Source organism: Bufo bufo, chromosome 4 (assembly GCF_905171765.1).
Source record: "Bufo bufo chromosome 4, aBufBuf1.1, whole genome shotgun sequence".
Lineage (NCBI taxonomy): Eukaryota > Metazoa > Chordata > Amphibia > Anura > Bufonidae > Bufo > Bufo bufo.
Genome location: NC_053392.1, coordinates 498,371,186 through 498,515,364, shown reverse-complemented (window position 1 = coordinate 498,515,364; position 144,179 = coordinate 498,371,186). Strand labels below are relative to the sequence as shown.

At 43.9% G+C, this 144,179-nt stretch overlaps 1 protein-coding gene across 1 annotated transcript; it reads right to left on the bottom strand.

Annotated features, from left to right (window-relative positions):
- Positions 1 to 37,396: 37,396 nt before the first annotated feature.
- NLRC4 (NLR family CARD domain containing 4) lies at positions 37,397 to 135,711 on the bottom strand. The gene is made up of 9 exons (XM_040429609.1): positions 135,679 to 135,711; positions 118,854 to 119,114; positions 115,894 to 115,956; positions 105,134 to 107,044; positions 104,134 to 104,226; positions 57,062 to 57,229; positions 43,179 to 43,271; positions 42,941 to 43,108; positions 37,397 to 38,367 (listed from the first exon to the last, which is right to left on the bottom strand). Coding segments are annotated over exons 1-9 (3,090 nt in total). The 5' UTR covers positions 135,680 to 135,711; the 3' UTR covers positions 37,397 to 38,035.
- Between the last annotated feature and the right edge of the window lie 8,468 nt (positions 135,712 to 144,179).

The following is a 144,179-nucleotide window of genomic DNA, read 5'->3' as shown; positions in this document are numbered from 1 at the left end:
GGTTCTGTTCCTGCAATTCTACTGAAGGCAAAGCTTTACTGTGAAGTGATAGCTAAATTTAGCTGCTTCACAGCCCTTTTTGCTCTGAGAGAGATCAGTAAGAACCAATTAGAAGATCGTTACAGCTGTCAATCAATGCAGTTCAATGCAGAAAGCAATTCACAGAGAAGCTCCATCTCGGCACCTGCAGGAGTAGAATCTGGCAGAATAAAAATTCATGTTCTTACTACTCCTGGTGATACAAACTCCACAAAATGTTTGTTTATACTATTCCCCCAGCCCCTACCTAGTGCTGTCAGCAGTTTTATGCTACATACACAAATCTGGCAGAATGTTCCTGCTGACAAATTCAAGTTAGTCCAGAAAATGAAATCTGGACCTGCTATGAGCAGGCATAGACATGCATAATTTTTTTACACTATTCTCTGACTTAAAATGCAATACATTTGTTGGAAACTTGTTGGCTTCACCAACTCCTGCTGTGTCCCACACACATTTATTGCCAGCTTCAAAAATTAACAATGGGTCAAAAAAGTCTCAAATTATTGCTCGAATATGATGTGCACCTTAATTGTTGACATTTTCTGCCACACATGTAGTGCAAATAACTTGATAAGTTCATCCCCAGATATTATGTGAATGAAACTGAAGCTACACCACAACAGAAAACTTGAACAAAAAAATAAATATTGCAATTTTCACACTGGCCGAGGAGAAGCCAATTGTTGGGAATGAAGCCTTCCCTACTGACAGTCGGCTGATCGTTCAGTGGAGGAGGCCGCTGCATTTACATGCAGAGATCACCTCCACAGCGTGAGGACAAGTGGTCGCTACTGCAATTGCTCATCCTCATACATCTGTTTTGTTTCTAGGCAGCAGATCGCTGTTTAGACAGCACGATCTGCTGCCCAGTAACGATAATTTAGGTGCCTGTATGAATGACATGATCACCCAATGAATGAGTGTTTCGTTTGTTCATCAGGTGATCTGCTGCACTTTCAGATGGGCAGATTGTCGGAACGAGAGTTCACAGGAACGTTCTTTCTCAATAATCTGGCTGTGTAAATTCACCTTAAGAATAATAATAGGCAATATTTCTTGGTCTGTACATATAACGTTACTGCAGTTACCTGCTTATCTATACACAGAGGTGATATTATTATAGCCAGGATTAGAATGACAGATAAGACAGTATACACCATTCACAATAGGTGATTGACAGAGCTTATCTATTCTTTCCTTGCATAATGACCTCTGCACAGGTCACATAGCACGCTTACATAACTCTCCTCCTGACCATTGTGTCCATGGACATAGGGCTGCCGTAAAGCAGATTTCTTAATGCTTTCTAAATGCTGTTAAGAATAGTTCAGACAAGATGTCCGCCCTGATAATCATGTTCAGGGAATAAAATAAACAATCTGCAATCAGAAAATAAAAAAGAGATTAGAAAAAGGATACGTCTTACTATCTGGTTTTAACTGGCAGACAAAATGCAACTGTGTACTTAATTTGGCAATTGACAAATTAACTAATGTTGCCTCTGTACATTCTCTCTATTTGAATATACAGCTTGTCATATGAACAAAAGTGGTACTTTCAGTGATATTTCACAAGTTGCATCTGATTTATTGCGTGAGAACTCTGGGCTCTGCAATGGAAGAATAGGGGCAAATGGATTTGTTCCAAGGATTTACTTTTGAGAATGAGAATGCTCTTTGTTTCAGATTAATTTCTTACTTTCTTGTAAGCCTTCTTTCCATTCTCAAAATGGTCAAACTATAACTCCTCTAAGTTGATTTTCATCATATTAGCTAGTTGTTCAGTTGTTTCCTGAATTATCCTACTTCCCCATGCCTGATAATGTACCTTGGTATGCTCTTTGCAAGTTGCCTGTCCACTGTATAATATATAATAAATTCCTTTAATAGGGTAATAAAATATCTGTATTCATAATAATGGAGTGCCCTAGGGAGTGTTTAAACACCATTGTATTCGTTTTTTGTTATAGGAAATTTTAAAGGGACTTTTTCTGGACAGGGAATAAAGACACAAAGTACACAGAGGTATGTTTGGAATACATTTGCAATCTTCTGTGAGGCAATGCTCTCAGTTATATTGGTGAAATGATAAACTCCCTTTAACACAAAAAGTGCAATGTGCTGAAAATAAATGGTGCCTAAAACTTGTGTTTGCCGACATAAAACGTACACTGGAAAAAAGTGTTTCACCAATCATAAAATTATCAAAAATTACAATTTTGTGGGGATGTGCAACAATATATTAGTATATTTGTTATATTGGGGGTCATTTATCAAGCTGAAATAAATTAGGCGTATTTCAGGTGCAGATTGCGGTGCAATCTGCGACTTTTCTTCACTCACGCCAGGTCTAAATAAGTCAGCATGGCATGGGTGGAGAAGGGGATGGGACGGTCGGCCTGTCTCATTTACGATTTTTTATGCCTGTTTCAGGAGTAGAAAAAGGTCTAAATGTAAGACCGCTTGGAAGCTGTCTTAGATTTAGAAGTGGTGGAGAATCTGCTGAAGTTGTGAAGAGGACGGCGCCTCTTCATAACTTTGGCGATTCACCACCAGGTATAGAGCTTTATTAAGACCGGCGTCTAAAAACCATAGTTTTTTCGGCACCATGCACTTTCAGCACATTGCACTTTTTCACCTTCATCATGTTGTATCACATATACTGTATGATTGGCTCATTACATAATAATGATTGGTATATGTATGTACATATGAAATGTAAATGCTTACCATGTATTTATCCATACATTGTAACTCTTTGGTTACACCACAAGATGGCACCCACAACCTCCACCCACAAGATAGTATTCTCTTTGACAATCTGACACATAATTTATTTATGTAATGTTTATCTTTGCACTAGATGGCACCAACACTCTCCTGAGCAGTGCACAAGCTCAATGAGACTCCCACTCTGACTTCCATCCCTGCAACTTCTAGTCTGCGCCTCCCGGTCATGTTATTTTATGATTTTATCACATGACCGCCTTCATCTAGACAGCATGATGCTGTGGCCAGAAGGTATGCCGAAATACGTGTCGGGGCTGGCATCATCCTGGCAATGCACATTTTTGGGTTAGAGTTACTGTATATCTATTTTGGCTGATTCTACAAACTATTTTTTTCTGTTTTTTTTTATGCCCTATGACTAGGGATGAGCGAATCGACTTCGGATGAAACATCCGAAGTCGATTTGCATAAAACTTTGTTTCAATACTGTAGGGAGCGAGCGCTCCATGCAGTATTAGAATGTATTGGCTCCGATGAGCCCAAGTTATTACCCAGTGAAGTCTCGTGAGACTTTGTATAATAAGTTCAGAAATTGATTTCTACTGTTAAAAACCATTTCCCAAACTCGGGTTCGGTTCCAAGGTACCAATTGGAACCGAACCCGAGTTAGGGAAATGTTTTTTTACAGTATAAATCTATTTCTGAAGTTATTATGCAAAGTCTATGCAAAGTAATAATTTTGGCTCATCGGAACCAATACATTCTAATACTGTATGGAGTGCTCGCTCTGTACAGTATTGAAACAAAGTTTTATGCAAATCGACTTCGGATGTTTCATCCGAAGTCGATTCGCTCAGCCCAACCTATGACTATTGTTGCAACTTTTGATATTGCTGTACTTGGTTATCCTTTTATACTGTATGCTGCCATGTGAACACTACTGTGATTAACACTGTTACTATATTTTACATCTTTGGCTCCATACCTCTGTAGTATAGTATCTCCTATGTTGACATGTTCTCTAGTTAGCTGTAGAAACTTTACTGCGCTTATATCATACTCAGTCTCCCACTGTTTGTTGCCTTTGGTATACTCTACTTGCCATTATCATTACCTCTCTCCATGGCATGTGTCTTCCAGTGATGATGCCCTATTCTGCCTATCATCTTTATTTTATGTATTGTGATATTTAATTCTTACATTCTTCTGATAAAGATTTTGATATATTCTTAATTATAGTGGTATGTTGGGTAAGTCACTAACAACACAATACTGAGGTGATATCAGAAATCAGGTCAGAGTTAGTCCAAACAAGGGGGAGGAGGGTATATTCTGTCCCTAATGAAACCATCACTACCCCTGAATACAGGGAAACACCCTACCTACTATAATCCAGGGAACCTACCCCTGTTATCTCCCTAGTACATCCTGTCGGGTTCATCAGGGGACAAAAAAATGCAAGATAGTGTACAATGTACTAAATATCAAATCATGTGAAAGATAGAACCAACAAAGGATCTGATTTGATAAGTCCAGTGCGAGTTAGAAAATGCACCAGACCAACATATAGATTCTGTCAAACCACAAGCTCAGTATGATATAATTTATAATGCTCATGAGCTGGTGGGAACCACCCTACTAGAAAAATAAAGTAAGCCAGATAGAAGAAAACAGGTCCAGACTAGGACCACTCATGCTTCTGGGCGGTAGAGGGGCACAGCAGACAGAGATGGTTCCTGGCCACAGCAGCAATATGGCTGTAATCCAGTTGTCCTCTATGCTTCATAGTGGTATGTTGGCTTAAATCTCTGTAGGTTCTTTATGATAATTCCTGAGTCACATCAGATTTTACATTTGGCATAATAGGTACTCCCTTACTATCCTAAAAACACCAAAGAGGATCATCTCCATGGCAACCACTCTGCTTTGATGACATCACATGGTGACAGCTTTAAAATATAAGATTTGATTGATAACCCTTACCTTTTAATAAAGTACATTGTATCTGAGCTAGTATTGACCTTGATCTGCCTTCATCTTGCTCCCTCAGATTTATTGCCTGGTAATTTTAGTTAAATTTCCTGGTTTTGACACCAGTCCTGTTTTTTCATTGCGTTGTTGTATTATGCTTTAACTTGTTGCTTCCTGACTGTATGCTGGTGATGAAGCCTGGCCTTGTTTTGACAGCCAGCATCACTCCAGGCATTCCTACATGAATTGGTGAGTACTGGTAAGGAAAACCTCCTAGGAATCCTACCATGGATGTCCATACATCCTTGCAGGGTTTTTTCTAGAGGTGAAGAACATTGAGATTCATCAGACTGTGCATCTTAGTTTAACCAGGGTCAAATCAGCATTTGTCAAGGATCCACTTCTCCAGTGAGCACTCTCACACATACTTTTAATATTTAAGCCTTTTGACCTTTCCTTAGTCAACGAGTGGTCCACAAGTGGTAACTAGAGTTGAGCGGACACCTGGATGTTCAGGTTCGACGGTTTCGGCCGAACTTCGCAAAAAAGATTGAGTTCGGGACCCGAACTTGACCCTGAACCTGAATCCCATTGAAGTCAATGGGGACCCGAACTTTGGAGCACTAAAATGCCTCTAAAAAAGTCATGGAAAGCTCTAGAGGGCTGCAAAAGGCAGCAAAATGTGGTTAAGAGCATGGCAAGTGCTCTGCAAAAAAATGTGGATAGGGAAATGACTTAAAATAACATAAAATATGTAAAAAAAATAATAATAATCTTGATATAGGAGGAGGAGGTCCATATGGAGTAGGAGGTTGAAGAGGCGGTGGATGTGGCAGTATAGGTGGAAGCGGCAGTGGAGGAGAATGAGATAGCTAACCCTGTTTTTTTTTTGTTCAAATTAGGGTAGACCCCAAAACATTGGGAAATATAAAGAATAAAACAAAGAGAAAGTGCGCTGGAGTACAACAATTGCTGGGCGAGGCCGGTATACATGACTATTCTGCACAAGGTACGGACAAGTCTTGTGGGATCCCTGCCTAGTTCATTTTAATGAATGTGAGCTTGTCTACATTGGCTGTGGACAGGCGGCTGCGCTTCTCTTTGATGACACAGAAGTTGAAGGGGGCAGACCCATCAGTCAGTACATGTAGGCGTGTGCACACATACTGCTCAACCATGTCGCACGTCCCCGTGACGGCCTTAATCCAATTGGATATCTTCCCTATCAACTTTCGATGTTCTTTTAATGCGCCTACCATGGTGATCACGGGTAATGGGGAATCAGGGTTCCATGCCGGAGAGGGAGCCTGAGAAAGGGATACCACATCCAAGGGAGGTCAATGGATGAAATGAAATGTGATCGAGCGGAAATGTGGGACAAATTATTGAAGCAGAAGCATCCAAGTAAAAGAGGGGGCCCGCAGCAATTACCCACTCCCAACTCGGGGAGGTAGTGACAATAAATAACAATACAGGACTCTTAAAATGCCCTGTTATTGTAATGATTAATGAAAAATTACAGGGAATGTCACTGGGGTATTTTGGATTCGGAAACGTTAGACAGGAGAGGCCCTGCTACCGCTTTGGTGACTCTAGATAACTTCTGCCTGATCGCATGTCCCCGTGAAAATTTGATATTTTCTCTATCGACTTTCGATGTTCTTTTATGCGCCTACCATGGTGATCACGGGTATCGGGAAATCAGGGTTCCAAGCCTGAGAGGGAGCCTGAGAAAGGGATACCACATCCAAGGGAGGTCAATGGCTGAAATGTGATTGAGCTGAGATGTGGGACAAGTTGTTAAAGCGAAAGGATCGAATAAAAGGAGGGGGCATCAATTAAAGACAAAATTTAGAAATTTAAGTCCCTGTCACCTATGCAGAGCAGGGGTTTTTCATTGGCAAAAATGGGTTAATGTCAACCACAAATGGAACAGACGATTTTTAAAAATTTCTGTCCCTGTCAACTATACAGAGCAGGGGTTTATTCACGGCAAAACTGTGTTCATGTCACCGACCAATTGAACAGATGATTTAACAAATATTAGTTCCCAGTTACCTATGCAGAGCAGGGGTTTATATATGGCAAAAATGGTAAAATGTCACCTGAGAATGTAACAGACGTCATCATCAGAGATGTGCTGCGGTGGTCTTCTTATGTCCTCATCCTGAAACATAAGTGGTTGGGCATCAATTTCTGGGGAGGGCTATGTGGATGGCCCTGGGAAACCCTGCTAGCAGAGTCATCAAAAAGCAGAAGAGACTGCTGCATGACTTGGGGCTCAGACTGCTTGGCTGATTTGCAAGGGGGTGAGGTGAAAGACTGATGGTCATGGGATACTCTAGAGAGAGTTCAGAGAAGAGCTACTAAACTAGTACATGGATTGCAGGATAAAACTTACCAGGAAAGGTTAAAGGACCTTAATATGTATAGCTTGGAAGAAAGAAGAGACAGAGGGGATATGATAGAAACTTTTAAATACATAAAGGGAATCAACTCGGTAAAGGAAGAGAGCATATTTAAAAGAAGAAAAACTACCACAAGAGGACACAGTTTTAAATTAGAGGGGCAAAGGTTTAAAAGTAATATAAGGAAGTATTACTTTACTGAGAGAGTAGTGGATGCATGGAATAGCCTTCCTGCAGAAGTGGTAGCTGCAAATACAGTGAAGGGGTTTAAGCATGCATGGGATAGGCATAAGGCCATCCTTCATATAAGATAGGGCCGGGGGCTATCCATAGTATTCAGTATATTGGGCAGACTAGATGGGCCAAATGGTTCTTATCTGCCGACACATTCTATGTTTCTATGTTTCTATGTTTCTATGGGATGCAGGTGCCAACTCTCATCTTTTAGCAAGGGACTGGGTGGGAGACAATGTGAAGGAACTGGAGGCACTGTCAGCCACCCAATCTACTATCACCTGTACTTGTTCTGGTCTCACCATTCGTAGAGCTGCATTCGACCCTACCAAATAACGCTGAAGGTTCTGTCGCCTACACGCACCTGAGGAAGGTGTTTCATTTGTGCGACTAGCTGGCACAGATCGACCACGTCCTCACCCTACAACAGGAGCTCCACCAACACCAGCAGCACCATGACCCTTATTTGATGCTCTCCTCATTCTTTGCGTTCACCCACCAAACTAACAGATGGTTTATGTCAGGCGACAATGTAATCGCCAATAGTCAACAATTAAGTTCTCTGACAGTAAGGCAGTACCGGTTTCATAAAGAGGAAAAATTTCTTGAGGTCACACAACAGTGTGACAGGCGAATTTTATACAATTGATTCACGGTCACAAAAAATTTTAATTTGTCAACCAACAATGTAACAGCAGTATTAACTGGTTCTATTGGACTGTCACAAATGCAGCAAAGGCCCCAAAAGTAGTTTCTTGCACAAAATGGATGTTTTTTAAAAACCAGAATATAAAAGCAGTATTTAACGCTTGTATTAGACTAGCACAAATGCAGCAAAGGCCCCAAATGTAGTGTCTTGCACAAAATGGCAGTTTTTTTTTAAACCAGAATATAACAGCGATATTTAACGCTTGTATTGGACTGTCACAAATGCAGCAAAGGCCCCAAATGTAGTGTCTTGCATAAAATGGGTGTTTTTTTTAAAACCAGAATATAACAGAAGTATTTAACGCTTGTATTGGACTAGTACAAATGCAGCAAAGGCCCCAAATGTAGTGTTTTGCACAAAATGGGTGTTTTTTTTAAAAAACCAGAATATAACAGAAGTATTTAAATCTTGTATTGGACTAGTACAAATGCAGCAAAGGCCGCAAATATAGTATCTAGGACAAAATGGATGTTTTTTTAAAAAACAGAATATAACAGCGGTATTTAATTCTTGTATTGGACTAGCACAAATGCAGCATATGCCCCAAATGTAGTGTCTTGCACAAAATGGGTGTTTTTTTTTAAAACCAGCATATAATAGCGGTATTTAACGCTTGTATTGGATTAATACAAATGCAGAAAAAAGGCCCCAAATGTAGTGTCTTGCACAAAATAGGTGTTTTAAAAAAAACTGAATATAACAGCAGTATTTTATGCTTGTATTGGACTAGTACAAATGCAGCAAAGGCCCCAAATTTAGTGTCTTGCATAAAATGGGTGTCTTTTTAAAACCAGAATATAACAGAAGTATTTAATGCTTGTATTGGACTAGTGCAAATGCAGCAAATGCCCCAAATGTAGTGTCTTGCACAAAATGGGTGTTTTTTAAAACCAAAATAACAGAGGTATTTAACGCTTGTATTGGATTAGTACAAATGCAGAAAAAATGCCCCAAATGTAGTGTCTTGCACAAAATGGGTGTTTTTAAAAAAACAGAATATAACAGCAGTATTTAACGCTTGTATTGGACTGTCACAAATGCAATCGCTCATGTGTGCCAGGCTGCCCGGATGGTGAGGACAAGCTGTCCTCTGTGGGAGGCGTATCGTCTGCGTCCTGCGTATCCCCCCAGCCCCGCACCAGTGATGGGCCCGAGCTGCGTTGGATTCCACCCCGCTGTGAACATGCTTCATCCCCATCCTCCTCCTCCTCATCCTCCTCGTCCTCCAGTAGTGGGCCCTGGCTGGCCAAATTTGTACCTGGCCTCTGCTGTTGCAAAAATCCTCTTTCTGAGCCACTTCTAAAAGACTGGCCTGAAAGTGTTAGAGATGACCCCTCTTCCTTCTCCTCGTCCTGGGCCACATCTTCTTCCATCATCGCCCTAAGTATTTTCTCAAGGAGACATAGAAGTGGTATTGTAACGCTGATAACTGTGTCATCGCCACTGGCCATGTTGGTGGAGTACTCGAAACAGCGCAACAGGGCACACAGGTCTCGCATGGAGGCCCAGTCATTGGTGGTGAAGTGGTGCTGTTACGCAGTGCGACTAACCCGTGCGTGCTGCAGCTGAAACTCCACTATGGCCTGCTGCTGCTCAGACAGTCTCTCCAGCATGTGCAAGGTGGAGTTCCACCTGGTGGGCACGTCGCATATGAGGCGGTGAGTGGGAAGGCCGAAGTTATGCTGTAGAGCAGACAGCCGAGCGGAGGCAGGATGAGAACGCCGGAAGCGCGCACAGACAGCCCGCACTTTATGCAGTAGCTCTGAGATGACGGGGTAGTTGTGAATGAATTTCTGCACCACCAAATTCAGCACATGCGCCAGGCAAGGGATTTGCCTCAAACCTGCTAGTCCCAGAGCTGCAACAAAATTTCGCCCATTATTGCACACCACCAGGCCGGGCTTGAGGCTCACTGGCAGCAACCACTCGTCGGTCTGTTGTTCTATACTCTGCCACAACTCCTGCGCGGTGTGGGGCCTGTCCCCCAAACACATCAGTTTCAGAACGGCCTGATGACGTTTACTCCTGGCTGTGCTGAAGTTGGTGGTGAAGGTCTGTCGCTGATCTGATGAGGAGGTGGTAGAAGAGGAGGAGTTAGCCGAGTAGGAAGAGGAGGGAACAGGAGACAAAGAATGAAGCTCTGCGATCCTTGGTGGCGGAAGGACGTGCGCCAAACAGCCCTCCACCTGGGGCCCAGCCGCCACTACATTCACCCAGTGTGCAGTTAGGGAGATATAGTGTCCCTGGCAGTGCTTACTGGTCCAGTATCTGTGGTTAGGTGGACCTTTCCACAGATGGCGTTGCGCAGTGCACACTTGATTTATCTGATACTTGGTTGTGCAGGGAGGGCACGGCTCTCCTGGAGAAGTAGTGGCGGCTGGGAACGACGTACTGTGGGACAGCAAGCAACATGAGCTGTTTGAAGCTGTCCGTCTCCACCAGCCTGAATGACAGCATTTCAAAGGCCAGTAGTTTAGAAATGCTGGCATTCAGGGCCAGGGATCGAGGGTGGCTAGGTGGGAATTTACGCTTTCCATGAAAAGGTTTGTGAGATGGAGAGCTGAACACTTCCATGTGACATGGTGGAGATGCTTGATGACGGAGGTGAAGTTGTTGGTGGCACATCCTCTGTTTGCTGGGCGGCAGGTGCCAACGTTCCTCCAGAGGCAGAGGAAGAGGCCGAGGCAGCAGCAGAAGAGGGAGCAGCCTGAGCCCTTTCTTGGTTTTGAAGGTGCTTACTCCACTGCAGCCCATGTCTCGCATGTAGATGCCTGGTCATGCAGGTTGTGCTAAGGTTCAGAACGTTAATGTCTCGCTTCAGGCTCTGATGGCACAGTGTGCAAACCACTCGGGTCTTGTCGTCAGCACATTGTGTGAAGAAGTGCCATGCCAGGGAACTCCTTGAAGCTGCCTTTGGTGTGCTCGGTCCCTATTGACGGTGGCCAGTAGCAGGCGAACTGTTTTGGCGATGGCTGCTCTGCTTTTGCACCCTGCTCCCGCTTTTGCTACGCTCTTGGCTCGGTCTCACCACTGCCTCTTCCTCCGACCTCTGAAAGTCAGTGGCACGACCTTCATTCCATGTGGGGTCTAGGAATTCATCGTCCCCTGCATCATCTTCCACCCAGTCTTCCTCCCTGACCTCCTTTTCAGTCTGCACACTGCAGAAAGACGCAGCAGTTGGCACCTGTGTTTCGTCATCATCAGAGACGTGCTGAGGTGGTATTCCCATGTCCTCATCAGGAAACACCTGCACCAGAGGCTCCGCAAACACCACCACCACGACCATGTTAGATGTTTGCCTCATAGTTAGCATTCACAAAGCAAAGTAAAAAGTGGTTAAGTCTGTTAAAAATAATTAACCGCCAATAAAAACCCTGATGTAGGGTATTGCACAAATGTTTATTTTTTTTAAACTCTATATGACAGCGGTATTTGTGGCCTAAATTTCACAGTAACTTATGCACGTCTAATCCCAGATGTGCACTATATCAGAGGGTTTTTATAACCCCAGTAAGCAAAAAGCCGTATTTCTGGCCTAATTGTGACACTCACTTATGCTCGTCTAATCCCAGATGTGCAGTATATTAGAGGGTTTTTTCACCCCAGTAAGCACAAAGCCGTATTTCTGGCCTAAATGTGACAGTCACTTATGCACGTCTAATCCCAGATGTGCAGTATATCAGAGGGTTTTTTCACCCCAGTAAGCACAAAGCCGTATTTCTGGCCTAAATGTGACAGTCACTTATGCACGTCTAATCCCAGATGTGCAGTATATCAGAGGGTTTTATCACCCCAGTAAGCAAAAAGCCGTATTTCCGGCCTAAATGTGACACTCACTTATGCACGTCTAATCCTAGATGTGCACTATATGAAACAGATGTTTTTTTTTCACCCCAGTAAGCAAAAAGCTGTATTTCTGGCCTAAATGTGACACTCACGTATGGACGTCTAATCCTAGATGTGCACTATATGAAACAGATGTTTTTTTTTCACCCCAGTATGCCCCAGTATGAGAAAGCCATATTTGTGGCCTAAATGTGACACTCACTTATGCACGTCTAATCCTAGATGTGCAGTATATCAGAGGGTTTTTTCACCCCAGTAAGCAAAATGCTGTATTTCTGGCCTAAATGTGACACTCACTTATGCATGTCTAATCCCAGATGTGCACTATATGAAACAGATGGTTTTTTTTTCACCCCAGTAAGCAAAAAGCTGTATTTCTGGCTGGCATAAATGTGACACTCACTTATGCATGTCTAATCCTAGATGTTCACTATATGAAAAAAAGTTTTTCTTTAACCCAAGCAAGCAAAAAGCTTTATTTCTGGACTTGCAGACATGCAGATATCCTGTGCTGGTGCACTATCGTTGCATAAAATGGCTGTCGATTATGTATTGATATTGACAAACTGAAGTGAAAGTTCATTTTCAGCAATAGTTGGCTCAGGGCAGGCTTAAAAAAATTGTGCACTGCACCCACAAAACACATTTGCTGTAGATCGCTGAGTAAAAAAGCAGTTCTTCATAAGATTTCTCCCTGATCTCTCCCTCACAGCAGCTGCAGCCTCTCCCTACACTAATTCGAGCAGAGTGACGGGCGGCGCTACGTGACTCCAGCTTAAATAGAGGCTGGGTCACATGCTGCAGTTGGCCAATCACAGCCATGCCAATAGTAGGCATGGCTGTGATGGCCTTTTGGGGCAAGTAGTATGAGGCTTGTTGATTGGCTGCTGTGCAGCCTTTCAAAAAGCGCCAAGAAAGCGCCGAACACCGAACCCGAACTTTTATGTAAATGTTCGGGTTCGGGTCTGGGTGCCGAAAAACCTAAAGTTCGGTACGAACCCGAACTTTACAGTTCGGGTTCGCTCAACTCTAATTATTAAATATGTCAAGCACATGCACCCATCTTAAAACTGAGATTCTGAGATACTTATCTGATATAAGAGGACAATTACTATCCCAGATATTACTATCTAAAAAATGCAGAACGCAGTTTGGAGGCAATTCTGTATTTTTATGTGGAATCTTTGTGAACATGCAATGGATTATCAGCAAAATAGGCTCTGACCTTACTGTTATAGACAGGGGTTCCAATGGGGACAAGAAAAAGCAAAGAAGCTTCAGGAAAGTTTAGGATCAGAAGGCCCAAAACCTCTGTGACCTATAACATTTGGCAAGTATGCAGGAGAACCATTTATAAAGGGGTCACTTTCTTGAAAGTATTTCAAAGGTTTTTATTAGTTAACATTGGATCATTTTTCCAGGTAAAATGACATCCCATAGTTCTAAATCTACAAAACATGAAGTTCATTTCAAGTACCAAATGCTTTATATGTACAATGATCCCCTTTGAGCAATTCATCTAAATAAAGTTTGATACTTCAGTCTTGCCACCATGTTTGCATGCAAACAGCAGAGCACAAATAACATAATGAGCTCTTTGCGTGCTAGTATGGTTTTAGCAAGTAGAACTGAACGGAGAATACTTGTCACATGTCCAACAAAATATGATTTAAGAGAACTGTCACCTCCTGTTAGGCAGGTTGGTCTAAAATGGAGCCAAGTTCCCGTTTTAAGAATTTTAATTAGCAATAAGTAGAACAAAAACTATAAGCTTCTCAAAGTTTACATGTGCTACTGTTTGGGATTTATTCTTTAGCCCAGTTAGTTCAGGCTCCCCTCCAAAGCAAGGATTAGCCGTCCAATGCAATGTTATCTACAAACCTTGCAGTCATACCCATAATCCTATCAACAAACTCCTTGGGAATATTAAGAACACATTTATACTGCATATGGGAAAGGCTCCAAATTATACTCAACTATTGCAAAATCTAACTGTGTATCTATTTACTATCTATCTACAGGGCCGTCTTTAACGTGGGGCAAAAGGGGCAATTGCTCCTGGGGGGCGAAAGGAAGCTGCCTCTTGAGCCCCGCTGGCCACTGCATGACCGGCGGGGGGGCCCACAGCCCCTCAAGTGCTTTTTTTTAAGTGCGGCGGCGGGCCCTCCCTATACGTTAAGTGCGGCTGCGCTACGCTCAATGTCAGCAAACCTACTTAACTACCTCTAACTACTTCTTACGCTCAGTACTTGCGGGCTGCCCAGGCGTGAGTTTGTTGCGCAATCTCGCGATACCTGTGAACTCCAGCGTTGGGAGCACACGCCGACGGGATTGCGCAAGGAACTCACGTCTGGGCAGCCCGCAAGTACGTAGCGGAAGAAATAGTTAGCTGTAGTAAAGTATTTTTTTTTTTGTCAATGTATGCACACACCGTCTTCACCTCGAGGGGGAATCACCTCGAGGGGGGAATTCAGAAAGAAAGAATGGATAATGCACACACTGGCTTCATACCTGGGGAGGAGAGGGGGTTGGGGGGTGACGTTGGATGATCTGTGGTGCGGCCGGAACTAATGTCTGAATTAAGAAAGTCACATTTTCTAAAGAGCACAAAAGGGTGGCACTGCCCAAAACTTTCTCACAAAACACAAAAAACGTCAGTTGCCGGGTTTTCTTTACAGATGGTGCTCTGTCTCCAAATCACAACAACTTATGTCACGAAAGAGAAAACAAATGTGGATGGCACTCGTGAAAAATGTAGCTTCTTTATTCAGACATCATTATTGCAGACATCAAACATTATTGTTGCAGACATGGAGCGGACTTGGCATAGCGCAGGCAACAAGGATCGTGGCGACGGCCTTTTCACACCTCAGCGCAATGCATGCTACGGTGTCGGAAGGAGGGATCCAGGGGGCCCAAGTAAATTCTTGCCCACGGTCCAATCCAATCAATACTAAAGATGGCCCTGGCTCTGATGCCACACTACTGGCCGGGCAGGACAGCTTTTCCAGGGCAAATTTGGCCAGTTGCGGCCACAAATCCAGTTTGGCTGCCCAGTAGTCCAGCGGATATTCTATAACGGCTGGCAAGGTGCTGTCAAAGTATGCCACCACATGCTGGTTCACTATGCCGGTGAAGAAAGCTGCTCATAAGCGACTCTAGACCCAGGCGGCTGGTGATGCTGTCACTTGCGACGAAGTCGAAGATCCAGTCAACCAATCAAGAACCACTGGGTTGCTGGTCAAGACACGACCACTAGCTGACATGTGGACCTGAGGCCTCGGGAAGAAACCCCTACTGCCACGCCCCCTTACTCTGCTGCGACCTGTGCCTGCGCCAGAATCATTTACGCCTCTGACACTTTGCAGGGCCTGGCACTTCTCTGTCTGACATACTTTTATTCTGCATAAATTTCCAAAAATTATGCCTTAACAGAAGCATAATACTGGCCCATATTTATACACACACAAGTGTTAATTGGCAGAGAATGCAGTAGCATGTTCTGGAGTCGAATAAGCCTGGAAAATTCGCCCTTATGTTTGGTAATAGTAAAAGTACAGTGTGGATGTTGAAAGGGTAAAGTGTGTAAGGGTAGTAATGCCAGCAATAGCAGTGCCAGCAGTAGAAGCACAGCATTTAATAAACATGTTAGCAAGTAGATGTGTGTGCGGCTGTGTTGGGGTAATAGTAATACTTATGATGGCTTTGCTGCAGTAATGATAGTAGCAGTAGGGGGAATAGCAGCAGGCAGTAGCAGCTGAGGTGGTGGTAGCAGCAGCCATACGGTACGGAACAGAATGGCATGATGGCGGCAGCTGCAGCATGATGATAGGCAGGTGGACAGCGGCAGTGGCATGATGGGACACCTTTAGCAAAGGCAGATCTATTCATGAGCTTCAGCCAAAGATGTGTGAAAATCTGCATTGATCAATGTCTCATTAATTTTGACAAAAGTGATGTTTTGTACACCAGCATCTCTCTGAGGTTGTACTAGAGTATTGACAAAATAGTATAGAGACAGCAAAGTGAGCCAGCTCAGGCCACTCTTCTAATCTGTCTGTCCAAAAGTCCATCGGGTCATTGAACACTGTATGCGTCAGAGAAAGGCCAGAGTCCAGGTAGGTCTGAACCTAGGTGTATAAGTGGTAGGTCAGTGATGGCCAACTTGCGGATCTCCAGCTGATGCAAAATTACAACTCACAGCATGCCTAGACTGCCTACAGCTATCAGCCTACAGCAGGGCATGGTGGGAACTTCAGCTTTACAACAGCCGGAGAGCCACAGGTTGGCCATCCCTGCGGTAGGTCTTTGCTTGCTAATTTGCCTTAGCCTGGTGCGGCACATGGAAAATGTTCCTGCTGCGGCTTCTGCTTCTTGTGGTAGTGGAGACGGCAGTAGGTGGATGACTAAGTGTTGGGGCGGGGCGGGGCATCCTGGTAAGACACACAGGTGGCAGGCGTCTGCTTGCCGAAAGCTGCGGCCAGATGCGTACATAGTATCTCCTGGTAATAAGGCAATATAGCAACAGAAAAACATTTTGCTTTCATAGAGAGGGTCTATACGAATGGCTATCCAGTATTCAGATTGCTTCATGTGAATGATACATCTGTCAGTATGTACGCAAGCAAACATACAGCTTGCCATTCTTGCTAGCTTGCCCAAGGACCCAGTTCTTTCCAGCTCCCCTCCACACTGAGATGACTGGTGATTATGGCCAGTGTCATCGTCATCATCATCAGCCTCGTTCTCCTGCACAAGTAACTCCTACTCTTCCTGCTCGTCTTCTAGTGGCAGATCCTCATCTAGTGGCCAACAAGATGTGGAAGCTGTTCTTCTTCTGCAGTCTTTTGTTGCATCAGCATGAGCATCGGCTCAAAGATAAATATTCCGGCTATGACATTGTTGATGCAGCAGTTGTCCCTACTGACAAATCTGTTGGCCTCTTCAAATTGCCTGAGTATGTGACATGCGCTTCTGATGAGCTGCCACTGCCTGACCTCAAAACAACAGATCTTTGCTGAGGTGGTCTGGTGCATTACAAAATCATGTTTGCTGCTTGATGCACTTTAGCAACTAATTGGCTTTGTGGCTACTCTCGCCCAAGCTGATTACTTCTAACATGGCATGGCATTACTTTAATGATATGATAGAAGGGAGGGGGAGTGGGAAATACATTTTGCCCTTATTCTGATGGGGACATGAGGATGTCCATGGAAGAAGTGGAGGAGGTGGATAAGCACCTCTTGTGGGAAAGAGATCAATAAGAAATGTGGAGGTGACAACAGGACCTGGACTGGCCTTGCTGGTGCTTTGTTGCCTTGCCACTGCTGCAAACAACATTGACCCAGTGGGCTGTGAAAGATACATACTATCCCTTCCCATAAGACCTGCTCCAGGTGTCCACTGTGGGTGCACCTTACCACGCAATGAGAATTGCAAGGAACGGTCTACATTCTCTGCCACGTGAGAGTACAAGGCAGCAATGTTTTTTTTTGAGAAATAATACCAACTAGGTATTTTCCAACAGGGCTGAGTGCATGCCTTTAGTTTCCTAAAGGCAACAGAATGCCCCAAGTGGTACAGCAGCGACTATACCAGCAGCAACTTCTCGTGGCTACACATTCCATTATAGATGTCTTATAATGGAGCAGAGGGCAATAAGGAGGAGGAGTCTAAGCAGGAGAAAAAGTGCAGTATGTCAGACCGACAGGGGAATTATACGTGAGCATTAGGTGCGCCGAGGTAAATACAGTTCTGGTTACTCACGGTTATGTCGTCCCTGGGCAGGTCTGCACAAAACGGCACAGGAATTCTCTGGGGCACACTCTGGTGTAAGGGACACAGGCCAGATGGTGGTTCGAGGTGCCCTTGATGGAATGTATTAATCGCAAGGTCCCTTGTAGTCGTGACGCTAGTACTTTTTGGACAGCATCCATTTTAGATTCATTCGGAAGCTGCATTCTTAGTGAGAGGAGGGTCAGTGCTGCTGCTGCTGATTTAATAGGGAAAGCGTTAGCTAGGGCAGTGTTCTGTCTCCACAGACTCATCTGCTGTAAGGACAGCGTCCTGACAGCACCCCAAAAAGCCCTTTTTAGGGCCGGTACATCAGTCTGTTTTTTTATATATATATATATATATATATATATATATATTGCTGTTGCCTGCCCGTGTGTGAGAGGCTGCAGGCTCACAGACAGTACTGTGTGCACACCTTTCATACAGGGTGTCACAGACAGTACCTTGCAGATAAAAAAAAGTCAATTTATATATTTTTTTTATATAATCGCAGTTGCCAGACAGTGAGAGGCTGCAGGCTCACAGACTGTACTGTGTGCACACCATTCATACAGGGTGTCACAGACCGTACCTTGCAAATAAAAAAAAGTACATTTATTATTTCTCTGTGATATAATCGCAGTTGCAAGCCAGTAAGTGTCTGGCCCACAGACTGTACTGTGGCCACTGGCTAGGCCACCACTCATACCGTTACAGGGTGTCACTCACAAAACCTTGCAGATAAAAAAAAAGTCCATTTATTATTTCTCTGTGATATAATCGCAATTGCAAGCCAGTGAGTGTCTGGCCCACAGACTGTACTGTGGCCACTGGCTAGACCACCACTCATACCGTTACAGGGTGTCACTTACAATACCTTGCACATAAAAAAAAAGTCCATTTATTATTTCTCTGTGATATAATCGCAGTTGCAAGCCAGTCAGTGTCTGGCCCACAGACTGTACTGTGGCCATTGGCTAGGCCACCACTCATACCGTTACAGGGTGTCACTCACAATACCTTGCAGATAAAAAAAAGTCCATTTATTATTTCTCTGTGATATAATCGCAGTTGCAAGCCAGTGAGAGGCTGCAGGCTCACAGACAGTACTGTGTGCACACCATTCATACAGGGTGTCACAATACCTTGCAGATAAAAAAAAGTCCATTTATTATTTCTCTGTGATATAATCGCAGTTGCAAGCCAGTGTGTGTCAGGCCCACACAGACTGTACTGTGCCCACTGCCCACCACTAATATAGGGTGGTACAGTACCTTGCACGCATAGTACCACTTATCTAAAAAAAATGAAAGGCAGAGGCAGGCCACCCCGCAGGGGCCGTCGTGGTGCTGTGATTTCCACTGGCCCTGGAATAATGCCCAGTGTTCAGAGGCCACATACCCTGAACCTGAAAAATTCGGAGAAAATAGTTGACTGGCTTACACAGGACACCCAATCTTCAACAGCTTCCGCTAAGAACCTTGACGCACCATCCTCCTCCAGCTCAGCTTTGGTCACCTGCTCTCAAGTTACCACTCTCCCGCCCGCCGCCACCACCACCACTACCACCACAGCCACCACAGCCGCTTCACTTGATCCGTCAGAGGAGTTATTTACACATCAGTTGGATGAAATTAGTGATGCGCAACCATTATTGCCAGAGGATGTAGATAACAGGAATATGTCTCAGTCAGGCAGCATTACACACATGGACGTACAGTGTGAGGATGATGATGATGTTGTACCCGCTGCTGCTTCCTTTGCTGAGGTGTCAGATACAAGTGAAGTGGTTGATGATGACGATGTGTCCGTGGATGCCACGTGGGTGCCTGCTCGAAGAGAAGAAGAAGAGGGGGAAAGTTCAGAAGGGGAGACAGAGAGAAGGAGGAGACGAGTTGGAAGCAGGGGGAAGTCATCGCAAGGAGCTAGTGGCACAGTCAGACAGCATGTATCGGCACCCGGGGTCAGGCAGACAGCATGCCAATCAACGCATGCTGTTGCCACCATCAGAATGCCATCATTGCAGAGCTCAGCAGTGTGGCATTTTTTTTGTGCGTCTGCCTCTGACAACAGCGATGCCATTTGCAACCTGTGCCAAAAGAAACTGAGTCGTGGGAAGTCCAAAACCCACCTAGGTACAACTGCTTTGCGAAGGCACATGATTGCACATCACAAATACCTATGGGATCAACACATGAGCACAAGCAGCACACAAACTCAAAGCCACCATCCTCCTCCTGGTCCAGCATCTTCAGCCACGTCAACCACTGCTGTCCTCCTTGCACCCTCTCAACCATCCGCCACTCCGCCTCTCGCCTTCAGCAGTTCCTGCTCATCTGCCCACAGTCAGGTGTCTGTCAAGGACATGTTTGAGCGTAAGAAGCCAATGTCACAAAGTCACCCCCTTGCCCGGCGTCTGACAGCTGGCTTGACGGAACTCTTAGCCCGCCAGCTTTTACCATATCAGCTGGTGGAGTCTGAGGCCTTCAAAAAATTTGTCGCTATTGGGACACCACAGTGGAAGGTACACGGCGAAATTTTTTTTTTCAAAAAAGGCAATCCCACACCTCTACTCAGTTATTGAAAAGGAAGTCATGGCATCTCTGGCATACAGTGTTGGGGCAAGGGTCCATCTGACCACTGATACCTGGTCTGCAAAGCACGGTCAAGGCAGGTATATCACCTACACTGCGCATTGGGTCAACCTGCTGATGGCTGGAATGCGTGGCTCTGCAGCGGAGTTGGTGACACCGCCACGACTTGCAGGCAGGCCTACTGCCACCTCCTCTACTCCTCCTACTCCATCCTCTTCGATAACCTCCTCGGCTGAGTCCTCTTCTGCTGCGGCGTCTGGCTGCACATCAACTGAATCCCCCCAGCTCCCCAGGGGCTATTCCACATCCCGGATATGACAGTGTCACGCTGTCTTGGGGTTGACTTGCCTTAAAGCAGAGAGCCACACCGGACCAGCACTCCTGTCCACCCTGAACGCACAGGTGGATCAGTGGCTGACCCCGCACCAACTGGAGATCGGCAAAGTGGTGTGTGACAATGGAAGCAATTTGTTGGCGGCATTGAATTTGGGCAAGTTGTCACATGTGCCGTGCATGGCACATGTGTTGAATCTCATCGTACAACGCTTTGTGTCTAAGTACCCAGGCTTACAGGACGTCCTCAAGCAGGCCAGGAAGGTGTGTGGCCATTTCAGGCGTTCCTACACGGCCATGGCGCACTTTTCAGATATCCAGCGGCGAAACAACATGCCAGTAAAGCGCTTGATTTGCGACAGCCCGAAACGTGGGAATTCAACACTCCTAATGTTTGACCGCCTGCTCCAACAAGAAAAAACCGTCAACGAGTATTTGTATGACTGGGGTGCTAGGACAGCCTCTGCGGAGCTGTGAATTTTTTTGCCACGTTACTGGACGCTCATGCGCAATGCCTGTAGGCTCATGCGTCCGTTTGAGGAGGTGACAAACCTGGTCAGTCGCATCGAATGCACCATTAGCGACCTCATCCCATTTGTTTTCTTCCTGGAGCGTGCCCTGCGAAGAGTGCTGGATCAGGCTGTAGATGAGCGTGAAGAGGAAGAGGAAGAGTTGTGGTCACCATCGCCATCAGAAACAGCCTTGTCATCATCGCTTGCCGGACCTGCGGCAACGCTGGAAGAGGAGTATGAGGAAGAGGAGTCAGAGGAGGAATGTGGCTTTGAGGAGGAGGAAGACCAACCACAGCAGGCATCCTAGGGTGCTCGTTGTTGTCACCTATCTGGGACCCGTGGTGTTGTACGTGGCTGGGGGGAAGAACAGACCGTCAATGACATCAGTGAGGACGAGGAACGGGAAATGAGTAGCTCGGCATCCAACCTTGTGCAAATGGGGTCTTTCATGCTATCATGTCTGTTGAGGGACCCTTGTATAAAAAGGATGAAGGAGAACGAACTGTACTGGGTGGCCACGCTACTAGACCCCCGGTATAAGCAGAAAGTGGCGGAAATGTTACCAAATTACCGAAAGTCGGAAAGGATGCAGCAGTTCAAAACCAAACTAAAAAATATGCTTTACACAGCTTATAAGGGGGATGTCACAGCACAACGGGAATCTAACTGGGGAAGAGGTGAAAGTAATCCTCCTCCTCCTCCCACGACCACGCCGGCAAGGACAGGACGCTTTACAGACGTGTTGTTGATGGAGGACATGCAGAGCTTTTTCAGTCCTACACATCGCCACAGCCCTTTGGGATCCAGCCTTAGAGAACGACTCGACCGACAGGTAGCAGACTACCTCGCCTTAACTGCAGATATCGACACTCTGAGGAGCGATGAACCCCTTGACTACTGGGTGTGCAGGCTTGACCTGTGGCCTGAGCTATCCCAGTTTGCGATAGAACTTCTGGCCTGCCCCGCTTCAAGTGTCCTGTCAGAAAGGACCTTCAGTGCAGCAGGAGGCATTGTCACTGACAAGAGAAGTCGCCTAGGTCAAAAAAGTGTTGATTACCTCACCTTCATTACGATGAATGAGGCATGGATCCCGAAGGGACTGACAGTGGGGGATACGTTTGACTAACAAAAGGCCTGATGACATGCCTTGGCCTCAAAATGGTCCCCACGCTGCTGTATTTAATGTCTGCATACCGGATGACTTTCGTGAATTCTCCGCCACCAACTAGGGTTCAAGCCGCAATGTTTTAGTCACCTTTCTGCCTGGAAAACATAAATTTTTCCGGCCGCTGCTACAACAGCGGCTGCAACAATACCATTATTTTTCAGGCATGTGTACATGCCTAATTTTTCTTGTCTCTGGTGCTGCACTGTGGCTGCAAAAACAAAACAAAAAAAAAGGCACATATATGTGTCAATTCCCCTTCCTGATCGTCACCTTGTCGTGGTGAAGGGGCTTGCGTATCACAATGAAGCGATCATCACCTCTATGAGTGTGTTGGCAATGTTGCCACACCCCAGATAATAAGGCCGTTGCTTCATTATGATCAGACCAAAAGCGACCGGCTGGATAATTTTTCATAGAAAAACATTAATTTTCATTTTTATTTTTTATTTTTTTAAAGTTGTATGTAGAGTTGAGCGAACACCTGGATGTTCGGGTTCGAGAAGTTCGGCCGAACTTCCCGGAAATGTTCGGGTTCGGGATCCGAACCCGAACCGAACTTCGTCCCGAACCCGAACCCCATTGAAGTCAATGGGGAACCGAACTTTTGGGCACTAAAAAGGCTGTAAAACAGCCCAGGAAAGAGCTAGAGGGCTGTACAACATGTAGGTAGATCCCCTGCAAACAAATGTGGATAGGAAAATGAATTAAAATAAAAATAAAAAAAATAAAAATGACCCAATATCAATTGGACAGAGGTCCCATAGCAGAGAATCTGCCTTCACGTCAGCAGAGAATCAGTCTCTTCATGCCAAAGCAAAGAATCTGGCTTCATGTCAGCACAGAATCAGTCTCTTCATGCCATAGCAGAGAATCTGGCTTCATGTCAGCACAGAATCTGTCTTCATGTCATAGCAGAGAATCAGGCTTCACGTCACCCACCACTGGAACAGGCCACTGTCACACATTTAGGCCCCGGCACCCAGACAGAGGAGAGCGGTCCCGTAACAAAGAATCTGGCCTTATGTCAGCGCAGAATCTGTCTTAATGTCATAGCAGAGAATCAAGCTTCACGTCACCCACCACTGGAACAGGCCACTGTCACACATTTAGGCCCAGGCACCCAGGCAGAGGAGAGAGGTCCCGTAACAGAAAATCTGGCATTATGTCAGCGCAGAATCAGTCTTCATGTCATAGCAGAGAATCAGGCTTCACGTCACCCACCACTTGAACAGGCCACTGTCACATATTTAGGCCCAGGCACCCAGGCAGAGGAGAGAGGTCGCGTAACAGAGAATCTTGCCTTATGTCAGCGCAGAATCAGTCTTCATGTCATAGCAGAGAATCAGGCTTCACGTCACCCACCACTGGAACAGGCCACTGTCACACATTTAGGTCCCGGCACCCAGAGAGAGGAGAGCGGTCCCGTAACAGAGAATCTGGCCTTATGTCAGCGCAGAATCTGTCTTCATGTCATAGCAGAGAATCAGGCTTCACGTCACCCACCACTGGAACAGGCCACTGTCACACATTTAGGCTCCACACCCAGACAGAGGAGAGCGGTCCCGTAACAGAGAATCTGGCCTTATGTCAGCGCAGAATCTGTCTTCATGTCATAGCAGAGAATCAGGCTTCACGTCACCCACCACTGGAACAGGCCACTGTCACACATTTAGGCCCAGGCACCCAGGCAGAGGAGAGAGGTCCCGTAACAGAGAATCTGGCCTTATGTCAGCGCAGAATCAGTCTTCATGTCATAGCAGAGAATCAGGCTTCACGTCACCCACCACTTGAACAGGCCACTGTCACATATTTAGGCCCAGGCACCCAGGCAGAGGAGAGAGGTCGCGTAACAGAGAATCTTGCCTTATGTCAGCACAGAATCTGTCTTCATGTCATAGCAGAGAATCAGGCTTCACGTCACCCACCACTGGAACAGGCCACTGTCACACATTTAGGCCCAGGCACCCAGGCAGAGGAGAGAGGTCGCGTAACAGAGAATCTGGCCTTATGTCAGCACAGAATCTGTCTTCATGTCATAGCAGAGAATCCGGCTTCACGTCACCCACCACTGGAACAGGCCACTGTCACACATTTAGACCCAGGCACCCAGACAGAGGAGAGCGGTCCCGTAACAGAGAATCTGGCCTTATGTCAGCGCAGAATCAGTCCTCATGTCATAGCAGAGAATCAGGCTTCACGTCACCCACCACTGGAACAGGCCACTGTCACACATTTAGGCCCAGGCACCCACACAGAGGAGAGAGGTCGCTTAACAGAGAATCTTGCCTTATGTCAGCACAGAATCTGTCTTCATGTCATAGCAGAGAATCAGGCTTCACGTCACCCACCACTGGAACAGGCCACTGTCACACATTTAGGCCCAGGCACCCAGGCAGAGGAGAGCGGTCCCGTAACAGAGAATCTGGCCTTATGTCAGCGCAGAATCAGTCTTCATGTCATAGCAGAGAATCAGGCTTCACGTCACCCACCACTGGAACAGGCCACTGTCACACATTTAGGGCCAGGCACCCAGGCAGAGGAGAGAGGTCCCGTAACAGAGAATCTGGCCTGATGTCAGCACAGAATCTGTCTTCATGTCATAGCAGAGAATCAGGCTTCACGTCACCCACCACTGGAACAGGCCACTGTCACATATTTAGGCCCCGGCACCCAGACAGAGGAGAGCGGTCCCGTAACAGAGAATCTGGCCTTATGTCAGCGCAGAATCTGTCTTCATGTCATAGCAGAGAATCAGGCTTCACGTCACCCACCACTGGAACAGGCCACTGTCACACATTTAGGCCCCGGCACCCAGACAGAGGAGAGCGGTCCCGTAACAGAGAATCTGGCCTTATGTCAGCGCAGAATCTGTCTTCATGTCATAGCAGAGAATCAGGCTTCACGTCACCCATGGAACAGGCCACTGTCACATATTTAGGCCCAGGCACCCAGGCATAGGAGAGAGGTCGCGTAACAGAGAATCTGGCTTCATGTCAGCACAGAATAAGTCTTCATGTCATAGCAGAGAATCAGGCTTCACGTCAACCACCACTGGAACAGGCCACTGTCACACATTTAGGCCCCGGCACCCAGACAGAGGAGGGGTTCATTCAACTTTGGGTTGCCCCGCAATATAATGGTAAAATGAAATTTAAAATAGTATTGAATGAGGAAGTGCCCTGGAGTAGAATAATATATTGTTAAGGGGAGGTAGTTAATATCTAATCTGCACAAGGGATGGACAGGTCCTGTGGGATCCATGCCTGGTTCATTTTTATGAACGTCAGCTTGTCCACATTGGCTGTAGACAGGCGGCTGCGTTTGTCTGTAATGACGCCCCCTGCCGTGCTGAATACACGTTCAGACAAAACGCTGGCCGCCGGGCAGGCCAGCACCTCCAAGGCATAAAAGGCTAGCTCTGGCCACGTGGACAATTTGGAGACCCAGAAGTTGAATGGGGCCGAACCATCAGTCAGTACGTGGAGGGGTGTGCACAGGTACTGTTCCACCATGTTAGTGAAATGTTGCCTCCTGGTAACACGTTCCGTATCAGGTGGTGGTGCAGTTAGCTGTGGCGTGGTGACAAAACTTTTCCACATCTCTGCCATGCTAACCCTGCCCTCAGAGGAGCTGGCCGTGACAAAGCTGCGTTGGCGACCTCTTGCTCCTCCTCTGCCTTCGCCTTGGGCTTCCACTGGTTCCCCTGTGACATTTGGGAATGCTCTCAGTAGCGCGTCTACCAACGTGCGCTTGTACTCGCGCATCTTCCTATCACGCTCCAGTGTAGGAAGTAAGGTGGGCACATTGTCTTTGTACCGGGGATCCAGCAGGGTGGCAACCCAGTAGTCCGCACACGTTAAAATGTGGCCAACTCTGCTGTCGTTGCGCAGGCACTGCAGCATGTAGTCGCTCATGTTTGCCAGGCTGCCCAGAGGTAAGGACAAGCTGTCCTCTGTGGGAGGCGTATCGTCATCGTCCTGTGTTTCCCCCCAGCCACGCACCAGTGATGGGCCCGAGCTGCTTTGGGTGCCACCCCGCTGTGAACATGCTTCATCCTCATCCTCCTCCACCTCCTCCTCATCCTCGTCCTCCAGTAGTGGGCCCTGTCTGGCCACATTTGTACCTGGCCTCTGGTGTTGCAAAAAACCTCCCTCTGAGTCACTTCGAAGAGACTGGCCTGAAAGTACTAAAAATGACCCCTCTTCCTCCTCTTGCTCCTGGGCCACCTCCTCTTCCATCATCGCCCTAAGTGTTTTCTCAAGGAGACATAGAAGTGGTATTGTAACGCTGATAACGGCGTCATCGCCACTGGCCATGTTGGTGGAGTACTCGAAACCGCGCAACAGGGCACACAGGTCTCGCATGGAGGCCCAGTCATTGGTGGTGAAGTGTGTCTGATCCACAGTGCGACTGACCCGTGCGTGCTGCAGCTGAAACTCCACTATGGCCTGCTGCTGCTCGCACAGTCTGTCCAGCATATGCAAGGTGGAGTTCCACCTGGTGGGTACGTCGCATATGAGGCGGTGAGCGGGAAGGCCGAAGTTACGCTGTAGCGCAGACAGGCGCGCAGCGGCAGGGTGTGAACGCTGGAAGCGCGAACAGACGGCCTGCACTTTATGCAGCAGCTCTGACATGTCGGGGTAGTTGCGAATGAACTTCTGCACCACCAAATTCAGCACATGCGCCAGGCAAGGGATGTGCGTCAAACCGGCTAGTCCCAGAGCTGCAACGAGATTTCGCCCATTATCGCACACCACCAGGACGGGCTTGAGGCTCACCGGCAGCAACCACTCGTTGGTCTGTTGTTCTAGACCCCGCCACAACTCCTGTGCGGTGTGGGGCCTGTCCCCCAAACATATGAGTTTCAGAATGGCCTGCTGACGTTTACCCCGTGCTTTACTGAAGTTGGTGGTGAGGGTGTGTGGCTGACTGGATGAACAGGTGGAAGAAGAGGAGGAGGAAGCTGAGTAGGAGGAGGAGGAGACAGGAGGCAAAGAATGTTGCCCTGCGATCCATGGCGGCGGAAGGACGTGCGCCAAACAGCTCTCCGCCTGGGGCCCAGCCGCCACTACATTTACCCAGTGTGCAGTTAGGGAGATATAGCGTCCCTGGCCGTGCTTACTGGTCCACATATCTGTGGTTAGGTGGACCTTGCCACAGATGGCGTTGCGCAGTGCACACTTGATTTTATCGGACACTTGTTTGTGCAGGGAAGGCACGGCTCTCTTGGAGAAGTAGTGGCGGCTGGGAACAACATACTGTGGGACAGCAAGCGACATGAGCTGTTTGAAGCTGTGTGTGTCCACCAGCCTAAATGACAGCATTTCATAGGCCAGTAGTTTAGAAATGCTGGCATTCAGGGCCAGGGATCGAGGGTGGCTAGGTGGGAATTTACGCTTTCCATCAAAGGTTTGTGAGATGGAGAGCTGAACGCTGCCGTGTGACATGGTTGAGATGCTTGGTGACGCAGGTGTTGGTGTTGGTGGTACATCCCATGTTTGCTGGGCGGCAGGTGCCAACGTTCCTCCAGAGGCAGAGGAAGAGGCCGAGGCGGCGGCAGCAGCAGCAGAAGAGGCCGAAGCGGCGGCAGCAGCAGAAGAGGCCGAGGCGGCAGCAGCAGAAGAGGCAGCAGGGGGAGCCTGAGTGACTTCCTTGTTTTTAAGGTGTTTACTCCACTGCAGTTCATGCTTTGCATGCAGGTGCCTGGTCATGCAGGTTGTGCTAAGGTTCAGAACGTTAATGCCTCGCTTCAGGCTCTGATGGCACAGCGTGCAAACCACTCGGGTCTTGTCGTCAGCACATTGTTTGAAGAAGTGCCATGCCAGGGAACTCCTTGAAGCTGCCTTTGGTGTGCTCGGTCCCAGATGGCGGCGGTCAGTAGCAGGGGGAGTCTCTTGGCGGCGGGTGTTCTGATTTTGCCCACTGCTCCCTCTTTTGCTACGCTGTTGGCTCGGTCTCACCACTGCCTCTTCCTCCGAACTGTGAAAGTCAGTGGCACGACCTTCATTCCATGTGGGGTCTAGGACCTCATCGTCCCCTGCATCGTCTTCCACCCAGTCTTGATCCCTGACCTCCTGTTCAGTCTGCACACTGCAGAAAGACGCAGCAGTTGGCACCTGTGTTTCGTCATCATCAGAGACGTGCTGAGGTGGTATTCCCATGTCCTCATCATCAGGAAACATAAGTGGTTGTGCGTTAGTGCATTCTATCTCTTCCACCCCTGGTGAAGAGCTAGGTGGATGCCCTTGGGAAACCCTGGCAGCAGAGTCTTCAAACAGCATAAGAGACTGCTGCATAACTTGAGGCTCAGACAGTTTCCCTGATATGCATGGGGGTGATGTGACAGACTGATGGGCTTGGTTTTCATGCGCCATCTGTGTGCTTTCTGCAGAAGACAGGGTGGGAGATAATGTGAACGTGCTGGATGCACTGTCGGCCACCCAATTGACTAATGCCTGTACCTGCTCAGGCCTTACCATCCTTAGAACGGCATTGGGCCCCACCAAATATCCCTGTAAATTCTGGCGGCTACTGTGACCTGAGGTAGTTGGTACACTAGGACGTGTGTCTGTGGCAGAACGGCACGTCCTCTCCCAGCACCAGAGGGTCCACTAACACCACCACGACCGCGTCCGCGTCCCTTATTAGATGTTTTCCTCATTGTTCCCGTTCACCACAATTTTGAGAATGGCAAATTTGGGAATAGTTTTTCAACCCAGAAAAAAAAAAGGGCTTTTACGGTCACTACAAATAACTTGACCAGCTAAAACAGTACAGATTTGCTTGAATAGAAATGTGAGACCTGTTTTTTTTTGCACTGGAAAACTAGATGGAAAACAGGCACATTTAAATAGGAGTTTATACACCTCCAGAATCTCTTTCTTCTGGAGGTGTATAAACTCCTATTTAAATGTGCCTGTTTTCCATCTACAGGTCACATTAAGGTGCACCTGTGAGGCCTGGGACATATCAGCAAGTCTTGAGTGGGACTCACAGACTCCTCCCTCCTCCCATTGCAAGCATGGCCACATGCTGGAGGTAACTGGTGAGTTGTTTGTGAGTCGGCCTTATGCTCCTGTAATTTGCCCACTGGCTCCTGGTATCGCCCATATGGCTCAGGTAGGAGAGTGTAGGGTCCCGGGCTACTTGAGAAACCTTGTCGCGGTGTCCGGGCTTAGACATGTTCTACACCGTAGGACATGTTGACTAATCTCTCAATTTTAAAAACAGTTTGAGGATTTAGTAATACTGCAGAGTGCACCTGTGTTTGTTATTGTTTTGTTATATTGTTATATTAATTATTACATCCGCACTTGTTACCTTGTGTAGGATGTCTATTGTGGTACTTGTGGTTCGCTGCGGGCATCCTCCATTGTATGCATTTTGCTGGGGATTGCCATTAGCAACGGGCCACAAGTGCAGGACCTGTTTTTTTTTGCACTGTGTGACAGGTTAAGGTTTAATCTCAGAATCAGACTTCTATCTGCACGGTAGCGTGTGTGTCTTAGGTTTTTCTGAATGACACTATCAGTACCTTCAATGTAAGATATCCTTTTTGGGATAGATTTCAAGTAGGCCTCATATACCAGAAACTAGTTATTTTGAGAATGGCAAATTTGGGAATAGTTTTTCAACCCAGAACAAAAAGTGTGCTTTTACGGTCACTACAAATAACTTGACCAGCTAAAACAGTACAGATTTGGTTGAATAGAAAGGTCAGGTCTATTTTTTAGGCGCTGGGTGACAGGCTCAACTTGCCCCTGATTTAGTATATGGCCAAAAAATAACCACACTGTTGATGGTTAAATGCACTTGGGTGACACAGGCTCAGCCTGCACCAGATGTAGTATATGGCCAAAAAATAATCAGACTGTTGATGGTTAAATGCACTTCGGTGACACAGGCTCAGCCTGCAGCTGATGTAGTATATGGCCAAAAAATAACCAGACTGTTGATGGTTAAATGCACTTCGGTGACACAGGCACAGCCTGCAGCTGATGTAGGATATAGCACAAAATAACCACACTATTGATGGTTAAATACACTTGGTGATAGCTTGTGCTGGCACACCACAAGTCACAAAATGGCCGCCGATCACCCCAGAAAAAAAGTGATCTAAAAACGCTCTGGGCAGCCTCAAAAAAGTGAGCAAGTCAATATTAGCACTTCAATGATCCACAGCTGCAGATCGATCACAGAATGAAGTCTTTTGGAGGAGTTAATCACTGCCTAATCTCGCCCTAACGTCGCAGCTGCAACCTCTCCCTATGCTTCAATCAGCAGAGTGACGTGCAGCGCAACGTGACCCAAGCTTATATAGAGGCTGGGTCACATGCTGCACTGGCCAATCACAGCCATGCCAATAGTAGGCAAGGCTTTGATGGACTCTTGGGGCAAGTAGTATGACGCTTGTGGATTGGCTGCTTTGCAGCCTTTCAAAAAGCGCCAAGAAAGCGCCGAACACCGAACCCGAACACAGACTTTTACGAAAATGTTCGGGTTCGGGTCCGTGTCACGGACACCCCAAAATTCAGTACGAACCCGAACTATACAGTTCGGGTTCGCTCATCCCTAGTTGTATGTATATTAAATAAAAAAATCATAATAAAGTCTTTTAATAGTTTATTTATTTTAGAAATAATACAATTTAAAAAATCCCCATCAATTCCAATAAAAAACGCAAGTACAGAGCTCAGAAATAAATTATTTCAGGATGTCATAATGGTTCGTTAATTCGACAATGGTTAATAATTCGACACACGTCGCCGGATAGGGGACGTAACAGGGATTAAACTGATAGGAATAGTACTAGTTAAGACACCACTCATATAGGGTGTCACAGCACATTGCTCCGTGCACGCGCAGTGCCCCAACTTGGGAGTAAGAGGACCGACCAAGCTGCTTTTTCCATTTCCCGGTTCCTAAAATAAATTCAGTTTGGTGTATCAGAGTTTGGTCTGTCACTGTGAAGGCAGTCGAAGCTACCCGGCCTAAATTTTTTTTTCACAGAAGGCAATCCCTGATATGGGACGTAACAGGGATTAAACTAATGAGAAGAGAACTACAGAAAATACCACTCATATCGGGTGTGACAGTAAATTGCATGGCGCAGACGCAGTGACCGTGGATTCAAACAAAGGGGAGGGAGCCAGCGTTTTTTTAACCATCTCCCCGTTCGAAAAATCTATTCAATAAATGGACCCCAGATTGGGGACGTAACAGGGATTAAACTGATGAGAATAGTACTACAGAAAATACCACTCATATCGGGTGTGACAGTAAATTGCACGGCGCAGACGCAGTGACCGTGGATTCAAACAAAGGGGAGGGAGCCAGCGTTTTTTTAACCATCTCCCCGTTCGAAAAATCAATTCAATAAATGGACCCCAGATTGGGGACGTAACAGGGATTAAACTGATGAGAATAGTACTACAGAAAATACCACTCATATCGGGTGTGACAGTAAATTGCACGGAGCAGACGCAGTGACCGTGTATTCAAACAAAGGGCAGGGAGCCAGCGTTTTTTTAACCATCTCCCCGTTCGAAAAATCAATTCAATAACTGGACCCCAGATTGGGGACGTAACAGGGATTAAACTGATGAGAATAGTACTACAGAAAATATCACTCATATCGGGTGTGACAGTAAATTGCACGGCGCAGACGCAGTGACCGTGGATTCAAACAAAGGGGAGGGAGCCAGCGTTTTTTTAACCATCTCCCCGTTCGAAAAATCTATTCAATAAATGGACCCCAGATTGGGGACGTAACAGGGATTAAACTGATGAGAATAGTACTACAGAAAATACCACTCATATCGGGTGTGACAGTAAATTGCACGGCGCAGACGCAGTGACCGTGGATTCAAACAAAGGGGAGGGAGCCAGCGTTTTTTTAACCATCTCCCCGTTCGAAAAATCTATTCAATAAATGGACCCCAGATTGGGGACGTAACAGGGATTAAACTGATGAGAATAGTACTACAGAAAATACCACTCATATCGGGTGTGACAGTAAATTGCACGGCGCAGACGCAGTGACCGTGGATTCAAACAAAGGGGAGGGAGCCAGCGTTTTTTTAACCATCTCCCCGTTCGAAAAATCAATTCAATAAATGGACCCCAGATTGGGGACGTAACAGGGATTAAACTGATGAGAATAGTACTACAGAAAATACCACTCATATCGGGTGTGACAGTAAATTGCACGGAGCAGACGCAGTGACCGTGTATTCAAACAAAGGGCAGGGAGCCAGCGTTTTTTTAACCATCTCCCCGTTCGAAAAATCAATTCAATAACTGGACCCCAGATTGGGGACGTAACAGGGATTAAACTGATGAGAATAGTACTATAGAAAATATCACTCATATCGGGTGTGACAGTAAATTGCACGGCGCAGACGCAGTGACCGTGGATTCAAACAGAGGGGAGGGAGCCAGCGTTTTTTTAACCATCTCGCCGTTCGAAAGATCAATTCAATAAATGGACCCCAGATTGGTGACGTAACAGGGATTAAACTGATGAGAATAGTACTACAGAAAATACCACTCATATCGGGTGTGACAGTAAATTGCACGGCGCAGACGCAGTGACCAAGGATTCAAACAAAGGGGAAGGAGCCAGCGTTTTTTTAACCATCTCCCCGTTCGAAAAATCAATTCAATAAATGGACCCCAGATTGGGGACGTAACAGGGATTAAACTGATGAGAATAGTACTACAGAAAATAGCACTCATATCGGGTGTGACAGTAAATTGCATGGTGCAGACGCAGTGACCGTGGATTAAAACAAAGGGGAAGGAGCCAGCGTTTTTTTAACCATCTCCCCGTTCGAAAAATCTATTCAATAAATGGACCCCAGATTGGGGACGTAACAGGGATTAAACTGATGAGAATAGTACTACAGAAAATACCACTCATATCGGGTGTGACAGTAAATTGCACGGCGCAGACGCAGTGACCGTGGATTCAAACAAAGGGGAGGGAGCCAGCGTTTTTTTAACCATCTCCCCATTCGAAAAATCAATTCAATAAATGGACCCCAGATTGGGGACGTAACAGGGATTAAACTGATGAGAATAGTACTACAGAAAATACCACTCATATCGGGTGTGACAGTAAATTGCACGGCGCAGACGCAGTGACCGTGTATTCAAACAAAGGGCAGGGAGCCAGCGTTTTTTTAACCATCTCCCCGTTCGAAAAATCAATTCAATAACTGGACCCCAGATTGGGGACGTAACAGGGATTAAACTGATGAGAATAGTACTACAGAAAATATCACTCATATCGGGTGTGACAGTAAATTGCACGGCGCAGATGCAGTGACCGTGGATTCAAACAAAGGGGAGGGAGCCAGCGTTTTTTTAACCATCTCCCCGTTCGAAAAATCTATTCAATAAATGGACCCCAGATTGGGGACGTAACAGGGATTAAACTGATGAGAATAGTACTACAGAAAATACCACTCATATCGGGTGTGACAGTAAATTGCACGGCGCAGACGCAGTGACCGTGGATTCAAACAAAGGGGAGGGAGCCAGCGTTTTTTTAACCATCTCGCCGTTCGAAAGATCAATTCAATAAATGGACCCCAGATTGGGGACGTAACAGGGATTAAACTGATGAGAATAGTACTACAGAAAATACCACTCATATCGGGTGTGACAGTAAATTGCACGGCGCAGACGCAGTGACCGTGGATTCAAACAAAGGGGAGGGAGCCAGCGTTTTTTTAACCATCTCCCCGTTCGAAAAATCAATTCAATAAATGGACCCCAGATTGGGGACGTAACAGGGATTAAACTGATGAGAATAGTACTTCAGAAAATACCACTCATATCGGGTGTGACAGTAAATTGCACGGCGCAGACGCAGTGACCGTGTATTCAAACAAAGGGCAGGGAGCCAGCGTTTTTTTAACCATCTCCCCGTTCGAAAAATCAATTCAATAACTGGACCCCAGATTGGGGACGTAACAGGGATTAAACTGATGAGAATAGTACTACAGAAAATATCACTCATATCGGGTGTGACAGTAAATTGCACGGCGCAGATGCAGTGACCGTGGATTCAAACAAAGGGGAGGGAGCCAGCGTTTTTTTAACCATCTCCCCGTTCGAAAAATCTATTCAATAAATGGACCCCAGATTGGGGACGTAACAGGGATTAAACTGATGAGAATAGTACTACAGAAAATACCACTCATATTGGGTGTGACAGTAAATTGCACGGCGCAGACGCAGTGACCGTGGATTCAAACAAAGGGGAGGGAGCCAGCGTTTTTTTAACCATCTCGCCGTTCGAAAGATCAATTCAATAAATGGACCCCAGATTGGGGACGTAACAGGGATTAAACTGATGAGAATAGTACTACAGAAAATACCACTCATATCGGGTGTGACAGTAAATTGCACGGCGCAGACGCAGTGACCGTGGATTCAAACAAAGGGGAGGGAGCCAGCGTTTTTTTAACCATCTCCCCGTTCGAAAAATCTATTCAATAAATGGACCCCAGATTGGGGACGTAACAGGGATTAAACTGATGAGAATAGTACTACAGAAAATACCACTCATATCGGGTGTGACAGTAAATTGCATGGTGCAGACGCAGTGACCAAGGATTCAAACAAAGGGGAAGGAGCCAGCGTTTTTTTAACCATCTCTCCGTTCGAAAAATCAATTCAATAAATGGACCCCAGATTGGGGACGTAACAGGGATTAAACTGATGAGAATAGTACTACAGAAAATACCACTCATATCGGGTGTGACAGTAAATTGCATGGCGCAGACGCAGTGATCGTGGATTAAAACAAAGGGGAAGGAGCCAGCGTTTTTTTAACCATCTCCCCGTTCGAAAAATCAATTCAATAAATGGACCCCAGATTGGGGAAGTAACAGGGATTAAACTGATGAGAATAGTACTACAGAAAATACCACTCATATCGGGTGTGACAATAAATTGCATGGCGCAGACGCAGTGACCGTGGATTCAAACAAAGGGGAGGGAGCCAGCGTTTTTTTTAACTATCTCCCCGTTCAAAAAATCAATTCAATTCACTTTTTGGGGACCCTTGGTATTGTACGTGGCTGGGTGGAGGAAGAAACCTTCAATGACATCAACGGTACATGGCTAGCTTGGTATCCAACCTTGTGCAAATGGGGAGTTTGCGGTTGGGCAAATGGACTGTTTGCGGTTGTTTGCGGTGCATTAAAAGGAGAGTTTGGTCTGTCAATGTCTGTGAAGCAGGTGTAACCCTTACACTACCTGATCGATACAACATCATACCTGATCGTATAAACACACTGGATGTTTTATACCACGTTGTTCAAAAAAAATTAGGATTGTTTGGTGATTTATGCCCTTTATGGATTAAAACCCAACTCTGCGTCAACTATTGGAGTTTTGCCATGGATCCCCCTCTGGCATGCCACAGTCCAGGTGTTAGTCCCCTTGAAACAACTTTTCCATCACTACTGTGGCTAGAAAGAGTCCCTGTGGGTTTTAAAATTCACCTGCCTATTGAAGTCTATGGCGGTTCGCCCGGTTCGCCCTTTCGCGAACATTTACAAAAATCTGCATTCGCCGTACGCGAACGAAAATTTTTATGTTCGCGACATCTCCATATGCAATGCGTTTATTAACACGGGTCTAAAAATGGCATAATTGCAGTATTGCTTTTGCTATAATTACCCCCTATCTTGCAGTAATATCTAACACATTTAATAACCCAGTTATAAAAGGGCAGTATTGCTTTTGCTGTAACTACTTGTTATCTTGCAGTAATATTCAAAGGGATAGCAAATATAAAAATTGCATTATTGCAGTCGCTGTAACTACCTGTTATCTTGCAATAATATACAATGTATTCAGTAACATGGGTATAATGCACTAATATGGTTCTCAGAAGAAGAAAAATGCTCAATTGCTCAGCAGTTGCAGCAGAATGCTATTGCTGGCAATGAACTGCAGAAACTTTTCAAAAAGCTGGTTATTTCTTTGTATACTGGAAAAAATGTGTTTCTTATTGCAGGATCTTATAATGGGCAGATCTAGCTGTCAGCAGCTGTAAGGACTCATGAATGTTGTTTTGGTCCACTTCCAAGCTGCATTTTTTGCGGCTCGGATGCGGACCCATTCACTTCAAAGGGGCAGCAAAAGATGCGGACAGCAGTCTGTTTGCTGTCCGCATCTGTACCTCCGTTCTGCGGCCCCGCAAAATAAATAGAACGAGTACGTAAAAATTCTTGTACGTATCACAGACCGCATAAAACGGTGCAGCCATGTGCATGAGGCCTAATAAACACAAAACTCGCTCACTTCCTCTATATATGCTTTCCCTGATTAAACTCCCTAAAATATACCCAAACATATCTCCCTGTTCTCTCCACATACTTTACTTATAGTTTCCCTATCACACTAGATTCTGAAGGCAGAATAGTGTTTTTTTCCCTACTGAGCATAAAGACCTATCTGCCTACTGCCGCCTGATTAGCTGATCAGGCTGTCTTTCAGACTAATCAGGGAAAGCCCTCACACCAACTTCCTCCCAGTGTCATGTGACCCTCCATCCTCTTCCTCCCTCATGGTTTTCCCCACCAATATACACAGTAAAATGGCACTGGGCGCTGTTTTTACGCAATTCATCCAAAACAAATCTCAAAAACTTTGGATTTGTTTGGTGGCCAAATTTTTGTGAAATTTGTAACAAATCTAATTAGTTTAGAATTTATTTGCTTATCCCTAGACTATGTATATATTATGCACGTATAAAATTGTATTTGGTTCTATTATCGGCTGTAAGGCCTCATGCACACGGCCGTTGTTTTGGTCCGTATCCGAGCCGCAGTTTTTGCGTCTCGGATGCTGACCTATTCACTTCAATGGGGCCGCAAGAGATGCGGACAGAAAATTGGGGAACGCGCACGTACACCATCCATGTTTTGCGGATCCGCGATTTGCGGACCGCAAAACACAGCACGGTCGTGGGCATGTAGCCTAATATAGACAGAGTTCCTAGCTATCTGAATAATTTTCTAACACAATTTTATTCTTGATTCCAAAATTAGTTTATTTCTTTGAAGAGGCCAGATCAGAATGATAACATAGTGAAGACAACAACAGGGTTATTATTCAAGTGGCTGTGGCCTTTCAGCGTCAGCTGCACTGACTTTGCTTTTCCTTCTCCCACCACTTACCAAACTGCCAGTATATGCTATCCTACTATGTCATACAGACCTGCCTACCCATATGGCTTTGTAATAAAACATTATCTAAGGCCCAATGCCACAAAGGTTAGTGAAATGTAGTACAATAGTGCCACCTGCTGTTAGATGTTGATTTAAACTTTAAAAGCTGCTTTTGAAGCTAGATTTCATTAGCTTACATTATAATATATTATTTTACATAACACACTTTTTGTTTACCCTGATTCTTGGATGTCATTGCATGTATTTCTTAATTATGCAATAATTATTTAAGTCCTGAAATACCCCTTTAAAATCTATAATAAGATCTCTTAAAAAGTAAGCATATTTCAATCAATAAATTTGGTGTGGAACCAATAACAAGGCCTCACAGTCATAAAACAAATAAAAACCATAAGACTGATGGAATGCAGGAAAGCAAAAATGAAAAAAAAAATAAGAAGAAATCACAGTGTTGCTAAGCTTGGTTAGAGGCTTGGTTGTTGCTACATATTCATAGCTTATTTCAGTTTTTGTCAGCTAGGAAAAAATGTTCAAATGCTTCTCCTCCTCTATGAGTGAATTTTATGTTCTTCATTTTACCAATGTCGATATTATCAAGTTCCCAGTTATCCAGTTTCAATGAAGATAAACATGGCAGCAACTTCACTAGAGAGCACAGAGTCTGCACAACATCACCAATTGGACTGAATGTTCCCTCTGTGCTAAAATCAAAATATTTCAAGTTCTTGAGGTTTTGAAGGGCTTGCATTAGAAAAATCCAGCCGTTGTTATCTACACAATTAAATGAGAGGTCCAGAAACGAAAGCTGTCCAAAACCTTTTGTAAAATGAGCACCTATGAAAAAAAGAAGTCAAATAAGAAAATCGGGTTCAAAGGTTTTATTTATGTAAGCATATATATTCTAGCAAAGCAGAACTGCTACATTACCAAAATGTATTAAAGTGCGCCTGTCACCTGTTTTTCACCAATATAAATAAGAGCACTGCCCCATAGAAGATTGCATACACATCCCAAAAATACCTGTGTGCACTTTGTGCCTTTATTCCATGTCTAGGAAAAACACTTTTAGGCCTATTGCACACGACCCTATGGCTTTTTCAGTGTTTAGCGGTCCGTTTTTCACGGATCCGTTGTTCCATTTTTTGTTTCCGTTGTGTTTCCGTTTCTGTTCCGTTTTTCCGTATGGCATATACAGTATACAGTAATTACATAGATAAAATTGGGCTGGGCATAACATTTTCAATAGATGGTTCAGCAAAAAACGGAACGGAAACGGAAGACATACGGATGCATTTCCGTATGTGTTCCGTTTTTTTTGCGGACCCATTGACTTGAATGGAGCCACTGAACGTGATTTGCGGGCAATAATAGGACATTTTCTATGTTAAAACGGAACGGAAAAACGGAAATACGGAACCATTGAAATGAATGGTTCCGTATACGGACCGTATGTGGAACGCAAAAAACGGCCAGTAAGGCCTCATGCACACGACCGTTGTGTGCATCCGTGGCCGTTGTTCCGTTTTCCGTTTTTTTTCGCGGACCCATTGACTTTCAATGGGTCCGTGGAAAAATCGGAAAATGCACCGTTTGGCTTCCGCGTCCGTGATCCATTTTTCCAGTCCGTGAAAAAAATATGACATGTCCTATTTTTTTCACGGACAACGGTTCACGGACCCATTCAAGTCAATGGGTCCGTGAAAAATCACAGATGCACACAAGATAGTCATCCGTGTCCATGATCCGTGTCCGTGATCCGTGTCCGTTTTTCCTATCATTTTCAATGCAAACTTGACTTAGTTATTTTTTTCACTTTTCCTGTCCGTGGATCCTCCAAAAATCAAGGAAGACCCACAGAAGAAAAAACGGTCACAGATCACGGAACAACGGAAATCCGTTTTGCGGACCGCCAAAAAAAACGGTCGTGTGCATGAGGCCTTAGGCCTCATGCACACGACCGTTGTGTGCACCCGTGGCCGTTGTGCCGTTTTCCGTTTTTTTTCGCAGACCCATTGACTTTCAATAGGTCCGTGGAAAAATCGGAAAATGCACCGTTTTGCAGCCGCATCCGTGATCCGTGTTTCCTGGCCGTGAAAAAAATATGACCTGTCCTATTTTTTTCACGGCCAACGGTTCACGGACCCATTCAAGTCAATGGGTCCGTGAAAGAACACGGATGCACACAAGATTGGCATCCGTGTCCGTGATCCGTGGCCGTAGGTTAGTTTTTATACAGACGGATCCGAAGATCCGTCTGCATAAAAGCTTTTTCAAAGCTGAGTTTTCACTTCGTGAAAACTCAGAACCGACAGTATATTCTAACACAGAAGCGTTCCCATGGTGATGGGGACGCTTCTAGTTAGAATACACTACAAACTGTGTACAAGACTGCCCCCTGCTGCCAGGCAGCACCCGATCTCTTACAGGGGGCCGTGATCAGCACAATTAACCCCTTCAGGTGCGGCACCTGAAGGGGTTAATTGTGCAGATCACGGCCCCCTGTAAGAGATCAGGGCTGCCAGGCAGCAGGGGGCAGACCCTCCCCCCCTCCCCAGTTTGAATATCATTGGTGGCCAGTGCGGCCCCCCCCCCCTCTATTGTAATAATAGGTTGGTGGCCAGTGCGGCCCCCCCCCTCTATTGTAATAATTCGTTGGTGGCACAGTGTGCGCCCCCCATCGGCCCCCCCTCCCTCTATAGCATTAACAACATTGGTGGCCAGTGTGCGGCCTCCCATCTCCCCCCCCCCATCATTGGTGGCAGCGGAGTTCCGATCGGAGTCCCAGTTTAATCGCTGGGGCTCCGATCGGTAACCATGGCAACCAGGACGCTACTATAGTCCTGGTTGCCATGGTTACTTAGCAATAGTACAATAGTAGAAGATTTATACTTACCTGCTGCTGCGATGTTCGTGTCCGGCCGGGAGCTCCACCTACTGGTAAGTGACAGGTCTGTGCGGCGCATTGCTAAATGAACTGTCACTTACCAGTAGGAGAAGCTCCCGGCCGGACACAGACATCGCAGCTCCCAGGTAAGTATGAATCTTTTACTATTGTACTATTGCTAGTAACCCGCTGCCACCAATGATCGGGGGGGGGGGGAGATGGGAGGCCGCACACTGGCCACCAATGTTGTTAATGCTATAGAGGGAGGGGGGCCAATGGGGGGCGCACACTGTGCCACCAACGAATTATTACAATAGAGGGAGGAAGGGGGGGGGGCCGCACTGGCCACCAATGATATTCAAACTGGGGAGGGGGGGGTCTGCCCCCTGCTGCCTGGCAGCCCTGATCTCTTACAGGGGGATATGATAGTACAATTAACCCCTTCAGGTGCGGCACCTGAGGGGTTATTTGTGCTGATCACGGCCCCCTGTAAGAGATCGGATGCTGCTAGGCAGCAGGGGGCAGTCATGTACACAGTTTGTAGTATATTCTAACTAGAAGCGTCCCCATCACCATGGGAACGCCTCTGTGTTAGAATATACTGTCGGAAATGAGGTTTCACGATCTAACTCATATCCGACAGTATATTCTAACATAGAGGCGTTCCCATGGTGATGGGGACGCTTCAAGTTAAAATATACCATCGGATTGGAGAAAACTCCGATCCGATGGTATAAAAGGGACTCCAGACTTTACATTGAAAGTCAATAGGGACGGATCCGTTTGAAATGGCACCATATTGTGTCAACGTCAAACGGATCCGTCCCCATTGACTTGCATTGTAATTCAGGACAGATCCGTTTGGCTCCGCACGGCCAGGCGGACACCAAAACGACTTTTTTTTTCATGTCCGTGGATCCTCCAAAAATCAAGGAAGACCCACGGACGAAAAAACGGTCACGGATCAGGGGAAAACGGAACCCCGTTTTGCGGACCGCAAAAAAATATGGTCGTGTGCATGAGGCCTTAACGGGATAAAAAAACGGCCGTGTGCAGGAGGCCTTATTCTGCTGGAAAACAGCTCCCAAGTGCCCAGCTCTGCTGCTGCAAGTGCCCAAAGCAAACCAGACTGAAGAGAGGAGAGCTGCTTTAGTTGCTCATATCTTGGAATTGGTAGCCACTAGAAATATGAACCTGACCTTGTTTGAAAACTGTCATTCCAATCTTTCAAAATTACTAGAATCATAGCATTATATCCACTATATCAGCAGATAAAGCTGTTAGGCCTCTTTCACACGGGCGTTACGGATTGGGGCCGGATACGATGCGGGTGCGTGGCGGGGAAATCGTGCGAGTGAGCACACAATTTCAGTCAGTTTTGACTGCGATTGCGTTGCGTGGTTCAGTTTATTCCGCACGAGTGCAATGCGTTTTGCACGCGTGTGAGAAAAAACTGAATGTGTTACCCAGACCCGAACTTCTTCAATGAAGTTCGGGTTTGGGTTAGTTGTAGTGTAGATTTTATTATTTTGCCTTATAACATGTTATAAGGGAAAATAATAAAGATCGTGTCCCCATCCCGATCGTCACCTAGCAACCATGCGTGAAAATCGCACCGCATCTGCACTTGCTTGCGGATGCTTGCGATTTTCACGCAGCCCCATAGAAATGAATGGGTCCGGATTCAGTGCGGGTGCAATGTGTTCACCTCACGCATTTCACCCGCGCGGAAATCTCGCCCGTGTGAAAGAGGCCTTAGAAATTAACTGAAGATTGGGGATCTGATGCTGATAAAAAATATGTTTTCTTATTTTTCTCCTCTGACATCTTATGATCAGGTGCGTCTTTTAAAGCGAAAAATACAGTAGAACGCTGCTCATTCTAAGGTAGGGAGTCATGTGTGTTGAACTAATCAGTGACTGACACCTATCTGTGTACGCATACTCACACAGGGAAGGCTGTCAGTCACAGAGTAGGACTGTCCACATGACTCCTAAGAGTAGTGTTTCACAGGTACTGTGAACATTAATTAGGATTTGGCAATTACATGGAATAGTCAGAATAGTTATGGGTCAATAACATATTTTATCAACAGAGGCAGGTTTGTTAAACAATGCAAAATTATTAATACTGCAAAAATTCTGTTTAAACTGGGAAACATAGGGGCACATTTATTACGACCGGCATTTTAGACAACTGTCTTAATAAAGCCCCATGGCTTGCGGTGGTTCTGCCAAAGTTATTAAAAGGCGCAGGCCTCTCCATAACTTCGACGCATCCAGCACCAGTTCAAAATGTAAGACAGCTTTTGAAGCAGTCATAGAAAAAAGTAAATGAGATTGGCCTGCCGGCCCGTCCCCTTCCCCACCCACGCCACACCTACAATTTTAGACCCGGCAAGAGCGGGGCGAAGTCACAGATGGCGCAACCCACCGTTGCACCACCATCTGCTCCTGAAATATGCCTAATATAGGTGTATTTCAGTATAATAGATGACTCCCATAATGTTGCAGATACACTCACCTAATTTAATCACATCATCATCTGTCAAGTTCCACCTTCTAAAGGCAAGTTTGGACAGTCTTGGAAGTCCTTCAAGGTGATACAACAGTTCATCCAGGCCACATTTAACATCTGTGCCTCCAGGTAGTAATAGAGTTGTTAGTGAGGTAAGATGAGTCAAGGTTTGACCTGGAAGAAGATTTTTGAAGTTTAACATCTCAGATAATTATTTTGAATAGCAATCCACTTGGGCACTTACTAAATGTTTCCACTGACTGCTTCCCATTATCTTCCAAAAAGTTGTCAGACAAGTCAAGGATTTCAAGGTTTGTGAAGTTTTTTAGATTGTGTGCTGTAGAAATAAGAATAGAAACAAAGAAAATTGGCATTGGAAAAAGGGGTTTTCCAGTAATAATTACATTGCATCCTCCTGAAACAGAGGATTCATACTTACCGTATATACTCGAGTATAAGACAAGTTTTTTGGCACATATTTTTGTGCTCAAAAAGCCTCCTCGTCTTATACTCGAGTCTAGTCTAGCTCCGGTAATACAGGCAGTGCGGGGGGCGGCGCTCGCTCACTGACGTCACGCGCATGCGCCGCCTAGTGGGAGAAGGCGCGTGACGTCAGTGAGTGAGCGCCGCTCCCCGCACTGCCTGTATTACCGGAGAAAAGACAAAGTAAGAATACTGCTGTGAGCGTCGGGGAGGGGGATCTGTGGATGGCACTGTAGGGGGGATCTGTGGATGGCACTGTAGGGGGATCTGTGGATGGCACTGTAGGGGGATCTGTGGATGGCACTGTAGGGAGATCTGTGGATGGCACTGTAGGGGGATCTGTGGATGGCACTGTAGGGGGATCTGTGGATGGCACTGTAGGGGGATCTGTGGATGGCACTGTAGGGAGATCTGTGGATGGCACTGTAGGGGGATCTGTGGATGGCACTGTAGGGGGATCTGTGGATGGCACTGTAGGGGGATCTGTGGATGGCACTGTAGGGGGATCTGTGGATGGCACTGTAGGGAGATCTGTGGATTGCACTGTAGGGGGATCTGTGGATGGCACTGAAGGGGGATCTGTGGATGGCACTGTAGGGGGATCTGTGGATGGCACTGTAGGGGGATCTGTGGATGGCAGTGCCATCCACAGATCCCCCTACAGTGCCATCCACAGATACCCCCCCCCCCTAAACAGTGCCATCATGGCACTGTTTAGGGGAGGGGGGATCTGTGGATGGCACTGTTTAGGGGGGGATCTGTGGATGGCACTGTTTAGGGGGGAGATCTGTGGATGGCTCCCTGTATTTAATGCAGAGTGTGTGTGTATATAATGCACACACTCTGCATTAAATACAGGGAGTCACCCTCTTGCAGATGTGTGTATATAATGTAGAGTGTGTGTATTATATACACATACACTCTGCATTATAGCTGCATTTCCCACCCTAGTCTTATACTCGAGTCAATAATTTTTCCCATTTTTTTGGGGTAAAATTAGGGGCTCGGCTTATACTCGGGTCGGCTTATACTCGAGTATATACGGTACTTTATGCTCATATTTAGCCCCCCCCCCCCTCCACTCAAGCCCACTGCACTGTCTCCATCTTCCGATCTCCGCACAGTTTACATCCGGCGGTGCATTGGCATGGTCATATGCTTCGCTGCAGCCAGTAAATGGCTTCAGCGGTACCTGGCTGCAAGCAGCAAGTCGCGTCTTCAGGATAGGTCATCAATATCTGTGGAGTTTCGAATCCTGGCACCCTTGCCATTTAGCTGTTTGAAGAGGCTGCAGTGCTCCTAGTAAGAACTCAGTATCATTCAAATGAATGGCGTTGAGCTGCAATACCAAAACACAGCCACTATACAATGTAAGGCGCTGTGCTTGGTATGCTGTGAGAAGGCTGGCAGCCTCTTCAAAAAGTTGATCGGCGTGGGTAGAAAGCACACCAATCTGATATTGATGAAGATAGGACATCAATATATGAATCACGGGTAACCCCTTTACCATAACCTCTGTTAAAATGTCAGGTTTCTGTGATGTAAAAAAAAATAGACAAAGATAAATCATTTCAGAACTTTTTCCACCTTTAATGTGACCTATAAACTGTGCCACTTAATTGAAAAACAAACTGAAATCTTTTAGGTAGAGGGAAGAAAAAATATAAAAAGAAAATAATATGGTTGCATAAGCGTGCACACCCTTAAACTAAGACTTTGTTGAAGCACCTTTTGATTTTATTACAGCACTCTATCAGCATGGCACATTTTGACTTGGCAAGATTTGCCCACTCTTCTTTGCAAAAACACTCCAAATCTGTCAGATTGCAAGGGCATCTCCTGTGCACAGCCCTCTTCAGATCACCCCACAGATTTTCAATTGGATTCAGGTCTGGGCTCTAGCTGGGCCATTCCAAAACTTTAATCTTATTCTGGTGAAGCCATTCCTTTGTTGATTTGGATGTATGCTTTGGGTCGTTGTCATGCTGAAAGATGAAGTTCCTCTTCATGTTCAGCTTTCTAGCAGAAGCCTGAAGGTTTTGTGCCAATATTGAATATTGACTGGTATTTGGAACTGTTCATAATTCCCTCTAGCTTAAATAAGGCCCTAGTTTCCAGCTGAAGAAAAACTGCCCCAAAGCATTATGCTGCCACCACCATGCTTCACTGTGGGTATGGTGTTCTTTTAGTGATGTGCAGTGTTGTTTTTGCGCCAAACATATCTTTTGGAATTATGGCCAAAAAAATCAACTTTGGTTTCATCAGACCATAACACCTTTTCCCACATGCTTTTGGGCGACTTCAGATGTGTTTTTGCAAAATGTAGCCTGGCTTGGATGTTTTTCTTCATAAGAAAAGGCTTTCGTCTTGCCACTCTACCCCATAGCCCAGACATATGAAGAATACGGGAGATTGTTGTCACATGTACCACACAGCCAGTACTTGCCAGATATTCCTGCAGCTCCTTTAATGTTGCTGTAGGCCTCTTGGTAGTCTCCCAGACCAGTTTTCTTCTCGTCTTTTTATAAATTTTGGAGGGACGTCCAATTCTTGGTAATGTCACTGTTGTGCCATATTTTCTCCACTTGATGATGACTTCATTGTGTCAAGTCTTCACTGTGTTCCATGGTATGTCTAATGCCTTGGACATTCTTTTGTACCCTTCTCCTGACTAATACCTTTTAACAATAAGATCCCTCTGGTGCTTTGGAAGCTCTCTGTGGACCACAGCTTTTGCTGTGGGGTGCGACTAAGAAAATTTCAGGAAAGACCAACTAGAGCAGCTGAACTTTATTTGGGGTTAATGAGAGGCACTTTAAATAATGGCAGGTGTATGCTGACTCCTATTTAACATCATTTTGAATGTGATTGCTTAATTCTGAACACAGCTACACCCCCAGTTATAAGAGGGTGTGCACACTTATGCAACCACATTATTTTTTAAATTTTTTATTTTCTTCCCTCCACCTAACAGATTTCAGTGTGTTTTTCAATTGAGTGGCACAGTTTATAGGTCACATTAAAGGTGGAAAAAGTTCTGAAATGATTTATCTTTGTCTCATTTTTTAAAATCACAGAAACCTGACGTTTTAACAGGGGTGTGTAGACTTTTTATATCCACTGTATGTATCACTTACTTTGTCACATGTGCCAATCATTTTCAAGACCATTCCCTATAAACACACAACACAGTGGGGCAAATTTACAAATGCTTAGGCAGTGTAAACTTATCCAGGCTGTCTAGACATTCACAGGGGTTTATCACAGTTGCTCAGGCTAAACTTGGTGCACAACTAGACACTTTTGTCTAACTTCATATCAACTACTGGTTGGCTTACTCTGAGACTGAATTTTATGCAAGAATTGGGACACAATTTTGGAGCAAAATGTTGCATCTTAGATCATGACTCCTTTCTGGCTAAGCCATGTCCCTTTTCTAGTAGGCCACACCCACCTTTTAGCAGTGGGTTTTTCCAAAGTTATCTGTTCCAAATTAGTTTAAGGCAAGATCTAGGTGCAGTAACATTGCTAAATAGGGGCCAGTGTAATTGAACTAATTTCCCTTTTACTGGATCTGGGTGATACCCTTCTACAATAGCACTGGCGCGGCAGAGGTGGCAGCTGAACATGGGCTTTGATGCCTGAAGGAGCCCAAAACTCAATTTGCCACATAAGAAGAGACATGTAAAATAAACAGCACATGGTAGGTTGGAGCCATACCCCCAAATTACATGGAGGAGATTGCATAATTTATGTGACCTCTTGAGTAACAGTCACTATGTACCACAAACATCGGGCAACATATTTGGTAGTAAGGGCCCTAAATGGGGATCATTCTCTTGTGGATCATGCTCGGCATGTAAATACATGGTTCGCTCCACTACCTTCTGTGACTCCTCAGGGAGAATTTTTTTTAAGATAGTTCACAATATTACATGTAACACAGAGGCAGTTATATATTTGATCACATGCCCGTGTGAAATAGTCTATATCGGGATGACCACAAGCAGTGGCGTACCGCCCATAGAGGCAGACCACGCCATTGCTATGGGGCCCACGGCACTGGGGGGCCCGGAGCGCAGAGAAGGCCCCGCCCACACTATTTGGCTCCGCCCACACTATTTGGCCCCGCCCACTCATGACATGCGGGCCGGCTATGCGGCTGCTTTTCTTCAGGAATCTTCAGCCCCAACTCTTCTTTGCCGCCAAGCACCCCCCCTCCTGACCTCCTGATCCTGACGCGGAATCAGGATCAAACCAGCCTGCATGTAGCGCTCGAGTCGCTGGCCAATCAGCACAAGGCAACTCTGTTGAGGCAGCTGCTGATTGGCCAGTGGAGCAAGGGAGGCGGGAGAATCGGTTCGAAGACGTCAGCCGTCGCCAGTGTGCCTGAGCTGAGGAGACGAAGAAGGAAGAAGTTAGAACAGAAGCACCTGTGTTTCCCTGGCCTGAAGTAAGTCAGAACCATTCGTCCTGACTCCTGCCGTGTCACTGCCTGCAGTGCCTGGCCCTGGCTGCCTGAGACGAGTGAGACTGAGAGAGAGTCAGAGCAGACTCAGTCAGCACTCAGTCAGCAGAGACTAGTAGGTACGGTATGTTATGTCACTCAGACACTCACTAATATATGTCAGATCCATCTGGATACTCAGATTGTCAGACACTGACACAGCGGCAGGCCAGGCAGCAAGAGAGAGGAGGGGTGGGGAGGGGGACAGCCAGGACAGGGTGGGACATGCTTCAATCCCACTCCAGTGAGTCCTGTTGTCCTCTATGAGCCCCAAAATGCCCATGGGGGAGAAGGAAGAAAGCACACTGTGACTCTCCTGAGATTTTTGGGGGGCATTAGGGGTTGGGGGGGGGGGGGCTCATAGAGGACAGTGTGCTTTCCTCCTACACCTACTCCTTCCTAACAACCCCCCCCCCCCCTTCCTGGGCATTTTGGAGGGCATTAGGCGGGGTTGGATGGATATTAACTCCTTGCTGCTAATGCTGAGTGTGCACATAGCCACCAAATGATATTTCACCAACCAGCCAAACCCCCCCACACACACACACAAACATATGTGCACACTCAGCATCAGCAGCAAGGAGTTAAAGGGGTTTGGAGTAAGAGAAGTGATGACAAAATGGCGCAGGTAGCAAAGGGGTTAAGATGTGGGGGATGGCTTACGTCCGGCTTTAGCACAGTGGACAGAGGCAGGAGGAGTGATGTGTATGCGCTTCTGCCCTGCACTCGCTCAGTTGTGTGGCATACATATTGCTCCCATAATTACAAAAAAGTTATAGGGGTCCAAATATGGCAACAAAAAAGTAAAACTGATTTATTTTTTTCCCAATTATTATTTTTTTCACTATCAAAACGCAAACAAACAGAACAAATCCTTATTGGAAAATACATGTACATTTTATACGTTACTGCAACAAAGTTGGTTAATAATAAAATAAAAATGTTTATCCCTAACAGTTTCAGTAGGTCGTGTATAAATTTATTTAATGGAGGTGTGGCATGGGAGGAGCCAGGTCAGGAAGTGGGAGGGGCCATGGTGGGTAGTGGGCGGGGTTAGGGGCCCAATTCAGATTTTTGCTATGGGGCCCAGTGATTTCTATGTATGCCCCTGACCACAAGGGCCTTGAAGGTACGTGTGTTAGAACATGCTAGTAGAATTTACGCAGCCTCTGATGTACTGGAAAAAGATCTGAATACGTTACAAGCAGTTCCACGACATTTTCGTAAGTATCATGCCTCCGACCTTGGGGCCTCAAAGTTAGAGGCCCCTGGGATCTAGGGGTGATAATATCAAGCAAGCCCTGTTACGTAGAGAAACTAGGTGGATAGTTATTTTGGACACTATGGTCCCTTGTGGATTGAATGAGTCCAATCGCTTTAACTCATTTCTATAAGATGACGCAAATTTTAAATCAGGGTATATAATTTTATTTTATGTCTAGAATTTTTTATATTTTTTATGTTCTGTTATTTTTTCTGTTTATTTGAGGTTATGATACTCTGCCTCCTTCTTTGGGACAAGGTGGAAGTGGTATAATGAAGCGGCCATGAGATGGTGTTCTCTGGATATGAATATAAAGAAACTGAGCCAACAAGATTATGAATACAAGTGGACTTTTTTTAAATAATAAATCAACATATATGGGATGGGGAATTGGAATGTTATTGTCCTCTTCTTGTAATATTATGAGATGGGAAGACCATCCAATGCTTATTTATAGGTCATGTTTTGGAAAAAAGGAGGGGGAGATAGCTACCTGTTTGCCATTGCTATAGGACCCTTATGGGTGACATATATTTGTGGTGGCCATACGGGTAGATTTCTGCCCAATGGCAATTCTGGTGTGGTATCACAGGTGGACTCTCTGCCACCCAATTGTAGAGGAGGTGTGGATTTTGTAGGATCCAATCTCCATGGTCACATACAGTACATACTGGTATCAATTCCTTATGATTGGAGATTGACACATAGGCACTTTATTTTTTATCACTTGTTCGGGGCCATTGTGGACTCAAGGTATTATGAATTATTGAGTTTTTCAACATATTTATTATATCAACTTAGTTTATTCACTGGTTTATTTAATTAATATATAAGATGAGTTTATGTATGCACTAGCACTTTAAGACATATAGGTATGCAGTGCTTGTGATCGCATATAATGTATGGATATTTACAGTTATCCTTACACTTTCAGATGTGCGAAGCATGCACTGTATAGCGTATGGTTGAATATACACATTAACATATTAATCACTGTTGTCTCCTTTCTATGCATATTATTATGATGTCACTGTGTCACTTTAACACTGATCTTTGATATGTATTATTTTTAATGACTCTGTTTTTAATTTTGTGAAATCATGGGGTTGATATGGATCATGGTGTCATATTTATCTGGTATTTATTACATTAGCATTATCTTCCCTTATACATAGTCCCAGTTGCCCCGTCAGTCCAGGCTCTTTTGATTCCAGCCATCTGTATTTGCGGGTCATGTGCGTTCCACTGGGTCACGGTCCCGCGCATGCACTGCCTGGCCCCATCCCGACGTGCTCCATTGTCATCATCACGGTTGCGCTTGCGCAATGGGGAGGAGCAGACGCGCTGAGGGATGGCGTCGCACATCATGGCGGTATCGCGCCCAAGTGGTGGGAGCGCATCTGTCCACCATAAGGTAATTTACCCACCTCACCGGGCCCTATATATACCCTGTGTTTTAACATTCTTGTACCTCCTGACGAAGCCGTTAAGGTGAAACACGCGTTGAGGTCTTGCGCTTGGGGCTTTCTCACCTTCTCTTGGTCAGACCATGTCTTCAGGTATGTCCCTCGTAGAATGTGCTTATAGTCAGATTGTTATGCCATAGTGTCCCTATCAGGCCTATGTTACATACTGACATTGTTAGTTTAATAATTCTCACTATTTGGTGTATATTGTTCCACATAGTTACTTGGGACTTATGCTGTGTATCGTATATTGAATAAGTGATTGTCATACAACATACTCCCCTACTGGGGTAGGTGATATGTATCACTACTTTAGTTGTTATATATACAGTTGCAAGAAAAAGTATGTGAACCCTTTGGAATGATTTGGATTTCTGCACAAATTGGTCATAAAATGTGATCTGAACTTCATCAAATTCACAACAATAGACAATCACAGTCTGCTTAAACTAATAACACACAAAGAATTAAATGTTACCATATTTTTATTGAAAACACCATGTAAACGTTCACAGTGCAGGTGGAAAAAGTATGTGAACCCCTAGACTAATGACATCTCCAAGAGCTAATTTGAGTGAGGTGTCAGCCAATTGGAGTCCAATCAATAAGATGAGATTGGAGGTGTTGGTTACAGCTGCCCTGCCCTATAAAAAACACACCAGTTCTGGGTTTGCTTTTCACAAGAAGCATTGCCTGATGTGAATGATGCCTCGCACAAAAGAGCTCTCAGAAGACCTACGATTAAGAATTGTTGACTTGCATAAAGCTGGAAATGGTTATAAAAGTATCTCCAAAAGCCTTGCTGTTCATCAGTCCATGGTAAGACAAATTGTCTATAAATGGAGAAAGTTCAGCACTGCTGCTACTCTCCCTAGGAGTGGCCGTCCTGTAAAGATAACTGCAAGAGCACAGCGCAGACTGCTCAATGAGGTGAAGAAGAATCCTAGAGTGTCAGCTAAAGACTTACAAAAGTCTCTGGCATATGCTAACATCCCTGTTAGCGAATCTACGATACGTAAAACACTAAACAAGAATGGATTTCATGGGAGGATACCACAGAGGAAGCCAATGCTGTCCAAAAAACCCCATTGCTGCACGTTTACAGTTTGCACAAGAGCACCTGGATGTTCCACAGCAGTACTGGCAAAATATTCTGTGGGCAGATGAAACCAAAGTTGAGTTGTTTGGAAGAAACACACAACACTATGTGTGGAGAAAAAGAGGCACAGCACACCAACATCAAAACCTCATCCCATCTGTGAAGTATGGTGGTGGGGGCATCATGGTTTGGGGCTGCTTTGCTGCATCAGGGACTGGATGGATTGCTATCATCGAAGGAAAAATGAATTCCCAAGTTTATCAAGACATTTTGCAGGAGAACTTAAGGCCATCTGTCCACCAGATGAAGCTCAACAGAAGACGGGTGTTGCAACAGGACAACGACCCAAAGCATAGAAGTAAATCAACAACAGAATTGCTTAAACATAAGAAAATACGCCTTCTGGAGTGGCTCAGACAGTCCTGACCTCAACCCGATTGAGATGCTGTGGCATGACCTCAAGAAAGCGATTCACACCAGACATCCCAAGAATATTGCTGAACTGAAACAACAGCAAAAGAGGAATGGTCAAGAATTACTCCTGACCGTTGTGCACGTCTGATCTGCAAGTACAGAAAACGTTTGGTTGAAGTTATTGCTGCCAAAGGAGGTTCAACCAGTTATTAAATCCAAGGGTTCACATACTTTTTCCACCTGCACTGTGAATATTTACATGGTGTGTTTAATAAAAACATGGTAACATTAAATTCTTTGTGTTTTATAAGTTTAAGCAGACTGTGATTGTCTATTGTTGTGACTTAGATGAAGATCAGATCACATTTTATGACCAATTTGTGCAGAAATCCATATCATTCCAAAGGGTTCACATACTTTATCTTGCAACTTTATACTCCCCAATTTTAGGAGATTTATGATCCTCTATTGTGAGACATATTTCGAGACACAGCATACAACCTGGTATCCGGAGACTGTTATCACAGTTCTGTAGAGGTACATGGCCGTCCAATGAGGTGTTGCCCCTCGCTTCTCTGTATATCCTTTGTTAGCTTGCCTTTTTTTCTCCAGTTTTTATATATATTATTGAAATAAAGTTTGTATATTTTATGACAACTGGTTCCACAGTTTTTTTCGTTATGAGGTTGAAGCCTATGACAGATTTTGCATTGGGGCCCAGGAGCCTCAAGTTACTCCTCTGCTCAACAGCCTAGAGAAATACTCAAACAAATTCACACAGGTACAGAGGTATGCATGGTCTCTGCAGATGCATATTCTATGTGCCTTCTTTTAGAGCTTGGGGGCACTCTCTTTCCTTGGGGAGAGAGCATCTCATTTAGCATAAGAAGACATAGGCCACACATGCCCCTCTGGAATTTTGGGAAGAAAATAATCTAAATGAGCTCTTGAGAAACTCTGCCTCTAATACGACCAGATGACAGGCACCTATCTTATAAGTCCATGTTCAACCCTTTAAATAGGCCTTGAGACATGACTCAAATATTAAATAAGCCAGCACCTCATCTGAAGACAGCTGTTTCAGGTTGCTTGCCCCCTCATCAGTGCAGAGCAGAGAGTACTGGTTTAACTGGGTGAGAGGCCTAAGTCAGGATTTAGGGGGTACTATCTCTCCTTGGGGAGAGAGAGCCTTAATCTGTGTGAGGAGACTTATAGGTCATACATGCTCCTCTGGAATTCTGGGAAGAAAGGGATGCAAATGAGTTCCTAACAAGCTCTGTTTCTGATGCCACCAGATGTAAAGCAGCTATCCTATAAGTCCATGTTCAATCCTTTAAATAGGCTTTGAGACATGACTCGGATAGTACTCTCTGCTCTGCACTGATGGGGGGCAATCACCCTGAAACAGCTGTCTGCAGATGAGGTGATGGCTTATTTAATATTTATTTTGCATGTGGGAAAAATAACACCATTCAGATGAATGGAAGTAATTTAAAGCTGCAGAAGTATCTGCAACAAATCTACAATATGTAAATTCACCCTTAGGGCTCATTCACATAAACGTATTTTTTCCAGTGTCCGTTCTGTTTTTTTTTTTGCGGCCCTTATGCGGAACCATTTACTTCAATGGGTCCGCAAAAAAACAGAAATGACTCAGTGTGCATTCCATTTCTGTATGTCCGCATGGCAGTTCTGCAAAAAAAAAAAAAAAAATAGAACAGTTTTGTTCTTTGCAGACAAGGATAGGCATTGTTACAATGGATCTGATAAAAAAAATCTGTATTTTTTGCTGATCCGTGTTTTGCGGATCGCAAAATACATACGGTCGTGTTCATGAGCCCTTAGGCTGGAAACAACCAGATTCCACCTTTCATTTTTCAGGACTCCTTTGGGAAATGAAAGGTGGAATTTGATTGGTTGCTATGGGCAACTAAGCCAGTATTCCTTTACATAAGTTTTGATAAATCTCCCCTGGAGTCTATTTGGATTTTTTACACAAAGTTTGAAGTGGGTCCAGCAGGAGGTAGTAATGTAAACCTTCCCTTTTATTTCCTTTTAAATCCATTCCTGGCTTTTGGCAAAGATGCAATACCTCAAAACAGGGTTTATTCTTAGAATGTTAACTGGTTTTAATGTAATGCTTTTATCTAGTGTATTATACCCTCAATAGTATTGCGCGTTAATAATTCTTACTCAGCCACTTCTAGGAGCCTAGGAGATGGAATCCAGGCTGCTCCTAGTTCAAAGTGAGGCTAGTGGTGAAGCTGAAAGAGAGATAGGAGCGGCACTATAAAGCGGGCACAGTGTATGGCACTAGAAAGAGAACACAGTGTGTGGCACTATAAAAGGGAGTACAGTGTACCAGGGCCTTATTACTTCTGGCACTACTCCAAATACATTCTAATAGGAAACCTAGGTTGTGAGCCCTATTTGGGACAGCTTGATGCTAATGTCTGTAAAGCACTGCAAAATATAGTAGTGCTATATAAGTGCATAAAATAAATAAATATGGTTTTGTTACTACTAGGAGAACTGTGGGGGTGTTTACCTATACTGGGGGCACTTTGAGGGCAATTTCCCTCCTGGCTCACTATGGGGGAGGGGGAGCTTTATAACAATTGGAGGCAGTATGAGGAAAATGATTTCTATGATAGGGCATTATTACTACTTCTGAGGTACTGCTGGGGGGTGTTATCATTACAATGTGGAGGGCACTTCTGTTAACTGGGGTACTTTTGGGTAACATTATCACTATTAGGGCATTATTACTAATAAGGGCACACCGGGTGAGAATTATTAGTGTTAGTGGGACTTTGGAAATCACTGTTACTACAGCGGGAATATCTGTATGGCACTATTATATGCATTTCTACAGTATAGTAGTTGGGGCATTGGGGCACACAATTGGCACTGTATTTATGGTAGCAGCAGGATAACTCTGTTGGGGCACCAGAAATAGAATAGTGAGATAGAAAAGTGAGGAACTTAAGATGTCTGTGTGTAAAGTCAACAGGGAGAAGATGTTCCTGAAAGAACTTGTGATGAAGGTCTGAGCCGAATCAAGAAGAGGAAAGAACATCTACATCAGAGGAGACGTCAATGGATGTAAGAAGTATGGGGTGCTGTATTACACTGTATGTTTTGTAGAGCTGTATTAGTTGAGTGCTCTCATTAAGAGAAACTAAATAAGAGTATTGCAGGTTTGATACCTTTTAATGGCTAACAAAAATAGAAGTAATGATATTACATAGCGAGCTTTCGAGACATCACCAGTCCCTTCATCAGGCGTACTACAAGAATATATGAAGAAACAGCAATATATATACAATATGAACAGAGACATGGGGGAATGAATGGACATTTGAAAAATAACAGAACAACATATCAAAGATCTTGAGAATGAGTCCTTAATTATGTTACAGATAAGGGGTGTGAAAGTTTTATGGTATCTAAATTGATGTTATCTCAGAGACATCTTGCCCTAACTATGTCTAGGGAAGACTCTTTAGATCTCGTAGTGTGTCAGAAATCCCAGGGACAAATTCAGTCGGGTATTCAAAGTGTCAAGCAGTGTTATAAATTTGTATTCCCGAATTCTTCTGGCTCTTTGGGATTTGAAGTTACCTATAGACATAGTCGGGGCAAGAGGTCTCTGAGATAACATCAATTTATAGACCATATAACTTTCACACCCCTTAGGCTACTTTCACACCTGCGGATCTGCACAGACTGATCCGCACCTATAATGCAAACGATTGTATCCATTCAGAACAGATCCGTTTGCATTATGAAGAACAAAGTCAAAACGGATCCGTCCTGACTTACATTGCACGGATCCGTTTTCAATTTCACCATATTGTGTCAGTGAAAACGGACCAGCTCCCATTGACTTACATTGTAAGTCAGGACGGATCCGTTTGGCTCTGCATCGCCAGGCGGACACCAAAACGCTGCAAGCAGCGTTTTGGTGTCCGCATCCAGAGCGGAATGGAGGCGGAACGGAGCCAAACTGATGCATTCTGAGCGGATCCTTATCCATTCAGAATGCATTGGGGCTGAACTGATCCGTTTTGAACCGTTTGTGAGATCCCTGAAACAGATCTCACGAACGGAATTCAAAACGCCAGTGTGAAAGTAGCCTTAACTGTAAGATAATTAAGGACTCATTCTCAAGATGTTTAATATGTTGTTCTGTTATTTTTCAAATGTCCATTCATTCCCCCATGTCTCTGTTCTTATTGTATATATATTGCTGTTTCTTCATATATTCTTGTAGTACGCCTGATGAAGGGACTGGTGATGTCTCAAAAGCTCGCTATGTAACATCATTACTTCTATTTTTGTTAGCCATTAAAAGGTATCAAACCGGCAGTACTCTTATTTAGTTTCTCTTAATGAGAGCACTCAACTAGTTTTCTATTGGCTAACACGGTACCAGAATTTTTCCTTTGACCAAGTAGAGCTGTATGTAATGTCCAGCATTCTCTGGGTATGGTATTTTTCTCTATAAAACATTTGTAAAAAAAATAATAAAATGCTGCACAAATTGTGTGAGTGAAAATGTCTTACAAGAAATATCAGTGCAGGGACTACTCTACTGTAATGACCATTGAATACAAGACTGTGCACTGATTGGTGCCAGCTATATACATTGGCTTGGTTGAGCATGCATGTGATGTGAATGGGAGAGACAACTCTGGCATGTGATTCATCTCCCACAAATGATCAGTCATGTTGATATCCAACATGCTAACCCTTCTCTCCCTTAACACCGCATTAGAATTGGTGGGCTCAGTAGACATACATTTAATTTGCATAGCCACCACTGGTTATCTACTCAAAAGCATAGCTCTGTTTACAAATGTGATTAGAAAGAAACATTTGTAATACTTACAAAGAATAATAAATGTATTTGAAGTCAAACAGCAATTAATAAGACAAAGTTCTTTCATTTTGTCACAGTGTGAAATTGATTGTACTACATGTTCCATGGAGCTTCCAATGTTGGGTAGAACTGACAATTTCAAGACTTCTAGCTTCTTTAAATGTGAAATACCATTTGCTGCAAATAAGGTTAGAAAAATGTATTAAGATTTACATTGGTTTGGTATAGGAAATTGAGAAACATTTGGACCATACAGCTACACGTTTAATATACTGTCCCTTGTTTAAAGCAGTTATCCAGAAAATGTTTTTTATTTCCCCAACCAGCATTACCTATAAATAGATCTATGCATACCTGCTCTTTGCTGCTCCATTCCAGCTCTATGGCTTCTAGGCTGGGTTCACTTCTGGTCCCTGCTTGTGAACTTAAGCCAATGAATTGTGATGTGTCCCCACGTGGCATGTGACCCAGCAGTGATGTGCCACTTGGGGACATGTCACTGAAGAAGCCAGTCATTGGCAGCAGTGGCGCATGTAAACCCACTGTGCAGAAGTTTACTGGTGGGGACTGGAAGTCCAGCAGCCACAGGGCCAGAATGGAGCAGTGAGGAGAGAATAAGTATAGATCTCTTCACAGGTCCCGCAGAGTGGAAGGCAATTTTTTTAAAAAAAAGGGTTTTCTGAGATTTTAATACTGATGACCTATCCTCATCAGTATCTGATTGCTGAGGGTCTGACACCCGGTACCCCTGCCGATCAGCTGTTTAAAAGGCACCAGCGCTCCTGTGGGTGCCAGGGCCTTCTTGCAGCTTACCAAGCACAGCGCCACACATTGTATAGCGGCTGTGCTGCTTGTATCGCTCTCAGCCCCATTCCCCATTCCCTTCAATGGTGCTGAGTGCGACTATGCCATGTGACCGATGAAAGTGTTGTCACTGGCCTAGGGAAAGCTGAGAGAAGGCCGAGGCACTACTGCGAGTGATGCTGTCTTCCCAAAAAGCTGATTGGGATCCCCACTGATCAGATACTGATCATCACTATTATAATCTCAGAATATACCTTTTTTGCAGTATTGTAAATAGTAATGAGTGAAGTATTGTAAAATTCAATTCGGCTGCTTTGTCGAATTTTACAAAACAATTTGCTTTGTGACGAATTACTTCGTCATGAAGGGCATTTCTTTGAAAGTAGTGGGTGCAATTACAGGGAGTGGCGATTGCACCACTCCCCATCATTGTAACCCTCTGATGCCACGTAATAACACAGTGTAAAATAATTAAGAAAAAAAATTAAATCACTCTTACTTCATCGATTTGATCGTGACGAGCCGGCCATCGCCATCTTGATTGAATATCTAGCACGAAATCTTGCACGACCCATGATGACGTTATCATGTCGGTCAGCGTGGTGACGTTATATGTGCAAGATCTTCAATCAAGATCACAATCAAATGGATCGGTGCAATCAAATAGATAAGGTAAGTATGACTTTTTTTTTGTTTTTTACTGCCATTAAAGGAAAATCGATTTGCTACCACAAAGCACGAGGAAATTGTAAACACGGTGTGAACAATATATTGAGTACCAGTCCTTTTGTCTTCACTTTCATGTACTGTTGTATGTAGTAGTCACTTATTTCTAAATGCTTTAGGTGGTGGAAGAAAGCATTTAGGCTATGTACACCTTTTACTCTGGGTAAAAATCTTTTTTTCGTCTTTATTAAAAATATTGAGCCATTCTGTCACAAAGGATTAACTGTTTTTCTAGCTGTGTAAATCACATTATTTATTATCAGTAAGAGAAGAATTAAGCTTTGATGAGTGTTTATAATGTCAGAGAGCAGAGATAGGGAGTCTGTCAACTGAGCTGCCTGACAAAACAGTATGAAAATTCAGATCCTGCTAATAGAGAAATTCAAGGCTGTATAAAGACAGTAGTTCAATATTTTTAATAAAGACCATTAAAAAAAAGATTTTTAGCCCAAAATGAGTATAAGGCAATAGAAATAATTCCCCCAAAGGTGTACATAGAAAATTATTTGAAAAGATAATATGGATAGTGGACACGTAGTAAATCAATTTAGAGTAAGTAGAAAATAATGTGCTTATTAAAACAATACCTTTATAAGTATGAGGGGGTAACGGAGCAAATAATTGCTCAAGTGATATCCTAAATTAAGAGAAAGATACTCTTTAAGAAAACTCCTACTATGAATAAGATAGTTAATTTCAGGGAGAGATAGATGGTCACATAATGTGAAAAATATGCGGAGACAGGGGGGGGGGGGGGAATTATGATATTATAGGAAAATAGGTATCTTTCCCTAGATATCCCTAGAGATCTAAAACCCATGCCCAGGGATACCCCCTAATGGTGGAAGTACCCTGTCCCCATATCTATCTAAACCCTAGTAAAGTCCTACTGTACTTGAATAATGAATACAAGATAAATCCATTAATCCAAGAAAAAAACTATAATATCAATATATTGGAACTAAAATCCCAACGCATTTTACCTGTGAGTTTACAGCTCTTAGGAATCTTGAGACCGATAACACCATTGTGATAAAACCATCTGATAAAGGTGGTAATTTGGTTATACTTGATCACTCGAAATATCAGAAAGTATGTTTTGACCTACTGAAGGATTCTAATAGCTACATAATTTTGCCCTGTGATCCTACTCCTACTTTTCAATTGCAACTTAAATCGATTCTTCAGCAAGGTCTTGAACAAGAAGTTAATAGCAAGTCTGGGTATATGTTTTTATTTCCTAAAAATCCTCAATTAGCAACCTTTTACAGCCTCCCTAAGGCTACTTTCACACCTGCGTTAGGTGCGGATCCGTCTGGTATCTGCACAGACGGATCCGCACCTATGATGCAAATGCTTAGATCCGTTCAGAACGGATCCGTTTGCATTACCATGAACAAAAAAAAAAAAAAAATTTGACTTTACATTGAAAGTCAATGGGGGACGGATCCGTTTGAAAATTGAGCCATATTGTGTCAACTTCAAACGGATCCGTCCCCATTGACTTACATTGTAAGTCTGGACGGATCCGTTTGCCTCTGCACGGCCAGGCGGACACCCGAACGCTGCAAGCTGTGTTCAGGGGTCCGCCTGCTGAGCGGAGCGGAGGACAAACGGAGCCAGACTGATGCATTCTGAGCGGACCTGCATCCACTCAGAATGCATTAGGGCTGGACGGATCCATTCGGGGCCGCTTGTGAGAGCCTTCAAACGGAACTCACAAGCGGAGCCCCGAACGCTAGTGTGAAAGTAGCCTAAGATACATAAAGGGGTGAATACCCTTAAAGGTCGCCCAATTGTTTCAGGGGTGGACTCCATTCATTGTAGTGTTTATCTTGATAGAGTCCTTAGAGAATTTGTGTCTTGCTCACCATCTTTTACAAGAGATACAATGGATTTTTTACATAATATCAAAACTATTTCAATAGATTTCCCATTGTTATCTTGCAAGTACAGATGTGGAATCTCTATACACTTCAATCATGTACGGAGAGAAAGAGAAACACGGCGGCACTGCTTCCACTGGTATGGCTGTTTCCAATATTAGAATAACCGTGGATGTGGTATGATGCGCTCCGCTGTGTGGTGCTCAGCAACACAGAGTATCAGGCTATGGTTCACAATGAGAAGAAGAAAAGTAACAGAGTTGCGGCACTCACCGGAGTATAAGTTGATACTTTATTCGGGCTTCCTTAGAAAACAGCACATGAAGGATCCAGGGGTGGACACAGTGTTGCGAGCGGCGATGGCCATTTCGCGCGTGGGAATTTCTATGCCTAAGGGCGAGACCTGGCTTGGGAAGCCTAAGGGCAATTTCAAATGCGGCCACTGTTCATTTTGTACACTTAATGTTTGCAGTAAACATCTATTGATAGGGGGGATACCACATACTGTGCGGGAATTTATTAACTGCCGCACATCTTATGTGGTATATGTAGTCTTCTGTCCCAGTAAACGTTTCTATATAGGCAAAACAATCCGCCCCCCTATTTGAACGCATCCGTGAACATGTTGGTTCTATACGGTCGGGCAGAGGTAGCCCACGCCTTATTTACCACATCCGTACTGCCCATGATGCTCGTCCGCGTTGCCTCTCCTTTGCGGGGGTAGAGCATGTCCGCCCTATCCCTAGGGGGGGTGACCGGCATCGCCTGCTCCTGCAGAGGGAGGCAAGGTGGATAATGCAAACTGGAGCAATGGGTGTGGCAGGCATGAATGACAAGAACGACATGTCAGTGTTCTTATAATCCGCATGCGTTCAGGATAGACGGGCATTTGTTCACATGATGCGACCTCTTTGCATTTGTGATTCTTCGCATTTGCGATTTTTTCTATGTTTGCGACTTTCCGCGCTGACATTATGCGGCTTCCCCAGCTCTAACACTATCATTATTTTCCTAATGAATTGTATACATCTGAATCTGTATCGCGGTGCCTGAAACCTCCCCTGCCACCTATGTATGAATTTGCAAATAAACCCCGCTTGGTGTGGGCACTATTAAGTGATCTGCATCCGATTTTGTGCTCATTGATTTGTTTGTTTACATCCATACTTGTTCCTGCTGTTCACATGTTTTTAATTTATGTCATCAGTCCCAGGGCGCACAGTTGTGGCCGACGGCGTCGGCTGTCCCCTGTCCGCCTGTATAAAGCGCAAACCTGCGTGATGACGTATACAGTGGCCTGAGGAAGCGCGATCCCACGCGCGAAACGGCCGTCGCCTCGCAACACTGTGTCTGCCTTTGGATCCTTCATGTGCTGTTTTCTAAGGAAGCCCGAATAAAGTATCAACTTATACTCCGGTGAGTGCCGCAACTCTGTTACTTTTCTTCTTCTCATTGGGATCTATACACTTCAATACCACATGAAAAAGGGCTAGAAGCAACAGCCCATTATTTGAGATCTAGAGGTACCCAATTCCAGAATCACAATCATTTTATGTGTCTCCTTGAATATACTCTTAGGCAAAATTTCTTTCTATTTAGCGGGTCCTTCTACCACCAGCTCAGGGGGGCAGCAATGGGCAGTCCGTGTGCCCCGACCTATGCTAATCGTGTCCTGGGCTGGTGGGAGGACAAATTTGTGTTCCCGGACCATACTGTCTGGTGGAGCAACATGATCGTCTTTTGGACCAGCTATATAGACGATATTTTTTTGATTTGGAATGACAGCAAAGAAAGATTTGGTGATTTTGTCTGCGCTCTTAATGACAACGATGTAGGATTGAGTTTTACTAGTGAGATACAGTCTGAATATATTACCTTCCTTGATGTGGAGGTTAGATCAATAGCTGGTAATCTCACTACCACAGTATTTCGAAAACCAACTGCTACTAATAACATCCTTCAGGATGTTGAAAGAGGTATTCGAAGAGGTCAATACCTGCGCATGCGCAGAAATTGCTCTAATAAGGAGAATTTGTATAATGAATTAAAAAAGTTGCAAAATAGGCTACTTCAGAGAGGCTATGCCAGATCTATTCTGCGGGAGGCCTTTCAGGCAGCAGAGAACAGCAATAGAGGTAATTTATTGGTACCCAGAACTAGGAATAAAAAGGACGCAAGCTTAATTCGCTTGATTTCAACCTTTGATGTAGTGAATAGGGAGATCGTAGCCATTTTGAGAACTTAAATTTTGACTATGGATAATGATCTGTCCAAAGACATTTCCCCCTTTCCACAGATCACATACTGTAAAGGTAGGAGTCTAAAAGACAGACTCGTACATAGCCATTACACTGGCGTGAAAAAAGAGGGCACTTGGCTGGACAGAAAACCAAAGGGGATGTTTAGGTGCCGGGCTTGTAAGGCCTGTAAATACATATGTACAACAAAAACAATAATTTGCTCCATGACCAATCACACCTATTCTATAGGTGATTTTGTAAACTGTAAAACGAGGGGAGTCATATATATCTATCAATGTACCTGCCCCAAGGATTACATTGGTAAGAGCTATAGAGAGCTGAGACGGAGTGTCACGGCCAGGCCCATGACCGTGACTTCTTACCGCATGCAGTTGCCGGCGGTTTTGCATGGGTCTTCAACCATGGGTGAGGGCCGCTTGTCTGTGGCCTCACTTGTGGTTGCCGCGGGCAACCAGTGTTGGGGTTTAGCAGCAGAGCAGCCTGAGCGTTGCTAGGCAGCTTGCTGCCCTGGCATGCGGTCACACCTAGCAACCTTTTTGTTAGGTGTGTGTGTTGTGTGCACTGTGTTGTATTTTATTGTGTGCACTTTCCCTTTATGTATGTGTCTTTTCCCTTCTGTGGCATTGGAAGAGTTAACTTCCTTCCCAGTGTGTGTGTGATGTCACTGGGTGTGTCCAACCTTTGGGTGTGGCCACTTTGGCCTATATAAACCCTCTCTCTAGCAGGGCTCAGTAGGCTGCTTCAGTCTTGCTAGCTGAAGCAGTCTCCTGTGCTTTCCATTCCTCTGTGAGAGCCACCACTGTGGTCATAGGTTTAAGTCTAGGTTTAAGTTCAGGTTTTATGTCTTATTAAGTTTATGCTTACCTGTATGTGTCATGTCTGGGTGATGGTCTGTTGGGATTTTCCTATGTTGGTTTGTGCAGCTAATGGTTCTGGATTCTCTGTGTTAGGGATCCAGTCAGCAAGGCTGTGGCAGGTTGGTTGAGCTACTGAGTTCACCTGCCATTTCCGTTAGTCTGTTTATGTTTCCCCTTTTTCCCAACAGCTTGGCCGTTGAGACTCCTGCTCCTCCGTGCCTAGGAGGAGTAGGTCGTCTCACCCTGACTCCTAGCGCAGGGACTGGACGGAGGGTGAGTTAGGGATCCGAGGTTCCTGCGCATGGGTCCTCCTACCTTTAAGGTTGGCCCATGCAGTTAGGAGTTAGGGTCAGGGTAGGGACGCTGTTAGGAGGTGACCTGCTCCCTATCCTGTTCTCCTGGGTCAAGCAGCCATACCATCACCTGGTTTTACACGGCTGAGGATTTCCCCCATCCTCAGCCGTGACACGGAGAGTGTGCGAACACATTAATGATATAGTTAAAAAGAACGACACCTCTGTAGCTAATCACGTGAATCAACACCATAAGGGAGATCTCAGCTCAATGAGTTTTGCTGCATTGGAAGTGATCCCTATACCCGTGAGGAGGGGCAACTCCAAAAGGAATCCGAATGGATTTATAGTTTCCGGTCCCAGTCGCCCGGTGGCCTGAATGAACAGCTTACTTACACATGTCTTATATGATCTGGCTCTTCTTCTTATTTTAGATACTGCCTTCTCCTCTGCTATTATATTTTGTCCCATCCTGACCGTGTTGGTGCGAGAAGCACCCCTTGTTTATAGGTGACATGTGTATTATTGTCGCCTTATCTTATTCCATTTTCTTATATTCATGGGTCCCTTTTTTATCTTTAATGGGGCCCATGAAATATATGTGTAGTAATTGACTGTTATTACCTATGTACTGTGTCTACTCCTTTTGTGAATATCGTGGCTGGTGAATTATTTTTAGAATACTTGGATCATCTAATTATATATATAGGGGCTCTATATGGGCTTTTGACTATCTGTTGGCACAAACTGTTTACCCCCACATAGTGTCAGTCATCTCCGATATTCTCCAGAGCTTCCTGGTGCGCTGAGGATATGCGTTCCATTCATGCGTTCCATAGACCGGAAGTGACGTATCGCGTCATCGCAATGCATTCCAATTACCGGAAGTACGCTTGTCTTGGCGTCCGGAAATTGCAGGTGACACCGGTGCTCAAATACAGAGCCCTGGTGCGCGCACACCAGCCACATCAGCTCCCCTGACTATCCATTGACAGAGTCTTTTTATCGTCTTCATATCCAACAGGCCATTTATGGGAGCTAATTATTATCTTCATTTACTTATTGCTTTATCGGTATTCCCTACGAATATTTACTATATATCACCCCCTGATGAACTGCCAGGCGCAGGTGAAACGCGTTGGGGTTTTAGTTCCAATATATTGATATTATGTTTTTTTTTCTTGGATTAATGGATTTATCTTGTATCCATTATTCAAGTAGGGCTTTACTAGGGTTTAGATAGATACAGTACAGACCAAAAGTTTGGACACACCTTCTCATTCAAAGAGTTTTCTTTATTTTCATGACTATGAAGGCATCAAAACTATGAATTAACACATGTGGAATTATATACATAACAAACAAGTGTGAAACAACTGAAAATATGTCAAAGTAGCCACCTTTTGCTTTGATTACTGCTTTTCACACTCCTGGCATTCTCTTGATGAGCTTCAAGAGGTAGTCCCCTGAAATGGTCTTCCAACAGTCTTGAAGGAATTCCCAGAGATGCTTAGCACTTGTTGGCCCTTTTGCCTTCACTCTGCGGTCCATCTCACCCCAAACCATCTACAGTCGTGGCCAAAAGTTTTGAGAATTACATAAATATTGGAAATTGGAAAAGTTGCTGCTTAAGTTTTTATAATAGCAATTTGCATATACTTCAGAAGGTTATGAAGAGTGATCAGATGAATTGCATAGTCCTTCTTTGCCATGAAAATTAACTTAATCCCAAAAAAAACTTTCCACTACATTTCATTGCTGTCATTAAAGGACCTGCTGAGATCATTTCAGTAATCGTCTTGTTAACTCAGGTGAGAATGTTGGCTGGAGATAATTATGTCAGGCTGATTGGCTTAAAATGGCAGACTTGACATGTTAAAAGGAGGGTGATGCTTGAAATCATTGTTCTTCCATTGTTAACCATGGTGACCTGCAAAGAAACGCATGCAGTCATCATTGCGTTGCATAAAAATGGCTTCACAGGCAAGGATATTGTGGCTACTAAGATTGCACCTCAATCAACAATTTATAGGATCATCAAGAACTTCAAGGAAAGAGGTTCAATTCTTGTTAAGAAGGCTTCAGGGCGTCCAAGAAAGTCCAACAAGCGCCAGGATCGTCTCCTAAAGAGGATTCAGCTGCAGGATCGGAGTTCCACCAGTGCAGAGCTTGCTCAAGAATGGCAGCAGGCAGGTGTGAGCGCATCTGCACGCACAGTGAGGCGAAGACTTTTGGAAGATGGCCTGGTGTCAAGAAGGGCAGCAAAGAAGCCACTTCTCTCCAAAAAAAACATCAGGGACAGATTGATCTTCTGCAGAAAGTATGGTGAATGGACTGCTGAGGACTGGGGCAAAGTCATATTCTCCGATGAAGCCTCTTTCCGATTGTTTGGGGCATAAGGATAAAGGCTTGTCCAGGGAAGAAAAGGTGAGCGCTACCATCAGTCCTGTGTCATGCCAACAGTAAAGCATCCTGAGACCATTCATGTGTGGGGTTGCTTCTCATCCAAGGGAGTGGGCTCACTCACAATTTTGCCCAAAAACATAGCCATGAATAAAGAATGGTACCAAAACACCCTCCAACAGCAACTTCTTCCAACAATCCAACAACAGTTTGGTGAAGAACAATGCATTTTCCAGCACGATGGAGCACCGTGCCATAAGGCAAAAGTGATAACTAAGTGGCTCGGAGACCAAAACGTTGACATTTTGGGTCCATGGCCTGGAAACTCCCCAGATCTTAATCCCATTAAGAACTTGTGGTCAATCCTCAAGAGGCAGGTGGACAAACAAAAACCCACTAATTCTGACAAACTCCAAGAAGTGATTATGAAAGAATGGGTTGCTATCAGTCAGGAAGTGGCCCAGAAGTTGATTGAGAGAATGCCCAGTCGAATTGCAGAGGTCCTGAAAAAGAAAGGCCAACACTGCAAATACTGACTCTTTGCATAAATGTCATGTAATTGTCGATAAAAGCCTTTGAAACGTATGAAGTGCGTGTAATTATATTTCACTACATCACAGAAACAACTGAAACAAAGATCTAAAAGCAGTTTAGCAGCAAACTTTGTGAAAACTAATATTTGTGTCATTCTCAAAACTTTTGGCCACGACTGTAGATTGGGTTCAGGTCCGGTGACTGGAGGCCAGGTCATCTGGCGCAGCACCCCATCACTCTCCTTCATAGTCAAATAGCCCTTACTTTCAAAGTTTTCCCAATTTTTCAGCTGACTGACTGACCTTCATTTCTTAAAGTAATGATGGCCACTCGTTTTTCTTTACTTAGCTGCTTTTTTCTTGCCATAATACAAATTCTAACAGTCTATTCAGTAAGGACTATCAGCTGTGTATCCACCTGACTTCTCCTCAACGCAACTGATGGTCCCAACCCCATTTATAAGGCAAGAAATCCCACTTATTAAACCTGACAGGGCACACCTGTGAAGTGAAAACCATTTCAGGGGACTACCTCTTGAAACTCATCAAGAGAATGCCAAGAGTGTGCAAAGCAGTAATCAAAGCAAAAGGTGGCTACTTTGAAGAACCTAGAATATGACATATTTTCAGTTGTTTCACACTTGTTTGTTATGTATATAATTCCACATGTGTTAATTCATAGTTTTGATGCCTTCAGTGTGAATCTACAATTTTCATAGTCATGAAAATAAAGAAAACTCTTTGAAAGAGAAGGTGTGTCCAAACTTTTGGTCTGTACTGTAGGTACGGGGACAGGGTACTTCCACCATTAGGGGGTATCCCTGGGCACAGGTTTTAGATCTCTAGAGACATCTAGGGAAAGATACCTATTTTCCTATAATATCATAATTCCCCCCCCCCCCCCCACCTGTCTCCGAATATTTTTCACATTATTTGACTATCTATCTCTCCCTGAAATTAATTATCCTATTCAAAGTAGGAGTTTTCTTAAAGAGTATCTTTCTCCTATTTTAGGATATTACTTGAGCAATTATTTGCTCCGTTACCCCCTCATACTAATAAAGGTATTGTTTTAATAAGCACGTTATTTTCTACTTACTCTAAAGGTGTACATAGCCTTTAACTGGCTAAAAGATAATTCTTTCCTCATGAAATAGACTTTTTTGATGATTACAATAATTATTGGTTGCCACTCGCTAAACTGACTACACTCGCCAAACTGACAACACTTGTAAAACATAACATAACTTTAACCCCTTCCAGACACAGCAATTTTTCACCTTCCCAGCGCAGCCTAATTTTGCATATCTGATGTTATGTGGTAATGAGAGATCCTTGGATTGTTTTTTTTTTTTTCCATGACACATTATACTTCATGTTAGTGGTGAATTTGTGTCAATTTGCTTTGCCTTTTTTTTTTTTATCCACAATTCGTAGAAAATTTGGAAAAATTCGCTATTTTATAAATTAGAATTTCCCTGCTTTTAAGATAGTGATACCTCACAAAATAGTTATCAATTAACATTCAATCATCATATGTCCCCTTTATTTTGAAATAATGTCATTTTATTATTTTAGGACATTAGAAGGCTTAGAATTTTAGAAGCAATGTTTAAAATTTTCAAGAAAATTTCCAAAACCAACCAGTTCAGTTCTGAAATCATTTTGAGGGGCTTACATGATATACACCATACATAAATAACTCCCATTTAAAAACTACAACCCTCAAATTATTCAAAAATTATTTTACAACTTTAGGCTTTCCACAAAAATTAAAGCAAAATGGAGGTGAAATTTAAAATGTTTTTTTTTTTGCATTTTCTAATTTAATCTATTTTCCTGTAACACAGCAAAGGTTATTTATTATCCTTATTCTGCAGTTTGCTGAAACATCCCATATGTGGTCATAAACTGCTGCATGGGCACACTGCAGGGCTCAGAAGAGAGGGAGTGCCATATGATTTTTGGAGGGCAGATTTTGCTCAAATGGTTTTTACAGCCCTGTTGCATTTGAAGAGACCCTAAGGTACCCCTACAAAAGAAACGCACTAAATGTGACCCCATTTTGGAAACTACACACCACAAAGATTTTCTGAGGGGTGTTGTGAATGCTCTGACCCCACAGGTGTTTAACAGAATTCAGAGATACTTGGCTGTAAAAATTAAAAATGTCATTTTTTCCAATAAAATGATGCTTTACCCCAAATGTTTTTTTTTTTTTTTCCTCAGGGATTAACAAGAGAAAAAGCACCTCACAATTTGTTATGCATTTATTCCTGAATACAGCAACACCCCATATGTAGTCATAAACTGCTGTATGGGCACACTGCAGGACTCAGAAGCCCTAAGGCTCTAGGCTGTTCCTTAAGCTTAGGCCCCACAAGTGAAATAGTATACTGCGCAGTATACTCCCCCTTCCCCAGCCCTAAATAGATATTTAGATTGACATTAAGGTCCATTCACACGTCCGTAAGTGTTTTGCAGATCCACGGATCGGCAAAACACGAACACCGGCTATTTTGCGGACCACACATCGCCGGCACTTAATAGAAAATGCCTATTCTTGTCCGCAATTGCGGACAATAATTGGACATGTTCTATTTTTTTTCGGGAATGGAATTGCGGACCCAGAAGTGCGGATCCGCAATTCCGGATCCGGGCAGCACATCATGCGGCTACATAGAAATGAATGGGACCACAATTCCGTTCCGCAAAGTGCGGAACAGAATTGCAGACGTGTGAATAGACCCTTACATTCAGTGTTACCAAAGATACAGGGATATACAGCTTTACATAGCTCTTACATCCAGTGATTCCTCTTCTAATGTAGACATTTTTGGGGTCATTTATCAAACTGGTGTAAAGTAGAACTGGCTTAGCTGCCCATAGCAACCAATCAGATTCCACCTTTCATTTTTCACAGCACCAGTGTGATATATCTTCTCTTTTGTTTCCTCATCTTTCAGTCAAATTTCATATATGCAAAGTTTGCCCCACAGACATCTTAGAATCCTAATTTTTCTATAATTCTCCCCACCATTCTGCCCAACAGTGTTATCCTGCTGCCATCTCGAATACTGTGCCCACTGTGCTTCCCAATGTCCCAAATACTACAGTATACTGAAAAAATAATAGTACATTTATAGATCATCCCCCTATAGTAATATAGTCTTCTCCAAAGTCACACAATAGTAATTCTCTCCCAGAGTACCGCCATTATTATTAGTGTTCTCCACAGTGCTACCTGCAGTTATGTGTCCCCAGTAGTTTATAATATGAACCCAGCAGTGGATAGTGGATAACTTTAACCAACTAGAATACCCCTTTAAGTTGCTAATCAGTCCCCCTATTTAGCTGGGCAGTGGATCCACCTCCTCGGCTGAGATTTGAGGTTTTCTGATTGTTAGTAACCAAAGCAGGTGGTCTCTTTTCTGAATACCTGTGTACTGAACCTTGTCTGTCTACCAATTCAGCGTATTGCTGCCTGCCCTGACATTGGAACTGTGACCTGGACTACGCACGTACTCTGCCTGCCCCGACCTTGGAATTGTTATTTGGAATATGCAACACTCAACTTGCACTGACTTTGGACCATGTTCAGACTACACTTTTTGCCTTAATCCTTGGTGCCTCGCACTGGTGTCTCTTACCCCAGTGGGTCAGCAGCCAACTACTGCAGGATTACTCCAGGAGGATTATGATTTTTACTTGCAGCTGTGGGGGACTACCACATGGCTTCGCTATGTGGATTACATTTTCGGTTATGGACTGGCAGTGATCATGGTCTATTGCGATCAAGTTTCAATTACAGTAATAAAATACAGTTTGAAGATGTGGATTATGAGAAATGAGAGAGGGTCATTTTCCATGATGATGTATACCAAAGAAACTGATAGGAATAATTTTCTACTTTATTCAAGTCACCACACACCACATATACTCCGTAGTATCCCGAAAAGTCTGTACACATGTGCAAAACATATTACCAGGCATGGGACTAAGCCGGTTCCCTCAGGTTCCCCAGATCTGGATGTTAAAAATTACAGCTGGATCGGCGAACCGTGAGACCGGCTGAATCCCGATCCAGTGCCCTGGCGGCGGCAGCTGGAGATGAGCGCTACCATTCCATAGTTTAGCTCCTTAGGCTTTTTAAAAGTTAGGTGATATGTGTGTGTAGTGTATATATGGTGAATTTATCCGTATGTGTGTTGCATATATATGGTGTATGTATATGTAAACATGTGTCATGACAGCGCATGTCCGCCGTTGAGTAGGAAACCTGTTAAAAATTTGAATCCCACCCCTTTCATATTATCAGCAGTGAAGAGGATTAGTGATTAGAGTTGAGCGAACACCTGGATGTTCGGGTTCGAGAAGTTCGGCCGAACTTCCCGGAAATGTTCGGGTTCGGGATCCGAACCCGAACCGAACTTCGTCCCGAACCCGAACTGCGTTGAAGTCAATGGGGACCCGAACTTTTGGGCACTAAAAAGGCTGTAAAACAGCCCAGGAAGGAGCTAGAGGGCTGCAAAAGGCAGCAACATGTAGGTAAATCCCCTGCAAACAAATGTGGATAGGGAAATAAATTAAAATTAAAATAAAAATAAAAAAAATGAGCCAATATCAATTGGACAGAGGTCCCATAGCAGAGAATCTGGCTTCACGTCAGCAGAGAATCAGTCTCTTCATGCCATAGCAGAGAATCTGGCTTCATGTCACCCACCACTGGAACAGGCCACTGTCACATATTTAGGCCCCGGCACCCAGACAGAGGAGAGAGGTCCCGTAACAGAGAATCTGGCATTATGTCAGCACAGAATCTGTCTTCATGTCATAGCAGAGAATCAGGCTTCACGTCACCCACCACTAGAACAAGCCACTGTCACACATTTAGGCCCAGGCACCTAGGCAGAGGAGAGAGGTCCCGTAACAGAGAATCTGGCCTTATGTCAGCGCAGAATCTGTCTTCATGTCATAGCAGAGAATCAGGCTTCACGTCACCCACCACTGGAACAGGCCACTGTCACATATTTAGGCCCCGGCACCCAGGCAGAGGAGAGAGGTCCCGTAACAGAGAATCTGGCCTTATGTCAGTGCAGAATCAGTCTTTATGTCATAGCAGAGAATCAGGCTTCACGTCACCCACCACTGGAACAGGCCACTGTCACACATTTAGACCCAGGCAGAGGAGAGAGGTCCCGTAACAGAGAATCTGGCCTTATGTCAGCGCAGAATCAGTCTTCATGTCATAGCAGAGAATCAGGCTTCACGTCACCCACCACTGGAACAGGCCACTGTCACATATTTAGGCCCCGGCACCCAGGCAGAGGAGAGAGGTCCCGTAACAGAGAATCTGGCCTTATGTCAGCGCAGAATCAGTCTTCATGTCATAGCAGAGAATCAATTGAGGAAATTGTGGAGTCCGCACACCTGGATATAATGGTGGGTGCTCGCAGAGGACTTCAGTCGCAGAGTATATAGAGATAATCCACGGCACACCAATGTCTTTTGCTTTGCAAATTTATTATTGGTACAAAAAAGTATATAGATTTTTTCAATATATGACTGGTCACGCCATCATAGTAATATCAGCATAAATCACATATCTTTGTAGGCCATAATGTGTCCCAACGTTTCGGTCCTGTCAAAGACCTTTCTCAAGGGATCTGTAAAGGAGTATAAATATAACGATTTTATTGGCGTCTAGATGTGGTGACCATAGTATACTGTTGACAAGTAGTGAAAGGAATAGGAGGAAGTGTACACATACATATATATGTGTGTATGCGTCACACATATATGTACACACCCATACATAAGTATACATACAAGTCTCAGATTATGACATTAGTAAAAAGAGAGTAAAGGGTAGGTGAAGTAAGAGGGATACAAGACAGGTAGGGTAAATACTGTCTCTGAAGAAAGAGGATATAGTGATCAGGACTGAGCTATAGCATGAATCATCACTAATCGCTGGGGCATAAAACTGAATCAAGGATCTATATAGTAAATAGATTAGATTGGTGTGGTAAGCATCAAAAGAATTATTTGTGCATGAAGCAAGCAGAGGATTGAATATGAATACCTAGTGCATAAATGTATAGCATGGATATATAGAATGGATATATGGCATATGGACTCACCATGGCTCGGTAGCAAAACAGCTTAATGAAGGCGCTGTGTGTCTCTCCGTTTGCTTGCATTTTATGCTATGGGGCTGGAAGTCATGTGGACGCTACGATCTGTGACCGGGTTCAGTGGGTCACATGATCGCTGGTGACGTCATGCGGGCCGCGTGACCGCGGGCCGCAGTATGCGCATGCGCACTAGGTGCTGGGACAGGGAAATAGAAGATAGCTTTATGTTGGAGATATATAACCTGTTGTACCTTAGAAAAAGGGGAATAATAGGCTGGGGATCGGTCTGCTGATTGATTGAAAGGAAGAAGAGGAGTTGTAAAGAAAGATATTGAGAATATTTTAAAAGTAAAAAGTATATATAGTTCTATGCTAGAGCTTTGATTGAGATGAGTGGGGAATAAATTATCTCAGGTAAAAAAGGGATCACATACATGTATAGATAGAATAATTTAGAGTATAATTAACTAATTGCTTCGATTCTCGTCGTGCTAGAATATGAGGAATGAAAAAAAGAGAACAAAAAACAAAACACAAAAGACAAAGGACAAAAAACGAAAGGCGAACAAATCACATTATATAGTTCTAGATTTCATGGATAAGTATCTAGGCATATACATCTATATGTACTATAATCTTATACTATATTATAATCTATGATGAGAGGGAGGGGTGGAAAAGGGGGACGGAAAAGGGAAGGGGGAAAAAAGGGGGGGGGAAGGATGGGAGGAGGGAAGGAAGGGGGGGGGGGGAAGGTTTTTTTCTCACCAACTTGTAATTTGACTATGATTATATCCGTCTGGATACACCGACTGGACACTTTATCCCCGAGAGGCCTTAACCGGGAATGTGACTTTTACTGTGATCTTTAAATACTCAATCTTTAAATATTCATTCTTATTTTTTGGACTGTGGACTGCTATGGAGCCATAATGTTATTTCTTTGATATTAATATGCATATACTTCTCCTTTATTTCAGGCTCCCTAGTCGGATATAATCATAGTCAAATTACAAGTTGGTGAGAAAAAAACCTTCCCCCCCCCTTCCTTCCCTCCTCCCATCCTTCCCCCCCTACTTTTTTCCCCCTTCCCTTTTCCGTCCCCCTTTTCCACCCCTCCCTCTCATCATAGATTATAATATAGTATAAGATTATAGTACATATAGATGTATATGCCTAGATACTTATCCATGAAATCTAGAACTATATAATGTGATTTGTTCGCCTTTCGTTTTTTGTCCTTTGTCTTTTGTGTTTTGTTCTCTTTTTTTCATTCCTCATATTCTAGCACGACGAGAATCGAAGCAATTAGTTAATTATACTCTAAATTATTCTATCTATACATGTATGTGACCTCTTTTTTACCTGAGATAATTTATTCCCCACTCATCTGAATCAAAGCTCTAGCATAGAACTATATATACTTTTTACTTTTAAAATATTCTCAATATCTTTCTTTACAACTCCTCTTCTTCCTTTCAATCAATCAGCAGACCGATCCCCAGCCTATTATTCCCCTTTTTCTAAGGTACAACAGGTTATATATCTCCAACATAAAGCTATCTTCTATTTCCCTGTCCCAGCACCTAGTGCGCATGCGCATACTGCGGCCCGCGGTCACGCGGCCCGCATGACGTCACCAGCGATCATGTGACCCACTGAAACCGGTCACAGATCGTAGCGTCCACATGACTTCCGGCCCCATAGCATAAAATGCAAGCAAACGGAGAGACACACAGCGCCTTCATTAAGCTGTTTTGCTACCGAGCCATGGTGAGTCCATATGCCATATATCCATTCTATATATCCATGCTATACATTTATGCACTAGGTATTCATATTCAATCCTCTGCTTGCTTCATGCACAAATAATTCTTTTGATGCTTACCACACCAATCTAATCTATTTACTATATAGATCCTTGATTCAGTTTTATGCCCCAGCGATTAGTGATGATTCATGCTATAGCTCAGTCCTGATCACTATATCCTCTTTCTTCAGAGACAGTATTTACCCTACCTGTCTTGTATCCCTCTTACTTCACCTACCCTTTACTCTCTTTTTACTAATGTCATAATCTGAGACCTGTATGTATGCTTATGTATGGGTGTGTACATATATGTGTATGTGTGCAGATAGACGCATACACACATATATATGTATGTGTACACTTCCTCATATTCCTTTCACTACTTGTCAACAGTATACTATGGTCACCACATCTAGACGCCAATAAAATCGTTATATTTATACTCCTTTACAGATCCCTTGAGAAAGGTCTTTGACAGGACCGAAACGTTGGGACACATTATGGCCTACAAAGATATGTGATTTATACTGATATTACTATGATGGCGTGACCAGTCATATATTGACAAAATCTATGAATACTTTTTTGTACCAATAATAAATTTGCTAAGCAAAAGACATTGGTGTGCCGTGGATTATCTCTATATAGCAGAGAATCAGGCTTCACGTCACCCACCACTGGAACAGGCCACTGTCACACATTTAGGCCCAGGCACCCAGGCAGAGGAGAGAGGTCCCGTAACAGAGAATCTGGCCTTATGTCAGCGCAGAATCAGTCTTCATGTCATAGCAGAGAATCAGGCTTCACGTCACCCACCACTGGAACAGGCCACTGTCACACATTTAGGCCAAGGCACCCAGGCAGAGGAGAGAGGTCCCGTAACAGAGAATCTGGCTTTATGTCAGCGCAGAATCAGTCTTCATGTCATAGCAGAGAATCAGGCTTCACGTCACCCACCACTGGAACAGGCCACTGTCACACATTTAGGCCCAGGCACCCAGGCAGAGGAGAGAGGTCCCGTAACAGAGAATCTGGCCTTATGTCAGCACAGAATCTGTCTTCATGTCATAGCAGAGAATCAGGCTTCACATCACCCACCACTGGAACAGGCCACTGTCACACATTTAGGCCCAGGCACCCAGGCAGAGGAGAGAGGTCCCGTAACAGAGAATCTGGCCTTATGTCAGCGCAGAATCTGTCTTCATGTCATAGCAGAGAATCAGGCTTCACATCACCCACCACTGGAACAGGCCACTGTCACACATTTAGGCCCAGGCACCCAGGCAGAGGAGAGAGGTCCCGTAACAGAGAATCTGGCCTTATGTCAGCACAGAATCTGTCTTCATGTCATAGCAGAGAATCAGGCTTCACGTCACCCACCACTGGAACAGGCCACTGTCACATATTTAGGCCCAGGCACCCAGGCAGAGGAGAGAGGTCCCGTAACAGAGAATCTGGCTTTATGTCAGCACAGAATCTGTCTTCATGTCATAGCAGAGAATCAGGCTTCACGTCACCCACCACTGGAACAGGCCACTGTCACACATTTAGGCCCAGGCACCCAGGCAGAGGAGAGAGGTCCCGTAACAGAGAATCTGGTCTTATGTCAGCACAGAATCTGTCTTCATGTCATAGCAGAGAATCAGGCTTCACGTCACCCACCACTGGAACAGGCCACTGTCACACATTTAGGCCCAGGCACCCAGGCAGAGGAGAGAGGTCCCGTAACAGAGAATCTGGCCTTATGTCAGCGCAGAATCTGTCTTCATGTCATAGCAGAGAATCAGGCTTCACGTCACTCACCACTGGAACAGACCACTGTCACACATTTAGGCCCGGGCACCCAGACAGAGGAGAGGTTCATTCAACTTTGGGTTGCCCCGCAATATAATGGTAAAATGAAATTAAAAATAGTATTGAATGAGGAAGTGCCCTGGAGTAGAATAATATATTGTTAAGGGGAGGTAGTTAATATCTAATCTGCACAAGGGATGGACAGGTCCTGTGGGATCCATGCCTGGTTCATTTTTATGAACGTCAGCTTGTCCACATTGGCTGTAGACAGGCGGCTGCGTTTGTCTGTAATGACGCCCCCTGCCGTGCTGAATACACGTTCAGACAAAACGCTGGCCGCCGGGCAGGCCAGCACCTCCAAGGCATAAAAGGCTAGCTCTGGCCACGTGGACAATTTGGAGACCCAGAAGTTGAATGGGGCCGAACCATCAGTCAGTACGTGGAGGGGTGTGCACAGGTACTGTTCCACCATGTTAGTGAAATGTTGCCTCCTGCTAACACGTTCCGTATCAGGTGGTGGTGCAGTTAGCTGTGGCGTGGTGACAAAACTTTTCCACATCTCTGCCATGCTAACCCTGCCCTCAGAGGAGCTGGGCGTGACACAGCTGCGTTGGCGACCTCTTGCTCCTCCTCTGCCTTCGCCTTGGGCTTCCACTGGTTCCCCTGTGACATTTGGGAATGCTCTCAGTAGCGCGTCTACCAACGTGCGCTTGTACTCGCGCATCTTCCTATCACGCTCCAGTGTAGGAAGTAAGGTGGGCACATTGTCTTTGTACCAGGGATCCAGCAGGGTGGCAACCCAGTAGTCCTCACACGTTAAAATGTGGGCAACTCTGCTGTCGTTGCGCAGGCACTGCAGCATGTAGTCACTCATGTGTGCCAGGCTGCCCAGAGGTAAGGACAAGCTGTCCTCTGTGGGAGGCGTATCGTCATCGTCCTGTGTTTCCCCCCAGCCACGCACCAGTGATGGGCCCGAGCTGCTTTGGGTGCCACCCCGCTGTGAACATGCTTCATCCTCATCCTCCTCCACCTCCTCCTCATCCTCGTCCTCCTCGTCCTCCAGTAGTGGGCCCTGTCTGGCCACATTTGTACCTGGCCTCTGGTGTTGCAAAAAACCTCACTCTGAGTCACTTCGAAGAGACTGGCCTGAAAGTGCTAAAAATGACCCCTCTTCCTCCTGGGCCACCTCCTCTTCCATCATCGTCCTAAGTGTTTTCTCAAGGAGACATAGAAGTGGTATTGTAACGCTGATAACGGCGTCATCGCTACTGGCCATGTTGGTGGAGTACTCGAAACAACGCAACAGGGAACACAGGTCTCGCATGGAGGCCCAGTCATTGGTGGTGAAGTGGGTCTGATCCGCAGTGCGACTGACCCGTGCGTGCTGCAGCTGAAACTCCACTATGGCCTGCTGCTGCTCGCACAGTATGTCCAGCATATGCAAGGTGGAGTTCCACCTGGTGGGTACGTCGCATATGAGGCGGTGAGCGGGAAGGCCGAAGTTACGCTGTAGCGCAGACAGGCGAGCAGCGGCAGGGTGTGAACGCCGGAAGCGCGAACAGACGGCCCGCACTTTATGCAGCAGCTCTGACATGTCGGGGTAGTTGCGAATGAACTTCTGCACTACCAAATTCAGCACATGCGCCAGGCAAGGGATGTGCGTGAAACCGGCTAGTCCCAGAGCTGCAACGAGATTTCGCCCATTATCGCACACCACCAGGCCGGGCTTGAGGCTTACCGGCAGCAACCACTCATCGGTCTGTTGTTCTAGACCCCGCCACAACTCCTGAACGGTGTGGGGCCTGTCCCCCAAACATATGAGTTTCAGAACGGCCTGCTGACGTTTACCCTAGGCTGTGCTGAAGTTGGTGGTGAAGGTGTGTGGCTGACTGGATGAGCAGGTGGAAGAAGAGGAGGAGGAAGCTGAGTAGGAGGAGGAGGAGACAGGAGGCAAAGAATGTTGCCCTGCGATCCTTGGCGGCGGAAGGACGTGCGCCAAATAGCTCTCCGCCTGGGGCCCAGCCGCCACTACATTTACCCAGTGTGCAGTTAGGGAGATCTAGCGTCCCTGGCCGTGCTTACTGGTCCACGTATCTTTGGTTAGGTGGACCTTGCCACAGATGGCGTTGCGCAGTGCACACTTGATTTTATCGGACACTTGTTTGTGCAGGGAAGGCACGGCTCTCTTGGAGAAGTAGTGGCGGCTGGGAACAACATACTGTGGGACAGCAAGTGACATGAGCTGTTTGAAGCTGTGTGTGTCCACCAGCCTAAATGACAGCATTTCATAGGCCAGTAGTTTAGAAATGCTGGCATTCAGGGCCAGGGATCGAGGGTGGCTAGGTGGGAATTTACGCTTTCTCTCAAATGTTTGTGAGATGGAGAGCTGAACGCTGCCGTGTGACATGGTTGAGATGCTTGGTGACGCAGGTGGTGGTGTTGGTGGTACATCCCATGTTTGCTGGGCGGCAGGTGCCAACGTTCCTCCAGAGGCAGAGGAAGAGTCCGAGGCGGCGGCAGCAGCAGCAGAAGAGGCCGAGGCGGCGGCAGCAGCAGCAGAAGAGGCCGAGGCGGCGGCGGCAGCAGCAGAAGAGGCTGAGGCGGCAGCAGCAGAAGAGGTAGCAGGGGGAGCCTGAGTGACTTCCTTGTTTTTAAGGTGTTTACTCCACTGCAGTTCATGCTTTGCATGCAGGTGCCTGGTCATGCAGGTTGTGCTAAGGTTCAGAACGTTAATGCCTCGCTTCAGGCTCTGATGGCACAGCGTGCAAACCACTCGGGTCTTGTCGTCAGCACATTGTTTGAAGAAGTGCCATGCCAGGGAACTCCTTGAAGCTGCCTTTGGGGTGCTCGGTCCCAGATGGCGGCGGTCAGTAGCAGGCGGAGTCTCTTGGCGGCGGGTGTTCTGATTTTGCCCACTGCTCCCTCTTTTGCTACGCTGTTGGCTCGGTCTCACCACTGCCTCTTCCTCCGAACTGTGAAAGTCAGTGGCACGACCTTCATTCCATGTGGGGTCTAGGACCTCATCGTCCCCTGCATCATCTTCCACCCAGTCTTGATCCCTGACCTCCTGTTCAGTCTGCACACTGCAGAAAGACGCAGCAGTTGGCACCTGTGTTTCGTCATCATCAGAGACGTGCTGAGGTGGTATTCCCATGTCCTCATCATCAGGAAACATAAGTGGTTGTGCGTTAGTGCATTCTATCTCTTCTACCCCTGGGGAAGGGCTAGGTGGATGCCCTTGGGAAACCCTGGCAGCAGAGTCTTCAAACAGCATAGGAGACTGTGCTGCATACCTTGAGGCTCAGACAGTTTCCCTGATATGCATGGGGGTGATGTGACAGACTGATGGGCTTGGTTTTCATGCGCCATCTGTGCGCTTTCTGCAGAAGACAGGGTGGGAGATAATGTGAACGTGCTGGATGCACTGTCGGCCACCCAATTGACTAATGCCTGTACCTGCTCAGGCCTTACCATACTTAGAACGGCATTGGGACCTACCAAATATCCCTGTAAATTCTGGCGGCTACTGGGACCTGAGGTAGTTGGTACACTAGGACGTGTGGCTGTGGCAGAACGGCCACGTCCTCTCCCAGCACCAGAGGGTCCACTAACACCACCACGACCATGTCCACGTCCGCGTCCATTATTAGATGTTTTCCTCATTGTTCCCGTTCACCACAATTTTGAGAATGGCAAATTTGGGAATAGTTTTTCAACCCAGAACAAAAAGTGTGCTTTTACGGTCACTACAAATAACTTGACCAGCTAAAACAGTACAGATTTGGTTGAATAGAAATGTGAGGCCTGTTTTTTTTTTTTTGCGCTGTGTGACAGGTATAGGTTTAATCACAGAATCAGACTTCTATCTGCACGGTAGCGTGTGTCTTAGGTTTTTCTGAATGACACTATCAGCACCTTCAATGTAAGATATCCTTTTTGGGATAGATTTCAAGTAGGCCTCATATAGCAGAAACTAGTTATTTTGAGAATGGCAAATTTGGGAATAGTTTTTCAACCCAGAACAAAAAGTGTGCTTTTACGGTCACTACAAATAACTTGACCAGCTAAAACAGTACAGATTTGGTGTAATAGAAATGTGAGGCCTGTTTTTTTTTTTTTGCGCTGTGTGACAGGTATAGGTTTAATCACAGAATCAGACTTCTATTTGCACGGTAGCGTGTGTCTTAGGTTTTTCTGAATGACACTATCAGCACCTTCAATGTAAGATATCCTTTTTGGGATAGATTTTAAGTAGGCCTCATATAGCAGAAACTAGTTATTTTGAGAATGGCAAATTTGGGAATAGTTTTTCAACCCAGAACAAATAATGTGCTTTTTCGGTCACTACAAATAACTTGACCAGCTAAAACAGTACAGATTTGGTTGAATAAAAAAGTCAGGTCTATTTTTTAGGCGCTGGGTGACAGGCTCAACTTGCCCCTGATGTAGTATATGGCCAAAAAATAACCACACTATTGATGGTTAAATGCACTTGGGTGACACAGGCTTAGCCTGCAGCTGATGTAGTATATGGCCAAAAAATAACCAGACTGTTGATGGTTAAATGCACTTCGGTGACACAGGCTCAGCCTGCAGCTGATGTAGGATATAGCACAAAATAACCACACTATTGATGGTTAAATACACTTGGTGATAGCTTGTGCTGGCGCACCACAAGTCACAAAATGGCCGCCGATCACCCCAGAAAAAAGTGATCTAAAAACGCTCTGGGCAGCCTCAAAAAAGTGAGCAAGTCGATATTAGCACTTCAATGATCCACAGCTGCAGATCGATCACAGAATGAAGTCTTTTGGAGGAGTTAATCTGCCTAATCTCGCCCTAACGTCGCAGCTGCAACCTCTCCCTATGCTTGAATCAGCAGAGTGACGTGCAGCGCTACGTGACCCAAGCTTATATAGAGGCTGGGTCACATGCTGCACTGGCCAATCACAGCCATGCCAATAGTAGGCAAGGCTGTGATGGCCTCTTGGGGCAAGTAGTATGATGCTTGTTGATTGGCTGCTTTGCAGCCTTTCAAAAAGCGCCAAGAAAGCGCCGAACACCGAACCCGAACTTTTACGAAAATGTTCGGGTTCGGGTCTGTGTCACGGACACCCCAAAATTCGGTACGAACCCGAACTATACAGTTCGGGTTCGCTCATCCCTATTAGTGATGAGCAAAGCGAGCTTCAGATGCTACTTCCGAAGTCGGTTTGTTCAAAACTTTGGATTAATACTGTATGGAGATCTGTCTCTGTACAGTATTAAAAGTCGAATCAGTCGGAATTGAAGCCGAGTTTTAAACTGTTTTTTCAATAAAAAATTAAACGACTGAAGTTATTCAAAGAAGTCTCATCAGAGCCCATACATTTTAATACGGTACGGAGATCGCTCAACACTACAGAGGATTATGGCACACAAGAGATATAATTAACTAAAAAGTTTGTAGAATGTGGATATCCAAAGGGAATACTGAAGCGAGTAAGTCAGGTGAGTCAAATACCTAGGGATAATATACGCGTAAAATGCACTTACAAGAAAAAGTACGATAATATGGTGTACATTGGGACATATGATAGACATGTGGGTCTTGTGAAGAAAACAATCCTGAAATATTGGGATCTTTTGAAGCGGAACAGAAAAAACTGGAAATTACTTAAAAAGAGACCATTATTTGTATATCGAAAGAGTAGATCTCTGGCTAATGTGTTGATTAGGAGGGATATAAGGAAAAGAAAAAAAAGACAGACAGTGCTAGCGACCAAGAAGTGAGAGACGTTTTCCTGCCTCTCATGTATAAACTGCTCCACTATCTTAAAAGGGGATGTGGTTTATCACCCAAGGCAGGGCTATAAAATCCCAATGAAACATTTTGCCACTTGTGTTAATAAAAATGTAATCTATGACATTAAATGCCAATCTAGCTTATGGTACATCAATGGAGAATTTAAAAATCGGTTATTTTGGAATTTTCTAATGTAGCAGATTCTGAAGATGAGAATAAAAAAAGACTGTTACAGAATGAAACATATTGGATTACTAAAATGGAAGCTATCACACCAAAGGGATTAAATGAAACGAGCAGTTTTAAACTATTTCTATGATCAGCTCTGTAGATAGATGTACGCTTTTTGGCATATATCTGTCGCAGATTGCGGCAGAAGTTTATTTGCACTGCAATCTGAGACTTTTCCCCGCTTACGCCAGGTCTAAAAAAAAGGGGACGTGGCGTAGGCGGGCCAATAGGCCTGTCTCATTTATCATTTTCTACGCCTAAAACAGGATGCTGACATAGATTGAGATAGGTGGTGGATATGCCGAAGTTATGTACGGACTCGTGGTCAAAATGCTTTGAGGCAGATCTGGTCATTGGTATTAAAGGGGATTGTGGATGATAATTCCCTCAACATCAAAACTGATCCACTGGATTTTTATAAGTCTTGGGTAAAATCTTAGATTGCAGGAGTAAGAAAATTGCCTTATGATGTCACAGCAGCGCAAGCAAGGGAGCACGAAGAGGTGAGGGACAGACTAGGAACTTCCATCAAGAACATGAGAATGGTTAGAGAAAAGCTCCTCTCTGCGATTATCAGCTTAGTGGATATTATCTCGTATGCTATGCAATACACTGCAAGGGTCCTGAAAAGCCCCTTTTATGAAACATTTCATTATGTTGGGAAAGAGGACTTGCATAAGATTATGAGACGTCTGCTGTACTATTGCTACGTGAGCTTAGTTAATGTGGTTCCAAGTGGTTTTGATAGGATAGACCTTTGTGTGAAAGGTCAGCTGATCTCCACTCAGACTCCCTTGAGTTGGTCAAGGAGGGTAGTGAGCATGACATGCAGATGGGTGGTCAGGCCACGGAGAATCTGTCATGGAGATATGCTTGGGAACTGACTTGTAGTCAGTTCCTGTGACACATCATAAAAGGGGGGGCTTATATAAATATGATGTGGGGGTACATACTTGTAATACATTTAATAGAATTAGATGTGCTGTGTATCTGTCGTATAAAGGTACACCCGGTGTGCTTTCTGCTGAAGAGAATGGTAATTCACCAAATGGCTGATTGTTTTGAAGCCTCCATTCTATCCCTGCTAAAACGGAAGGGAATTATTTTTTGATGGAAGAATTAAAAAGTTTCAAACAAACAGATTTAATTATTCAATGTCCTCCACTCCCCTTATTAATTCCACCCAATGGAAGAACTGGCATTTGTATAGTCAATGTACAGATAGAGACAAAAGGACGGCACTCACCGCTATGCGCTGTAACAATTTATTTTATTCCGGGTAGAGAGAGGACAACATATATGCGTGCTCCAGCTGAGTTATGCCTAACTCAGCTGGAGCACGCATATATGTTGTCCCCTCTCTACCAGGAATAAAAGAAATTGTTACAGTGCATAGCGGTGAGTGCAGTTCTTTTGTCTCTATCTGTACATAACTATTGAAGCCGTAACTGCCTGGTTACATGTGGGACAAAGCACCGCCGGCAGCGCACACAACACAAGTTTACCTGCCAAGTACCCAGGTGACGAGGTGTTGACAAAAGAAATGGGTTTCTCATGTTTTATGCAGTGCCACACTTTTTCTACAACCACAATTTGTATAGTCAATGATTGGGCTGACCAGAAATTGGAAACCAATCCTGTTGCATGGACATAGTTTTTTTTGTGGGAGTTACAGCCAATGTTCTTGCCCTTCAGTAAGGGGAAGTGGGCAGTAAGTTTCTTACTTAAGTAAGCATTTATACACCCGGGTATTTTGCAGAAATTAATGCTCAGATGATGGTACAAAATGAAAATTGCAAGTTTTATGGCATTTCAGTCCCCAATGTGTTGTGCCCAGCTTGTGCCATCTGAGACACACTACACCCTTTAAATTGTTAGACGGGTTCTACAGGGTGTGAAAATGCCATAAATATAGGCGTAAGCTGCTGTTTGGGTACTCTACAGGGATCTGAAGGGAAAGGCCACCTTTTGGCTTTTGCAGCGCAGATTTTGCTGAATTGGTTTGGAGGTGCCATGTTGCTTTCAAACAGCCTCTGGGGTACCAGTATAGCTATTTTCTGAGAACCATGTTTTTTTATTTTTCTCTTCATGTAGCTGTGAGAGTTTTTTTTTTTTTGCAAGATGAATTGTCATTATCATTGGTATTATTTTGGGATACTTAAGACTTTTTGGTTGCTTTTTATTTCTCTTTTTGGGTAGCAGGATAAATAAGAAGCAGGAATTTTGCCGTTGCTATATTCTGCTGGTCATTTTATTTACAGAGATACCAATTTTATATACCGCATTTTTGGACTATTAGATGCACTTGACTATAAGACACACCTGCGATTTGGAGGAGGAAATTATATTTTTTATCAGACCTTCAACTTCCATCAGCCTCAGATCAACCCCCCATCAGCCTCAGATCAGACCCCCATCAGCCTCAGATCAGACCCCCATCAGCCTTATATCAGATCCAATCAGTCTCATATCAGACCCCATCAGCCTTTAGATCAGAGCCCCATCAGCCTCAGATCAGACCCCCATCAGCCTCACATCAGACCCCCTAGAGCCTCATATCAGACATCATTAGCCTCAGAACAGATCCCATCAGCCTCATATTGGACCCCCATCAGACCTCAGATCAGACCCCATCAGCCTCAGATCAACCCCCCCATCAGCCTCAGATCAGACCCCCATCCGCTTCAGATCAGACCCCCATCCGCTTCAGATCAGACCCCCATCAGCCTCAGATCAGACCCCATCACCCTTATATCAGATCCAATCAGTCTCATACAAGACCCCATCAGCCTTTAGATCAGAGCCCCATCAGCCTCAGATCAGACCCCCATCAGCCTCACATCAGACCCCCATCAGCCTCACATCAGACCTCATTAGCCTCAGAACAGATCCCATCAGCCTCATATTGGACCCCCATCAGACCTCAGATCAGACATTAAAACAAACTTACTAGATGCTCCGAATGACACTGCCACTCACTGCTCCTTGGTACACCATCAGGAAACAGTGGAGAGCGGAATCACTGAAGAAGACCAGGGACGGTGAGTACAGCTGTGCAACATTTCCCTCACCACTCCCCGTACCTCCGGCATGCTAAGGACCACTTCAATAATGGAAGTATTCATTAGTAGAGTTGAGCAGACACCTGGATGTTTGGGTTCGACGGGTTCGGCCGAACTTGAGAAAAAAGTTCGAGTTCAGAACCCGAACTTGAACCCGAACCCGAACCCCATTAAAGTCAATGGGGACCCAAACTTTGAGCACTAAAATGGCTGTAAAAATGTCATGGAGAGGGCTAGAGGGCTGCAAATGGCATCAAAATGTGGTTAAGAGCATGGCAAGTGCTCTGCAAACAAATGTGGATAAGGAAATGCCTTTAAATAACATAAAATAGGTAAAAATAAAAAATAATAATCTTGATCTAGGAGGACAAGGTCCATATGGAGTAGAAGGTTGAGGAGGCGATGGATGTGGCGGTGTAGGTGGAAGCGGCGGTGGAGGAGGAGGTAGCCTACACTGCTTTTTGGTTTAAATTTTATTTTTAAAATTAGGGTACACCACAAAACATTGGGAAATATAACCTGTGATAACCCCCTCCAGTCATGCTAAACACACGTTCACACAATACACTGGCTGCAGGGCAGGCCAGCACCTCCAAGGAGTAAAGGGCAAGCTCAGGCCATGTGCCCAATTTGGAGACCCAGAAGTTGCAGGGGCTGACCCCTGTCAGTCAGTTTGTGTAGGCGTGTGCACACTTACTGCCCCACCATGCCGCACGTCACCGTGATGTTCACGATCCAATTTGATATCTGCTCTATCAACTTTCGATGTTCTTTTATGTGCCTACCATGGTGATCATGGGTGGTGGGGAATCAGGGTTCCAGGCCAGAGAGGGAGCGTGAGAAAGAGAGACCACATCCAAGGGAGGATAATTTTTTTCAAATTTAAAATTATAGAGTTGATATATGGGAGAAATTTTTAAAGCATAAAAGTGTGACAACTTTTCAAAGTTTAAGGGTTGAATGAAAGGATGTGGCGCACATTATTAATGAATAATTTATTACATTTTATTCACTGTCAGCTATGCATAGCAGGTGTTTATTCGCGTCTAAAACTGTATAATGTCAACCCAAGAATGTAACAGAAAAATTATTGAAAATTATTGAGCTGTCAACTAAGTAGAGGAGGGGTATATTACACCCAAAAATTGGTGAATTTCACCCAAAAATGTAACTGCCAATTATAATTTTTTTAACCTGACTACTAGGTATAGCAGTGGTACATCACACCCAAAAATTTGTGTATTTCACCAGGATATATAACTGACAATTTTTTTTTTATTTTTTTTTTAACCGGCCTATTAGGTATAGCAGTGGTACTATACACCCAAAAATTGGTGCATTTCACCCGAAAATGTAAATGACAAATTTTTTTTTTTGTTTAACCTGTCTACTAGGTATAGCAGTTGTACTATACACCCAAAAATTTGTTAGTTTCACCAGAAAATGTAACTGACAATTTTTTTTTTCTTTTTACTGGTCTACGAGGTATAGCAGTGGTACTATACACACCAAAATTGGTGAATTTCACCCGAAAATGTAAATGACAATTATTTTTTTTTTAACCTGTCTACTAGGTATAGCAGTGGTACTATACACCCAAAAATTTGTTAATTTCAGAAGAAAATGTAACTGACAATCATTTTTTTATTTTTTTTACTGGTCTACTTGGTATAGCAGTGGTACTATACACACAAAAATTGGTGAATTTTACCCGAAAATTTAAATGACAATTATTTTTTTTTTAACCGGCCTACTAGGTATAACAGTGGTATTATAACAAATTGTGGTACCTATAACATATAGGTATAACAAATTGGTGAATTTCAACAAAAAATGTAGATGACAATCTTTATTTTTTTTAACCGGCCTACTAGGTATAGCAGTGGTACTATACAGGGTGGGCCATTTATATGGATACACCTTAATAAAATGGGAATGGTTGGTGATATTAACTTCCTGTTTGTGGCACATTAGTATATGTGAGGGGGGAAACTTTTCAAGATGGGTGGTGACCATGGCGGCCATTTGAAGTCGGCCATTTTGAATCCAACTTTTGTTTTTTCAATAGGAAGAGGGTGATTTGACACATCAAACTTATTGGGAATTTCACAAGAAAAACCAATGGTGTGCTTGGTTTTAACGTAACTTTATTCTTTCATGAGTTATTTACAAGTTTCTGACCACTTACAAAATGGTTTCAATGTGCTGCCCATTGTGTTGGATTGTCAATGCAACCCTTTTCTCCCACTCTTCACACACTGATAGCAACACCGCAGGAGAAATGCTAGCACAGGCTTCCAGTATCCGTAGTTTCAGGTGCTGCACATCTCGTATTATCTGAAGGCAATCATCTATGCTGTGAAGATACGAGATGTGCAGCACCTGAAACTACGGATACTGGAAGCCTGTGCTAGCATTTCTCCTGCGGTGTTGCTATCAGTGTGTGAAGAGTGGGAGAAAAGGGTTGCATTGACAATCCAACACAATGGGCAGCACATTGAACACATTTTGTAAGTGGTCAGAAACTTGTAAATAACTCATGAAAGAATAAAGTTACATTAAAACCAAGCACATCATTGTTTTTCTTGTGAAATTCCCAATAAGTTTGATGTGTCAAATGACCCTCTTCCTATTGAAAAAACAAAAGTTGGATTCAAAATGACCGACTTCAAAATGGCCGCCATGGTCACCACCCATCTTGAAAAGTTTCCCCCCTCACATATACTAATGTGACACAAACAGGAAGTTAATATCACCAACCATTCCCATTTTATTAAGGTGTATCCATATAAATGGCCCACCCTGTACATCCAAAAATTGGTGAATTTCACCCGAAAATGTAAATACATATTTTTTTTTTTTAAACATGTCTACTTGGTATAGCAGTGGTACTATACACCCAAAAAATGCTGAATTTCACCAGAAAATGTAACTGACAAAGTAGTCAAATGATATAAAATAAAATACGTACAAATAAAAATAAAAAAATTGATTTATGAGGTGGAGTTCCATATGGAGTAGGAGTTTTAGGAGGCGGTGGACGTAGCGGTGTAGGTGGAAGCGGCGGTAGAGGAGGACGAGGTAGCCATCACAGGTTTTTGGTTTTAATATTTTTTTTTTTAAATTAGGGTACACTCTAAAAGAGTGTGAAATATCCAAAATACAAGAATGAGCAATTGCGCTGCAGTATAACAATAGCTGGTTAGTGCCAGTATACATGTCTATTCGGCACAAGGTACGGACAAGTTCTGAGGGATCCAAGCCTGGTTCATTTTAATGAATGTGAGCCTGTCCACATTGGCTGTGGACAGGCGGCTGCGCTTGTCTGTGATGACGCCCCCTGCCATGCTAAACACACGTTCAGATAATACACTGGCCGCAGGGGAGCCCAGCACCTCCAAGGCATAAAGGGCAAGCTCAGGCCATGTGCCCAATTTGGAGACCCAGATTTTGAAGGGGGCAGACCCGTCATTCAGTACGTGTAGGCGTGTGCACACATACTGCTCCACCATGTTGGTGAAATGCTGCCTCCTGCTAAAACGTTCCATATCAGCTGGTGGTGCTGGTTGTTGTGGCGTGCTGACAAAGCTTTTCCACATTTTGGCCATGCTAACCCTGCCTTCTGAGGTACTGGCGGTGCCCCAGCTGCGTTGGCGACCTCTTCCTCGTCCTCTGCCTTTGCCTTGTGCTTCCACTGTGCCCCCGCTGTCAGGTGGGAATGCCACCAGCTGCGCGTCTACCAGCGTGCGCTTGTACTCGCGCATTTTTTGATCACGCTCCAGTGACGGAATTAAGGACGGTACGTTGTCCTTGTAATGGGAATCCAGCAGCGTGGCCACCCAGTAATCAGCAGAAGTTAGAATGTGGGCAACTAGGCGGTTGTTGCGGAGACACTGCAGCATGTAATCGCTCATGTGCCTAGAGGCAACGAAAAGCTGACCTCTGTGAGAGGTGTATCGTCTGTGTCCTTTGTATCCCCCCAGCCACGCACCAGTGATGGCCATAAGCTGGTCTCGGTGCCACCCTAATGTGAACATGGTTCCTCCTCCTCCATCTCCTCCTAGTCATCTACCACCTCGGTCTGTTGTTCAAGGCCCGTCCAGAGCTCCTGCGCTGTGTGGGGTTTGTCCCCCAAACAGATACGTTTTAAAACTGCCTGCTGTCATTTACCCCTGGCTGTGCTGAAGTTGGTGGTAAAGGTGTTACGCTGACCGGATGAGGAGCTGGTAGAGGATGAGGAAGCAGAGTAAGGAGAGGAAACAACAGGAGGCAAACTGAAGCGCCCTGCAATCCTTGGTGGTGGAAGGATATGCGCCAAACTGCTATCCGCCTCAGGCCCAGCCACCACTGCATTTACCCAGTGTTCTGTTATGGAGATATAATGGCCCTGACCGTGCTTACTGGTCCATGTATCCGTAGTCAGGTGCACCTTGCCACAGATGGCGTTGCGCAGTGCACACCTGATTTTGTCCCCTACTTGGTTGTGCAGGGAAGGGATGGCTCGCCTTGAAAAGTAGTGGCGGCTGGGTACGACGTACTGTGGGACAGCCACCGCCATAAGGCCTTTAAAACTATCCGTCTCCACCAGACGGAATGACAGCATTTCAAAGGCCAGTAATTTAGAAATCCTGGCATTCAGGGCTAGGGATCGTGGGTGGGTAGGGGGGTACTTCCTCTTCCTCTCCAGCGTTTGGGATATGGAGAGCTGAACGCTTCCGTGGGACATTGTCGAGATGCTGGGTGACCCAGGTGTTGGTGTTGCTGGCAGATACTCTGTTTGTGGGGTGGCAGGTGGCACTGTCACTCCAGAGGTGGATGAAGAGGCCGCGACTGCAGCAGAAGAGGAAGCAGGAGGAGCCAGAGACCATTCTTGGTTTTTGAGGTGTCTACTCCACGGCAGCTCGTGCTTTTCACTAAAATGCCTAATCATGCAGGTTATGCTCAGGTTGAGAACGTTTATGCCTCGCTTCAGGCTCTGATTGCACAGCGTGCAAACCACTCGTGTCTTGTCGTCAGCACATTGTCTGAAGAACTGCCACGCCGGGGAACTCCTTGGAGCTGGCTTTGGTGTGCTCGGTCCCTTGCTGCGGTGGGCAGTAGGAGGTGTACTGTCTAGAGGACAGCCGCTCCGCTTTTGCACCCTGCTCCCTCTTCTGCTGTGCTGGTGGCTCTGTGCGACCACCGCCCCTTCCTCCAAACTACATAGGTCACTCGCATGAACTTGATTCCATGTGGGGTCGAGGAACTCATCGTCCTGCACATCATCTTCCACCCAGTCTTCATCCCTGCCTTCCTTGCCGGTCTGCACACTTTAGAAAGCCCCAGCACTTAGCACCTGTGTTTCGTCATCATCCGAGACGTGCTGCGATGGTCCTCCCAAGTACTCATCTTAAAAGATAAGTGGTTGGGCATCGGTGCACTCAATCTCTTCCACTTCTGCGGCAGGGCTTGGTGGATGGCCCTGGGAAACCCTGCTAACAGAGTCATCAAAAAGCAGAAGAGATTGCTGCATGACTTGGGGCTTAGACTGATTGGCTGATTTGCAAGGGGGTGAGGTGAAAGACTGATGGACATCGGCTGCAGGTGCCAACTGTGGTCTTTCAGCAGGAGACTGGGTGGGAGACAATGTGAAGGAACTGGATCCACTGTCAGCAACCCAATCTACTATCGCCTGTACTTGTACAGGCATCACCATTCATAGAGCCGCATTAGGCCAGACCAAATACCGCTGCAGGTTCTGTCGCCTACTCGCACCTGAGAAAGGGGTTTCACTTGTGCGTGTAACTGGCACAGATCGACCACGTCCTCTCCCTGCAACAGGAGCTCCACCAGCAGCACCACGATCTGGGCCACGTCCCTTATTTGACGCTCTCCTCATATTTCTCGAATTAAGGATCTTGCCATAAATGGGTGTTTAATTAATAGTAGAATAGAACGACAGTATGTAAAGGGTGTATCTCACACGGCCTGAACCAGTGTAGGCCTGAAATAAAGATTTCTTTGGCCAAAATGGCTGTATTTCAAATGCCTGAATCAAACCCCTGTATGTAAAGGGTGTATCTCACACGGCCTGAACCAGTGTAGGCCTTAATTACAGATTTCTTTGCCCAAAATGGCTGTATTTCAAATGCCTGAATCAAACCCCTGTATGTAAAGGGTGTATCTCACCCGGCCTGAACCACTGAATTAAATATTGTTGCACCAAATGGCGGTATTTCAAATCTCTGAATCTAACCCAAATGTATAAAGGTTGTATCTCACAATGACATAGACAGCAAAGGCTGCCAAATAAACTTTTTTTGCACAAACGGGTGTTTGTTTAATAACTCAATATGGCAGCAGTATATAACCCAGGAATTTAAAATGTGCTTATGCTGCAAGGCCTGGAATATTGTGTATTTTGCCCCAAAAAGGGTGTTTTATTAATGAAAGAATACAAGCCCTGTATATACAGGGTGTATCTCACACGGCCTGACCCCCTGTAGACCTGAATTAAAGATTTCGTTGCCCAAAATGGCTGTATTTCAAATGCCTGAATCAAACCCCTGTATGTAAAGGTTGTATCTCACACGGCCTGAACCAGTGTAGGCCTGAATTAAATATTGGTGCACCAAATGGCGGTATTTCAAATCTCTGAATCTAACCCAAATGTATTACGGGTGTATCTCACAATGACATCTGCATCAAAGGCTGCCAACTACATTTTTTTTTGCCCAAATGAGTGTTTGTTTAACAACTGAATTTGACAGCAGTATTTAAGCCTGTAATTTCACACGTGCTGATGCTGCAAGGCCTGAAAATAGTGTTTTTTGGCAAAAAAGTGTGTTTTTAAAACCCCAGAAAATGATGGCTGTATTTCTAGCTTAAATTGCACACTGACTAATCCAGATGTATATTGCCAAAAAAGTGTTTTTTTGGTAACAGAATATGAAAGCTGTATATATTAAACTTGAATTTAACACTTGCAGATAAGGAAAATAGTTGTTTTTGGCAAAAAAGTGTGTTTTTAAAACCCCAGAAAATGATGGCCGTATTTCTAGCTTAAATTGCACACTGACTAATCCAGATGTTGTATATTACCAAAAAAATGGTGATTTTCAATGTCCCAAAAGCTCAAATGCAGTGCTGGTGCACTGAGCTTGAATAAAATGTCCGCCGCCGCCGCCCACCTAACTGACTTATTAAAGTTATTTCTTTTTTTTCCGGTCACTGGGCTCAGGGCAGGATAAAAAAATTGTGCCCTGCACCCACAAAACACAATGTATGTAGATCGCTGAGTTAGATTCTGATTTTGAGCAGAGTCTCTCCTATTCTCTCCCTGAAATCACCAGCAGCATCCTCTCCCTACACTAAGCACAGCAGAGTGACGTGCAGCGCTACATGACTCCAGCTTATATAGAGGCTGGGTCACATGCTACACTGGCCAATCACAGCCATGCCATTAGTAGGCATGGCTGTGATGGCTTCTAAGGTCAGATAGTTAACCGCTTGTTGATTGGCTGCTCTGCAGTCTTTCAAAAAGCACCAAGAAAGCGCTGAACACCAAACCCAAACTTTTACTGAAATGTTCGGGTTCGGGTCCGGGATCCAAAAATCCTAAAGTTCGGTACGAACCTGAACTTTACAGTTCGGGTTCGCTCAAACCTAGTCATTAGCATTCTGACTGTAAGATGCACTGCCACTTTTCCCTCACTTTTTGGGAGAAAAAGTGCGTCTTATAGTCTAATAAGCATGGTAGTTTTTTTTAAGTTTTGCTACTCTTACGCAATCAAAGTATATATTTTTTTAAATCATTTTTTGGTTGTCATTTTCTAAGAGCCTTTTTTAAATTTCTCTAGCAATGGTTTATGTAAGGGCTTATGTTTTTGTGATGCCATTTTTTGAGAGCCATATGTTTTCTTTTTTTTTGTGTGCTGTTCCTTTCATATTGAATTTCTGCACTGTATTATTTCTTGTTTTACCTATGTTGTTTAGTCTATTGTTCTCTGCTGCCATCTGCTGGCCGGAATTTGTATGCTGCACGCCTCGTTCGTTGTCTATAAAGTTTTATCTCTGGGCGTGGTTTTAGCAGCCTTGGGCCTGGTCACTTCCTGTAGCCTTTTTTCAGTGCTGCATTCTTTGTGGCTAGAGACACACACCTTGGCTTGTGAAGGCATCAGTTTTTGACCAGCAGTAGCCTCAGAAGTTAGCCTCAGGAAGACATCTACATGACCACATCTACTGCATTCCTGTATTGCATCACTGTATGTCACTGCTCTGGATCAAATAAACCCACGTTTGATTGCATCCTCATGTCTATGTCTGGATCCATCTAACCTGAGCATCTGCCGGTCCGGTCTGCTCCACTGCTTGGATACGAAGGTAGGACAGTCACAAAGCCATTATCAGTTACACCTTCATTCGCCTTCATGTGGGGACAGAACACCTGTATTGCATCACTGTATGTCACTGCTCTGGATCAAATAAACCCACGTTTGATTGCATCCTCATGTCTATGTCTGGATCCATCTAACCTGAGCATCTGCCGGTCCGGTCTGCTCCACTGCTTGGATACGAAGGTAGGACAGTCACAAAGCCATTATCAGTTACACCTTCATTCGCCTTCATGTGGGGACAGAACAGTCAAAAACTGATGCCTTCACAAGCCAAGGTGTGTGTCTCCAGTCACAAAGGAATGCAGCACTGAAAAAGGCTACAGGAAGTGACCAGGCCCAAGGCTGCTAAAAACACGCCCAGAGATAAAACTTTATAGACAACGAACGAGGCGTGCAGCATACAAATTCTGGCCAGCAGATGGCAGCAGAGAACAATAGACTTAAACAACATAGGTAAAACAAGAAATAATACAGTGCAGAAATTCAATATGAAAGGAACAGCACATTTTGTGATGTCTTGTGTGAGGGCTTGTTTTTTGAGCAATGAGGTGATGCTTTCATTTGTACCATTTTAGGGTATATTTGACTTTTTGATTGCTTGATATTCTGATTTTTGGGAGGCGAGGTGATGAAAAAATGGCCGTTTTTATTTATTTTTGTTTTACAGCATTCACCTGGAGGGGAAGATCGTGTGATATTTTTATAGACCAGGTCATTACAGATGAGGCGATACCTAATATGTCTATTCTATAATACATGGAATAGATGAGTGGAAGTTTTTTTTTTACACTTAAAACTTTTATTTTTTATTTTTATACCCTTTTTTTTACTTTTAAATTTTGTACCACTTACACTTTTGAGAGTCTAGTGGCTCTTTCAATGCAGTACATTGTATGAAATACATTGTCTGGGACTGGGTCTTATAGGCTTCCATAGCGGGGCAGTCCTGGAAGCCTTTGTAAGCCTTACAGTTGCTATGGCATCCATCTGCACCCCGCGTTTGCATTGCAGGGAATGGATGGGTTGAGAGAAGGAGGTCCCTCCCTCAGTAAATGCCTTAGATGCTGACCGCGGTATCTAAGGGGTTAATCCACTTTACAAAGCTTTGGTCTAGCCTCATCTGCACCACAGTCCAAATAAACAGAAAAATCCAGCTCACCCAATACTCTCCGTGCACGGGACAAACCGAGGCAGGTTCTCCGCATATAAATGTATAGCAAAAAGTTCCAGCACTGGATCAATTCTTGGTTGCGTCGTCTTTATTATTCATGTTGCATATTACATTTTAAGGACATCCTTAAGATGTAATATGCAACATGAATAATAAAGACAACGCAACCGAGAATTGATCCAGTGCTGGAACTTTTTTCTATACAGTTCAGGGCACCAGTCCATAGAAAGGATGCTCTGGAGCTATAAAAAGTACAAAGGAGAGCAACTAAACTGATAAGGGGCATGGAGGGTCTTAGTTATGAGGAAAGATTAAAATAATTAAATGTATTTAGTGTTAAAGGTTTTTTTCCACGAATAATATTCTACAGTTTTCAAACCAGCACATGGATCTGAATACTTTTGTATTTGCATGTAATTAAAAATTTTGTATGGCCACTGAGTTATTCAATAAAATGTATCTGTATAGCACTACCTGCTGTTTGTTCTTTTTCTTATTTCTTTGTCCAGCTTACCGAGAAGGCTGCACATGCTCAGTTTCATTCTTCAACTGTCTCCTGAGCTGTGATAGAGAGAAAGCTGTAGCAGAATGGACACACCCCCTTAGCTGCAGCAGAAAAGACACTCCACTTGAGCTGCCAGCTTGATATAAATCTAGCAGAGCAATGAATGGGGAGATCTCTGTACCCATGTGAGTTACAGGGCTGGTTCTAGGTTTTCTAGAAAAAGATTGTCATGTATTATATGATGTGCAGTGCAACAGAGCCTGTATGTTTGTGAACAGCTCAGACCCTTGACAGTACAATAACTCACCTTATCCTATAGTTAGTGCTAAAATCTGTCTTTCTACCAAGTAATTCAATCTACCTAACTAAATATATCTACTCCATCCCTAGCACTGTCCCTGCAGGACCCTAAACTCACTGTGGTGTGTAACTACAGTAATTGCTGTGTATTGACAGACATATCCTATCACACCAGTGGCTGAGCTGAAAATGGCGTCTCTGCTTGGCACTAGAGTTGAGCGGACACCTGGATGTTCGGGTTCGGCCGAACTTCGGAAAAAAGTTCGAGTTCGGGACCCGAACTTGACCCGAACCCTATTGAAGTCAATGGGGACCTGAACTTTTGAGCACTAAAATGGCTGTAAAAATGTCATGGAAAGGGCTAGAGGGCTGCAAATGTAGTCAAAATGTGGTTAAGAGCATGGCAAGTGCTCTGCAAACAAATGTGGATAGGGAAATGACTTAAAATAACATGAAATACGTAAAAATAAAAAATAATAATCTTCATCTAGGAGGACCAGGTCCATATGGAGTATGAGGTTGAGGAGGCGGTGGATGTGGTGGTGTAGGTGGAAGCGGCGGAGGAGGAGGAGGTAGCCTACGCTGCTTTTTGGTTTTAAATTTTATTTTTAAAATTAGGGTACACCCCAAAACATTGGGAAATATAACCTGTGATAACCCCCTCCAGTCATGCTAAACACACGTTCAGACAATACACTGACTGCAGGGCAGGCCAGCACCTCCAAGGGGTAAAGGGCAAGCTCAGGCCATGTGCCCAATTTGGAGACCCAGAAGTTGCAGGGGCTGACCCCTGTCAGTCAGTTCGTGTAGGCCTGTGCAAACTTAGTGCCCCACCATGTTGCACGTCCCCGTGATGTTCACGATCCAATTTGATATCTGCTCTATCAACTTTCGATGTTCTTTTATGCGCCTATGATGGTGATCACGGGTCGTAGGGAATCAGGGTTCCAGAGAGGGAGCGTGCGAAAGAGATACCACATCCAAGGTAGGATTCATTTTTTCACACTTAAAATTATAGAGTTGAAATATGGGAGAAATTATTAAAGCGTAAAAGTGTGACAATTTTTCAAAGTTTAAGCATTGAATGAAAGGATGCGGCGCGCAATAATTACTGAATAATATATTAAATTGTATTCACTGACACCTATGCATAGCAGGTGTTTATTCACATCTAAAATTGTATAATGTCAACCCAAGAATGTAACAGAAAAATTATTTACATTTATTTAGCTGTCAACTAGGTAGAGGAGGGGTATATTACACCCAAAAATGGGTGAATTTCACCAAAAAATGTAACTGACAAATTATATATTTTTTTTCCGATTTACTAGGTATAGGAGTGGTACATCACACCCAAAAATTGGTGAATTTCACCAGAATATATAACTGACAATTTTTTTTGTTTAACCTGTCTACTAGGTATAGCAGTGGTACTATACACCCAAAATTTTTGTTAATTTCACCATAAAATGTAACTGACAATTTTTTTTTAACCGGTCTACTAGGTATAGCAGTGGTACTATACACACCAAAATTCGTGAATTTCACCCTAAAATGTAAATGACAATTTTTTATTTTTTTTTACCGGTCTACTAGGTATACTATACACACCAAAATTGGTGAATTTCACCAGAAAATGTAAATGAGATTTTTTTATTTTTTTTTTAACAGGCCTACTAGGTATAGCAATGGTACTATACACCCAAAAATTGGTGAATTTCACCAGAAAATGTTAATGACAATATTTAATTTTTTATTAATGTTAATGGAACGCTGTATGGTTTTTGGAAGGCAGATTTTGCTAAACTGGTTTTAGATGCCATGTCCCATTTAAAGCCCCCCTGATGCACCCATACAGTAGAAACTCCCAAAAAGTGACCCTATTTTGGAAAATAGGGGATAAGGTGCCAGTTTTATTGGTACTATTTTGGGGTACATATGATTTTTAATTGCTCTATATCAGGGCTGGCCAACCTGCGGCTCTCCAGCTGTTGCAAAACTACAACTCCCAGCATGCCCAGACAGCCTACAACTATCAGCCTACAGCAGGGCATGGTGGGAATTGTAGTTTTACAACAGCTGGAGAGCCGCAGGTTAGCCAACCCTGCTCTATATTAAGTTTTTTGTGAGGCAAGGTAACTAAAAAATGGCACAGTTTTTTTTTTTACAAGATTCATCTGACAGGGTAGATCATGTGCTATTTTTATAGAGCAGGTTGTTACGGACGCAATGATATCAAATATGTCTACTTTCCTTGTTTCAGTTTTACATAATAAAGCAATTTTGAAAAAGAAATTATGTTTTTGTGTGTCCATTTTCTGAACGCCATATGTTTTTTATTTTTCTGCCGATCGTCTTGTGCAGGGGCTCGTTTTTTGCAGAAAGAGTTGAGGTTTTTATTGGTACCATTTTTGGGTACATAGGATTTTTTGATCATTCATTATTACACTTTATGGGGCAAGGTGACCAAAAAATTGGCTGTTTTGGAACAGTTTTTATTTACTTATCATGTGACAGTTTTATAGAGCAGATCGTTATGGACGTGGCAATACCTAATATGTATACTTTTTCTTATTTATTTAAGATTTACACAATAATAGCATTTCTGAAACCAAAAAAATGATGTTTTAGTGTCTCCATAGTCTGAGAGCCATAGCTTTTTTATTTTTTTTTATTTTTTGCGCGATTGTCTTAAATAAGGTATCATTTTTTGCGGGATGGGGTAACGGTTTGATTTGTACTATTTTGGGGGTCATAAGCCTTTTTGATCGCTTGACTTTTTGTGATGTAAGGTGACAAAAATGGCTTTTTTTTACACAGTTTTTTTTTATGCTGTTTATTGGACGGGGTCTATCATGTGATATATTTATAGAAACGGTTGTTACGGACACGGTGATACCTAATATGTGTATTTAAGCATTTTATTTTTTTAATTTTACATTTTTATTTATTTATTTATTTTTACTTTTATTATTTTCACTTTTTTTTTTAATCAAGTCCCTCTTGGATCTTGAAGATCCAGTGGGGCTGATGGCTGTACTATACTTTGCAATGCTCTTGCATTGCAAAGTATAATACAATCAGATGCCCCGTAGGTGGCAACAGTGGATGCTTTTGCAAAGCGTTCGGTTGCCATGGCAACCATAGGGCGCTGCAATCGCAGCGCGGCAGCCCCGATGGTGAAGAGAGGGAGCCCCCTCCCTCTATTAACCCCATGGATGCCGCTGCCGCAGCATCTATGGGGTTACAGCAGAGTGTCAGCAAAGAATGGCTGTATTTCAAATGCCTGAATCAAACCCCTGTATGTAGAGGTTGTATCTCACACGGCCTGAACCAGTGTAGGCCTGAAGTAAATATTTCTTTGCCCAAAATGGCTGTATTTCAAATGGCTGTATTTCAAATGCCTGATTCAAACCCCTGTATGTAGAGGGAGTATCTCACACGGTCTGAACCAGTGTAGGCTGGAAGTAAATATATCTTTGCACAAAATGGCTGCATTTCAAATGCCTGATTCAAACCCCTGTATGTAGAGGGAGTATCTCACACGGTCTGAACCAGTGTAGGCCTGAAGTAAATATATCTTTGCACAAAATGGCTGTATTTCAAATGGCTGTATTTCAAATCCCTGAATTAAACCCCTGTATGTAGAGGGAGTATCTCACACAGTCTTAACCAATGTAGGCCTGAAGTAAATATATCTTTGCTCAAAATGTCTGTATTTCAAATGGCTGTATCTCAAATGCCTGAATCAAACCCCTGTATGTAGAGGGAGAACCTTAGATGGTCTGAACCAGTGTAGGCCTGAAGGAAATATATCTTTGCCCAAAATGGCTGTATTTCAAATGGCTGTATTTCAAATCCCTGAATCAAACCCCTGTATGTAGAGGGTGTATCTCACAGGGTCTGAACCAGTGTAGGCCTGAAGTAAATATTTATTTGCACACAATGGCTGTATTTCAAATGGATGTATTTCAAATGCCTGATTCAAAACCCTGTATGTAGAGGGAATATCTCACACGGTCTGAACCAGTGTAGGCCTGAAATAAATATATCTTTGCACAAAATGGCTGTATTTCAAATGGCTGTATTTCAAATGCCTGATTCAAACCCCTGTATGTAGAGGGAGTATCTCACACGGCCTGAACCAGTGTAGGCTTGAAGTAAATATATATTTGCACAAAATGGCTGTATTTCAAATTACTGTATTTCAAATCCCTGAATCAAACCCCTGTATGTAGAGGGGGGATCTCATACGGTCTGAACCAGTGTACAGTCGTGGCCAAAAGTTTTGAGAATTACATAAATATTAGAGTTTGAAAAGTTGCTGCTTAAGTTTTTATAATAGCAATTTGCATATACTCCAGAATGTTATGAAGAGTGATCAGATGAATTGCATAGTCCTTCTTTGCCATGAAAATTAACTTAATCCCATAAAAACCTTTCCATTGCATTTCATTGCTGTCATTAAAGGACCTGCTGAGATCATTTCAGTAACCGTCTTGTTAACTTAGGTGAGAATGTTGACGAGCACAAGGCTGGGGATCATTATGTCAGGCTGATTAGGTTAAAATGGCAGACTTGACATGTTAAAAGGAGGGTGATGCTTGAAATCATTGTTCTTCCATTGTTAACCATGGTGACCTGCAAAGAAACGCGTGCAGCCATCATTGCGTTGCATAAAAATGGCTTCACAGGCAAGGATATTGTGGCTACTAAGATTGCACCTCAATCAACAATTTATAGGATCATCAAGAACTTCAAGGAAAGAGGTTCAATTCTTGTTAAGAAGGCTTCAGGGCGTCCAAGAAAGTCCAGCAAGCGCCAGGATCGTCTCCTAAAGAGGATTGAGCTGCGGGATCGGAGTGCCACCAGTGCAGAGCTTGCTCAGGAATGGCAGCAGGCAGGTGTGAGCGCATCTGCATGCACAGTGAGGCGAAGACTTTTGGAAGATGGCCTGGTGTCAAGAAGGGCAGCAAAGAAGCCACTTCTCTCCAAAAAAAAACATCAGGGACAGATTGATCTTCTGCAGAAAGTATGGTGAATTGACTTCTGAGGACTGGGGCATATTCATATTCTCCGATGAAACCTCTTTCCAATTGTTTGGGGAATCTGGAAAAAGGCTTGTCCGGAGAAGAAAAGGTGAGTGCTACCATCAGTCCTGTGTCATGCCAACAGTAAAGCATCCTGAGACCATTCATGTGTGGGGTTGCTTCTCATCCAAGGGAATGGGCTCACTCACAATTTTGACCAAAAACACAGCCATGAATAAAGAATGGTACCAAAACACCCTCCAACAGCAACTTCTTCCAACAAGCCAACAACAGTTTGGTGAAGAATAATGCATTTTCCAGCATGATGGAGCACCGTTCCATAAGGCAAAAGTGATAACTAAGTGGCTCGGGGACCAAAACGTTGACATTTTGGGTCCATGGCCTGGAAACTCCCCAGATCTTAATCCCATTGAGAACTTGTGGTCAATCCTCAAGAGGCAGGTGGACAAACAAAAACCCACTAATTCTGACAAACTCCAAGAAGTGATTATGAAAGAATGGGTTGCTATCAGTCAGGAATTGGCCCAGAAGTTGATTGAGAGCATGCCCAGTCGAATTGCAGAGGTCCTGAAAAAGAAGGGCCAACACTGCAAATACTGACTCTTTGCATAAATGTCATGTAATTGTCGATAAAAGCCTTTGAAACGTATGAAGTGCGTGAAATTATATTTTACTACATCACAGAAACAACTGAAACAAAGATCTAAAAGCAGTTTAGCAGCAAACTTTGTTAAAACGAATATTTGTGTCATTCTCAAAACTTTTGGCCACGACTGTAGGCCTGAAGTAAATATTTCTTTGCCCAAAATGGCTGTATTTCAAATGGCTGTATTTTAAATCCCTGAATCAAACCCCTGTATGTAGAGGGAGTATCTCACACGGTCTGAACCAGTGTAGGCCTGAAAGTAAATATATCTTTGCACAAAATGGCTGTATTTTAAATGGCTGTATTTCAAATGCCTGATTCAAAACCCTGTATGTAGAGGGAGTATCTCACAAGGTCTGAACCAGTGTAGGCCTGAAGTAAATATATCTTTGCCCAAAATGGCTATTTCAAATGGCTGTATTTCAAATGCCTTCTTCAAACCCCTTTATGTAGAGGAAGTATCTCACACGGTCTGAACCAGTGTAGGCCTGAAGTAAATATATCTTTGCACAAAATGGCTGTATTTCAAATGACTGTATTTTAAATGCCTGATTCAAACCCCTGTATGTAGAGGGGGTATCTGACATGGCCTGAACCAGTGTAGGCCTGAATTCAATATTGGTGCACCAAATGGTGGTATTTAAAATCTCTGAATGTAACCCAAATGTATTAAGGGTGTATCTCAGAATGACATCTGCATCAAAGGCTGCCAACTAAATTTTTTGTGCCCAAACGAGTGTTTGTTTAACAACTGAATTTGACAGCAGTATATAAGCCTGTAATTTCACACGTGCTGATGCTGCAAGGCCTGAAAATAGTGTTTTTTGTCAAAAAAGTGTGTTTACCAAACCCCAGAAAATGATGGGTGTATTTCTAGCTTAAATTGACTAATCAAGATATTGTAGATTGCCAAAAAAGTGTTTTTTTTGGTAACAGAATATGAAAGCTGTATATATTAAACTTGAATTTAACACTTGCAGAACAGGAAAATAGTGTTTTTTGAAAAAAAAAAATGTGTGTTTTTCAAACCCCAGAAAATGATGGGTGTATTTCTAGCCTAAATTGCACAGTGACTAATCAAGATGTTGTAGATTGCCAAAAAAGTGTTTTTTTGGTAACAGAATATAAAAGCTGTATATAATAAACTTGACTTTAACACTTGCAGATCTGGAAAATACTGTTTTTTGAGAAAAAAAAGTGTGTTTTTCAAACCACAGAAAATTATGGGTTTATTTCTAGCTTAAATCGCACACTGACTAATACAGATGTTGTAGATTGCCCAAAAAAGTATTTTTTTGGTAACAGAATATGAAAGCTGTGTATATTAAACTTGAATTTAACACTTGCTGATCTGGAAAATACTTTTTTTTTTTTTAAATAGTGTGGTTTTTAAAACCCCAGAAAATCATGGGTGTATTTCTACCTTAAATTGCACACTGAATAATCCAGATGTTGTAGTTTCCCCAAAAAATTGTGATTTGCAATGTCCTAAAAGCTCAGATGCAGTGCTGGTGCACTGAGCTTACATAAAATGGCCGCCGCCGCCCACCTAACAGAATTATAAAAGTTATATAAAAGTTTTTTTTGGTCAATGGCCTCAGGGCATGGTAAAACGATTGTGTCCTGCACACACACAACTATTTCTCTGTAGATCGCTGAGTTAGATTCTCTCCTATTCTCTCTCTGAAATCACAAGTCCAGCAGCATCCTCTCCCTACACTTGTAACAGCAGAGTGACGTGCAGCGCTACGTGACTCAAGCTTATATAGAGCCTGGGTCACATGCTGCTCTGGCCAATCACAGCCATGCCATTAGTAGGCATGGCTGTGATGGCTTCTAAGGTCAGACAGTTAACCGCTTGTTGATTGGCTGCTGTGCAACCTTTCAAAAAGCGCCAAGAAAGCGCCGAACACCGAACTTTTACGAAAAAGTTCGGGTTCAAAAAATTCAAAAGTTCGGTACAATCCCGAATTTTACATTTCGGGTTCGCTCAACCCTACTTGGCACCTTACATAGTGCCTAATAGACAAGTTAATATTGTCAATCGTGGTTGGCAGTGAGACTGACTGCAAGGCATTATGGGCAAGCCCACCAGCCAGAACCCTGACTAGGGTCATGTGATCCTCCATCTTCATCTTCCCTCACTACTGTACTGAATTTGATATGTGAAATGGCAAGCACCATTTTGCTTCATTCACCTGAATAGAATGATAAAAATGTATTCATTTAGAAGTAGAATTTTACGCAAATTGTTTTTTATATATATTGAGTTTAAGAAAGACCCCTTTCAGGTGGAATATTCCATTTAAGTGTACACACAGAAAAGATGCCCCAGAATTTTGTTTAACAGGAACAGTTCCAATCCTGACAGTCCCTCTGCATAATCAATGATGCCGATAAGACTTCTAAAAAGATCTATGCACAGTTTTGTAGTTTATGGTAAGCACTTACCCAGGATTTCACCATCTTTTTCATTCATGCTGATGTTGTGCAAAATCAACTTATCAATTTCGAAAAGCTTGTGTAACCCATCTAACAAAATTCCTATAACAGAAAAATTCATATGTATATATCAGTTAAAGCTAACTGTATTTGGTTCATGAGCTGATATTTGGGCTTAAAGGCTATTTATACCTTTGAGGGCAATTCTTTTTATTATTGCATTGTACTTATTTTGAGATAAAAATCTTTTTTTCAATTTGTCTTTATTAAAAATATGGGATCCTTCTTTGTGTACTGTACATAGCTGAGATGCTGTAGTAGCAGCCTATGGATTTTCTGTCTTTTCCGTCATTTGGGGGCTCCTTATCTCTGCTCTCTGACATTATAAACACTCATTATAGCTCAGTTTTTATCTTGCTGATAAGAATGTGGCTTAAAAAGTTTTTATGACCTCTTACTAGTTTAGAGATAAGGTTTATTAGATGACCTACACAAAGTGAAAGGGAACGTACCAGTCAAACAGTTAGAAAAACAATGTTTTGTGATTGAATGGCTCAATATTTTTAATGAAGGGCAATTAAAAATATGATTTTTAGCCAAAAATGAGTGAAATGCAATCATAAACAAAAATTGCCTCAGAAGGTGTACATAGCCTTTAAGTGAAAATGTTTGTAATAAACATTGCTCTGCTTTAGAAGATTTATGAATGGCATGAATTAGTAAAGTCCTGCTTACAATAGGCAATTTTTCTATGACTTCGTTTCTGAATGAAGTTAATGAAAATTAACTCGTATAAATGTAGATCATGAAAGCTGTTGCAAGGAAATAATGATACTCCTTGTCTGTTGGGGAGGAAACTGGAAATGACCATTAAACAGCTATTGCTCAAAGTTTTAAACCAAAGATTGATTTGATTATTTTTGTTTAGTTTCTTATACGTTTCTTATCACTGCTTTTTCTACTGATCCATGGAACAAACTGAAAGAATGGTTACACTTAAAAAATTTACCTTGTCCATTTGCTTTATCCATGTTGGAGATACTTAATGTTTTTATGTTTGTCATTTCTGCAATCCGTGCTTCATCATCAATGCTGACTGGAGTGTTATTGATAATGAGCTCTCTCATTCTTTTGCAATTGTCCACAACACGTGTAAGATTCCCAGTAATTCCAGGACTAGAGCTAATATTAAGCCTCAGATGTTCAGCACAGCAGCATATTTTTCCAAGAAACTTTATGTCAGATTTAGCCAAATAATCAAATTTCTTTATTGTAACCTCTAATGTCTGCAGCACTTGAGTCCAATCATAAAATAAGTTGACAACTTTTTTAGAAATGTACGTCTGTGTTTCAAGTTCATTTAGATCTCCAGGGCATTTACTGTTTTCGTCTCGTACCAGTGTTTTTTTTTTGCCAAAAAGGTCTAACTTGACCAGTTGCAGAGCACTAAGACAACCTGGTAAGTGCTCAAAAAACTCAACATGATGAGAACCTATATTATGCATGCTAATGTGCAATATTTTACCAGAAAAGATGGGTTTAAATTCTTCATTCATCTCCTTCTTAGTTGCACTTTCATAGAAAAGGTTAATTCCAAACTCCACAAAGTCAGAGCTGGTTTCATTCTTTTTTTCTTTACACAACTGTTTAATATGACATATCACTTTCTGAGTGGCAGTTTTGGATGATCCACATGTGTATAATAGTAGATTTTTGTACTTGTTGGTAACATCATACATGGTTTGTAATTTGTTGAGGTAACATTGTCCTTTCTTTAAATGATCAGTCTTGTCTGATGATAATAGTTGAGATAATCTTCTTCCAGCTGTGTACTCCTGAAATGACGTATGAAAAAATCTATAACCAGGTTTCGCTTTTTGAGCTCCATATTTATTTAGCAGCCCTATTTTAAGCAAGATATCCTCTTTAATGTTGTTTAAGTGCTCTTTTCGGAATTCATACTTGTGGTCAAAAAGCCCATTGAGAGCTAAGTCTCCACAAAAGTGGATATTCTCTTCTATGATATGTTCCTCTACGTCTTTATTTTTGCTGTGGCCCCTGTCAATCATCAGATTGTATAATGTACAAAACAGAGCAGTTTGAGTGTTCATTTGAAAATCAGTTTCCCCCATCCTAAGAGTGCATGCTATGACTACAAACAATGGTGTTTTCATTAGATTTTTCATGAAATCAGAAGCATCCAACTGATCTAACAAATCGGTAGCTTCTTCTTCATGTAAGACATTCGTAATTAAGGTTTTGGCACTTTCAATTGTGAAGTCACTTGTTTCAACAATCAGAGCTCCATATCCTCTTACTTGTCCTATTGACTCAGTCCTTGTAGTTACAATAACTTTGCAATTGAATTTATAGTTTTGCTTAATAAGCTCATCTATTTCTCTGCAACTCTCTGAACTGAATTCATCATAACCATCCAGTAAAAACAATACTTTTTCTCCAAGTTTGCGTAGTTTTTGCAAAAACGTTTCTTTGCTCCAGTTATATGTAACTGGAAAAACTTGGTCACAGAGTGTTTCATAAAGACCTGTACTTGTGCCACGCAAACTGATAAAAAAGACAAGCTTATAGCCTTGTAAATGTTGGCAAATTTCAGATGCCCAAAGAGCAGCAATTTTTTTCAGCATTGTAGTTTTACCCTTACCAGCTTCTCCTTCAATAATACATGGACTTGGGATATTCCATAACACATCCTCAAATTTTATTTTCTCCTTCCTGTGATTGTATATGTCTTTTTTCCATAAAAAAGGATCTGTAAAAGTAGTTTCCAGCTTAAAAATGATGTCAATGTCTGTTTCTTCACCCAATGGTTTAAAGTTTTGAAAGTATGGAGACTGATAGAACCGCTTTAAAAATGCTTCCAATTCATCAATATCCTCTTCCGTTATGCTTGACATAGCATCTAAAATACAAATAACATATATTAATGATAATTGTAATAGTACCTTGTGTATGAAGTCTTCATTTTTTGTGTCTTCATCTTATGTATTGTGTGTGTGCATACGATAACCATTACTTAGTCCATACACTTGTGTTTTCAGCTCACCTGGTCAGTAGATACTCGGTGTGACCAGAACTGCATAGGTAGGTCCTTATAACATCAAAAAGAAAAAATGGTTCCAGCACTACAATGCAGTTGCGTAGAGTCTTCCTCTTTATTTAACATAACAATAAACCATATAGGAACAGATCCTTACACCATGTGGTAGTTGACTGTCGTAAGGACAGTTTGTCCGAAACGCATCAACGACCGCATGGTGTTAAGGATCTGTTCCTATATGGTTTATTGTTACGTTAAAGGGTTTCTGTCACCCCATTAAAGCGTTTTTTTTTTTTCTTTACTAATAATCCCTATAGTGCGATCTCATGATACATAAGCAAATTAATCATTTTGGTTCAGTAGAATTTGCTAAAAATCGATTTTTAAAATATGGCAGCCGCATCCTCCGATGGTAATGACGCCCCCTCGGCATGCTGATTGGCAGGGCCAGTGAAGGGAATCGTTCTCTGCTGGCGCTGTTAGAATTTGAAATCTCGCGCCTGCGCCGTACCTGTCTTCAATCGGCGCAGGCGCACTGAGAGGCGGCCGCTCGCTCGACCGCTCCATCCTCAATGCGCCTGCGTCGATGACGTCATCAAGTACACCCGGAAGAGAAGACGCCGGAATCGCTGGAAGGAGGCGAAGAGTCTGGTGACGTCGCTGGATGCTCGAATCAGGTAAGTATGTACATAATAAGCATGCTGCCACAAAAACCACCAACGAAATGGGAATAAATAATTTTATAAAAATGACAGTTATTAACACTATACCACCAACGATTATTAATAATAAATCTCTTCCGGGTGTACTTGATGACGTCATCGACGCAGGCGCATTGAGGATGGAGCGGTCGAGAGAGCGGCCGCCTCTCAGTGCGCCTGCGCCGATTGAAGACAGGTACGGCGCAGGCGCGAGATTTCAAATTCTAACAGCGCCAGCAGAGAACGATTCCCTTTTTCTGGCCCTGTCAATCAGCATGCCGAGGGGGCGTCATTACCATCGGAGGATGCGGCTGCTACCAGCAAGTAGCCGCCCTACTTGCTGGTAGCAAGGTAATTAGCATATTTTAAAAATCGATTTTTAGCAAATTCTACTGAACCAAAATGATTAATTTGCTTATGTATCATGAGATCGCACTATAGGGATTATTAGTAAAGAAAAAAAAAAAAACGGTTTAATGGGGTGACAGAAACCCTTTAAATAAAGAGGATGACTCAACGCAACTGCATTGTAGTGCTGGAACCTTTTCTTCTTTTTAATAAACATTACTCTATAATTTAGCATCCATGTTACTACCTACTTTCTTAAATTCCAAAATTTGGTATAGTCTATGAGTTTGCTGGCAGTGATAACCTGTCGACCCAGTGATGTACTCCCTCTCTTTCTGGAGCCAATAATAGATTTTATTTACAATTACAATTTTATTGTAAGACTGCCATTATAGCAGATTATTGCCACATAACATTAAAGGGCTTCTGTCACCCCACTAAACAATTTTTTTTTTTTTTTGTGTACTTATAATCCCTATCCTGCGATATTGCTATACCTTATGTTATTAATAATTTTTGTTCAGTAGATTTTGCAAAAAACTTACTTTTATGATATGCTAATTACCTTTCTACCAGCAAGTAGGGCGTCTACTTGCTGGTAGCAGCCGCAGAAAACCGCCCCCTCCTTCTGTTGATTGACAGGGCCAGCCGCGATCTCCTCCTCCGGCCGGCCCTGTCAGCATTTCAAAAATTGCGCGCCTGTGTTGATTCGGCGCAGGCGCTCTGAGATAAGGAGGCTCGCCTCCTCAGCACTCCCTCAGTGCGCCTGCGCCGATGACGTCATCGGCGCAGGCACACTGAGGGAGTGCTGAGGAGGCGATCCTCCTTATCTCAGAGCGCCTGCGCCGAATCAACACAGGCGCGCAATTTTTGAAATGCTGACAGGGCCGGCCGGAGGAGGAGATCGCGGCTGGCCCTGTCAATCAACAGAAGGAGGGGGCGGTTTTCTGCGGCTGCTACCAGCAAGTAGACGCCCTACTTGCTGGTAGAAAGGTAATTAGCATATCATAAAAGTAAGTTTTTTGCTAAATCTACTGAACGAAAATGATGAATAACATAAGGTATAGCAATATCACAGGATAGGGATTATAAGTACACAAAAAAAAAAATATCAGTTTAGTGGGGTAACAGAAGCCCTTTAACTTCTTACAGACACAGCAATTTTTCACCTTCCTGACAGGGACATATTTAGCAAATTTGACATGTGTCACTTTAAGTCGTAATAACTTTTAAATATTTCACTTATACAAGCCACTGACAGTTAGTGGTAAATTTGAGTCAATATGTTTTATTTATAAAAAAACTAAACAATAATTTACTGAAAATTTGAAAACATACTGTAGCTATTTTTTAAATTTGAATTTCTCTGCTTTTTAGACAGACAGTGATAAAATAATAATAAAACCATAAAATAGTTTTTAATTAATATTCACCATATGTCTACTTTATGTTGGCATAATTTTCTAAATATGTTATTTTTTTAGGATATTAGAAGGCTTAGAATGATAGAAGCCATTTTTAACATTTTTAAGAAAATTTCCAAAACCCACTTTTACATATTCAGTTCTGAAGTCAGTTCTGAAGTCACTATGAAAGGCCTTACATAATAGAAATCAACCAGAAGTGACCCCATTTTAGAAACTACACCCCTCAAATTATTCTAAACTTATTTTACAAACTTTGTTAACCCATTAGGTGTTCCACAATAACTAAAGGAAAACTTAAGTGAAATTTCAAAATGTCACCTTTTTTTTGCAGATTTTCCATTATAATAGATTTTTTCAGTAACAGAGCAAGGGTTAACAGGCAAACATACCTAAATATTGATTACTCTAATTCTGCAGTTTTCAGAAACACCCCATATGTGGACATAAAGTGCTGTATGGGCAAATAGCATGGCTGAGAAGGGAAGGAGCGCCATATGGTTTTTGGAGGGCATATTTGCTACGCCTTGAGATACCCTACAATGGAAACCCCCCCCCCCAAAAAAAAAAAGACCCCCATTCTGGAAACTACACCCCTCAAAGAGTTTATTGAAGGGTGTAGAGCTTTCAATATAGCAATACTTCATTTGTGCTCATATGTGGTCATAAAGTGATGTTAAGTGCACAGTGGGGCTCAGAAGGGAAGATAGACTGAGGGGCACCTAGATGTTCTTAATAGTTGGAGAAAGCACTGGGAATAGAATGGAATGAAGAAACCGTGTCAAATCCTCATCTGAGCATGTGAGCCCAGGGGAATATAACATTCTATAAAAGTAAAAAAAACAACACAGAATTGAGCAGAAAGGGATCATAAACTAATAAATGAGATTGGTTTCAATTAGAAACAATAGGAGAAGGAGTATTCTCTTCGTAAGATAAGCCAGGAGAAGACCGTTTTTATTAGAGGTGGGACCACAAATCCGTTGAATCCACGAATCCTCGAATTTTGCTGGATTCGTGGGATTCGTGGACTCGAATCCCGATGTAATTTATGAAATTCGAATCCGACGAATCCCGCCACGACGTCACGTCCCCGCGCCTCCCGAGATGCCTGCTATTTCCCTACCCATGAACTTTCCCTAGTAAAACCCTAAGCAAACACCGCTTAACAGCAGCCTAAGGAGCGCACTCACCTCGGGCTCCGGGCGGCCGCCTCTGCCGTGCCCGGGCAGTGGGTGACACTCTCTGGACTTGTTTGCATAGCTCTCCTGCCAAGTTTTTTTTCTCCACCCACAAAAGAGGGAGGAGGAGGAGGTTCAGACAAACTGACGCGGTTTGACCCTCTTCAGCCGCCGTCCTTGAGGTTGTTGGTTCTCTGGCGGCTTCCGTAGTCTTATCTGCTGGTGCCTTATCTGCTGGCTCCTGCACTGCAGAGATGTGTTTGTGATCTCCGGAGTAAGTTGTGTGCACAGCTCTGTGTTCTTCTATGTTTCTCATTGCACTCACTGAACTGTTTTACGTCTCATAGCAAGTCCGTAGTTCAGCCTTTTGAAACTACAGCACCGAGCATGCTGTCAGGAGAGGGTTGGAGTAGTAGCAGTGACTTCTTGTAAGTTGTGTTGCGCTGGTCTGCTGCTGACTATTGATATGTGAGTGGCAGGCTGAAGATGGGGGTCATAGTACCAATGCACTTCCCAATGATCTTGTCACTTTTCTGTAGACACAAGAGGTCCCTCTCTTATGAGACATGCAGAGAGTGCAGTCTAACTGTGACTGCACACACCTGAAGCTGTCCTATAGACCAAGCCTGTGGTCCTCATTACAGGCAGTTATTGGGAATTTTGGGAAGTAACTGCCTGCTCCTCCGAGGAGGTGAGAGCTGCATTTACATGTAGTGATCCTTTCCTCCTTCCCAGGATAAGTAAGATCAGCTGGACAGCCAGGCAACTGGTATTGTTTAGAAAACATGTCAGCCTCCAAATCCCCCTCACTTCAGGTGCTTTAAAGGACAACTGAAGTGAGAGGTATATGGATGCTGCCACGTTTTTCCTTTTTGAAACAATACCAGTTGCCTGGCAGCCCTTCTTGCCTATTTGTCACCAGTAGTGTATGAATCACACCAGAAACAAGCATGCAGGTAATCTTATCTGATTTGACAAAATGTCTGATAATAAACACCTGATCTGCTGCATGCTTGTTCAGGGCCTATGGCTAATGTTTTCGAGGTAGAGGATTAGCTGGACAGCCAGGCAACTGTTTTTGCTCAAGTAATAGCAGTCTCCATATACCTCTCATTTCAGTTATCCTTAAGGTTACTTTCTGTCTGTGTTGACGAATACTTTGTTAAAAAAGTAAGGACTATATTTTTTCATATTAAAAGAATATTGAGTTTGGATCACTTTGTTTCTTACACCGTTCACACAATTCTTATGTACAGGATTCGAGATTCGAAAGATTCGATATATTTAAGTACCTTTTCGGATTCGGATAAAAAAAAAATTGGATTTGTCCCACCTCTAGTTTTTATCTTCCTGATCAAAAGCTTGCTGTTGGGTATTGAGAAGTTTCTTTCTAGTAAAATCAGTCAACGAGTTATATTCCTGCCAAACCTGTTTCAGGGAAGAGTAATGTATTGATGTGGATCGAGTTAAATATAGGGATTCAGCCTCTGAGAGATATTTCCATGGAAACCTGGCCGCCCAGAGCAATTTTTGATATTCTGAAATCATCAAGATGTCAGAAGCTCTGCTGAAGGCTTTAAAAGCTTCCCACATCATAGATTCAGAAGCAGTCACTGCACTTGTTTTCCACTACATATCAGCCTCCTGTTCATCACAGCTTTGAACCTGAACCTGGGCTAGCCACGGGGAGCTTAGTCTCCAGGGAAAATGGCCCCCTATAGGGATGAAATTAAGCACAAAATGGAGTGGAGAGTGATCCAAAATGCCCCTGGGGAAATAAGCCACATCTAGGACTAAAGTGAGACAATCTGTCAAACCAAAAGTCCATTTTACTGAAAGTATGATGAGTTAGAGCGTGACAGCATCTCAGTCAGTACATAAGTAGATGCCCACGTAGCTAAAGGAGTAGCAGGAGAACCCACATCCACAAGTACAATCACAGATCAGATCAATAAACAAATCTCCACACATAATAAGGGCGGGCTCTATCTCAGTTAAGGTCCTATTGCACCTAGAGATAATTATTAAGAACATCATCTGGCAGTGTAATATTGCAGCCGATTACTTGATGACCTAGTTCATCAGGTAATCAGAGTTTTTCAACAAGTTTAAAAATAATAATTTGCCAGCGGCAGATGGTGCCATGTAATCAGCACTCTGAGTATGGGGACGAGCTATGCATTAGCGATCGCTCATCCCCATGCTGTGGAGGAGATCGCTTCATGTAATAGCTGTCTCCTCTGCTAGTGAGCAGGCAACTGTCAGGAAGGAATGCTTCCCTGCAGAATCTTAGTTTGACCATGATGTCATGTAAAACCTGTAAATTAGCAGGAGGAGGTACATTATTTAGGGTCAGTAACCTAGTATGAAACATACCTTTTAAAATAATGTACCGACCTCCAGGTCTACAAAGACCCTTTTAAAGACAAACTGGGCCCTCCTTGCACCAAAATAGTGACCCCGTCTCGCATAAGTAGAGTATGTGGAGTGATAGGCAGAGCACACAAAAAATTGTTTAAAGGCCATTAAATTGGAGCATTGCAAATGAATTTCCTGAAAGTCAATCAAATGCGGAGCATAGGACTTAAAAAAATTAAAGACCAGGGCTCTGTTAACTTTGTCATTGAGACCCCTCACATTCTACGATACAATTTTAAACTGTTATAGAGCTATTGGGACCTACAAAAAAAGGGTAATGCTGTTGCACCCACAGACCAGGAGAAGACGATTGTGTTAAAGGGAAAACAAATAAATAAAACAGTTGCAATAAGGCACTTGGTGTTCCAACTTCCCAAAACAACCCTACCCAATTTGAGAAAAGTCTATCCCATAACCGTAACCAAAGAAATAAGGGGGGTACTAAGCCCACCTAGCACTAATGAGTAGGCAGGTGAATGAAAATTAAACCCCTCAACAAGAAAAAGAGTAGTAGCTTCCCTGTGGAATAACACAATCATCTTATCACAATACTACAGCCTCAGTGGAAACCCCAGCTAGCTAACACTAAGAGAAAAAGGAAACCAGCAGAAATTACAATTCTGTGTCTAAAGTCCAAAAGAGGTCAGCACCAAGGGACCACTCAAGAGTACATTGGGCAGAGGAAAGAAAAAAAAAAACACATACAAAACACAGGTGATGACATCTTGACATCTTCTGGTGTCTCAAAAAAGTGTTATCAATTGTCCTTTAAGACTCTAAGTTTAGCAGGATACAGTATAACATAACTAAGTTACTTCGCCTCTGCAAATTTCTGGTGTTTTCTCTAAACCTCCAAAGAGAAATCTGGGAAAATCTTTACTTACTGCTCTCCATCAATAATAGGATCTCTGCAGCGGTTGAGCTCCAAAATCTTATTGCAGTCTCAGAATTTTAGCATTTTAACAATAAAGGTGTGGGGAGGAGCTCCAGGAGGTAGGCCCCGCCGTGGACCCTATGAGCACACTGGAGTGGAGAAAAGGAATCAGCTCCTAAAGCAGTCTTAAGAAGATCTTCCAGAATTGAACACTAGTCAGTCTCCTCTGCTCAGACAGGCCCACCAGTTTAAGATTGCATCTCCTTAGGTGATTTTCCAGGTCATCAATTTTCTTCTGCTGGGCAGCTGAAATATCATCAAACCTGCATTCACACCCTAAGGAGCATCAACGCATCTTCTAAGTCTGAAATGCGGGATTTGGCACCCATGGTAAGTTCCTTCAATGAATGCCCATCAACCCACTGGAGACTGAAGTCTTATTGGAGATCATCAATTTTCCCAGTATGAATGCAGGTTGCGCTGCTGGCTCTGCAACAGGTGTTGCACAGTTGTCTGATGGACGAGTTTTAGAGTCAGGAGCAGCAGGTCTCACTTAATGCTCAATTTTGTTGGCACCTTTGTTCTGTTTAGTATGAGCCATGACAGCAGAGAGAGTGGTATAAAGAAGCCAAGGAGGTCTCTAGCAAGTAACAGAAACAAATAGTGAAAAGGAGAAACTGGACAGCTCTAACCTCTCTAAAGAAGTATATTAAAGTCCATTCAGGGTCTCAGAAGGCAGCAAGAGAGTCTTCCAGTGGAAGGATGGCTTCTCATTGCCACATAGGTGTAGACAAGCAGAGATTGCACTGCAAATCCTAATCTGCACTGGACGACTGTGAGACAATAGTGACACTGTAATGGAGCCCAGCACAAAATACGGCTGCCCTTCAGGGGGGTTAATCAGTACAAACCTATGTAGAGGAGGCTAGCAGCAGGAAAAGAGAGGCAGGAGTGCTGTCCCAGGCCTGCAGTGCCAATGAAAATTGCAAATTTTACATAGATGTGCCATTTCAGTGGTCAATATGCTGTGCACATTCAAATTGTTAAGCAGGTTCTACCGGGTACTGAAAAGCCATAAATTTTGCCGTAAACTGCTGTTTGGGTAAACTGCACAGTTTAGAAGGGAAAAACCACATTTTAAAAGGCAAAAAAGTCACAGAAACCACAAAACTCACCGAAAGTCAAATTTATGATTTTTTTTTTATATAATAATAATAAAAAGCGTAACAGTTGATTCTATTAAAGGAACACTTTTGTCAGAAATAGTTATTTTGTGTGATGCTCTAACAGAGTCATTCATCTCCTGCCCTCTCTGGTTGGTGTGAATGGTCTGAATAAAATAGTTAAGCAAGGCTGTTTGCTGTGCTAAAAGTACAAATAACAGAGGAAGTTAAAGAGCCAGGACAGAAAATAGAATGTATGGAGTGACATCAAAAGTGATATCCGGAAAACTATCCACCTGTTTCTTGTTAAATACAATTACATGGAATATTGACTTGAAGGCTGGTAATATGTGATTAAAAACTTTTAATGATAGTGTCTCTTTAAGGGCCTTCTTCTAGATGTACAACTATGAAATGAAAACACCTCAAAAAGCCATAACTAGACCATGTCAAAAATGTATTTAGTGAATAGAAATATTTTCCTTTTCATAATAAACATCTGGCTGATATCTTTTTCACTAATAAAAACACTATTGAAGCAGTGTGAATACGTTCCTAAAACTAATATGTTACATTCTGGTATTCTGAGTTCATTTTCTCACCTTTGTCTCTTTTTGCTTTTCCTTTTATTAGACTTTCAAATGTTTCTTTTCTGTCACAGAATGCTTGTGAGGAAGAAAAGGAGAGATTGCTTTACATTTATAAAATAAAGTCAACTAAGGCTACTTTCACACCAGCGTTTTGGCTTTCCATTTGTGAGATCCGTTCAGGGCTCTCAAAAGCGGTCCAAAACGGATCAGTTTTGCCCTAATGCATTCTAAATAGAAAAGGATCCGCTCAGAATGCCTCAGTTTGCCTCTGTTCCGTCTCCATTCCGCTCTGGAGGCGGACACCAAAACGCTACCTGCAGCGTTTTCTCTGACAGAATCTGGTACAATAGAAAACGGATCCGTCCTCCATTGACTTTCAATGGTGTTCAGGACAGATCCGTCATGGCTATAGAAGACATAATACAACCGGATCCGTTCATGACGGATGCATGCGGTTGTATTATTGTAACACAAGCGTTTTTGCAGATCCATGACGGATCCACAAAAAACGCTAGTGTGAAAGTAGCCTTATTTAAAAGGAATCTATTCTGTAATTTTTTAACAATTAAAACCTGATAGTAAAATACACTGCTCAAAAAAATAAAGGGAACACTTAAACAACACAATGTAACTCCAAGTCAATCACACTTCTGTGAAATCAAACTGTCCACTTAGGAAGCAACACTGAGTGACAATCAATTTCACATGCTGTTGTGCAAATGGGATAGACAACAGGTGGAAATTATAGGCAATTAGCAAGACACCCCCAATAAAGGAGTGGTTCTGCAGGTGGTGACCTGACCACTTCTCAGTTCCTATGCTTCCTGGCTGATGTTTTGGTCACTTTTGAATGCTGCCGGTGCTTTCACTCTAGTGGTAGCATGAGACGGAGTCTACAACCCACACAAGTGGCTCAGGTAGTGCAGCTTATCCAGGATGGCACATCAATGTGAGCTGTGGCAAGAAGGTTTGCTGTGTCTGTCAGCGTAGTGTCCAGAGCATGGAGGCACTACCAGGAGACAGGCCAGTACATCAGGAGACGCGGAGGAGGCCGTAGGAGGGCAACAACCCAGCAGCAGGACCGCTACCTCCGCCTTTGTGCAAGGAGGAACAGGAGGAGCACTGCCAGAGCCCTGCAAAATGACCTCCAGCAGGCCACAAATGTGCATGTGTCTGCTCAAACGGTCAGAAACAGACTCCATGAGGGTGATATGAGGGTCCGACGTCCACAGGTGGGGGTTGTGCTTACAGCCCAACACCGTGCAGGACGTTTGGCATTTGCTAGAAAACACCAAGATTGGCAAATTCGCCACTGGTGCCCTGTGCTCTTCACAGATAAAAGCAGGTTCACACTGAGCACATGTGACAGACGTGACAGAGTCTGGAGACGCCGTGGAGAACGTTCTGCTGCCTGCAACATCCTCCAGCATGACCGGTTTGGCATTGGGTCAGTAATGGTGTGGGGTGGCATTTCTTTGGAGGGCCGCACAGCCCTCCATGTGCTCGCCAGAGGTAGCCTGACTGCCATTAGGTACCGAGATGAGATCCTCAGACCCCTTGTGAGACCATATGCTGGTGCGGTTGGCCCTGGGTTCCTCCTAATGCAAGACAATGCTAGACCTCATGTGGCTGGAGTGTGTCAGCAGTTCCTGCAAGATAAAGGCATTGATGCTATGGACTGGCCCGCCCGTTCCCCAGATCTGAATCCAATTGAGCACATCTGGGACATCACGTCTCGCTCTATCCACCAACGTCACGTTGCACCACAGACTGTCCAGGAGTTGGCAGATGCTTTAGTCCAGGTCTGGGAGGAGATCCCTCAGGAGACCGTCTGCCACCTCATCAGGAGCATGCACAGGCGTTGTAGGGAGGTCATACAGGCACGTGGAGGCCACACACACTACTGAGCCTCATTTTGACTTGTTTTAAGGACATTACATCAAAGTTGGATCAGCCTGTAGTGTGTTTTTCCACTTTAATTTTGAGGGTGACTCCAAATCCAGACCTCCATGGGTTAAAAAATTTGATTTCCATTTTTTTCTTTTTGTGTGATTTTGTTGTCAGCACATTCAACTATGTAAAGAACAAAGTATTTCAGAAGAATATTTAATTAATTCAGATCTAGGATGTGTTATTTTTGTGTTCCCTTTATTTTTTTGAGCAGTGTATATTCCTTTTTCTAAACTGCTTTTATTTTCGGATTGTACAAATCTTTCTGCCTTTTTCTGTTCAGGATTATGGAGGCAGTCATTTTACCAGATTTAGAGCTGCTTTAGAGCAGCCACATGGACCACAGACCACAATGGGCAAGAGAACATAATGTGTTCTATGAGAGAGTTTTTCTAGTCATGTTCTGTGATCTGTGCACAGGTCACTGTGTAGGGAAGCAAGTAGATAGGACGTGACCATGATCTGCTGTGAGTAGTGTTACTTGCCATTGTAATCCTGTCTATGATAACAATGAGATGATTGCTGAAAAGAGATTTACACAGAACAGCAATTGTTGGCATTTTATTAGGCTTAGTAGCCAGTGTGAAAACTGCAGGATTTTGCACCTAAATATGGGTAGTCATGTGTAAAATTAAAAATAACATAACTTGAGTTAAGCATTAGGCCATTTTATAACACATTCCCTTTAAAGCAACATTCAGATTGTTTACTTTCATCTAATGAACTGGACACCAAGGAGAAGATGTATTAAGAATGGTGTGTGCTAAACAGGCCTTAATATCTCCTTCAATCCTGGAGGATGCAGTTAAAGGGGTTCTGCAGGGTTTTTTTTTTAAACTGATGATCTATCCTCTATCCTCTTCCTCATGGAAGATTAAAACAAAAACCACAAAAAATAAAAAAATACTTAATCTAAAAACATTTAAACAACTGGTCATTTTCTGAAGAAACATTCATTTAAAGTCCATTATTGTAGTTTGCAGTACCCATATTCTTTAAACATCAAGAGTTTAAGTACTCACTTGATCCAAAAACATCCCGAAAAAGAGATTCATCAAATGTTTTAAGAAGCTGGAGAAAAAAGTTGCAGGATTCTTCACCTTTTAAAATAATCATCATAATAAGTGTTCTTGCTGCAGTGTGGCTGGTCTTTTCGGAAAGCACACAATTCATCTCTTCCACTGTAAATACACGCTGTTCAAAAAGTTTTTCCACTAGTTTTGTGGAAATTGTTATGTTAATTTTTTCAGTCAAGTTTGAGAAGTTTTCCCTGATAAGTTCCACTTAGAAGAAAACAAAACAAAAAGAGTGAATTAAGAATAACACACATCAAGTGACTATACATAAGGCACCTTATAGCACTGGTTTACTGGGTTATGCCTGATTCACATGTCAATGTTTTGGTCAGTGATTTCCATCACTGAGGGCTCATGCACACAAACGTATTTTATTTCCGTGTCCGTTCCGTTTTTTTTGCGGACCGTATGCGGAAACATTGATTTCAATGGGTCCCCAAAAAAAACAGAAGTTACTCTGTGTGCATTCTATTTCCGTATTCCCTTCCACAAAAAAAAAGAACATGTCCTATTATTGTCTGCATTACGGACAAGGATAGTACTGTTCTATTAAGGACCAGCGGTTCCTTTCCGGAAATACGGAATGCACACAGAAGTCATCCGTATTTTTTGCGGATCTGTTTTTTGCCGACTGCAAAATACATACGGTTGTGTGCATGAGGCCTAATTGTGAGCCAAAACCAGGTGAGGCTCTAAACACAGAACAGGAGCACATCTTCTCATTATACCTTATTTCTGTGGAGGCTCCAGTCCTGGCTTTGGTTTACAATCACTGATGGAAATCACTGACCAAACACTGATGTGTGAATGAGTCTTTAAAGGTTGACCATTCATATCAAAGGAGAACACTATATAGCAACTTTTTTGACATGAACATGTTTGGCCTTAGCTACACATCAAATAATGTCAGGTACATCTAGCATACTTCTAAATATAATATGTAAATGATATTCATAATATCACCAAAGCATGACAAATAAACAACAATTAAATCCAGGGGTTCATATCTGAATTTTCTTTTCCTGGCAAATGCTGGCATGAAAGCTTGGCTCCTGCATTCATACCACATACCTCCAATAACAGCTACCATAACCCCCATGTTAGCCACAACTCCCAACAGGCTCCTATGTAAGCCTCAATTTCCCTATGCAAGCCATAGTGCCATCCATGATGAACACAGCGGACCTGATTTATCATGCCTATACTCCATAACTATGAACTGGTGCTTTTGTGACTTTCTAAACTGTCTTGTGCAAAAGTTTTGTGACTTTTTACAATCGTGGAAGTGGGTGTGGTTGCTATGTTAATGAGTTTCACTCGAGATTTATGACTGAGATTTTTTTGTTTAAAGTTGCAAAAAAAGTCGCAATATCACTCCAGTAAGAGGGTGGACTTGGAAAACTGGAGTAGTTTTTCGAGACAAGTGTTAGGTTCAAAGACTAGATAAATGTATCAAGAAACATGCAACATTTGATAAATGTGGCAAAAAGTATGACAATTCATATGTGATGGACCCCCAGTACTCAGGAAGAGTATGTCCGCCTCTGTATTCTTCCTTCCTCAGGAGATATTGCAAACTGCTGATCTGTAGCTCCCAGTTTCCCCAGTCATTGGACGGGACTCAGTGTAGGTGAAACATATTATGCTTTATTTAACAACTGCACAGACTTATATACAGAAAGCGAACAGATGAGAATGTAATCTCATCACACCCCCCTCCCCCCCAGACATTCTGTCTGCCCCCACACCACAGGGGTCCACCTGCTAAAATAGCTCCAGACAGCCCTAGCAGGAGCCTGGCCAAAATGTCATTGTCCTGAGCTCTTTCAGAGTACAATGGGAGATAACGAAGGAGGGGTGCTGACAGTCTTTTGAAACAAGTTACACAACATAACATAATTACACATATCCAACACCAGTACATATTTAACTCAAACTGATGACCATGTCGTCACATGTCTCCCCCAAGTTAAAGGACGGCAGACCCGGTGAGACCCTCTACGGGTCCACTTGTGGATGTCCATGAGGGTACATTCAACCTCTTCCGTTCCGTTTGCCGAGATAGTCCATGGTCATTGGCCTTAGGTTTCCAGAGCCTGTGTTGAATTGGGAAATTGGATGGCTGTAGGGCCAGGCTCAACCGCAACATCCATCCCTGGGCCCCGGACACCCGGTTCAACCAAACAAGGGGGGGTCTCCAAATTCCTAGGTCCATAGTCGCTAAGAAAGAGGCTGGCCATCAGCTCCCTCCAGGAGCCCAGGTCACGGTGGGTTCTGTGACATTTCTTCCCCCCCAAAGGTAGACTAACCAGGTACCTGACCTCCTGTCGGTCGGTGCCTGAGTTAGTCGAGTAGCCCACCCATAAACAAACACTGGTCCTGTTGAACTCTGGGGCCTGGCTCTGTTCTGTATGTCCCCAGCTGTTGAGTGGCCGTCTGCCAGTCCTTGCTGCATTGTTGCTCTCTAACTTGGAGCTGTGGAGCATAACCTTAAACATATCCACCAGGGTGTCCCATAACAGTCCAGGGTAATCAAAGTTTTAGCCCTCTGGATATTCAGCTGTAAATCCCGGCTGTGTTTGTTCTTTACCTCTCGCTGAACCAACTTGTGCAAATCAGCCACCCAATGCTCTTGATGCTGTTCTCCCAGGATACCCATTCGCAGGCCAATTGATCCCGGACCCGTTGTTCTGGAAATGGATGAAACCGGCCCTGGTGGGCCTTGGCAATATTCCATAGAGCTTGTTCAAAGATGTCGGGCGTCACTGCGTCACAATATGGGTGCTCTGTCAGAGGGTGTCGTCCCAGGTAAACCGATGAAAGGAAAACCGGCACTCCAATAAATTGCTAGATGATTCTTATATTGGTCACTCATAATAGTGACGAGCATTTCGGCACGTACATGTGCCTTTGTCAAACAGTGAGTGAACAGCTGATTACAAAGAGACAAATAAACAAGGATTTAAATAGCCCGCCCTGAGTCACATGACGTAGGCGTCATGTTGCCAGGGAAACTATGGCTAGTTACAAAACATAAGAAAGAAAATGTATACATAGTTACTACAAAGATTCTGTAGTTCCTCTTAGAAGCTGCTCTGTGGACATTTTTCAGTTGCACTGCGAAAAATTTAACATATATGTTCAGACACGAGAAAGGTATCATGGTATTATACACATAGAAAAAATATAATCATAAAAAGCTTGTCACAGCATAATCTCGGTTTAACCCCTTTGGTGTCAATGTCTGCAAGCGATGAATCCAGTATGCCTCTTGTTTAAGTAACATCTCTGCTCTATTTCCCCTACACCTGGGCAATGTTACCTCTTCGATTATTTGAAAACGAAGTTGCGAGACATTATGTCCCAATTAATCAAAATGGTACGGGATAGGTAGCAAGACTTAAGATCTCACCTAAATAATATTCCTTATCTAGTACCACCAGAGCTCCCCCCTTGTCAGCGGGTTTAAAGATCATCGTGTCATCGTCCAATAAATGGTTGACAGTTTGTCTTTCTAATGCAGAGAGGTTATGATGTAGATGAAAATGACCCCCTTTAAACTGTGCTAGTAATTTCTCTACATCCCTTTTTACTAAACTAATATAAGTTTCAACAAGCAAATTGGATGTACCTGAGAGAGGGTCAGTCGCGGAGGGGATACCTCCCCGATGATGTCGGCGGCCTGCCCTCCTTGTATTGGCCTTCTTGGACGACGTCGTCTTCCTGAAAAAGAGGTCTGCTGGCCAGTGGTAGAGTCGCTCCCAGAACTTAATGATATATTTCCTGCCCTGCGCCCAGGGCGCCTGGTGTTCTGGATCGCGGTACCTGACTTGTCCTGCCATCGGTACATGTGGTTTGTCAGATAATCCTCTTAGTCCTGAATATATTTTGCCATTTTAGTTGCCTGAATTTGGATTTTCAAATCTGTGCACTGTTTGTCGATCTTTGTCTTTAATGTTTACAATTCCTATGATTGCAGACAATCCCTCAGCTGATTCTCAATAGCTGTGATGCTCTGTTTGCGGTACGTGATGGCTTTAGATAGATGATCCATGGTCAAAGTAATTAAATCCAGGGAGCATTTATTTAATATATTAGCATAGTGGGTACAATAGTCCACATTATCGCAGAACAAAGTCGGCCTGAGATTCACTCGCAAACCACGTGGTATGCGTTGTGCGCGATGGTATTCTGCGACAGTGGCCGCATGTAGCTCCAAAGAAATAAGATGTTTTGGCTCTCTCTCCAGATCCAGACTTCTAAATTCACTAGTTGGAATCTTCAAGAATTCCACTGAGGAATCAATCTGTGCAACTATTTGACGAGCTTTTTCCTAAAAGGTACTCATCTGTATAATGCTATCTGCTGTCGCTCCACGTGTGCACGCTCCGAAAAGACTGCAGGTACTTGTTCAAAGATGTCAGGCGTCACTGTGTCACAATATGGGTGCTTGGTCAGCAGGTGTCATCCCAGGTAAACCGATGAAAGGAAAACCGGCACTCCAATAGATTGCTAGATGATTCTTTTATTGGTCACTCATAATAGTGTCGCACGTTTCGGCACGTACATGTACCTTTGTCAAACAGTGAGTGAACAGCTGATTACAAAGAGACAAATGAACAAGGATTTAAATAGCCCGCCCTGAGGGCAGGCCGCCGACATCATCGGGGAGGTAGACGCTCCGCGACTGACCCGCTCTCAGGTACATCCGATTCGCTTGTTTTAAAGGGCTTCTGTCACCCCATTAAACCGTTTTTTTTTTTTCTTTACTAATAATCCCTACACTGCGATCTCATCATACATAAGCTAATTAATGATTTTCGTTCAGTAGAATTTGTTAAAAATCGATTTTTATAATATGTAAATTACCTTGCTACCAGCAAGTAGGGCGGCTACTTGCTGGTAGCAGCCGCATCCTCCGATGGTAATGACGCCCCCTCTGCTTGTTGATTGACAGGGCCAGGGAACGGAATCGTTCTCTGCTGGCCCTGCCTGTTTTCATTCAATATTTGGCGCCTGCGCCGCGGCCGTACATCTCTTCAATCTGCGCAGGCGCACTGAGAGGCGGCCACTCACTCGGCCGCTCACTCCTCAATGCGCCTGCGCCGGGTGTAGATGTGACGTCATCGGCGCAGGCGCATTGAGGATGGAGCGGCCGAGTGAGTGGCCGCCTCTCAGTGCGCCTGCGCAGATTGAAGAGAGGTACGGCCGCGGCGCAGGCGCCAAATATTGAATGAAAACAGGCAGGGCCAGCAGAGAACGATTCCGTTCCCTGGCCCTGTCAATCAACAAGCAGAGGGGGCGTCATTACCATCGGAGGATGCGGCTGCTACCAGCAAGTAGCCGCCCTACTTGCTGGTAGCAAGGTAATTTACATATTATAAAAATCGATTTTTAACTAATTCTACTGAATGAAAATCATTATATAGCTTATGTATGCTGAGATCGCAGTGTAGGGATTATTAGTAAAGAAAAAAAAAAAACGGTTTAATGGGGTGACAGAAGCCCTTTAAATATTTCAAGAATATTCTGAGCCCGGCACAAATACAAGTATTGCAGAAGGGACTGTCATTCAGCCCGACCGCAACCCTTGATACTTTCGATTTGGATATGGACCTTCAGCGTTTCTTTCGCTCTATGCGGTTGAAAGCACATTTCTCCAAAAGTGGAGAGTCCATATCATGGGACATTAATTCCTTTGAAAAAATTGATGGTCTGTTATCTTCACAACAGTTTGGTTTGCGATTAAAAAGCCATTATATGCCCCCCAAAACTGAACATCCCGTTGAAACTTATATTAGTTTAGTAAAAAGGAATGTAGAGAAATTACCAGCACAGTTTAAAGGGGGTCATTTTCATCTACATCATAACCTCTCTGCATTAGAAAGACAAACTGTCAACCATTTATTGGACGATGGCACGATGATCTTTCAACCCAATGACAAGGGGGGAGCCCTGGTGGTACTAGATAAGGAATATTATTTAGGTGAGATCTTAAGTCAGTTGTCAGACAGTAATACATATGAGTTCTTATCGAGAGATCCAGTATTTGATATAAAACATGAATTACATATTCTTATACAGGAAAGCCAGGAGAAAGCCATTAAAGATAAGAAATTAGGTGAGTTTTTAATAAAACAACATCCCATTACTCCTGTGCTCTACACCTTGCCAAAGGTGCACAAAGCTATGGACCGCCCACCAGGGCGACCCATAGTTGCTGCATCCGATTCCATACTTTCTCTACCGGCTATATTACTGGAAAAGGTTTTTACTCCACACAGAAGTAGCTTGATAAAGACTATTGTCGAAACGTTGCTGCTGTACTTTTGGTGCAATAAAGAACACTGAACAAGGAAGCTTTTTGAGTGCCGTGACCTTTTTCATTTCTACTGGTAACTTTGGGGGTCTCTGAGGCCGAGACCTGACGCCACGAGCACCGCCGCAAAGTCTCTTGAGCTCATCCAAGTAAGTGGTGCTGTCCTACCACATATTTTTTCTGTCCATCTTATCTTAGGGATACACAGCATTTTTTAGAAGAGCTCAATAAAGTACACATTGATGAGGGGTGTATTCTAGTAACTTTTGATGTGTGCAGTTTATATACTTCTATTACGCACACCAGGGGTTTATCTGCTGTAAAAGCTTTGCTGGATAATAGTGAATATAAACAAGATCAAAATAATTTTTTTCTTGCTCTCCTGACCATTGTCCTGGAACGTAACTATTTTATTTTTCAGGACATGTATTACCAACAGTGGTGCGGGTCCGCGATGGGGTCCAATGCCGCACCGCCATACGCAAACTGCTATATGGCGCAATTTGAACAGGACAAAGAGTTCCTCTTCATATTCAGCTTTCTAGCAGAAGCCTGAAGGTTTTGTGCCAATATTGACTAGTATTTGGAACTATTCATAATTCCCTCTAGCTTAACTAGTGTTCTTTTGGTGATGTGCAGTGTTGTTTTTGCACCAAACATATCTTTTGGAATTATGGCCAAAAAGTTCAACTTTGGTTTCAGCAGACCATAACACCTTTTCCCACATGCTTTTGGTCAGACTTCAGATGTGTTTTTGCAAAATGTAGCCTGGCTTGGATGTTTTTCTTCGTAAGAAAAGGCTTTCGTCTTGCCACTCTACCCCATAGCCCAGACATATGAAGAATACGGGAGATTGTTGTCACATGTACCACACAGCCAGTACTTGCCAGATATCCCTGCAGCTCCTTTAATGTTGCTGTAGCCCTCTTGGTAGCCTCCCAGTTTTCTTCTTGTATCTTCATAAATTTTGGAGGGACGTCCAGTTCTTAGTAATGTCACTGTTGTGCCATATTTTCTCCACTTGATGATGACTGTGTTCCATGGTATATCTAATGCCTTGGAAAATCTTTTGTATCCTTCTCCTGACTGATACCTTTTAACAATAATATCCCTCTGATGCTTTGGAAGCTCTCTGTGGACCATGGCTTTTGCTGTGGGATGTGACTAAGAAAATTTCAGGAAAGACCAACTAGAGCAGCTGAACTTTATTTGGGGTTAATCAGAGGCACTGGCTCCTATTTAACATGATTTTGAATGTGATTGCTTAATTCTGAACACAGCTACATCCCCAGTTATAAGAGGGTGTGCACACTTATGCAACCACATTATTTTAGTTTTTTTTTTGTTTTCTTCCCTCCACCTAAAAGATTTCATTCCTTTTTTGAATTGAGTGGTACATTTTTTTTTACAGAAACCTGACATTTTAGCAGGGGTGTGTAGACTTTTTATATCCACTGTATATATATATATATATATATATATATATATATATATATATATATATATATATATTAAGGCTGAGGTCAGCCTGTATTTGTGGGCAGGGCGTCGGTACCCTATATATACCTGCCTCCCCTGTTCTCTAGTGGTGTGTCTCACTTACTTCCGTAGGAGGAGCCACATCTAGCTGCCGTCACAAGCAAGCCTCATTTTTTCGTCTCCACGTGCGCCTCGCTATACGCATAGCGCTACCGTTCCAGAGAGATTCTTCGGTCCCCAAGTGAGTATCAGGAGCTCAGAGCTTACAGCATTTCCCCGTCCACAGATAGGGATCGCTTCCCGCGAGAGGTCCGCACACATTGCGTGCGGTCCACGGTGGAACGCACTCACGTCCGCCGGCGCTCAACAGGCACTTCCAGCAGAGTGCCGAGCGACACCTCCCACACACGTCCGCCGCCAATTCCTTCAGGGACGGGGCAAGCGACGGGGGACAGCACTCCGCAGCAAGGCACAGGGCGCAGGTCCTGGGTTCTCCCCCCACCTCCGGAAGCAGCCAGGGGCGCCGTGCACGCCCACAGACAGCCTAGATCCTCCCTAGGCACCAGAAAAAATTATTAAAAATATGCATGTACAAACACAGGAGCACGTGCAAACAGCAGAGGCAGCACAGATACGCAGCAGGGGCACATCGGGCACTGGCGGCGAGCCGGCAAGTGGCAGCCCGGCACCCAGCCGGTACCGGGGGGCATACTACATATAAATGGATATATATACACCTTGACAACACGGGTCAGTCTAGGCCATGTGGAACATGCAGGCCGGGGCTGCTGCATAATATGGAGGCGGGGCCTCACAGCAGCAGTAGGTACCAGGGGCCCTCGATTGCGCATAACAAGAGTCACCGCTTCCAAACGCATGTCCTAGACATGAGGGGACAGCGATGAGCAAACAGTTCAACAGGCCTGTAGCTTATCTGGTCCGTCCATGTTCAGCCGCTGCGGATACCGGCTATGTCATTTTTGTCTCTAACCTGGATCGTCCAGGCTGAATTTAATGCTGCATGTCACCTGGATCGTCCAGGCCAAATTCAATGTTGCATGTCACCTGGATCGTCCAGGCCGAGTTTAATGTTGCATGTCACCTGGATCGTCCAGGCCGAAGTCAATGTTGCATGTCACCTGGATCGTCCAGGCCGAATTTAATGTTGCATGTCACCTGGATCGTCCAGGCCGAATTCAATGATGTATGACACCTGGATCGTCCAGGCCGAGTTCAATGTTTCATGTCACCTGGATCCCGCAGGGCCAGCTGCTGCAGAACTCAGCTATGTCAGTTGTTTGTTACCTGGATCGTCCAGGCCGAGTTTTAAATGTCGTATGTCACCTGGATCGTCCAGGCCGAGTGTAATGTCGTATGCTGCAGATCCCAGCCGCGCCAGTTGTATGTCTCCTGAACCTCCCAGGTCTAGCCGCCGCAGATACCTGTGATGTTATTGTTTGTTACCTGGATCGTCCAGGCCACGTTAAATGTTGTATGTCACCTGGATCGCCCAGGTCCAGCCACGGCAGCTACCGGCCATGTCTTGTCTGTCACCTGGATCGTCCAGCCCATGTTAAATGTTGTATGTCACCTGGATCGTCCAGGTTCAGCTACCGTTGATACCACGCCATGTCATTTATTTTGTCTCCTGGATCGCCCAAGACAAACTAACTGTTTGGCCGACAACTAGACTGTCAGGTTCAGCCGCCGCTGCTACCACACTATGTCAGGTTGAGCCCTCCACACTCCCGCAGGCTATCCTGGCCCGGCTTTTAGTTAAGAGCCCCCCGGACGGCGAAGGGTCTCACGGTCCGCATCTTGCCTCCACGGTTACGTTATTCAGTCTACTTAATGTTCCCCCTCAGATTCCTAGAAGTGTCTTCCGGCCACTATCGTCTTCAAATCAGGCAAAGCCCCGCAAGGTAAGAAATGCGCAATAAGGGTAAAAGCATCGGTAGGTTCTATCCATGCACACCCCAGTCTGTATATACTTTGTTAGTTCTTATTGTTGGTTTTTCTGATAGTGGCAAGCCAGGAACGGGTCATTCGACTACCTAGGAACAGGTCTTGGTCCGGTTAAAGACTGGTCCACGATGTCACAGGTGTCCGACATAGAGGACAATGGTTCCATGCTAGGCTCATCGATTTAGGGCCAGGCCAACAACGGGTCCCTCCGGAGCTGGACCATCCCAAAACTGATCATGGAGCTGAACAAAAAAGGGATCCGGTACCCAGCTTCTGCCAGGAAAGCTGAACTTTATAGGCTACTGACGACAGAGGCCGGGCCCTCACAGGAACAAACTTCCCTACCGTCTATTCAGCTTTCATTGGCCCAACTCCAATCCTCCATTAGTGGCTTAGTCAGCTCCATCTCAGACATCCAGTCCAGGGTGGGCGTCCTGGAATCTCAGCCGTCAGTATCCGGTCAGACCCAGGCACCAGCACCAACCCCCCACAGCTTCTTCCAGGTACTCATATGCCCCCCCCCCCCCCAGATTGCCCCATCCCATTTTTTACCAGATAACCTCAAAAAGGATATCTTGGCAGGGAGGGATATAAACCTGGCATCTATCCTTATAGCGTCCCAAGATGTCCCAGAAAATCGAGTGATCAATTGCGGGGACGTGTCAATAGTCCTGAAAGCAAAAGTTGACCATCCCCGAATTCGTGCTAGCCTTCAGCATATACAGGGATGTGGTATGTTCAGTCCAGCCGGATAGGAGGGAGGAACTGGATAAATACCTATATCGGGTCACCGACCTGGGTCAGAAATATGGTGGATCGGCTTTCTACGATTTCCACCGGTCCTTTTCCGCCAAAGCAGCAGCAGCGCTCTCCCAATTCCAGTTCGCCACTAATTGGGCGGAGATGGATATGGAATTATTCTGCCGGCACTTCGCGGGTCTCCGGGCTCCCACATGCTCAAGTTGCCAATCCATATTCCACTCCACCGAATGGTGCCCGAACTCCAACCCTGCTATCCCGCAAGGGGCATTGCCCGGACTCTCCGGTACTCAGGGGAACTCCAGCACAATTGACAAACTAGGTAGACCCTTAGTGTACCTCGGCAAGAGCCAACTATGCAACAATTTCAATCTGGGAAGTTGTGCCTTCAACGCGTGCAGGGCCCTCCACATTTGTTCATTATGTTTTAGAGCCCACCCTCGCTCCACGTGCCCTAGGAAGGCGTCCAAACAGCTATGACTAACCAACATTAATGTCGAATTGCTGTCGGGGCTCCTTAAAAACCACCATGACCGAGTCTTCGTAGATTTCCTGATCTCTGGCTTCCATGAAGGTTTTCATACAGGGATAATCGCTCTTCCACAAGCCAATTGAGAGGGTCGTAACCTGCTATCCGCTAGTCAGGACCCAGAAACGGTCGAAACTCTGCTCCAAGCAGAGGTCAACAAGGGTTTTTTGTTGGGCCCCTTCACTGATGTTCCCTTCCAGCACTGGCGCATTAACCCAATTGGCATTGTGTCTAAACAGTCGTCAAATAAAAAACGTCTAATTTACGACTTGTCCGCTCCACATGCTTCTTCCACCCCAAGCCTGAATTCCCTGATACCATCAGACAAGTATTCAATGCGATATTCCTCCATCGACCAGGCAGTACAACTCATCTTGCTCTCAGGCAAGGGCTCTTGGCTCACGAAGGCAGACATAGCCAACGCTTTTAAGCTGCTGCCTGTTCGGCCGCAGCTTTGGGGTTATTACGGCATCAGATGGTCCAACAAGTTTTACTTTGCAAACCGACTCACTTTCGGATGCAAAAGCAGTCCCTGGATTTTTGACCAGCTGGCGAAAGCTCTCCACTGGATCTTGGTCCACCACGGTGACTTGCCAATGGTTATCCACTATTTGGATGACTTCCTGATAGTCGAGAAGCAGCATCCTCACCCGTCCGCCCTAGCCACGCTAACGGAAACCTTCAAACAGTTACAGGTACCGATAGCTTTAAATAAGACAGAAGGGCCAGCCACCCAGGTCAGCTTCCTAGGCATCATTCTGGACACGGTCCGGATGGAAGCCAGGCTCCTAGCAGAAAAGCTGACCAAGATCCGAGCAGCCATAGCCAAAGCCGGGCTCGCAAATTCCGTCACCAAAACGGAGCTCCAGTCTCTTTTGGGGATGCTTAACTTTGCGACCAGGGTCATGCCTCAAGGCAAATCATTCATGTAGAGGTTGCTTCAGCTTCTCCCCGAGGCTCAAGATCAAGACAGCACCATTCCCCTAGATAGTCATGCCAGAGCAGACCTGACCATGTGGAAATCTTTTTTAGCAGACTGGAATGGCGTTTCTTTATTCATTCCCCCTCGAACCACGCTCTCACCCATTGTTTTTTTGGACGCAGCAGGGTCAGCCGGGTTTGCAGCCATTTTTCGGTAACCACTGGTTGGCAGGCGGGTGGCCCCTAGAACTGAGCTCAGACACAGAAGCCTTAAAATCATCTCCTCTCCTGGAGCTATATCCAATAGTCGCCGCTGCTCGAGTCTGGGGCGAACAGTGGGCCAACTCCTCCGTCTTGTTTATCACGGATAGTCAGGCGTTAGTCGACATCGATGGACAAACAAAGAGCCAAGTCACCCAAGATCATGTCATTGCTGCTCAGACTAGTATGGTTATCCCTTTCTCTCAACTTCCGTTTTTCAGGCGAACACATTCAGGGCCAAAAAAATGTAGCAGCAGATGCACTGTCCAGATTTAATTTTCCGGTTTTCTTTCAGGAGATGCCCGACGCGGATCCCATGGGAGCCTCAATCCCAGCATACAACACCCTAGTTATGGGTTAGAAGCTTTGGTTTCAACAGCGAAACACCAATATAAGACAGTCGTTAGCCCCAAATACGTCCAGGAACTACAGAGCGGGGTTGAAAGCGTTTGATAAATTTATACTTCGCTATCCTCAGGACGGCCGGGATGAAATATCCTACATATTGGCGTTCATAGCTTTCTGTCACTCCCAACAAAAACTTTCACATAGTACCATCAAATTATACCTAGCAGGCCTCCAACATCACTTCATACTTAGTAACCCAGGTCACTTTTCCATTTTTTAAAACCAAGCCATCAAGGCGGCTCTCAGGGGAATCCAAAAAAATGCAAAACAGGCTTCCACCTGCAGACAGCCAGTGTCCAGCGAGTTGTTCAGGGACTTGTCTTCTGCTCTGGACGGCGACCCTTTTGGGCCTCTTACCAGCACGGTAATACAAGCGGCCATCTTCTTAAGTTTCTATGGTTTCCTCCGGCCAGGAGAGTTCACTGGCAGCTCTCTGGGACATGGCTGTCTCCGCAAAGAACAGCTGTCTTGGCACAATGACCACTACATACTCAGCATCCCGCTGACCAAGACAAGCCAGACAGGGCCGCCCACGGAAATAAAATATTTCCCCACCCAGAATAACTGGTGCCCAGTCCGGATCCTCAACAAATTATTGTCCCTGTTATGAACAGCATCTCCCGACAGCCCTTTCCTGCCCTTCAAAAACAAGCCACTCTCTTCAATCCAATTCACATCCCATATCCGCTCCCTGGCGGCCGGTCTTGGGTACGACCCCAAAGTCATTTCGGGCCATTCATTTCGCATTGGGGCAGCATCAGCAGCTTCAAGACACAGGGTCCCTGCTCATGTTATCCGGTCCATGGGGCGCTGGAGATCGTCTTGCTTCAGCAGGTACATTCCCAATTCACACAGGGAAATCTCCCAGGCTTTTCAGTTATTGGCATTATAGGTTATGCATGTTGGAAGAATACGAATAAACTGATCTAGTCAACATAGTGTCCTTGACTTTTTGCCCTCTCCAGGCCTACCCACGCCCATGGCTCCAGGCACAACTCGGCCATATAGTTCAGGTTCGGCATGCCTTACCCACGACCAAGACGCGTTCAGCCCTGCCCATAAGTATTAAGGCTGAGGTCAGCCTGTATTTGTGGGCAGGGCGTCGGTACCCTATATATACCTGCCTCCCCTGTTCTCCAGTGGTGTGTCTCACTTACCCCTCCCTCCCATCCCTTTTCTCATACACTCCAACAGGGTACGCCCTCTCCAAGCCTACCCACGCCGTGGCTCCAGGCACAACTCAGCCATATAGTTCAGGTTCGGCATGCCTTACCCACGACCAAGACGCGTTCAGCCCTGAGTTAATATATATATATATATATATATATATATATTTTTTTTTTTTTTTTATATTAACTCATTGTCTCAAGCAGCTCTATTCACTACTTGCATTGAAACACCAGATGCCTCATGTAATAAGCCTGTCTTGACTATGGACACATGCCACCAATGGCTTTGCTGTGTTTCACACAGAATGTCAGGTCACTGTGATCTCTAGCTATGATTCCTGCAATGGAAAATTGACTGACCTGGGGTAACGACACATGGGATGGGATCCACTACTGTGGAAGGTGCTGCAAAAAGACGGGGAGGCAGTCATTGCTTTCCCACTGGTCCGATTGTTGCAGCAAACCCTGGCCACTTGGCCGTCTATGCCATCTCTCCTTATTGCCCCGTACCACACTCTACTCTGCTCAAGCTGGGTGCTCTATACACAAGCCAAAAGTCTCAAAATGCTTTGCCAACTTCCTTTCTGGTGTAAATCTCTTCACCTGGGAACCAACTCTTTTAATTCTGTGCCCACTACTACAGTTTACACCAACCACAACTCCCTGATTGACAGCTACAATGTCCTCAAAGCAGGCTGCTCTTATCTACTGTAGATGATCATCGGTCTTTAATGTGCCCCATCAACATCCGCATGACAGATGCAGTAACTAACACTGGCTCAAACATCAGTTACTCAGAAGCAGGTCCCTTTACACTGAACAATTTAGAAGGCGATTGTCAAGAAGGAAGTATTTCTTCCCAGCAAGCAGAGGCTTAACTACTATAATGGCAGACCATACGACTGCTATGGGGCCCAGGGCAAGAGGGGCCCAGTTGGAATCATCCCCTCTTCTACTGGTAGTGAAAACTTGGCCAGGACTCTACCCTCTAAAGGAACAACTTTTAGCAAATGAGGGTCATTGAAATGGGTTTAGACAGAAACCCTTCTGTCCTGTATGGGGGGCCTGGTTTGATCCTTGCTATGGGGCCCTTACTTCTCTATGTACGCCACTGCCAGCAAGTATCTTTTCGTCAGTGAAGGAGACCACTGCACGTCCTCATACAGAATCATTTTTTGCTGGCATCAGAGCGTGTTTAGATGGCATGATCTGCTGCTGGCAAACAATGATTTATGTTTTTCGTGTTTCGCTCATTCAGCAGGGAATTGGCCATTGTAAAGGGACCTTAAGTCCATTTATAATGAAATTTGCATCGCAAACGTGAACAGAGCTTCATATTCAAATTACAGTTCTGATCAAAAGTTTAAGACCACTTGAAAAATGGCAAAAAAATCATATTTTACATTGTTGGATCTTAACAAGGTTCCAAGTAGAGCTTCAACATGCAACAAGAAGAAATGAGTGAGACAAAACATTTTTTGAGCATTCAAATAATTGAAAATAACGATTAAACTAAAACAGGATGTTTTTCAGCTGATCCAAATTTTAGGACCACATGCCTTTAAAAGGCCAAATCTGTGCAAAGATGTGGATTCATTGTCATTTTCTGTGAGGTAGTCACACGTTGTGATGGCAAAGGCAAAAAACCTCTCCCTTTTTGAATGTGGTCGGGTTGTTGAACTGCATAAGCAGGGTCTCTCACAGAGCGCCATCGGTGCTGAGGTGGGACGCAGTAAGACAGTCATTTGGAATTTCTTAAATTATCCTGAGGGTTATGGAACAAAAAAGTTAAGTGGAAGACCCAAAAATAATTCACTAGCACTGAGCCGGAGGATCCATTGGCTGTCCGTCAAGACACTGGACGATCCTCGACCCAAATTAAGGCCCTTACTGGTGCTGACTGCAGCCCCATAACCATCAGACGGCATCTGAGACTGAAGGGCTTCAAAAACAAAAAACGTCTTCAAAGACCTCGTCTCCTTGAACGCCACAGAACTGCTCGTTTGGACTTTGCAAGAGAGCACCAAACATGGGACATTCAAAGGTGGAAGAAAGTTTTATTCTCTGATGAGAAAAAATTTAACCTTGATGGTCCTGATGGTTTCCAACGTTACTGGCATGACAAGCAGATCCCACCTGAGATGTTTTATACGCGCCACAGTGGAGGGGGCGCCATAATGGAGCTTCAGGAAGTGCAGGGGTGTCAAATGGCCGCTGGCTATGTCCAGATGTTTCAGTGAGCATTCCTCATGACTGAGGGCCCTCGTCTGTGTGGTAACGACTGGGTTTTTCAACGGGACAACGCTACAGTACACAATTCCCGCAGGACAAGGGACTTCTTCCAGGAGAATAACATCACTCTTTTGGCCCATCCTGCCTGTTCCCCTGATCTAAATCCAATGGCAAGGGAAGTTTACAAAAATGGACAACAGTTCCAGATAGTAGATGGCCTTTGTGCGTCCGTCTTCACCACTTGGATAAATGTTCCCACTCACCTCATGGAAACGCTTGCATCAAGCATGCCGAAACGAATTTTTGAAGTGATAAACAATAACGGCGGAGCTACTCATTACTGAGTTCATATTTGGAAGTTGGATTTCTGTTTTGGGGGGGGGGGGGGGTTTTTTTTTTTTGGAGGTGTGGTCCTAAACTTTTGATCAGCTGAAAAACAGCCTTTCAGTTTATTTGTTGTTTTCATTAAATTGAATGCTCAAAAAATGTTTTGTCTCACTCCAATTTCTTCTTGTTGCATGTTGAAGCTCTACTTGGAACCTTGTTAAGATCCAGCCATGCTAAATATGATTTTTTGCCATTTTTCAAGTGGTCTTAAACTTTTGATCAGGACTGTATTTAATGCAAAGGACAGTTAAGACAACTGAAATACAAATCAGTTTAATTTTGCCCATGTTTTCCCAGAACACCTACATACAATAAATTAGTGTTATAAACAGTAAAACTTACTTGTTAATGTTCACATTGAACTTTGAATTCTGTTGGAGAAAGAAATAAAGTTTTTTGCTGTAAATATATATATACATAATAGGAAAACTATGACAACCTATTAATTTTAATACATATGTAAAATGCAGTGAAATATACAACTAGATAAGGCTAGGGACATATTCTAAGGTGCTCATTTGCCAAAAGTATGACAATTGAGTGTCTGGCTGGTATACAACAAATTATTCTCTGCTTAATTGAAAAGTATAGTCGACTACACTCTTTAATGCAATTTTATGCGCAGTTCCCCAGAAGGACTACTGCAAAGGGTTAGTTGCTATTAACAGAATTAATGCAATGATTCTTGAATTAAATGTTGTGATTTGTTATAAACATGCATTTAATGGCATTGTATGATGGACAATATATGGTTAACAACTTGGCAAATTGTGTTAGGTTGTCAGGAGATGGACTAGGTCTGCACCATGACTAGTTAGTGTTGAGGGAACAACTAGGCCCAAGTTCAGAGAACCCTAGTATCTGAGCCTACAACTGCCCAAAAAGAAGCCAAACTACAAAAGTACCCCTGAAACAAAGAGAGAATAGAATAATAGATATCTGAGAAGTTCTAGAACTCCCCAGGCCATACATTGGACTGAGACAGCAAGGTATTGATTGTTTATGACAGAAAGGCTTTTCTGCTGTGGAAGGTAATTGTGCAAAAGCATACTACATTCTTTGAGATGGATTAGCCACCTACAGTATATCTCAGTTCTGCATCTCTCTATCCGGGAGTTGCAGAAGGACTTTACAAGAACCTTACTGCATGCCTGTGGTCATGTGAGAGACTGCAAAGTGTCTTTAGAGAGAGGGAGTACTATAATCACCATTATTGTTGCTGTCCATATGCTGCTATTGAGAGAATGTTGCACTGTGACATACTATGGAACTGTGCCTTTGATGCTATTTGTACTTCAATCCCTATTATCAATTTAGTAAAGAGGGACTTTATTTATTGAAAAAAAACAGGCCTGATCATTTTCTCCATCGTTCACCAGATCTGCCTTGCACCCGGCTAAACATCCAACATCAAATGCACCCCAATCAACACTAGCCAGGAACCCCTATACCAAGATGTTCTCCAAGGGAAGAGAAGGTGCGCCCTCCAGTCACTGCATGGCCCTGGGAGGTACAAGAATAAGGATTACCACCATCCATGATCTGTGAATACTATCGCCATCCTCAGAGCTACAACTACCATTCCCATCCTACATACACTCCCCAGTGGGTCCCTGCATATGCAAAAAATTGTAAAGCACCATGCCAAAAAAATGCAACAACAGCAGTGGGAACCTAGCCTTATACTGTCACATACGGCATGTACAGATTTGTTATCACAAAATTCACAGGAAGGATTTAAATTTTCATGTCAGTTACAAATAAAACCTGGTGAAAAAAAACTTTTTACCCTTTTATCAAAAAGAAAAAACAGCACATCATATAAAAACTGTAAAATTTTAGATAAAATACAGAAAACTAAAATATTGTAAGGTTACTTAAAAGGAATCTGTCATCACAAAAATGGATGAGCTGAGCAGCTGTACGATACTCTGATTAGAAGCACTAGGCAGATGGGCAGGATTCTACATTGCCCTGAATTTTGTAGGCCAAAATCCCAGGAGAGGCGAGTCTTTCGGTGCAGTGGAGCCCATAACTGTGCCACCCAGGTGGACCCCATAACTGTGCCATCCACAGTGGACCCTGTATCTACATACACACAGCCAATTACACTGCTAAGACAGAAGGCTTCTTGCAGCAGTTAACGGAGCGGTCAACTAAAATGGTCGGTTCAGTGCAAAGACCCTGACACTTATTCAGTACTATGATGGTTCTGAGCATGCATCAGGAATACAAGCCTTTCTCTACCCCCAAAGTTTTCCAAGTAGCAGTCAAATGTGATGTCAGTGACGTTCCGTCGACTGCAGCGGGCCGGAAGACAGAAGACGGGACATCACTGGAAGGAAAAAAATCCTGTGGAGTGGAGTCACGTGACTGGACTCTGGAGCAAGGAATCAGCAGCGAGTCTGAGGGTCAGTATCCATCTGAAGTGCTTTCTTCAACAGGTTACATTAAAGGACCATATAATAGGGTTGGCCCGGAAAACCCCTTTAACTATCCTAGACATATCTCTCTTATTTTCGACAGTGGTCCTACCATACCAAACTGTGATCCAATAAGAGAGAATACTCTCTATATGCTTATATAATAATTCAGTAAAAGCAGTGAAGGAAGGTTCACCTTCTTTAGCTCAGCCTCCCTCAAAAAGAGAAATCTTTGTTGGGTCTTCTTTACCAAAAAGAACATATTAATTAGAGGTGGGCCGAATCCAATTTTTTCCTAATCTGAATCCTAATAGGTTCTCGACTATATCGAATCTTGTGACTCTCGAATCCTACGAATCCTGTACTTAAGAATTGTGTGAACGGTGTAAGAAACAATGTGATCCAAACACTTATGGGGGGGGGGGGATCTGTGGATGACACTGTTATGGGGGGGGGGGATCTGTGGATGACACTGTTATGGGGGGCGATCTGTGGATGGCACTGTTATGGGGGGGTTCTGTGGATGGCACTGTTATGGGGGGTTCTGTGGATGGCACTGTTATGGGGGGGTTCTGTGGATGGCACTGTTATGGGGGGGTTCTGTGGATGGCACTGTTATGGGGGGTTCTGTGGATGGCACTGTTATGGGGCGTTCTGTGGATGGCACTGTTATGGGGCATCTGTGGATGGCACTGTTATGGGGCATCTGTGGATGGCACTGTTATGGGGCATCTGTGGATGGCACTGTTATGGGGTATCTGTGGATGGCACTGTTATGGGGTATCTGTGGATGGCACTGTTATGGGGTATCTGTGGATGGCACTGTTATGGGGTATCTGTGGATGGCACTGTTATGGGGTATCTGTGGATGGCACTGTTATGGGGTATCTGTGGATGGCACTGTTATGGGGTATCTGTTGATGGCACTGTTATGGGGTATCTGTGGATGGCACTGTTATGGGGTATCTGTGGATGGCACTGTTATGGGGTATCTGTGGATGGCACTGTTATGGGGTATCTGTGGATGGCACTGTTATGGGGTATCTGTGGATGGCACTGTTATGGGGTATCTGTGGATGGCACTGTTATGGGGTATCTGTGGATGGCACTGTTATGGGGTATCTGTGGATGGCACTGTTATGGGAGATCTGTGGATGGCACTGTTATGGGAGATCTGTGGATGGCACTGTTATGGGAGATCTGTGGATGGCACTGTTATGGGGTATCTGTGGATGGCACTGTTATGGGGTATCTGTGAATGGCACTGTTATGGGGGATCTCTGGATGGCACTGTTATGATGATCTCTGGATGGCACTGTGCCATCCACAGATCCCCCCAGTAATAGTGTCCCTGCAGTGTAAATGAGCCCCAATACAGGGGCTGGGGGCCGGCATCTGGATTAGAAATGACAGTGTGGACCGGTGCAATCCCTGTATTCTAATGCACCGGCCTCGCTCACTGTAGTATAATCTTATCTAACCTGCATTGTTAAGATAAAATAATTATGTGTAATCTAGCTGTATTACTTACAACGTCCCACCTCTAATATTAATAGACCGTGTCAAAGCACTTGTAATATAAAGCACCAGAAATCTTAGCTCATCTACTCTCTCTATTTTCTCTACATTTAGATTTGCAACGAAGAGGCTGCAGGGGCGTTTGTGAGTGGCTGATTGGGTGTAGTAGTAGTTCTACTCACGGTTCTGTAAGGGTAAGCATGCACCATTTTTTTCCTTTGAGACACACTTTGGGATCTGGGGTTGTCCTGCCTGATGACGGTCAAGGTGCCCTTGGTGGTGAAGGTTTTGAGGTGCAAGGCAGGGTCCCAGTTGTCATGACTTTGCAGTTTAGTTTGGTATTGCAGGATGTGACTAAGAAAATTTCAGGAAACACCAACTAGAGCAGCTGAACTTTATTTGGGGTTAATCAGAGGCACTTTAAATGATGACAGGTGTATGCTGACTCCTATTTAACATGATTTTAAATGTGATTGCTTAATTCTGAACACAGCTACATCCCCAGTTATAAGAGGGTGTGCACACTTATGCAACCACATTATTATTATTTTTTTGTTTTGTTTTCTTCCCTCCACCTAAAAGATTTCAGTTTGTTTTTCAATTGAGTGGTACAGTTTATACAGTAGGTCACATTAAAGGTGGAAAAAGTTACAGAAACCTGACATTTTAACAGGGGTGTGTAGACTTTTTATATCCACTGTGTGTATTATATATATATATATATATGAACTCATAGGTAAACTCTTCTACTCTATTCATTGAACAGGTTGCTGTACTTACAGTATATTTTTACCAAATCCACCTTGGGAGATTATGGGATTCTCACAGTGGGTCAAACTGTGGTTTGGTATTTTCAGGCACCGAAGGCAACTCCTGAACATGGATGCCAAAGAGTCAGTAAGTCTTTGTCAGGCAAGTTATCTCTACCGAGCTTCCCATGCACCTCTCTTTCTTACATCTGTTCAGCTTCTGTAGTTGTTTCGGCCCTATCCTGGGTGGTACCGGGTCCAGGACAAGCTAAGCTGTCAGCTCTACACTTTTGCACTCTCACTTTATGAGGTTGATTTGTAAGAAAATTCTGAATCTATCAGCCTATCAGCCAGTCCAAGATTCCTAAGCTTCTCTACAAGTTTCTGGGGGATTATAATAAAGGGAGAACTAATACCAATAAACAACTTTCTAACATACATATTTGGTTTCTCTATATGTGACAAGGCATAATGAAATGCAATTGAAATTTCATCCTCCAATGATCTATTACTCCTACAAGCAAATTGATAACTGTTCAAGGAAACCGGAATATTTGCCCTAATATGGGATAAAACAAGTCTCTCGAAGCATTTCATAATAATCAGTGTCATCCACTGGTCAATAATCATTTAAACATCTAACTCCCTGCTTCTTGGGCACTAGGACAATAGTAGTAGCTTTAAAGGGGTTGTCTCACTTCAGCAAGTGGCATTTATCATGTAGAGAAAATTAATACAAGCCACTTACTAATGTATTCTTATTATCCATATTGCTTCCTTTGCTGGCTGGATTCCTTCTTCCATCACATTATACACTGCTCGTTTCCATCGTTACAGACCACCCTGCAATCCATCAGTGGTGGTTGTGTTTGCACACTATAGGTTTGCAGGGTGGTCTGTAACCATGGAAACGGGCAGTGTATATTGTGATGAAAAAATCAATCCAGCCAGCAAAGGAAGCAAGATGGATAATAACAATACATTAGTAAGTAGCCTGTATTAACTTTCTCTACATGATAAATGCCACTTACTGAAGTGAGACACCCCTTTAAGACATGTAGGAACTAGAGCTAATCTCAGGGACAAATTAAACATATTAGTAACTACTCCAGCTAATTGATCAGCACACGATTTTAAAATGTGCCCTTGACCTCTAACTGGCCATGCTGCTTTGTTATTATCGATTTTACTCATGATAGATCAGACTACCAGGGAATGCAGAACCCATCCATCAAATACTAACCTTCTAGTCAGTTATAATTTATTACTTATACAGTATCTCTCCACATATCCTGCAAATTACCATTAAAAAAATCTTTGTCTAGTTCCTGATATCTCTGCTTAGGCTACTTTCACACTAGAGTTTTTACTGGATCTGGCAGGGTCCAGCAAAAATGCTTCCGTTACTGAAAATACAACCATCTGTATCTGTTATGAACAGATCCGGTTGTATTATCTTTAACATTTCTTTAACATTGCCAAAACGTATCCGTTTTGAACTCCATTGAAAGTCAATGAAGGACGGATCCGTTTTCTATTGTGGCAGATCGTGTCAGAGAAAATGGATCCGTCCCCTTTGACTTGCATTGGGGGTCATGACGGATCCATTTTTCCCAGGACGGAAAGCAAAATACATGTTGTGGTTTTCTCTCCGGTCTGGGAACACAACTAAACGGAACGGAATGCATTTTGGAGCATTCCGTTCTGTTCAGTTCAATTTTGTCCCCATTGACAATGAATGGGGACAAATCTGAAGCGTTTTTTTCCGGTATTGAGCCCCTATGACGGAACTCAATACCGGAAAACTTTAACGCTAGTGTGAAAGTACCCTGAGCTACCCTAATACCTTTTTTTTTTCAATTATCTAGAGAGAATAGAGTTTTGTTGCTTCTTCTTTGGAAAAGAGAATGTTCCAGACTAGGAGGGGGCTATGAGGACAGAGATGATGCAACTGAAAGACTTCTGTAGGATGGCAAGGAGGAGGAGCAGGAGGAATACTGTGACACCTAGCTCCAAAGTAGGGTGTCAGACTCAGAGGTGACATCGACATCATCCTGCTGTCACTAAGAGCAAGAGTGAGCTATACAGTCTACAATGTTGTCCGCTTTGTCCTCAGTACTAATGTGGCACCTATGGAAAGCGAGGGAGAACTGTGGCCTGTTACTGCTACCACTGTCTGGACTGCTGGTGCTGCTACTGCAATTTGTACTACTACAGCCACCCACATTCTGATCCTTGGATGACAAGGCATGGATCTTTCGTTTTCCGTTTACCCCAAACTTTATGATAAGTAGTGATGGCCTTGCGGTTCGCTTGGCGGTCGTTTCGCGGCGAACTTTGCTCGTTCGCGATTCTCCGAACTTGCGAACATATGGCGATATTCGCACGTGCCATATTTTTTGTCATAGTGCCGAATTTTGACCCATGACACATCCATCAGGTGGGAAAGGACAGCCAATTGAGACGTTTCAGCACATGGACACACCCCCTACCCTATAAGAGAACCCCATCTGGCAGCCATTTTACATTATGTGTATTGCCAGTGTAGGGAGAGGTTGCATTTTGGAGCAGGGACAGTTAGGGACACCAAATGCTAGCTAATAGGGCCCCAAAAGTCCTTTTAGGGACTGGTATATGTGTGCTATCGATAGGTGTGATATAGAGGGGTGTGATATACTTAAAATATACTTTCTAACATTATATTTTAGTGTATTTGTATTGTGCAGCAGTTGTGTGCAGTCCTGCTGCGATACTGCAGCTAGATAGAAGGACAAACACTATTAGAGTAACTAATTGCAATGGGTGTGATATACCTGTTGCCCCCAAAAAACAGCTTGAGGGCTGCGATATACCTTCTTCCACAAAATTCTAATTAAGGGGTGCTATATACTGATTAAGGAGTGCCATATACCTTCTTCAACAAAATACTGATTGAGGGGTGCTATTGCTATATACCTTCTTCCACCAAATACTGATTGAGGGCTGCGATACACCTGCTTCCACAAAATACTGATTGATGGGTGCCATATACCTGTTTCCGCCAAATACTGATTGAGGAGTGCTATATACCAGTTTCCACCAAATACTGATTGAGGGGTGCTATATACCTTCTAGCACAAAATACTGATTGTGGGGTGCTATTGGTATATACCTTCTTCCACCAAATACTGATTGACGGCTGCAATATACCTGCTTCCACAAAATACTGATTGAGGGGTGCTATATACCTGTTTCCGCCAAATACTGATTGAGGGGTGCTATATACCTGTTTCCGCCAAATACTGATTGAGGGGTGCCATATACCTTCTATCACAAAATACTGATTGAGGGCTGCGATACACCTGCTTCCACAAAATACTGATTGAGGGGTGCCATATACCTGTTTCCGCTAAATACTGATTGAGGGGTGCTATATACCACTTTCCGCCAAATACTGATTGAGGGGTGCTATATACCTTCTTGCACAAAATCTTAATTGAGGGGTGCTATTGCTATATACCTTCTTCCACCAAATACTGATTGAGGGCTGCGATACACCTGCTTCCACAAAATACTGATTGAGGGGTGCCATATACCTGTTTCCGCAAATACTTATTGAGGGGTGCCATATACCTGTTTCCGCCAAATACTGATTGAGGGGTGCCATATACCTTCTTCCACTAAATACTGATTGAGGGCTGCGATACACCTGCTTCCACAAAATACTGATTGAGGGGTGCCATATACCTGTTTTCGCCAAATTCTGATTGAGGGTTGCTATATACCTTCTTCCACAAAATCCTGATTGAGGGGTGCCATATACCTGTTTCCGCCAAATACTTAGAGGGGTGCCATATACCTGTTTTCGCCAAATTCTGATTGAGGGTTGCTATATACCTTCTTCCACAAAATCCTGATTGAGGGGTGCCATATACCTGTTTCCGCCAAATACTTATTGAGGGGTGCCATATACCTGTTTCCGCCAAATACTGATTGAGGGGTGCCATATACCTTCTTCCACTAAATACTGATTGAGAGGGGTGCTATGGCTATTGCCTTCTTCCACCAAATACTGATTGAGGGCTGCGATACACCTGCCTCCACAAAATACTGATTGAGGGGTGCCATATACCTGTTTTCGCCAAATTCTGATTGAGGGTTGCTATATACCTTC

Coding starts and splice junctions, on each gene's coding strand:
- NLRC4 (XM_040429609.1), bottom strand. Junction 115,957..118,853: donor TCGGGATGTTTTTGGATCAA/GTGAGTACTTAA, acceptor CTTCCTCACAAG/CATTCTGTGACAGAAAAGAA. Junction 43,272..57,061: donor AAATACATTTATTATTCTTT/GTAAGTATTACA, acceptor TTATTTCTACAG/CACACAATCTAAAAAACTTC.